Genomic DNA, 144179 nt, shown 5'->3' with positions numbered 1-144179 from the left:
TACCGTCACTCATTCTCTGCGGCACTCTTCTGTTTTCTTGGATGTATGCGAAATAAAGAATTTCAATATGCATATTGCATACGTTTCTCTGGTAATAAATGGAACTATTGAAACATTGGTGCAAATGTGCATAGAAACGTAATTCACAACCACCAACATTGAGCTGGGGTTCCCTTTAAGAGGCTGGTCTGATGTGATGACGCTATTACATAAAGGCCTTTTACCTCCCTTTTGCATTCAGTTTTTTGGAGTTCAATGATTGGGTTGCTACATTTTTTCCTAACCTAAGTAAAATGCCTCATGTCATTTTATTTGTGAGCACCGACACTGGTGATCCCGTTGCTCTAGGATGATTCCGAAGTTATTAAACCTGTTAGCCAATCCAATTGCTTTGAACCTGTTGCAGTTTTGGGAGCAAAGTGCCATCGCTTGGTTTCTACAAGCCGAGGCACAATTTGCGCTCTGAGAAATCATCGCCAATGACACCAAATTCTACTATATGGTAGCGTTGTTCAGAAACACTTTGGCTGTGAGAGTGGTGAGTCTACGACAAGTACAATAAACACCAATTGCTGAAAACCCACCTTTTACAGACTCTTGGACTATTGGAGTCTGAGTGCAGTGTGCCAAACAGTTGCTCTCCTTGCCCAGCCTCAGCAACGATAAGCCTTCGGAGCTAATGGACCACATGCTTTCTCTCCTGGGAAATCACCATCCTTGATTGATTTTTAAAGAACACAGATGCCTGATCAAATTTGCAAAGACCTTGATAATGCACCCATGATGGACCGTAAGGAGCTTGCTAAAATGGCTGTTGGTCTGTGCTCAGCTGGGCAATGGTTCATCATTCCTCCTCCTCAATAAGCCTGGTCGGTAAGGACCCCTAACGAAGGACGTAAAACTGATGACACTGGGCCTGTGCTTTTACCGTGCTCACTTTGGTACAAACGCTAGGAAGAATCGACCGCCTTGCAGCTCCGACAGTGCCAGTGCACCAGGACATCAGAGGTCTGTGAACACTGTGGGTTCCGACTGCCAGGGACACCCTTCAGGGTGACACTTCCAGTGTGACACGTGCTCAACTGAGTGTGCTGCCAGCATCGCTTATTGATGAGAAAGCAAAGAAACCCCACTGGAGGCCGCCAACAGCAGCAACATCCAGGCTTATGGGACAAGATGGGTGACGCTCTGCTTCTGTGGATGAAGTTACAAATGGGGGCTTCATTTTGGCTAAAATGGCTAGACGTCTGCTCGCTGCAGATTTCCTGTCTGCCCAAGGACTCTTAAAAACTGCCAGCTTGTGGATGTCAAGGACTTTGGATCGTTCACTTGCTCCCCCAATAAGTTCCTCACATTGACTCTGTCAACCCCGTGAATAACCACATGTGAGTTTACTCAACTTCTGGGAGAATTCCCAAACCTCACCAAACCCACATTCTCCACTAAAGTCGCAAAACACGGGGTCGAGCACCACATTCCCACAATTGGCCCACCAGTCTATGCCCATGAATATAGACTGGACCCAGAAATGATGGCAACTACAAAGGCTGAGTTTGCCAACATGGAATGACCTAGCACTGTACGACCCTCCATATAGTCCCTAAGTCTGATGGTGGTTACTGCCCATGTGGTAATTACCAACACCTTAACAAGGCAACTACCCCTGATTGTTACCCAGACCCACACATCCAAGGCATCCTGGCTCGCTTAGACAGAAAGTTAATACTTTCCAAAGTCAATCCAGTTTGGGGCTACCATCAGATTTCTCGGAGGATTTTCCCAAAACAGTTATGATAACCCTATTTGGCCTCTGAGTTTCTGCTCATGCCATGTGGGCAGTAAAACACAGCACAGACTTTCCAACAGCTGATGGACTGATACTAAAAAAGATTTAGATTTTCTTTTTGTTTACTTGGATGACATACTTGTTGCCATTGTGTCCAATTCTGAACATGTATCTCATCTCTGCAAACTTTGAGTACTTAAGCTAACATAGGTTGATTAATAATCCTGTTAAATATCATTTTGGGTTGTCAACCGTTGACCTTCTTGGCCATCACTTCTCCGCAGAGGGTGCAAAACCCTTCCTGTCAAATGTAACCACTATTATGGATATCCCACTGCCCCACACTACTAAAAAACTACAGGAATTTTTAGGCATGGTGAATTTCTATCACCTCTTCATTCTGCGAGCTGCTGAGCTTATGCTCCCCCTGTATTGTGTACTTAAAGGCAATACCCTAATCACGTGTTTGACTGGTCAGTGGACATGACCAGGGCATTCGATAATACCAAACAAGCTCTTTCCACCATGATCCTACTGGCACACCTGCTCCCCAACACACTAATAGCCATTACTACTGACACTCTAGACTATTTTGTGGTTACTGTGGCGTAGTTGTGGTTACTATTTTGTGTTAACCGGCTGATGGCGTAGTGGCATCAGTGCTGGACTTCGGGGCGAGAGGTCCTGAGTTCGTGTGGCAGCCACTTGCCACCTTCAGCTGGCAGTTCCACCTTCCCGAAAGGAAGTACAGCTCGTTTGACCATGATTTTCTCAGTCTTTATCTGCCTTTCCACCATTTTCGTTGTCTTCGAGAGGGTCACCATTTCATAGAATGTGTTGACCACAAACAACTCATGCACACGACAGCCAAAGTATCACACCCTTGATCTGCACGGCCAACTGGCCTGCAGGTCAGAGTTCACAACTGATATACAACATATCAAGGGGAAAAATAATGCCATGTCTGATTGCCTGTCTTGGCCAGCTGTGAAGGTCATTCACATAGGGGTTGGCTATGCCAGAATTACAGCTCACCAAGCGACTGAGCCACAAGTCCAGACTTACCACCCATGGGTCTGTGGTTGCCTGACATTAAGTTCGGGGAAGCTGGAGTTTCTCTCCTATGCAATATCCCAACCTCGCCCCATAGCGCCCACAAACTGGAGACGGACTGTTTTTAACTCCATATTCTCTTACATCTGGGCTGGAAGGCCTCAAAGAAACTGGTTGCACTAACGTTTGTGTGGCTTAGTCTTAGAAAGTTCGTGCGTGCATGATTGAGGTGCAACCTGTGGGGAGTGCTAGAAGGCAAAAATTATCTGACATATCCAGGCACCATTGGCACCTTTTCAGTTCCCTCAGTGACCGTTTGACCAAGTCTATGTGGGCTTTGTTGGTCCTCTTCCCCCTTTCCCACAATTACATGCAGCTTCTTATCATGGCGGACCATACCACCAGGTGGCCGGAGGTCATCCCACTAGCATTGACGATAGCCGCGGACATAGCTCAGGCATTCATCAGCTCAGTTTGGCACCCATCTGATATTTCCTCTGACCACAGTCTCCTATTCATATCAGACCTCTGGGCTGTGATGGCCCAGAACCTTGGTAGTAATCAACATCACAACACGGCGTATCACCCATAGTCCAATGGCCTACGTGAGTAGTTTGACAGCTCCTTAACGGCTGCTCTGAGGGCTTCCCTGATAGATGATTGTTGACATGGTCATCTCCCGTGGATCCTGCTGGGGTTCAGAACAGCTCCATAAGAGGTCCTGCAGTCCTTGGTTCAGGGGCAGCCATTATGAGTGTCAGGTGATTTTATTCCTGACACCACAACTGCCCGATCAGCCTCTCAACAAAGTTCTACCCTCCTCAGTGAATCCAATTTCTTTGAACCTATTCCTACCATGGCATACAGCACTCTTGGGTTCCTTTTGATCTACATTCCGTCTCGTCTGTTTTTATCCGCCATGATGCGCACCAGCATCCACTTAGGCCCACTTGCAATGGCCTGCTCCATGTTTTGGAATGGAGAGAAAAGACTTTTATCATAGCTAAGGAATTTAAAAACTGGAATTTGTTTTAGTAGGTCACCTCAAACCAGCTAATTAAGATTTGTAGTATTCCACTGCCATGTGCCTAGCATCACTACATGATCATGAGCATGTCAACACATTTTTGGACAAGCCAGAGACACCTGCTGTCCCTCCAGCCAAACCAGGCAGCTCGTCCGAGCTCCCGACTGGCTCAGAATGCCGGTTCTAGTAAATTCTGGGTGGGGGTGTGGGCAATGTAGGATAATGTAATTGGTGGAAACATGCATAATTAACAGCCACCGACATTGAGTTGGGGTTCTCTTTAACAGTCTTGTCTGACGTGATGACATGATTACGTAAAGTACTTTTACCATGCTTTGTGTTCAGCTTTTTGGGAGTTCAATAAATGGGTGGCTGTGGTTTTTCTGAAACGTAAAACACCTCACACTGTTTTATTTGTGAAAACCTACAATAGCATCAAAGATCAAGATTATAACCCTGAATCCTTGACCACTACCTCTCCTGGTGAATATGAAAATAGCTGCACTAAGTAAGATGCATTCAATGAGTATTTGTCTTAAGTCATACGGCATGGAAACAGGCTTTTCAGCCCCACTGGCCTTGCTGACACAAGTGCACATCTAGCTAATCCTATTTCTTTTCTCTATCCTTCTACCTCTCCTGACATGTACTTAATTAAATACTATTTTATCCAAGGGAACAGGGTTGTATTGTGGCACTATTTAAATAGGGAATGCTGAAATACAAGTCAAGCAGTACCTACACACTAAAAATGAGAAGTTGCACTGGTGAAGATGCAACACAGGACTATATGTGGAGTAAGAAACAAAAATGGGAATAGACAGAGCTAAACAATCCTACAACTATCAGATCAGATGAACGTTGCGCACTTGTGGTACAATCTGGTTGTAAATGGTGGTGAACAATTAAGCCACTGTATAACAAGCACATCCTTAACGGTGGCGGGGCCAGTATGTGAATGCCGAGGACGAGATTGAAGTGTGTTCAGATATGTTCAGCTGGAAGTGCCAACTGGATGATGGACATTACTCCAAGATCACAATCCTTATAGAAATCAATTTAATTCATTTCAAAATTATATCAAAAAATGGCCAATATCACTGAATATTACAAATGTTGTTGGACCAGATAACATCCCAACTCTTGGAATCAAGACTTTTCTTTTCACATCTCCATCACTTCTCCCCATTTCTCCTGCCACCCACCTCCACAAGGGTCAATTTACAACACGTAACCAAGCTACCAGCTGTGGTACCATGGACGTGGTCCAAAGACAACAGTGATTCTATCCAGGCTATTGCAATACAGTCACATTATAGCTACCTACTCAATCTGGAAGAAGGCTCGGGTACGGCCTGTCTACAAAATGCAGGACAGGTTACGTCTGTCCAATGAGTCTACTCACAATCATCAACAAAGTGATGGATAATCCCTTTGTGGGTTCAGCCAGTGGCAATGCAGTTCCTTTCTCGACTTTATGCCATTGTCCAGAATGAATGGTGCAAATATACTTTCAACACTTAAGCATCTATTCTCACACTTGAATCGCCATAGTCAAGAAAACTATGGACCAAACTAGGTAAATGGGATTAACACAGGTAAGTAATATTGACACAAACACGAGAAAATCTACAGATGCTGGAAATACAAGGCAACACACGCCAAATGCTGGAGGAACTCTGCAGGCTAGGCAGCATCTATGGAAAAGAGTAAACAGTGAATGGTTTAGACCAAGACCCTTCATCGGAATCGCAGTCCTGATGAAGGATCTTGGCCTAAAACATTGATTGTTTACTCTTTTCCATAGATGACTCCTGGCCTAGCAATCAGGGTTCAAAGGCCTCCAGCATTTTGTGTGTGTTGCCAAGTAATATTGACATGATGGGTCAAAGGGCCTGTTCTGTCCTATATGGCTCTGTAACTTCATAAATCAGAAAAATAAAATCTGACCTGACAATAAGTTGTAGAAATGGCCCGATTACATTCATTTTCATAGGTAAATGAATTTTCTTACTTTACATCGATAGAATTAAAAACCACATGGTATTATTGGTGGTGGTTCAATGACACCAGCAGAACTGTTTTCGTGTAGAAACCCAGGACCCTCAGAAAGGAGAACGGGAGAATAAAAGAAATTGGAAAGGGAAGAGATAAATCAGTGACCATTTTAAAGTAAATATATTATCCAGTTGAGTGTTTTTGTTTGAATGCCAGCTAAACCCTGTTCCAGCTTTGACCTCATTCCATTATAAATCTAACCAATGAGGGTAATTTTTCATCCTCCTATTCCCTTTTAGAACAATTGTTATAAATAAACCCTTTAGTATTCATCGTAACACATTTTAAGACTAAGGTTACATCATTTGTATCAATGATACAAATCACAAGGGAATGTACAAAAATCCAAGGAGCAAAGGGACTTGGTAGTCTTCATGCAGGATTCCCGAAAAGTTAACTTGCATGTTGTGTCAGTGGTGAGGAAGGTAAATGCAATTTTGCATTCATTTCAAGAGGACTAGAATATAAAGGGAAGGATGTGATGCTTGAGGCTTTATAAGGCACTGGTAAGGCCTCATTTGGAGTATTGTGAGCAGTTTTGAATTCCTTATTTAAGAAGGGATGTGCTGACATGGAGAGGGTCCAGAGGATGATTCTGTGAATGAAAGGTTTATCGTATGTGGAACAGTTGATGGCTGTAGGCCTGTACATGCTAGAATTTAGAAGAATGGGGGAGGGGAAATCTCATTGAAACCCACCAAATGTTGAAAGGTCTAGATAGAGTGGATGTGCCAGAGGATATTTCCTCTGGTGGGCGAGTTTAGGACTAGAGGGCACACATTCAGAACAGAGGGATGTCGCTTTAGAATGGAGATTAGGAGGAATTTCTTCAGCCAGAGGGTGGGGAATCTGCAGAATTCATTGCCACAGTCTACTCTGGAGGCCAGGTCATTGAGTGTAATTAAAGTGGAAGTTGACTGGTTCTTGATTAGTCAGGCCATGAAATGTTATGGGGAGAAGGCAAGAGAATGGGGTTGAGAGGGAAATGAATCAGCCATGATGAAATAGTGAAGCAGACTCACAGGCCCAAATAGCCTAATTCTGCTCCTATATCTCATGGTTTTATGGTATAGGAGAAGTCTTATATTTATAGAGTATCCTTTACAATCAGACATCTCAAAGCATGTCAGTCATTAAATAAATTTGATTACTTATTTAAATAATCTGACAGATAGGTCTTGCCTTTCACACCAAGGGTGGCTCCCTTACTCTTGTTCTAAATATTGAAAAAACTTTTCACATTGGCCCAAGGGAGTAGATGAGGCCTGGTATAGTGTGCTGTCTAAAAGAAAACGTGGAAAATAACATTTCCACAATCTTTATCTATATAACAGAATGTGAAACTCGAGGCAAAAGGAACTGCAAACACAAAACAGAGAGCTGGAAGAATCTGGTGGGTGAAACAGTATCTGCGAAGGGCCAAAATTATGTTTCAGGTAAAGACCCTGCATCAGGACTGGGAGACGGAAATTTGCTGTAAACGTGAGCAGGTGTATTACACTATGGGATCTTAACCTAAAGCACACCTCATTCACAAAGAAATATATGGAGTGATTGGATGAGAAATTCCAGGAGGGGCACACAATTGAGCAGGATCTCACTGCATCCATTTTATAATCTATCCCCTAAAATACAATACCGATATTTCTTAAAGCCTTCTCATTCTATTTCAATATTCATTCCCCTTTTTAGAAATTACCTCATAGACTTTATTGGAATTGAGAAGTTTATACATAATGGTTCAATCTTCTTAAGTAGTGAGTACCTTACATTAAAGCCATTAGGACAATTGATTAGGAGATTAGAACTATCTTACTCAAGAAAGTTTCTCAAGGCTTTTGACAACATTCTGCTTGGCAGACTGATGAGTAAAGGAAGAAGTTTATGTTTCCTAAAGAAAAAATGGCAAGTTGCCTCCAAAATTCACTCAGCGGTAGAAGACAAATATTAATGGTCAGTGGTGGCCGTGCAGTTGCATGCAGCAGGGTTCTACAAGGTGCTAGGCTTCTATTGTACCTGTTTGTGACAATCATCAGTAAGTTGGACTCAAATGTAGAAACCATATGATAACAAAACTTATTTTGTGATTGACAGTCAGGAAGTAAATTCCTGTCTGCAGCTGGATAGAAGAATAAGGCATGACACCAACCACGAAGAACTGAGAGAGAATGCTTTTGAGGAAATATTCCAAGAATGGTCTGAGACTGGCAACAAAGGGATTTTGCGGTACATGTTACGTGATCACATTAGGCATATGGGATATTCGGTTATTTTTACTGACGAATAGGATATAATATTTTAATTACGTAAAATATTAGGCCACAGCAAGCAAATGTTGTAAAGTTTAAGTCATTATATTATAGGATGATTGTGATCCAGAGAAGTGTAACCCAGGTTAATTAAACCCAAAGTTGTAATGTTAGGAAGTTCTACCTGCAGAGGGATAAAAACAAGGTTTACCAATTTTAAGAAAAAAGGAGAATTTCTAAAAAATGCCGTGCAATGGAGGGGTGTGACTGGACACAGGACGGACAAGGAGAAAAATGCAGCAACGATTAGAAGCTGAAGACATGCACTGTTAACAGTGGAATTAGTAGTATCTTTACCCTACTAACTTGAAAACCTTTGGGTGAAACCCCTGGAGGAGAAACAATAGAGATAAAAGATTTACTGATGCTATACTGAGACAATATCGGCAGAGACCAGTGTCCAAAATCCTTAGGAATAAGTAAAAAGGAAAGTTTAGTCTGTAAACTTATAAATAGGGATCTAATTAGTTACAGAAATTGGAGTAAAAGGTTATTCTAATGAATATCGCCGATTCTAACTAAACAGGAATTTGGCTGTTGTTGGTATCTAAGATTTGGAACCTATACAGAATGTTTGAATTTTGAATTGTTCTTGCTCATGTAAATATTTTGTACATATTCTTCTTTCCTTATAAAAGAAAACTTATTTCCAGAGGTGTGTGGTTTCTATTCACTGCCTCCTTCCAATATCTAGAACCTGCTGATGGCCGACTAGCATCTAGTGTAATTTGATTTTCTCAAAAGAGTGCGGTGACTAGTCACACGCGATAAGACTGGAGCTACACAGATGTTTACAGGTATGTAGCCTAGGCTGCATAATTACAGGTATGAAGAGAGATTGGCGAGGCTGCAGTTTTCTTAGGCGTAAAGGAGATTAAGTGGGTTTAATCTTAGTAGAGAAATAACAAATGCGAGATGTTGGAGGGAAAATAATTTTCTCCCTCTGCCGTAACGTCCAGGATTTCCCGATGGCCACTGATTTCAATTCCACTTTCCATTCCCACATTGATATAATCAGTTCATAATGTCCTCAACTGCCATGGCCATAATAAAGCCAAACTCAGGCTGGAGGAGTAAAACCTTATATTCTGTATTGGTAGTCTCCAACCTGATGAAATGAACATCGATTTCTCTAAGTTACAGTAAAACTGCTCACTTCCTCCCCACACTTCTTCATTTTCCCTCAATCTCGTGGTCCTCTCACCATCACTTTCCATCCCCAGCTTTCATGACCTGCCCATCATCTCCCTCTGGTTCCCTACCTCCTTGCCTTTATTCCATGGACTACTGCCTTCTCCTATCCGGTTACTTCTTCAGCTCTTTACGTCTTCCACCTATCACCTGCTAGCTTCTCACATCACTCACTTTCATTCCTCTTCCCCACCCACTTACCTTCTTCTCACGAGACTCGCCCTATCACCAGCCAGCTCGTGCTTCACCCTTTCCTCTCTTCTTTTTTTAATTCCGGCTTCTGCCCTCTTCCTTTCTAGTCCTGTTGAAGGGCCTTGGCATAAAATGTCAACTGCTCATTTCCCTCCATAGATACCGTCCGGTCTGCTGAGGTCCTCCAGCACCTTCTGTGTTTTGCTCAACATTTCCAGCATCTGCAGAGTCTCTTTTGTAGCAGTTTTATTTGTTTTCTCTGATGGAACAAAGGGCTTTCTTCACCAAGTCACACTGACCTGCGTGGGTGATAATTCACCACTGAGTCTGATGATCACTGTGCAAGTTATGGGCCGCAGCAACTAATATTACAGCTGACTAGAGGTCCTGAAAGCTTCCTTGATGTGCAGATTCAATCTTTTACTGCAACTCCCACCTCATTATCACTTCCCACTATAACCATCTCAGGAAGCGCACTCACAAAATCCCACAGCCAGCAATCCTAGACTGCTCCTTCAATTTGCCCTGGGCAGCAATCTAAAGCTGAAGCATCTTTGTGCATTATTATCAATTGCTTAGCTACAGTCCTGTCTCCCAGGGAACACTGGTCCCAGGGTTCAAGACTTTTAGCAGCAGAACTGAACTAAAGAAACTGCATCTTGTATGACATACATAGTTATTTAAGAAATGGGTTACTTACATAAGATATGCTTTAACAAGCCATCTCGAGTAGTTTCTTGAAATATTCCTTTGAAGTTTTATAGTCAATACAGTGGACACGCACTGCGGGAGTTAACAATATTTGATGCACAACATGAGTCCTCCCAGAAGATTGCTGAGGTATACAATAGCTCAGGGATTGTAGTGTGGAAAATGCCACTTGGCTTGCATTGAGGACTATGGTTTCACATGCTCCTCATGAAAATCATCTCTCTGTTAGAGAGTTCCTTCTGTCCCTTGAGGCCAAGGGCTGGCTCTCCTGCTCAAAGGAAATGAGCCTGTGAATGCTGTGGAAAGTTAATCCTCCTGCTGTTCTCCAGGCTTAAGTTCACATTCTTCACTCTCTGGCCATCTTGCTCCATTTCCTTCTGCAACACCAGCTGACAAGGCCCTGTGTCATTACTTCACAATGACTACTAACTGTGACTGCTGAGGATCAGATAAACTCTCTTATTTAGGTCTGAAGACAAACTGCCGCATTAGATTAAATGATCCTAATACTGAGAATTATTATTATGACGATTCTCAGTATTTGAATCATTTGTATGATACGTGATATGAACACGTGTAAAGCAGGTAAACCTTTGACACTCTAATTTTTCTTTTGTCCAATGAGTAAGCTGCAACTTTTACTAGAAAAAACAGTGATATCTTTGTCAGAAACCTAGCAGAGACAGAGACCAAAATGTCACTGCACAGAAGTGTGCTATTATTCACTTCAACTCCCTTCAGATTATTTTTCAAAAAAATTTAAGATTCATATCAGATTTGATATCAAGTTGGGAAATCAATTACCTTCTAGAAATAGTAGCAATGCTCATGGCAACCAATCAGATGAAACATATATGAAGTATTCCCTACCTAGTAGTCACTTTAGATGATTTAAGGCACTAGGAGTCTTCATGCTATTAGTTATCTACAGTTTCTTTGAAAGAAAAGGGATATTTTTAAATCAATTTGTTAATCTGATCTTCTTGCAGCCTTGCTTATGAGATTCAGTCATCTAAGAATGACGATTTCATGAACTTCTTTTTGATATTGCTGATAAAAGTCTCTAATATAGGCAAACTAATTTAATTTGTCAAACAGGAAATTGACCTTAATGGTACTAATCAGAGAATAGTTCTACTTGAAAGGATTATTCTTCTGTAGCCTGATAGAGGATGAGTTTGTGAGGCCAAGTAATCTAGTTTGTTATTAATGGTATTCCTATCAAATCAATTGTCACCCAACATCTCACATAAAAGTTGCTGCTGAACGCAACAGGCCAGGCAGCATTTCTAGGAAGAGGTACAGTCGACGTTTCGGGCCAAGACCCTTCGTCACCCAATATCCCTTCAGTTGTCATTTCCCTGATAGTCAACTCTTATATTAGGCAACATTGAACTGAATAAAAAAGTGAGTGTGCAGAAAGAGATCAGGCAAGAAAATGAAAGTTTTTGGGTCAAAACCAAGAATGTGTCATCACAAAGTACATCTTGTCACCTAGACAACCAGATTTCAAAATTAAAAGGCGATGCTAAAAAGCCAAAAATATAACTTAGATGTATATAGTATATGTGGATTCCAAAGGATGTAAAGTGGTGGAACCAGAAACAATGGCAAGTAATATTTTTTTTGTAAAAATCTAATAAAGATGATAAAATTGACAATAGTCATGAAGGATACAAGGAGCTAGGACAGTGGATGAATGTCATACCTGAAGAGAACAACTAAAAGATTTAAACACACGAAGCAAAATAAAAAGGAATGAGTTACATTCCAGATATAGAGCTACATCAATGGCCGCAATCAGATGAGGATTGAAAACCAGAACAATATTCTTAATTTACAAAGACTTCTGACCAAAATTGATAACAAATTAATAGAATGATAACATCTTTATATAGAGACTTTAACAAAGAAAAAATGATCCCAAATTCAAGCATAAATCATGTTCCTTTCTATGAGATGGGACTGAAATGTGTGTTGAAATTGCTCAAAGATTGGGAAATTGGGATTTTTTGATGTCTGTAGTACATTTAATCCATACACACAATCACAATCAAAGGTAATGTGGAAGTGAAATCATGCTGCATGCAATGCAAAACGGACGCCTCACTTGTAAAACTGATATGCATATATGGAATTACCATCATGTGGATACCTAACAGGACATAAGGTCTGAACAGTAGAGACTAGACATGCACATGCACTCTAACAGTTCATTTTTGGAAATTAACACTTAAAGTCCGTGCATATACCAAATAGTCATAGTCATACTCTATTGATCCCGGGGGAAATTGGTTTTCGTTACAGTTGCACCATAAATAATAATTAGTAATAAAACCATAAATAGTTAAATAGTAATATGTAAATTATGCCAGGAAATAAGTCCAGGACCAGCCTATTGGCTCAGTGTGTCTGACCCTCCAAGGGAGGAGTTGTAAAGTTTGATGGCCACAGGCAGGAATGACTTCCTATGACGCTCTGTGTTGCATCTCGGTGGAATGAGTCTCTGGCTGAATGTACTCCCGTTCCCAACCAGTACATTATGTAGTGGATGGGAGACATTGTCCAAGATGGCATGCAACTTGGACAGCATCCTCTTTTCAGACACCACCGTCAGAGAGTCCAGTTCCATCCCCACAACATCACTGGCCTTACAAATGACTTTGTTGATTCTGTTGGTGTCTGCTACCCTCAGCCTGCTGCCCCAGCACACAACAGCAAACATGATAGCACAGGCCACCACAGTTGATATGTTGATATGGTTTATGTATAAAGATTAAAGATCCAGTTTACACAAGCCAGAGGTCTACAGTACTCAGTCTTGAAGCAGGATTCTCAAAACAGACATTACTCTTTTGCTGGACCATTCAAACATAGGTATCTAACCCACCTGGGATTAAAATTGGTTGTTGATAGTAGCATTTCTGCCAATCCATAGTTACCGTCATGATGTGCTGTGTTTATTCAAACAGATATTACAATAGACATGTATACATAACACAGGAACCACACAATATCCATTATATTTAGAGCTCCAGTCTCAGTTCCTGAATTTTTACCTGTATTACAGTTGTTTCTTACCTTGGTCATGAGAGATCTGTCATAATTAGTTAATTTTTGAAACCTTCATCAGAGCCAAGTCTCTAAGAATACCCCTAGAGTTGAATCAGGTGTCTGAATTGTTTCTACCAACTAGCCACAGAATCTTAAACAACAGGAATTCTGCAGATGCTGGAAATTCAAGCAACACACATCAAAGTTGCTGGTGAACACAGCAGGCCAGGCAGCATCTCTAGGAAGTGGTACAGTCGACGTTTCAGGCCGTCGAAGGGTCTCGGCCTGAAACGTCGACTGTACCTCTTTCTAGAGATGCTGCCTGGCCTGCTGCGTTCACCAGCAACTTTGATGTGTGTAGCCATAGAATCTTGATGGGAATCCTTGATGTTAAACACATTTTTGGAAGGATGTTCCTCACTAGCATCTTGCTCTGTGGATATATGCCTATGATTACCAATGTTGAGTTGAAGCCACAATATCTATGCAGTTAAGCAAAAATATGATTTGGTGATCATGTTTATGCCTGTTCCCAGTTACTTCAATCAGCAGCATTAAAACCAGAAGCAGACGGCTTGCAAAACCGTTAGGAAGTAGCAAGAATACCATAACTAGATCCATAGAACCATATACAGATCACAGGCCTCTTTTTATGCCTCACCATGAACAATCACTATGCTCATGAGAGCCATTATTGTTTCCTGTCTCAAGGGATAATCTAATACTTGCAGGTTAGTTGAGGAGTCAATTGGAGAAGAACTTGTTGGACTCGAACACATAGTAGCTTGAATTTCAAATATTTCGCAGCTCATAATTATCCCCAAAAAGGAAACATGATGCACTCACCCTACCTGTTGTAAGTATTTGCATCTGAAGCTTAAGATTTTCTAAATCAGTGGTGTCAGAGATCTAGCAAAGTCCCAGCCACAGATCGGTTCCAACGGTAGAGGTGAAGACCACTATTGCCTGAATTTCTTAGTCTTGGAATCAGACAAAATGTGATTGTTAGAAAAGGGCATATGTCTCAATTTATAGCACATACATGACATCATGAATGATCTGTGCTCAGTTAAAGGGGAATTCATAACAGTAGTGATTAGCAGACAATATGGTATATGGATCTGTCCATGTGCCAAGTTAAGCATCCAGGAAAGGCAAAATGCATGCTTGTGGAGCTCCAAATGCCCCAAGTGAAAATGAAGGTCTTCTTAAGCCAGGAAGGCTGCAGTTCCCTAAAGTTGCAAATAGTGTGTGAGAGATGTTGGGTGACAAATGGAAATGGTAGGGGCTAGAACGTGGCAGCGAGGTCCAGGCCCAGAGCGTATCAATGCAAGGGGGCCTGAGTCCGAGTGCAAGGATGTCTGGATGAACTGTAAAGGCAGGGTGCTGGGACAAGAGGCAAGAGTCAGGTCGGTTATGCTCACAGTTTTGTGACGTTTACTCGGCTCTACGCTGAACTGAGGCTGAGGCTGTAGCCTGCACCAGCTGCTCCAGGCCCCATGTCTGAGGGTTCCATGATGCTTACTCAGCTCTGTGATGAACTGATGCTAGGGCTGAGCCATGTTCCAGGTACTCCGGTCTTCCTGTCTATCGACTAATTTTTGTTCCCAATGCTATTTGCTTACTTTTACTATTTGCACAATTTGTTCTTTTTTACTCTCTCTGCACATGGAGTGTTTGACAGTCCTATTTTTCTTTACAGGTTCCTTTGGGATTTTTTGTTTCGTGGCTGTCTCTAAGGAGACGAATCTCAAGGTTGTATAATGTATACATACTTTGATAATAAATGTACTTTGAACTTTGAACTAGCAACAGATTGCAAATGCCATCCATCAGGGTGGTCTCATAATGCTTTTATTCTGAGGAAGCCTACTGTCCCCACCATATTTCATCTGCCAGATCTGCAACACTGATCAAAGTGCTACATCTCCAGAGCTTCCAAGACCAATGGAATTCAAATCAATGATGCCAGTACTCCCCTCACCTTCTTCTCCTGATGACTTGGTTTGTCCGTACAAAGGTGCTCCTTTTGCTCTGTTGATTTTATGACACTTCTGCTTGTGAGAATGCCAGTCAGCATGCCACAAGGCACTTGAACAATGCATGTATAATGTGTTATGTGATATACAAAATTTGCAAATAAAGAATGGAGCAGGGGTAAGGGTATGAAAGTTGAAATGTAATTGGCATGGGAATATCAGATTTTAGCGCATGTTAGTTTCAGTTGGTCATACAGTATTTTATGTATTGTATTGCACTGCTGATGCAAACAAAAACAAATTTCATGACATGTGTGAGTGTTGGTAAACCTGAATCTGATATGGGCTCCTCTTGTGGACTGAGAGTGGGTAGGGGACAGGGACAGAGGAATCGTGGTTGGAAAAAGGCAAAGGGAGTAGGAAACACCAGAGAGACATTGTGTATTGTTCAATAAACTATTTGTTTGGAATCAAGTGACCTGGTGTCTGGATTGTTGATCCAATGATGTGACTTCAAAACCCACCACCGCAGATGGGGAATTTAAATTCAATTAATTAAGTGGAAGTAGAATAGACCATGAAATTGCTGATTGTTACAAAAAACCATCTGGCTTGTTGACGTCTCTTAAGGAAGTAAATGGCAATCATTGGTGGTTCCAGAACCACAATTGTGACTAACCATTAAAAATGCTCTATAATGGCTTAGCAAATCATTAGACTCAAGTTTGCTCCACTCACAAATGGTCAACAGAAAATGATGTCCAAAATAAAATGTACAGCTTAAAAAGACTGCAAAAGCTGTTTGAAGGATGAAGAATGGTGATGATGCTGAGAGAGTTGAGAGCTACAAGTCCTTAGGAATGAACATCCCCAACAGCCTATCCAGATCCAACTGCGGAGACACCATGGTTAAGAAAACTCATCAACATCTCTACATTCTCAGGATGCTTAAGACATTTGGCTTGTACCTCATCAGCTTTTTTTGATGCACCACTGAAATTATCCTGCCGAGATGTATCACGGTTTGTTATCACATCTGCTTTGTCCAGGATGGCAAGAAACTGCAAAGGGTTGTGGACACAGCTCAGCCCTTCGGGTCTCAGCCCGAAAGGTCGACTGTACCTCTTCCTAGAGATGCTGCCTGGCCTGCTGCATTCACCAGCAACTTTGATGTGTGTTGCTTGAATTTCCAGCATCTGCAGAATTCCTCGTGTTTGTAATTTCATCTAGTGTTTGTTTTCTGCTCAGATTCTCGATCCAGTTTGAAATGATGTTTCAATCCTAGCCTCGGATACTCCAGCATTTGTGTCCAAGCCATTCTCATCAAAGATTTTTGTCACAGTTAGAGGGGTTATATCCTTTTGTGCACAGTTTAAATTTTTTTGTGTGCTAGTAGCAAAAGATGTGTGCACGTGCATACACACACACACACACACGTTAGAGGAACATTGACCTCAGTACCTGTGACTGTAATGAACCAGTTACCAATTTAGTAATCACAAAGGAACAGCACACTAATAAAATTAGTCATAGTCTTTCCCAAGACAAAGTGTTCTCATCAGAGTTTAGCAGATTAGGTCTCTGTGTCAAGATTACAAGAAAGAAGCAAGGTATAGATGGCTGACTCATAGCCAGTTAAGGTTTGATGGTGCAGTGATCTTGCACTCATAAGGTAGTCAATAAAGAAGAAAAGACAGGAAGTATGAACAGCAGTACTACAGTGGAGGTAGTCAAGTTACAGGTGCAGCACTCAATCTAGTCAATCAAATTCAAAAAAAAAATTGGCCCAGATTGACTATCTAAGACAGGGGTCCCCAACCTTCTTTGCACCGCGGACCGGTTTAATATTGACAATATTCTTGTGGACTAGCTGACCGGGGTAGGTGTTCAAGTAGGGTTAAACTCACCTCAACATGTCTTTTACAGTTAGGGTTGCCAACTTTCTCACTCCCAAATAAGAGACAAAAGTAACAATCAAATCGCGGGACACGTTACCCCCGGGAAAAACTACCATGACCATGGATTGCGTGGACACCTGTGTGCGCATGCGTGATGTGCGCATGTGATGCGCACAAGCGTGTACGTGCCGATTTTTCTCCCCCACAAATCGGTTTTGCCTTAATCTTCCCAACTATACTGTACATACATTATTTCTACTTTATATAGGCTGTGTATTTACCATATCATTCCTGTTTTTATTATATGTTAGAATTATTTTAGGTTTTATGTGTTATTTCGTATGATTTGGTAGGTTATTTTTGGGTCTGGGAATGCTCAAAAATTTTTCCCATATAAATTAATGGCAATTGCTTCTTCACTTTACGCCATTTTGGCATGAAAGGTTTCATAGGAACGCTCTACCTTAGCGGGGGAAACACAGGACAATCCAATTTAGCCCGATATACGGGATGTCCCGGCAAATATGGGACAGTTGGCAACCCTATGTTCAAGTTCAACAGTGCGTGACAGGGAATGAGGAAAGGTGCAGCTGACTCATATCACTTCCTCGCGGCCCTGTAGCACATGCTTTGGGGTCCAGTACCGGTCCGCAGCCCGGTGGTTGGAGACCACTGATCTAAGGAACAGTCATACACAGTAACTCTCATACATAGTCGCAAGTTGTGGAACTGTGTAAGGAAAAGGTTAAGAGATTTGTAAAAGCATAGATAGAATTTGTAGAAGGTAGAGTTTTCAACCAGAATAAAGTTATTTGGATATGAAATTCTAGTCTCATGCCTGTAAAAGTCAAACTTCCTCAAGTGAATAAAGGTTTATAAAGACTCCAATCTTACAAGGATAATTAGGGCATGCCCAATAACACAGCCCTTGTTGTTAATCCACACATTGCGAATGAATGACAAAATACAATATTTGATTCAAAGTTTAACAATATGTTTTGGCCTTTGGCAGATGAAATTTGAGAAATCAATAAATCTCACAGCAGTGATAAACTTACCCAGTGGGGACAAAGGAAAAAAACTGTAACTTGACATCATGCTGAAGAATGACATTAGGAAAATTGGAATCTCCATTTCCACGAGCCAACAATGCACTCTCCTGTCTTTAGTAATCAATAATCAACTTAAAATTAAAGGGTAGCTGTATTAAAATAACTTGACAAATATCAGCCAATTTAACTTCACTGAAATATGATTAACTAAACAGTTTCATACATGGCAGTAATTGGCTCCATTATGTTGTGTATTTAATATTTCAGTAATGTTTTAGTAATATTATAAATATATTGTTTGGTTAAGCATTCTTTGTTGTTTAAATAATTCATTACAGGTTATATATCAAAGTATGTCAATGCCATACGTTATTATGCCACCATGTTATAAGTGCATGTCTTGTTTAAAAGTAAAAGCAAAACTAATCACACGTACCTTCCAGCTCCTTGTTTTTCTTTCAATTATTTTTATGTTTTGGAATTCAAAACATAACAGTGGTGATGAGGAAGTTTTAAATGAACCTAAGAAGACTACTTAACTGTTGAAGTGCAGCGGGACATTCAAGTTAAAAATAAGACAGAAAATGGAGGAATTCACAGGTTGATACACAGTGAGTACTAGGTGATGATAAGCATAAATTTAAAAAAAAAGCAAAAATGGCTGGCTACATTGGAAAGATAGACATGTTTGATTGCACAACAGAGAACTGGCTGATGTATTGTATACTGAGCAAATTGAGCAGTGTTTTAAAGCAAATGAAATAGCCAATAAAAAGCAAGTGCCAGTTTTGCTGAGTGTAATTGGTGGAAGTGCAGTTTGCTAAGATGTTTAACTGCTGCAACCAAACCAACCAAACTGAACTTTACTGATATCATGAAAGTAATACAGAAACATTCAGAAACAGTTCACCAGCAATACAGTTCTTGTGTCATCTCTTGCAGTCACACTGGATCCCCATAAACCCAATCTCAGGAGTGTGCAGGATAAACAGCTGAGAAAAATTGAGGGTTCCTCAAACAAGGAGGTTTGATCTTTCACTCCTGGACAAGCAGTCCTGATGAGGGACTACAGAGATGATCAAAAGTTAGTACTTGGAAAGATTAAGGACAGAACTCTCCTACACAGTGGAGATTGTACCTTATGATATTTGGAGATGACACAATGAGATGTTGAGGAGAGTGGAGTCAATTGTTAGAGAAGAAAGGTGTCCAGAGCCGTCAGAACCACTCCCTACAGTTCCCGATTCAACTCCTACAATCACAGAGGAGGCCCCATTTTCTGCTGCCCAGTGGAACATCCGAGAATGCCGGGGGGGTGGGGGTGGTGAGGGAGGGAAGCGGGAGCAGATTTCTGAAGGACAGTAGTCTGGTTTGGGGTTTTTCTGGGTGGGAGCTGTGGAGCAGAGTGCAGGGGAAGATGCCACAGTATGCCACTGGAAGCAGAGTCCCTGGTGTAAGAAATGCTTGGTGCAGATAAGTGGCTCCAATGAGGAAGAGCCTATATTCTTGAGAGAACTAATGTATTCAGGATGGTCTTTGAGGGGAATTCGGACTGTGGCAGGTACATTCATGCAGACTGTGGCTTCAGTGTGTGAGTAAATGATACACCCAACTACTCCAGAAATGATCTCCAACATTTATGTGCATATTGGACTGATTTAACTGTAATGCGCTCTTCTAATTTTATTTCTTTTTTTGTAATTGTTTGTTAAAGTGGAAAATTTCTTTTGTGAATTTATGCTGATAATTTTCTGGTGAGTGATGACTTTGCCCAGGGCAGTGTTCACACAGCATTCAGTACATTGCACGTTCCTCCCGGGAACATCCCACCTTTCCTGTTTGGTTGAACCCCACACCATAACAACACTAGATGTATATAGTTTATGAAAGGTGGACTTCTCGCTGATGAATCACATAGCTGTTAGCAGAGTTAGTTAACAAACTAAGTTTGTATATGAGCCCAGTAAGAGGGTTGCATTTATTTACATCTTTCCTGGAGGTAGGTGACCAAAAGTCCACACAATCCTCCAAATTAGATCTCAATAATGTCTTGTACAACTTCAACATAACATCCCATCTCCTTTACTCAATACTTTGATTTATGAAGGCCAATGTGCCAAAAGGTTTCTCTACAACCCTATCTACTTGTGACACCACTTCCATCGAATTATGGACCTGTATTCCCAGATCCTCTTGTTCTATCACACTCCTCAGTGCCCTTCTGTTCACTGCATAAGACCTACCCTGGATGGTCCTATCGAAGTGCAACACCTCGCACCCATCTGCATTAAATTTACATCTGCCATCTTTCAGCCCATTTTTCCAGCTGATCCAGATCCCACTGTAAGCCATGATAGCATTCCTCGCTGTCCACTGCACCCCCAGTTTGGTGTCATCCACAAATTTGTTGATCCAGTTAACCACATTATTTTCCAGATCATTGATATCAATGACAAACAACAATGGATCCAGCACCAATCCCTGCAGCACTCCACTAGTTACAAGCCTTCAATCAGAGAGGCAACCCTCTACTACCACTTCTCCTACAAAGCCATCTAACATTTACTATGCTGTGGGTGTGTATATAGTACAGGTATTATATAGTATACTGCGTATATATGATGACTAGATAGCAATACATTATATATTTGAGTTGAAATGCATTCTACATTGAGTTGGTATTAATTGCTAAGCAGGGAGAAGTGCTGTAATTAATATTTCAGTGCTATTTGAGCAATATTGTAAATATATTCGAGAAAATCTGCAGGTGCTGGAATCACACACAACACACACAAAATGCTGGAGGAACTTAGGAAGCCAGGCAGAATCTATGGAAAAGAGTAAACAGTCAGCGTTTTGGACCAAGACCAGTCTTGATGAAGGGTCTTGGCCTGAAACATCGACTGTTAATTCTTTTCCATAGATGCTTCATGGCCTGCTGAATTCCTCCAGCATTTTATGTGTGTTGTGTTGTAACTATATTGTTTGATTAAGGATTCATTATTGTTTAAATAATTCATCATGGGTTATATGTAAAAATATGTGAATGGCATACATCATTATACTCACCATGTCATAAGTGCGCAGCTTGCATAAAGTAAAAATGAAACTAAATATATGCATCTCAGGCTCCTTGTTTTATTTTCTCCCCAATTAGTTTTATGTTTTGGAGTTACAAAACGTAATATATTAAGAACAAATTTTGCATACTATAGATACCAAAATGGTTTCAATAAGAGGTTAAAATAATGTTTAAACATTGAACTTCTCAAAAGCTGGAGCTGGGGCTTCTTGTAAAATTCACCCTTGCTTCCTCTGTGAAGGATACACTGGCATTCTCTATTAAAAAGAAGGTAGCTGTATTACTTACTTCTTCTTCTTGCTATCCAGGCAGATAAAACTGTATATACTGTAAGTACGTGAACGGTGCAAAAAAAATGCAGAATTACTGATACCGTCCTGCTGGAGATGGCTGAAGTTATGGAGAGTTATGTGCTGGATGCAGAGGCTGGTGGGATGGTCGGTGAGGACATGAGCAAAATGGAAGAGATATGATTGAGGGCAGCATTGGTAGTGGAGGAAGATGTGCTTGGTGGTGGGATCCTGCTGGAGATGGTAGAAGTTACGGAGAATTATGTGCTGGATGCAGAACTGGTGGGGTGGTAGGTGAGATCAAGAGGGCACACGTGCACAAAATGGAAGAGATGTGGTTGAGTGTAGCATTGATGGTGGAGGCAGGGAGACCCTTTTCTTTGAAGGAGGAGGACATCTCCGTTCTGGAATGAAAAGACTCCTTCTGAGAGGAGATGCGGTGGAGGTGGAGGAATTGAGAGAAGGTTCACAACATGGTAGATTAAGAGATTGAAAATCCACCTTTAGTTAATGAGAGGTTTGTTAAAGAGGCTGATAACAGAAGAATGGAGGTTGATCTTTAATCGGGTGCTGGATGCCACAAATGGCTTAAGGCATGCGAGCAGCCACATTGGTAATTCAAAATGTGGGCATCTAGAGCCTTCGTGACTGATGCACAGTTGCCAGTCACAAGTGTGCTGGTTTGGAACATAACCTTACGCAGGTGAATATAAGCAGCAACAGGAAGGGTCCCCTACCATTGATAACTAAAGAGGCTGTACATTGGCCTGCTGCCTAGCAACTTTCAATGGTTGTGTGTGCTTTGTAAAGTTCTTTACATTTCCATATACAGTGGTATGCAAAAGTTTGGGCACTCCTGGTCAAAATTTCTGTTACTGTGAATAGCTGAGCGAGTAAAAGATGAACTGATTTCCAAAAAGCATAAAGTTAAAGATGACACATTTCTTTAATATTATAAGCAAGAAAACTTTTTTATTTCCATCTTTTACAGTTTCAAAATAACAGAAAAGGGAAAGTCCCCGAAGCAAAAGTTTGGGCACCCTGCATGGCAGTACTTAGTAACACCTTTTTTAGCAAGTATCACAGCTTGTACATGTTTTTTGTAGCCAGCTAAGAGTCTTTCATTTCTTGTTTGGGGGATTTTCACCCATTCTTCCTTGCAAAAGGCTTCTAGTTCTGTGAGATTCTTGGGTCATCTTGCATGCACTGCTCTTTTGAAGTATATCCACAGATTCTCGATGATGTTTAGGTCAGGGGACTGTGAGGGCCATGGCAAAACCTTCAGCTTGTGCCTCTTGAGGTAGTCCATTGTGGATTTTGAGTTGTGTTTAGGTTCATTATCCTGTTGTAGAAGCCATCCTCTTTTCATCTTCGGCTTTTTTATAGACAGTGTGATGTTTGCTTCTAGAATTTGCTGGTATTTATTTGAATTCATTCTTCCCTCTACCAGTAAATGTTCCCTGTGCCACTGGCTGCAATACAAGCTCAAAGCATGATCGATCCACCCCCCCACCCCCGCTTAATAGTTGGAGAGGGGTTCTTTTCACGAAATTCTGCACCCTTGTTTCTCCAAACATCCCTTTGCTCATTGCGGCCAAGAAGTTCTATTCAAAAGGTTCAAAGGAACATCTAAACAAGCCTGATACATTTTGAAAACAAGTCTTGTGGACTGATAAAGTTAAAATAGAATAAAATGAAGGTAGGTAAGATGCCTGGATCAGATAGACTACACCCTAATGTTCCAAAAGAGATAGCTGAAGAGATTGTGAAGGAATCAACAATGGTCTTTCAAGAAGCACTAGATTCTGGAATGGTTCCAGAGGACTGGAAAATTGCAAGTGTCATTCCACTCTTTATGAAGGGGGGGAGGCACAAGACTGGCAATTATAGACCAGCTAGCCTGACTTCAGTGGTTGGGAAGATGCTGGATTCCATTATGAAGGATGAGGCATTGGGGTACGTGGAGACACATGATAAATTAGGCCAGAGTCAGCATAGTTTCTTAAAGGGAAATCTTGCATGACAAATCTGTTGGAATTCACTTGAGGAAATAAAAGACAGGATAGATATGCACTTTGGTAGAAGGAATAAAGGTTAGACTATTTTCTAAATTAGGAGAAAATTCAAAAGTCACAGGTGTGAAGGGATTTGGGAGTCCTCATGCAGGATTCCCAAAAGATTAACTTACTAGTTTAGTCAGTGGTAAGGAAGGCAAATACAATGTTAGCATTCATTTCAAGACTCAAATTTAAAAGCAAAGATAAAAGGTTGAAACTTTATAAAGCATTGGTGAGGTTTCACTTGGAGTATTGTGAGCAGGTTTGGGCCCATGACCTAAGAAAAGTTGTGCTGGCATTGGAGAGGGTACAGAGGAGGTTCATAAGAATGATTCCAGGAATGAAAGGGTGACTGTATGAGGACCGTTTGATGGCTCTGAGACTGTGCTCACTGGCGTTTAGAATGATGTCGTTGAAAGGCCTAGATATGAATTTAAAGAGGATATTTCTTATAATTGGGTCGTCTAGGACCAGAGGGCACAACCTCAAAATAGAGGGATGTCCATTTAGAACAGAATTAAGGAGGAATTTCTTTAGCCAGAGGGTAATGAATTTGTGGAATTCATTGCCACAGATGGCCGTTGAGGCCAAATCATCGGGTATACTTAAAGCTGAGGTTGATAGGTTAATGATTAGTCAGGTATCAAAGGTTACAGGGAGAAGGCAAGAGCATTGGGTTAAGAGGGATAATAAATCCACCATGATAGAATAGTGGAGCAGGCTCAATGGGCCAAATGGCCTAATTCTGCCCCCATGTTCTTATGATCCCCAGTCTTGGGTAAATGAGAGATCATTCCTCTTCGAATACACCAAGACAGTGGAAATGAGCAAAAAAAAAAGCAGAGGGAGAAGGAGTAATGGTAGAGGGGAGAAATTTCCACAAGAGTTAATGTTAATCCAGGGTTGTCAGAAACCAACTCCCCTACTTCAGCCTTTGTGGTACATTGTAAGCACTTAAGTCTACCACCTGATCCAGCCACCTTAGAGTAGGGAGAGGACCACTGCCAGTGGCTGTTATGTGAGAATGCCCACTAATGTTCACATTACAGTCTCATTCCAGGTGGGAGCTGCAGATTATCTGCAACATCTCACACGCTGCTTCCATCACAACGGAAGGGGAGTTATTCATGCTCTCAGTTTCTCAGAGAACTGATTACATTTCAGTCCAATCCTGCCAAAAAGGAGTAGGCAGATGCAGCAGATGGTTTCACAATTATTCCAAGCTTCTTCATGTTGCACGTACATCACTTTGTGGGCACCAAGTACAACTCTTTGCAGTACCTTTGTAAAAAAGGCATACAATTTTTTAAATATTTATTTGGTACATGCCCATATGTAACAATGCTGGGGATCTAAGAAGCAGTTATGATGGTTTCATTCTGTGACAGTCCACTGTGCCATCTCCATTTGCAGGTCAGATGAAAGTGTGGTGACTGAGCAGCATTCTCAGACAATGATAATGTGGCCCATGATTCCAGGGAGAATTGCCGGTCAGCATGCAGACAACATAATTTATCATAGTGTGTTAAATAAGATAGTGTATTGAGATGTTTCATATGTTTGATCTCAGGTTGAATGAGATCTGGTACTTACTGCACAACCTCACTCTTATGAGAATATAGCCATGGTCATCAACTCTTTGCTGAGCAACTAAGAAGGAAGAGATGACAATCTATTCAGTCCATTTAAGTTGCCAATAATTGTCAAGCTGCAGACAGGCATTAACCATATCTCCAGTTCCATATCATTAACCACTTCCATTAACCATATCTCCAGTTCCCCTAAAGTCACCTCCCATGCGTAGTATCTCCAACCATTCTTTACCTTCAAAGGGAGAAGACAAACCCTGCAGACTTCATCAGAATACATCACAGCCAAATGTGTTAGCATTGAGCAGCAACACATTCATCAATCTGATCCCAAGTCAAAATGGACACCAACTTCCTTTTTTATAATCTTAGGGTCCAGACCAAGACATCGCCAGGAATTTTGTGTGCTCACTCCCATCTTTCACTTAATATGCAAGCCACCCAGCACATCAGCAGGATAACATCACAGAAACTCTCTCAGGTAGAATGCAGTAATCAACACGACTGATGTGTATGATCACATCCTCCTTCACCAAACACTCCTACTATTCCCATGCCTCCCATTTCCAAGCCTACCTTCACTTCCATGCAAATTCATCCTTCTGATCTTCTGAACCTGTTTGGAACAAAGTAGAACAGGGGTTTCCAAACATTTTTTATGACATGGACCCCTACCATTAACCAAGGGGTCCGTAGATCCTAGGTTGGGAACCCCTGAAGCAGAAGTTCCACTCAAACTATGACAGTGAAGGACCCAGTATCTGGATCCTGTGCTGAATTAGCAGCAACTCTGTGACTGTCTTGTCCAACAGAGACTGCACATAGACATTAGCAGAAACACACCACAAGAGAATAGAACAAAGGGGAAAAATTATGTCATTACGTCGAGTCAGTTCTGCCATTCCATCATGGCTGATTTATCGTTGCACTTAATCCTATTCTCCTGTTATCTCACCATAAGTTTTGATACCTTTACTAATCCAGAACAGATCAACCTCTGCTTTAAATATACGACCTCCACAGCTGTCTGTGGCAATGAATTCCACAGATTCATCACCCTCTGGCTAAAGAAATGCCTCCTCATCTCTGTTCCATGGGAATCTGCTTCTATCATGAAGGCTAGGCCCACTGGTCCTTGACTCTTCCACTATAAGAAACACCCTCTTTATGTCCACTCTATCTCGTCCTTTCAGTATTCAATAGGTTTCAATGAGATCCCCCTTCATTCTTCTAAACTCCAGTCAGTACATGCCCAGAGCCATCAACTGCTCCTCATACATTACCCTTTTTCATTTCCGGGTTATTCTCATGAACCTCCTATGGACCCTCTTCAATGGCGACACATCCTACCTTAAATAAGGGGCCCAAAAACTAAATAGAGTAAATCAAGGCAACTGGACTTGCTGTGTTCTCCTGAAGACATTTCCCCACTCATCCGAGGCTTCTTCAGTTCTAATGTATGGTGGGTAGTTTTCCGGTTTATAAACTCTGTGAGTTGCTTAAAGGTATAGCAACCACATGAAGGTCATTGGGAGTTGTAAAGGTAATGAGAGGGTCATTAGTCTTATTTTTCGATGAACAAAGGTGTGAAGTGTTGTGAAGGCGCTGGGGTAAAGATGTTAGGACTACATTGTGCCCCAACCCCTCTGTTCAGGGATGGGTTTTCTAGTTTCTCATTACCAACATATTCTGTCACTCCACTCTTCAAGAAGGGAGAGAGGCAGAAGAAGGGAAATTATAGACCAGTTAGTCTGATCTCAGTGGCTGGGAAGATTACAAAGGATGTGGTTTTGGGGTACTTGGAGACACGATAAAATAGGCCGTAGTCAGCATGGTTTCGTCAAGGGAAAATCTTGCCTGACAATTCAGTTGGAATTCTTTGAAAAAATAACAGGCAGAATAGACAACAGAGATTCAGTTGATGTTGTGTACTTGGATTTTCAAAAGGCTTTTGACAAGGTGCCACACATGAGGCTGCGTAACAAGCTACAAACCCATGGCATTATAGGAAAGATTTTAGCATGGATAAAGAAGAGACTGATTGGCAGGCGGCAAAGAGTGGGACTAAAGTTAGCCTTTTCTGGTTGGCTGTCAGTTTCCAGTTGTGTTCCAGAGGGATCTGTATTGTGACCGATTATTTTTATGTTATATGTCAATGACTTAGATGATGGAATTCATGGCTTTATTGTAAGGTTTGAAGATGATACAAAGATAGGTGGAGGGGTGGGTAGTTTTGAGGAACTAGTGAGGCTATAGAAGGACTTAAACAGGTTAGGAGAAGGGGCAAAGAAATGGCAGATGGAATACAGTGTTGGAAAGTGTGTGGTCATGCACTTTTGTAGAAGAAATTAAAAGTTTGTCTATTTTCTAAATGGAGAGAAATACAAAAACTTGAGGTGCATAGGACTTGGGAGTCTTTGTGTAGGATTCCCTAATGGTTAGTTTGCTGGTTGGGTCTCTGGTGATAAAGGCAAATGCAATATTAGTATTCATTTCAAGAGGACTAGAACATAAAAGCAAGGATGTAATGGTGAACTTTATAAAGCACTGGTGAGGCCTCACTTGGAGTATTGCAAGTGGTTTAGGAAGGATGTGCTGAAACTGGACAGGGTTCAAAGGAGGTTCACAAAAATGATTCCAGGATTAAACAGCTGGTCGTATGAAGAGCACTTGATGGCTCTATGACTGTATTCACTGGAATTCAGAAGTATGAGGGTTGACCTCATTGAAACCTATCGAATGGTAAAAAGCCTTGATAGAGTAGATGTGGAGAGGATGTTTCCTATGGTGGGAGTGTCTAAGATCAGAGGACAGAACCTCAGAATAGAGAGGTGTCCTTTTAGAACAGAGATGAGGAGGAATTTCTATAGCCAGAGAGTAGTGAATCTGTGGAATTCATTGCCACAGGCAGCTGTGGAGACCGTCTTTATGTATATTTAAGGCAGAGATGATAATTCATGATTGGACAGGGCATGAAGGGATATGAGGGGAGGGGAAGGCAGGCAACCGGGACTGAGAGAGAAAATGTATCACCTATGATGAAATGATAGAGCAGACTAGATAGCATAATTCTGCTCCTATATCTTATGGTCTTATATTGTAAAGTCAAGGGTCACGAGCAAGTCTCATTGCTTGTGAATTGTTCTTTGGAGTATCATGAGTGGGAGCAGGAACTAATGTAAAGAGCAGGTCTCATTGTTTGTGAGTTTCACTTTGGAGGATTATGAGACAGCAAGAGCAAGATGTATGCAATAGGGGGAAGCACTGAAAAGAGAAAGTTTTGTTGCTTGTAGTTTCTCCAGGGCTAATAAAAAGAAATTCTGTTTATCCAGACCAATCATTGCGTGTGGACAGAGTTAGAGAAGGGTTTTGAGGCTTTGGCTCAAGATGCTTCAGCAAGAAGAGGCAGCGGCTAGCATGAGCTTCTGGCAAGTTTCCCTTTCTTTCATTCCTTATTATTGCACAGATAGAACAGTGAGAATGGAACCCAGGGCAATGGTGTGCTCCTCCTGCATGACGTGGGAAATCAGAGCGACCTCCATTAGTATCCCTGATGACTACACCTCTGAGAAATGGAAATAGATAAACAATTCAGATTTCTCATGTGGTTGTTCCCCTCAATAATAAGTATACTGCTTTAGATACTATTGGGAGGGACAGCCTACCAGGGGAAAGCCATGGCAGTCTCTAGCAACACACATCAAAGTTGCTGGTGAACGCAGCAAGCCAGGCAGCATCTCTAGGAAGAGGTACAGTCGACGTTTCAGGCCGAGACCCTTCGTCAGTCTCTGGCATTGAGTTTGGCTCTGTGGCTCAGAAGGGAAGGGGGGGGGTGGGGAGAAGAAAAGAGTAAAAAAAGAGTAAAGAGTGATAAAGCAGTAATTCCCAATGGAGGCATTAGTGGAAATAAAAGTCATCTGGGGGTGTTCAAGATTCTTTTGGGGGGGAGGGGAAGAGCAAGCTGAATGCTAAGTTGATGTGAGAGACCTAAATTACCATGTCAATTCACTGCCGTCATCAACATCCGATAGGCATTCCGGGTTTGTGTTAACTTTTTATTTTAATTTAGCCTCATTAATGATGGATAAATACGTACGGCGTGATCTCTATGAGTCTAAAGGCAGTGAAGACTTGAATTCTAATCCTGCTGAGAAACAAATTACTGAAAGTGCATCAATACAATGTCACATATCTGGAGTATCGTTCTTGTTTTATTTGTAAAACTGTACTGACTGATGAAGCCATGAAACACTCAAGACTGCAGGAACACTTCTGTAAAAGATACTCTGAAAAGGCTACTTATGGTATTCCTCAGTTCCAGAAGATGAAAGAAGCATTTAGAAAGTGTTGCACATCAAGTCATTTGCCAAGAAAGCTAAAATAACCTTAATAGTAGTCTCATTGCTTCTTATAACATTTCCAAAATAATAGCAAAATGTGGAAAATCTCATAATACAGATTAGTAATGCCTGCTGTATCAGAAGTGCTCACCACTGTTCTCAAAATGGATTCCAGTATTTTAAAATCAATTCCTCTGAGTAATAACTTCGTAGCTCATTGTATTGACAAAAGCCACTGAGTATCATCTATGCACAAAGCTACAAAAAACAGGATTTGAGATACAAATGGATAAGTCAACTGTGTGAGACAATGAGGCATTGTTACTGGCATATGTACGGTTTATCAAAAATGGAAACGTTTATATAGAGATTCTCTTTTGTAAAAAATTATAAACAAATATCGATGGAGAATCAATCTACGACAAGCTCAAAATGTACATTGAGGATAAAAATATTCCAATTGGGAACATGATTTCTTGTGCAACAGATGGAGCACCATATATGACAGGTCACCATGCTGGTTAGGTGGCATTTATGAAAAAAGACATTCCAAGTCTGCTTGCAACCCATTGTGTAATTCATTGTCAGCATCTCTCAGCCAAAAACCTCAGCCAGTGTCTTTTTTCCAAGCATGACTCTTGTAATACCTACTACCAACAAAATTAAAACACATTCATTAATTAGCAGAATATTTCACCAATAACAATGAAGACTTTGAACATCTGCTTCTTCACATTGAAGTGCGTTGGCTTGGAAAAGGCTGCTGCTTAAATCATTTCTTTGATCTTTTTGACTTTGCTCAAAGTCCACAAGCTTGGGAAACAAGATTGAAATTCTACAGTACGTGGACCTGTGGCATGCCTAGCTGATCTGTATGTCAAAATGAACATTCTAAATATGAAACTGCAGGATGAGAATTTCAGGCAAAAAATGCAGTGTTTGCTTTTATCGGAAAATTGGAAATATGTAAGCAAAACATTGGGAGAAGAACATTCTCACAGTTTCCTTGCATGGAAAATATGCCATTCTCTTTCAAAGATGGTGATTTGCAAGAGTACTGCTTACACCTGAATCACTGAAGAAAGATTTCAGACTCGGTACAAGGATTTGAATGATCTGGAAATTCCAGACTAGGTAATCAACCCAATTCTTTGCAAGATGAAAGAACAGAAAGAGAGCTTGCAAGAAGAAATTATTGAAATTCAGAATGCTGAAGAAGCAAAACACTTTTCAAAAATATCAGCTTTTGTGGTATGTGGCTACACTGTCATGTGAAGTTTCCTGGTTTTTGGAGAAGAGCCAAACTGCTCTTCATTACACTTCCATTCTCCTAACTTGTTGAAAGAGGCTTCAGTGAAGTGAACCACATACTCACAAAAAACAGAAACTGCTTGGACATTGTTAGGCATGGGGACTTCAGACTTCTGCTGTCACAACTTGAACCAGATATTTCAACTCTTGCTAAGAACCATCAAGTTCGAGGATTCCATTGATATCGAACCTGCTGTACAGCGTACAGGTACTGTTTAAGCTAGTTTTAAAGACACATAACAATTCAAAGCAGAATAATTTTTCTCATGTTAGCATATGGTAGACATGTTTTTACACTATGGGGAAATTAGATTGTGCCTAAGAGGTGCATTGGCTAGTATGAAGATGCTTTAGGGGGGTGTTGGCAAGTATGAAAGTGCTTTATGGGGCCATTGCGGTAAAAAAAAGGTTGGGAAATACTGTGGCAGAGGATTCCATTGTTAGGAGAGCATATGGGAGATTCTGAGGATATGAAAGAGACTCTCGAATGGCATCTTTCCCCCAGTTGCCAGTGTCACAGATGTCTCAGACTGAGTCCACAGCATTCTTAAGGGGCAGGGAGAATAGCCAGAAGTTATGGTACATATTGGTACCAATATAGGGAGCTAGGAAGGAACCTAAAAAACAGAACCTCAAAGGGATTCGAGGAAATCTTCAGATTTCTGCCTATGCTATGTACTAGCATGTGTATGAATAGGATAGTATGGCAGATATATAGTAAATGTGTGGCTGAAGACCAGTGTTTCAGATTTGTGCATCACTGGATTCTCTTCTGGGGAAGGTATAGCCTATTCAAAAGGGAAAATTTTCACCTTAATTCGAGACAGACAAATGTCCTTCAGGGCAGGATTGCTAGACTTGTTGGGGAGGAATTAAATTGGGGTGACAGGGGGATTGGAACCAGAGCGTTAGGTCAGATGATGGAGCAGTTGGTGTAAAGGTAAATGCAATGTATAGACAGACTGTGGGAAAAGATAGGCAGAAGATAGGGCATAAATGCAGTCAGTTGGATGGGTTGAAATATGTTCACCTTAATGAGAGAAGTATTAGGAACAAAGTTGATGAACTTGGAGCATGAATCAATACTTTGAATTGTGATGTTGTTGCCATTACAGAGATGTGTCTGTCACAAGGGCAGAATAGGCTGATTGATGTTCAAAAGCAGCAAGGAGGAAGTTAAAAGAGGTGGAGTAGCAGCATTGCTAATCAGGGACAGTGTCACAACTGCAGAAAGGGAGGGTATTGTACAGGGATTATGTACTGAGTCAGTGTAGATGGATGTCAGAAACAGGAAGGGAGCTATCTCTCTATTGGGAATAGCCTGTAGCCCCACCACCAGCGCCATCTCCCCCCCCCCCACTGCCCCTCTCCAATGGCAACGGGATACTGAAAAGCAGATTAGTAGGCAGAATTTGGAAACAGACAAAAATAACAATGCTGTTGTCATGGGTGATTTCAACTTCCCTAACATTGATTGGCACCACTTTAGCACAGGCAGAATTTGTTAGTGCGTCCAGGAAAAAAATCCTGTCACAAGCCGACTAGAGGAGTGGCCTTACTGGATCTGGTATTATGCAATGAACCTAGACAGGTGACATATCTCTTGGTGGGTAAGCATTTCAGAGACAGTGACCATAGTTCCCTGACAGGACAAGGACTGGACCAGATGGTAAGCGTAAGTATTTCATTGAGGAAGGACTTTATAGAGTTAACAGGTATCCAGGAAGGTGCTTAAGGACAAACTTAGGGAAACTATATGGGGACATGAGAAGGCCTTATGAAGGAAAACCTCAAGGCATTCTACACATATGTGAAAAACAGGAGGATGACTAGAGTGAAAGTAGGAGTAGTCAGGGATATAGGAAGAGACACGAGTCTGAAGTTGGAAGAGGTTGGGGAGGTCCTTAATGAATACGTTGCTTCAGTATTCACCAGTGAAAGGGATCTTGATAAATGTGAGGTTAGCATAGAACTGGCTCATATACCAGAACAACCTGATGTTAAGAAAGCTATACCCCATATTACTAAGGGATCAATGGAAGAGATTACTGCACCTTTGATGATGATCTTTGTACCCTTACTGGCTACAGGATTAGCACCATAAGTTTGGAAGGTGGCAAATGTTATCCCTTTGTTTAAGGAAACTAATAGAGATCATTCTGGGCAATATAGATCAGCGAGTCTACATCAGTGGTGGGCAAACTATTGCAGAGGATTCTTAGAGACAGGATTTACAAGCATTTGGAGAAGCATAGTCTGAGTAGTAATTGTCAGCAAGGCTTTGTGATGGGCGAATCGTGCTTTACGAACCTGATTGACTTTTTCGGGGAAGTGATAAAACTAATTGATGAAGGTAGAGAGGTGGATGTGGTGTATTAAATTTCAGTATGTCATTCAACAAGGTTCCCCATGGTAGGCTGTTACAAAAAAAATCAGAAAACATGGGACCCTGGGAAATTTCGCTAATCTGATTCAAAAATTGAGTTGCCCACAGAAGGCAGAGGATGGTAGTAGATGAACCTGGAGGTTCATGACTAGTGGTGTTCCACAAAGAACTATTCTGGGACCCTTGCTTTTTATGATTTTTATAAATGACTTGGATGAGGAGGTAAAAGGCTATGTAGTATGTTTGCAGGTGACAAGAAGGTTGGTATGTTGTGGATAGTTCAAGACATTGTCATAGGTTACAATGGAATATTAAACCATAATACTATAAGACATAGGAGCACAATTAGGTCATTCAGCCCATCAAGTCTACTCTGCCATTCCATCATGACTGATCCCAGATCCCACTCAACCCCATACACCTGCCTTCTTGCCATATCCTTTGGTATCCTGACCGATCAGGAAACTATCAACAGCTGCCTTAAATATACCCATAGACTGGTCTCCACTGCAGTCTGTGGCAGAGCATTCCACAGATTCACTAACCCCTGGCTAAAAACATTCCACCTTACCTCTGTTCTAAAAAAAGTCGCCGCCTCAATTTTGAGGCTGTGCCCTCTAGTTCTGGATATCCCCACCACAGGAAACATCCTCTCCACATCCACCCTAGCTAGTCCTTTCAACATTCAATAAGTTTCAATGAGATCCCCCTGCATTCTTTTATATTCCAGTGAGTACAGTCACAAAGCTGCCTAACATTCCCCATATGTTAAGCGCTTCATTCCCAGAATCATCTTCGTGAACCTCCTCTGGAGACTCTCCAATGACAACACATCCTTTCTGAAAATTGAAAGGATGCAGAGCTGGGCTGAGAAGTGGTAGATGACATTCAATCTGGAAAAGCATGAAGTGAAACATATCAGAAGATTGAATTTGGAGGCAGAGTATAGGGTTAATAGCAGGATTCTTAGCAGTGCGGAGGAACAAGGGACCTTGGGGCCCACATTCATAAATCCCTCAAAGTTACCATGCAAGTTGATAAGATGGTTAAGAAGGTTCATGATGTTGGTCTTCAATAGCTGTGAGTGTGTGTTCAAGAGCCAAGAGGTAATGTTGCAGGTCAATAAAATTCAGATTAGACTACATTTAGAGTATCATGTTAGGTTCTGGTCACATCATTAGTGGACAGATATGAAAGCTTGAGAGATTTACTATGATTCTGGCTGGACTGGAGAACATGTCTTATGAGGGTAGGTTAGGTGAGCTCGAGCTTTTTTCTTTGGAGCAAAGGAGGATGAGAGGAGGCTTGACAGAGGGGTACAAGATGATAAGAGGCATAGATAGAGTGGACAGCCGGTATCTTACTTGCAGTGTGACAATGGCTAATATGAGAGGGCTTACTTTTCAGGTGATTACAGCAAAGCAGAATGTGGATGTTAGAGGTACTGTAGGTTTTTAAAAGAGAGGTAAGGGCATGGAAAGCACTGTCTGAGGTGGTGGTAAAGACAGATACGTTAGGACGTTTAAGAGACTCTTAAATAGGCATGTGGATGAAAGAAAAATGGAGAGGTATATGGTAGGGAATGGCTAGCTTGATCTTGGAGTAGGTTAGAAGATCAGCACAACATCGTGGGCCAAAGGGTTGGTACTTTGCTGTACTGTTCTATGTTCTGTGGTATAAATTATATATTGTCAGAAGGTTCTTTAGCATTAAAGCCCATTGTTGAATATGCAGATGAACAGGAGGTGTCACAATGGGGGGTTGGGAACAGACCCAAATGCAAGTCACAGACACTGAAGTACAAGGAACAGGACTTGACTCGAGTAGGGACGTGACAGGATTCAGACCAGTAGGAGGGACAAGAACGCAGACTTGGGCTTGGACCCCAAGCCAAAGACTGGACAAGGACCCAGAGCCTGGGATTTGCCTCGGGCTCAGGCCCCAGAACTAGGCAAGGACATGACATGACTGCAGGACTGGAGGCTGGGGTCTTCAGGCTTGAGCTTGCAGACTGGCTTGGGGTCCTGAGGCTTGAGCTTGGAGACAGGCTTGGGGTCTGGGATCTTGAGCCTGGCTGCCGGCTGGGGTCTGGGATCTTGAGCCTGGCTGCCGGCTGGGGTCTGGGATCTTGAGCCTGGCTGCCGGCTGGGGTCTGGGATCTTGAGCCTGGCTGCCGGCTGGGGTCTGGGATCTTGAGCTTGAGGAGGCTGATAACTCGGAGACAGACTGGGAACTGTACATTAACATAGAGCCAGGACTTGTCCTTCGAAAAACTGGGACCCATCTTTAACACAACACCAACATGAGACAGGACAGTACATAGACAGAGCCGGGACTTATACTAGACAAGCCGGGACTCAACTTCCCCACACCAAGGTGGGACAGGACCATCTGTCGGATAACCGCAGAACGGCCGGACTTACCCAATAGAGGCAAAAACAAGACAGATCCCCCCACAGGGCAATGGCAAAATGGCCTGGCTTACCCCATGGAGGCCAGGACAAGAAGAAACAACACCAAAGAACGACAGACAGTTCCATCTCTGCTCCGGGGTAGCTCTGAGTCTCAGTTCAGCCAGCAACCTCAGCTGGCTACAGAAACAGCCAGATCCCTACCTAGCTCAGAGTAGCTGGCAGCCACTCAGCTAGCCCGGAAAACAGCCAAATCCATACTGCAAAGATAGCTCCGACTACTGACAGCAAGGCTTCATGAGGGGATGGTTCCCCAACGCAGCCTAAAGATGGCAATTGGCTGCTCTAGCCTTCCACCAGCAGGTTGCTCTCAGGGGATCTTGACAAAACAAATCAGCAGCCCATACTCAACCCCAAGGCTACTTATATTCCAAGCCCCAAGATGGGAATCAGGTGCCTATGATTAACTCAAACAAGAGATAGCTGGAAGACCGGGAGTCCTGAGTCCACGGATCGGACTGTGAACTGGAATGCGGACTTCACAGACCGGACCATGACAGAGGGGATTAAAGTGTGTGTGACTTGGGAAAGAGTCCTTCACAAACTCTGGCAGTGGAGCTTTTGATAAAATATTGTAGCAACTCATATCCAAAGGTTTATCACATGAAACAATCTTTAAAGGGCTGAGACCATAATTGCTGTTCATTTGATATTAAAGATGCTTCAAGTATTAAAGATGTTTGATACACAATGGGATAGATAATTAGGGATCCTTCAGATTTATGCTTTGTTCAATAGAGTAAGCTTTCTGTATGTGTTTAAATTCCTGTTTATATTCCTATTTAAAAAAAAACATTTAATTGATCTAGTGGGTTTGCATATTTTGTGGTATTTAATCAAGGTGCCTTGGTTTTATGTGATGAATTTATGCATATTAATAATTTCCGCCTTTACAGGATTTGAAACATGAAGGAGCACAGTAAGTCTGCTGATCAAGCTGTGCCCTTGATCAAAATAGATATGCATTAAAATCAAATGTACACACTTTAAAAAAATACCACAGTGCAAATTCATTTGGCAACTAAGCTACCCATTCATTTAAATGTTTTTCTTCTGGATTCCTACATATCACACTGTGAATTCCATGCATTTAAAAAACTGTTTAGCATGTATAAATTCTATGATTTGTTTTATAAATCTAGAATTGTTCTTTACATTATCATTGGTAATACTATCTTAATACCTTAAAAGGAAATTCCAACACACATATAATCAATAGAGAGAAAACATAAAAAATCTGAAAAATTGACTTTGAAAAATGTTGACAGGATGAAGACAGATGAATGGCGTGTCTTGTCTTATCCGATTTCATCCATCCTTCCAGAGAGCTCAGTCAGCCTCAGCATAGCACTCACCTGCTTCTCATGTGATCATAAGATTTTGGCTCTCATTGTGAAGAAATATTTTCTGATATGCATTTGAACTTGATTTTGTCTGGTATCAAACAAAAAACAAATTATTAGCTTCATTGACATCTGCACACTTTTCCTGAAAATAAGTTACCAGATCTCGTCAGAAGACTGTGAGAAGATGAAGAATGATCAAACCCTCAGTTTTTGATTGAAATGACTAAACAGCAGCACCCAATCAGGTTGCTACAGATACCTGTTTGGAAAAGTATGTGTGTGATGTTTGTTAAGTTGGTTAAGATTAGGGGAGAGTAAGGGAAGACTTCGCTTTTTCTCCTTGATTTTAAAAATATGCAGTTCCCCAACCATTCCCTATTGTGGGCCTTAGAGTGTTCAGTTATTAGCAGGCAGAAGCTGTACAAAATGAGCAATATCAGTTTGGCCTCTAGTTTTGCACTTTGCCCAAACATCTACTCTGTAAATCTGATGAGAAAAGAAACAGAGAGCTATATATCTGCCAGTGTCACTATTGCCTGCATTGCACAAGTGCCAAGTTAACTGCTTCTTATTAACCTTGCCAACAATGTTGTGCCTGGTCTCCACTCCCACAACATTGCTCCGGCATTACTGCAGACACTAAACTAAGGAAGATCAGATAGCTGTTACTCAGTAATAGATTGAATCCTCCTGGCTGTAGCCAACTACCTTAAAGGGCTTCAGACAAGTAAAATTCTGACTGATGCAGATTTGCTGCAGGTTCAAGATATACTAAGTTACGGATGTCAGCCTATGGAATTGTGAAGTTAAATTTTAATTTTATTTTAGTTTAATATTTTAATGTCTTTAAGTATTTTATTATGTTTTTAATTAAAACCAATGAGTTTCAAATAACTTTTGTCACAAACCAAGGTCATATATGCTTTCAGAGTGGAAAAAAAACTGAAATAACACAAGAAAATCAAATGTCTGAAGAAGCATAAACTTTGAAAAAACATGAAAATTATGAATTCATACAATAAAGGCACATGCCTGAATTATGTCTCCCTAAATTGTAAATTATACTACATCAGTGCATAATAAACTGATAACTTAACAGGTATGGAACTTTCAAAATTTAATTCATTATGTAATTTTAGCGACTTGCTTATTATACTGTGGCATGTTTTATAAGAGCCTGCCCTTAAAGCTTGGGCTTTCTCATCGGCCTTCCTAATACTCTTATGAAAGACTCACGGGAGTAGGTAACCATGCTTGGTTAAATGTACCAAATTTGCAAGAGTATGTTGTACTTTACTGCAGAAATTCACTCCATGAAACTAGCACAACTTCACCTTTCTGACATAAAATCTTACTTTTTTTTTCCTCATGTTGAACAACATGTTAATACTCATTCCTTTTTCCTAAAATTAATAGACTAGGTTTATCACTGCTCAATCATAGGAGGATTATATGATCAATCAATCTGAAGATATCAGAATACACTCACACTAAACGAGGTGGGAATGTTTCTATCCACACATGCCCTGTACAAGGTGCCTGCTGAGAAAATACTGTGGGCAGACAGTTGCTGATTTTGTTGATAAGCTTCCTGGTTGATTTCTGAAGATAGACACTGCCCTTCTGCACCCCCTGTCTACAAAGAGTACAAGAGAAAAGACGTGGCGGCAGCCTGTCAGACACAGAGGAGACAGTACAGAGGAGGCACTTTAGCTAGTTTCTAAAATGCAGGAGATTCAATCTTTGCTGTCATAAGATACCTAACAAAGTAAATCAACACAGAGAAAGAAAAGTGCACGTCTTCTTTTCTCCAAAGAAACAATCCCATTTTCTGAAGACAGAAGAAAAATTGAGTGAAGGAGGTGTGATTTTTTTTTAATATTGAACTGTAGATATACTTGTTCAATATGAGACAAAGTAGTTGATTATTTTATATAAGATCCCATGCAGTAAATTTCATTCAGATCAACCATACTGGAAAACACCATACCGAGATCATAAAAACTTGAAAGATTATTTAGTCTGTTTTGCAAGTGCAAAATGGATTTCCAGGTGTCCAAGAAGGCAAATACTGCAATTACGAGGAAATCTGCAGGTGCTGGAAATTCAAGCAACACACATCAAATTTGCTGGTGAACGCAGCAGGCTAGGCAGCATCTCTAGGAAGAGGTACAGTCGACGTTTCGGGCCGAGACCCTTCGTCAGGACTAACTGAAGGAAGAGTTAGTAAGAGATTTGAAAGTGAGAGGGGGAGGGGGAGATCCAAAATGATAGGAGAAGACAGGAGGGGGAGTGATGGAGCCAAGAGCTGGACAGGTGATTGGCAAAAGGGATATGAGAGGATCATGGGACAGGAGGCCCAGGGAGAAAGAAAAATGGGGGGAGGGGGGAGCCCAGAGGATGGGCAAGGGGTATAGTGAGAGGGACAGAGGGAGAAAAAGGAAAGAGAGAAAAAGAATGTGTGTACATAAATAAATAACAGATGGGGTACGAGGGGGACGTGGGGCATTAGCGGAAGTTTGAGAAGTCAATGTTCATACTGCAATTGTTTTCCTCTTTTAGACCAGTTTGGATTCAAACGTGCAAGGAGCATGCTTGATGGACTCACAAAGCTCACTAAGCAGGAAGAAAGTTGCTATGCTTTTGCAGGGCTTTGTGTGATTGTGGTGGGCTCGGAATCGGAATTAGGTTTATTATCAATGAAATTTATTGTTTTGTGGCAGAAGTACAATGCTATACTATAGATTCTAGTAAATTATATTTATATGTGTGTGTATACATGTATGAATATTCTACAGAATAAGTAGAGTGAAATAAGAGCAAAAGTATTGAGGCAGTTTTCATGGTTTCATTGTTCAAAAATCTGATGTTGGAGGGAAAGAAGCTATTCTTAAAATGTTGAGTGAGTGTTTTTAGGCTTCTATACATTCTCTCTGATGGTAGCAATGAACAATGTCCTGGACAATGAACAATGAAGTATGTCCTGGTTAGTGTGTGTCCTAATGACAGATGCTGCCTTTTGCAGGCATTGCTTTTCGTACATGTTCTTGAAGGTGTAATGCTGGCTGAGTTTGTAACTTTCTGCAGTTTTTTTCTGATCCTGTGCACAGCCCCTCCATACCAGACAGTAATGCAACCAGTTAGAATACTCCCACTGTACAATTGTAGAAATTTTCCAGAATTTCATTGCTCATAGCCTGCCTTAGTAGCTATCAGTAAACATCGGCACAGGCAAAACTACATAAATGGATTATCAGCTCATTATTTCATCAGTTGTTGGATTTCCCAAGGAACTTTTCAGAAGTGAATTCTAAGCCTGTGGAACATAGTGACTGGTACTGGACTATTTCAGTGTCCTCCATCCCAGACACACTAGGTATCATCAGTCTATCATTGGTGCACATGAGAACTGTCAAGAGAAGTCAAGGGAGAGGAGCACTTCTTGCATATTAAGTTCAATGGGGAACAATGGACTTAACCAAGGAGAATAGCATCAAGAGTTTCACACTTTGGTCCTCAAACCAGAACATCATCAGGACTGCTGGTATCTTTCATTGTCACCATGACTAAGACAGTAAGATACAGGAGTAGAATTAGGCCACTTGGCCCATCGAGTCTGCTCCACCATTCAATCATGCTTCTGCAGCAGAGAGTGGTTGCAAACTATAGTGGGTGATATTTGAGGAATCCCATAAGACATGGAAGCAGATGTAGGCCATTCAGCCCAACAATTCTGCTCGCCATTCCATCATGGCTGATCCCGATCCCACTCAATCACATAAACCTGCCTTCTCGCCATGGCCTTTGATGCACTGACCGACCAAGAAATGATCAACATACACCTTGAATATACCCACAGTCTTGTCCTCCACAGCTGTCTGTGGCACAGCATTCCACAGATACACTACGCTTTTGCTTAAAAAAATCCTCCTTATCTCTCTCCTAAAGGGTTGCCCCTCAATTTTGAGGCTGTGCCCTCTGGTTCTAAACATAGGAAATATCCTCTCCACATTTACCTTATCTAGTCCTTTCATCAGTTGGTAGGTTTCAATGAGATCCCCCCACATTTTTCTAAATTCCAGTGAGTACAGGGCCAAAGCTACCAGATGCTCCTCATTCCCAGAATCATCCTCATGAACCTCCTCTGCACTCTCTCCAATAGCAATACATCCTTCCTGAGATATGGGTCCCAAAATGTTAGTTTTATTCGATATTGTCCAAGTGCGGAGAGATCCTGATAGTTCACAGACTTCAATGCAAGCAGTGTTTTAAAGGAAAAAGAAAATAATAAACATTAGACCAAACAGGCCATTAACTAAAACTCTCAACAGAAAACTAGATGCCAACACCATGGCAGAAAGGACTATCTAAATATAAAACGAATACCGCTAGTCGTCATCGACAGTTGACTCGACAGTCCACTATTCTCAGGCAAAGCCAAATGCAAACAGGCAGCACAACATTACTGTGCTTTGCTCCAGTCTCAACATGAAAGGAGTTAAATACAGCCATAGCGAAATAATAATTACCTAACCTGTGCATACTCACGAGTGCAATTGCCGAACTGCTATTCAGCTGAGTCCGTGGTTGTGGCGCAAAACTGTTGACAACACTCCAAGTGCAGCCTGATGAGTGTCTTATAAAGCCTCAGCATTATCTCCTTATTTTTTATATTCTATTCCCCTTGAAACTAATGCCAACATTACGTTTGCCTTCTTTACCACAGACTCAACCTGTGAATTAACCTTCTGGGAGTCTTACACGAGGACTCCTAAGCCCCTTTCCACCTCTGAGATTTGAATTTTCTCTCCATTTAGGTAATAGCCTGCACTTTGTTGCTTTTACTAAAATATATTATCATACATTTCCCAACGCTGTATCTCGACTGCCACCTTTTTGCCCATTCTTCCAATTTGACTAAGTCCTTCTGCAATCACATTGTTTCATCAGCACTACTTGCCCTTCCACCAATCTTCGTATCATCTGAAAACTTTTCCACAAACCCATCAATTGCATTATCTAAATCACTGACAAACAATGTGAAAAGTAGCGGTCCCAGTACTGACCCTTGAGGAATACCACTGGTCACTGGTTGCCAACCAGAAAAGGCCCCCTTTATTCCCAATTGGTGTCTGTCAGCCACTCCTCTACCCTTTACAGAAACCAAGCTGATTTTGATTTGCTTTATCATTAGTCTCCAATTATCCTGAAGCCTCATCCTTAATAATGGACTCCAGCACTGTCCCAACCACTGAGGTTAGGTTAAATGGCCTATAATTTCCTTTCTTTTGCCTATCTCCCTTCTTAGAATGGAATGACATTTGTAATCTTCCGGTCCTCCAGGACAATGCCAGAATCAAGTGATTCTTGAAAGATCATAACCAATGCATCTGTTACCTCTTCAGCAACCTCCCTCATATGTTGTAAAGACTGAAGTCATATTCATGAATAAAGGAGGATGAACAAACATTGTGCCAAAAGCATTAAAACTGCAGATTTTGGAAGCCTGAAATAAAGCAGGCATTGTTTAAGGCTTTGTCCATACTTCCATGATTCCACCAACCACCTGCTCTCAGCTTCATGAGCTTCCTGTCAACATGCTTGCCATCTGTCTCAATAGACAATGATTCAACTTCCTGAATGTTCAAATTGTTTGCAATCACATGCTGAGCAAAATGCAGAACTCTGCCTAATTTCCTGTTAGTGGCCTGGGTACATTCATCCTGAATGTCATCAGTGTTATTCTACAGGCTGGCTATTGGTAGAAGGGAAGCATCCTTACCAGAAAGGTTTGTGTTTCCTGGGTACAGATGGAAAGCTAGCCTATAACTAAAGCATTGCCTCCTGTAGAAATATTTTTGAGTGAAGCCGCAGTGTGTCCATTTGGGAGGAGATCTGCTATTCCTCCCCATGTTTCCCAATTATGAACAAGAACTTCACAGTACTGTAGTGTTCCATGACTCCATGGTTTTGGTATATTGGCATCTGCCCTATCAACATTTCAGCAGGGCTAGGCAGGAGAACAAAATCAAGATAGGGAAGAGACTGTGCAGCATTGCAAAGAATAAGTATGCCACATGGGTACTATCCCTTTGGTTCTTCCTCACTTTCCTTTCCCTGACACTGCTGATCATACAGTCATAATCCATGATACCCGGCCTAAAGGCACACTCCATGATCTGGCTGGCAATATGCACACTGAATTAATTTTAATAAATGATGTTTATTTTTAAAGCACAGAGATGATTCAGTAAGATCAAAACAAAATCTGCGAGCCTCATTCTGATGCAGAAATATTCCTTTTAACTTACTGTGAAATTTCAACATCGTTTAGAGGAGAATTTAAACAGAATTGTCATGATCAATTGCCAAAATATTGTTGGAAAATTAGTGCAATTATCTGTGAAATATTATAAATATGTGTTTATCTGCTAGTGAAACTGATCTTCCATCAAACCTAGGCAGTAAATGGCGTGAAAGACAGACATGGAAATTCCAGCTGTAAAACTCATGTGATTATACAGTACGTACAGTGTGTTTCTATTGATAGTAACATACATCAATTAGACTCAGATTTTTTTAAATCACAAATACATCCAAACATACAGAGAAATGCATCATTTGCATGAACAACCAACACACTCAAGAATGTGCTGGGGGCATGCCACCAGAGTGGCCACACATTCCAGCACAAACATAGCATGCCCACAATGCTTGGTTGAAAAACCACAGAACAAAAGAAAATAGAACGCAACTCTAAACAAGTCCATTTCCTTCCTCACACCCACCCAGTCCTCTAACTCTAGGCCTCCAGTCTCCAGGATTCAGCCATCGAGCTTTGACTTCTGGACTTCCAATTGAGCTTCAGGCTTTATTCTTTTGTATCGATCCCTGGACCTAGCCTATGATGGGACCTCAAATTCTAAACTCACCAACTCAACAGCCTCTTGATTCCTGCCCACATGGACATCAAATCTCAGGACCCAGCAACCTGGGACAGCCATGAAACTTCCAGGGATGCCTTTGTCACCCATCTGCATCTCTGACCTTCAAATGCAAAACTCAGCAAAGATGCAAGGGGAGAAAGTAGGAGCAATAATAGGCAATTTGGTCCTTCAGCCTGCTTCAGCATTCAACACGATCATGACTAGTCACTTTAGTACTGTGCTCTTGCCATCTTCTCATATCTTCATCTTCCCTTGAGCATTATGAAATATATCTACCTCCTTCCTGAATATGTGTAGTGACAATCTCTACTCCTTCCTGCGGTAGAGAATGCAACAATATTACCGTCCTCTGAGTGATGAAGTTTCTCCTAAGTAGGGTTCTGAGTGGCAGATCCAGTATTCTGATGACATTCTTCTTCAACTAGCTTTACTAGACCTGTTGGAAGTCAGTTGGAATTTTCTTTAAGATTCTCTTTCATCTTGCTCTAACTAACTCAATCTCTTCTCCTATATTCATGCTGCCATCAGATGAATCAGCCCATTAGAAACGATCTTAAATTATTCAAAAGAAAACTTTAAACTTCCCTGAGCTGTTATTGATAACAATACTGTCAAGTGTGGGTTGTCAAAAGAATGTATTTTCTTACACTGGAAATAAAATTCATCAGTTTTTACTTTCAGTTAAGAAGAACTAGGCTACATTAAGTCATGGTATGATAACCTTCTAAGTTTTCAAATTAACCTGACTGCTTTTATTCTTGGGTTTGCAAATTAAAAGTCTTTCTTTGACTGATGATGCCAATCCTCACATCCCCGAAGGACATTGACTGTTCCAGTTCCAACATATCAAGATCTTTACTCAGTTAACGCTCTTGAAGTTCTACAAATGTTTGTATGTATTTTGTCTATTTTTATGAGAATGCACCATATTAAAGCACTAAACTGAACTCTATAATCTGAATCTTAAGCACAAATACATGAACCCATAGGCCTGTTTCATATTCACATTATTAATACTTTATAGTTTGATAATTTCATGCATCAATTATTTTTCAAAAGAATCTTCGCAATGATGCAGTGATCCTGATGTGATATCAGTGATGTGCTTTTTTTCTGTAACTGAATAGACACTGTAGGATTGGAACCTTTGCATTTGAATTGACATTCTCTGTGAGATGTGAAGGAAATCAACAAAGCTCAAGGAAGAAAAGAATAGAAACATCAAATCATTTTAGATTAGTTAGATACTGTATTGATCCCAAAGAAAATTACAGTGTCACAGTAGCATTCCAGGTGCACAGAGATACAAATATTAGAAAAGTAAGAGAAAATAAAAAATAAGTTACCTCAAATAATCTAACAGGAGGGTTTCATCACTTCCCCGCTATAGGCTGACCATTATAGAGCCTATTGGTAGAGGTTAAGAATGACTTCATTTAGCGCTCTTTGGAGCAGTGCAGTTGTCTTAGTCTATTACTAAAGGTGCTCCTCTGGTCAGCCAAAGTGGCATGTAGAGAGTGAGAAACATTATCCAGAATTGCCACAATTTTCCATATGGTGTTTTGTTCTACCATAGCCTCTAGTGTGTCCAGTTTGATTCCTATAACACAGCCAGCCTTTCTAACCAGTTTATTATAACGCATACAAAATGCTGGAGGCACTCAGCAAGTCAGGTAGCATCTACGGAGGGGAATAAACTGTTGATGTTTTGGACTGAGCACCTACGGTCCGTCTGCCAGAACTCACCAAGCACTTACGCTCCATCTGGCAGAAAAAGTGGAATCTCCCAGTCGTCACCTAATTTCAATTCTATTTTCTATTCCCATTCTGACATTTTAGTCCATGGCCTCCTCTACTGATGTGATGAAGCCACTTATGTTAGAGAAGCAACACCTTATATCACGTCTGATGGCATGAACATTGATTTCTCGAACTTCCAGTAAATGCCCCTCTCTCCAATTTCACTCTCTCACCTTATCTCCTTACCTGCCCATCACCTCCGTCTGGTGCTCCTCCCCCTTCCCTTTCTTTCATGGTCTTCTATCTCTCCTATCAGATTCCCCTCCTCCAGCCCTTTATCTCTTTCACCAATCATCCTCCCAGCTCTTTACCTCACCTTCTCCCCTTTCCCAATTTCACCTATCACCTGCCACCCTGTACACCTTCCTCCCCTGCCCCCCTGTTCTTACTCTGATTTCTCCCCTTTCTTTCCAGCCCTGAAGAAGGGCCTTGGCCCGAAACATCAACTGTTTGTTCTTTTCAATAGATGCTACCTGCCCTGTTGAGTTCTTCCAGCACTTTGTGTGTGTCCCTTCCTCGGAACATCATTTGAAACAATTAATTTAGAAACAGAACCTGACTAATTCTTGGACAACTCAATTGCCCCTGATTATTTAAGTTATTTTTATTTCAAGTTTCCTTGATGACCAATGCCAAAATTTCTCAGTGAAGGAGAAGAAATCGTCTTGTATTGTTAACAAACGAATAGTGGCCTTCCTTATTGAGAGTAGACTTTTAAAGTCAAATGGCTTGTGCAATATTTCCATTCTTGTGTATTCATGGGATTTTTTTTCTGTCTACCATTTTATTGAAGATATTTACCTACATTAAAGGAATGCTTTAAAAACTTCACAGCAATTAATGACAAAGGGAACTTAAATGAAGATCATAATAGGAAAAAATGCTAATAACATGGTGCTATTGAATCTCATGAGGATTTTGGTTGGCATAAGGTCTTTGCAAAACAAAAATGCCTGTTAGGGTAACTGCACATCTGTTCTGACTATTCTAGTTTTTGACTTGAAACAGGGTCTCTTTACATGAGTGTGGCCTAACTTGAGAATGTTTCCAGAATTTTATGTTTTTATTTCAGATTTCAACATTTGTAGTTTCTTTTTAATTTTCATGCATTCTTCATTGTTTTACATTAAATTAAGATCAATAAATGTAAAGCTTTATCACCAGTATCTGTGAACTACAACGTTTGCAGAGTTCTTGCAATATAACTAATATAGTTTCTTACTCATCCTCTATCCTCAAGTTTTTCAGAAACGAAAGTATAAAGTATTAATGCGACAAATGCAAAGCATAATCTGTTGCCCACTGAGGACTGGTTTGACACATTTATCAGTGACCTCTTAAGTGCACACAAAAATAATTTTTTTTTGTCAGAGGTAAGAGCATTTTCGGGGCATAAATGTCAGCAGAGAAGTGGTATAGGTATCAGAAACAATTGAGGGCAGTTAATGCTCACCAATTTTCTTTTTCTTTACCTGGATTTAAAGTTTGATTTTTATTTCTACCAAGATGCCTTTCAAGCAATGAAGATGCAGAACATCCTTAACATTTATAATTATTTGGTACAGCAGTCCATCAATCAGGATAAATTGGATATAAGACTACACTGGGTGTCTTGAGTAACCTTTGACCTCTTCTTTGCTCTGTTCTTTGCATCACATATAGTTAAACATGTATATGTGAAAAACTTCACTTTTTTTTTCGAGCATCAACATTCAGCTGAATGAAATGTTGTACAGAAACTGGTTGAAAGGTTCAACAATTCATTATCTCTGCATTATTGTTCTACAGATTATTAGATATGATTATTTGTTATTGTCTTCACAACTAGTAAGATGTAGCATTGTTAATTGTCTTTTATATATTTACCAATCAAAAATCTTTACCAAAACATACATCAGTTTACTAAAAATGCTTTTCTTATAATCATGGTTTTCATTAATGAATGTATAAGGAGGCAGCAAGAAGAGGAACTTGACTTCTAAAAACACAGCATTGTCAATGTGTCATTCAATTTGACATCTACTTGCTAGGCATGAATACAGATAAATCCTGTATCATCAGTGTCTGCTTCTAGTTTCTTTAGAAAGATGTAAAAAGTCCTCTTTGAAATGTGAAATGCACCATTTTAATCTTTAAAATACTGTTTCAACATAGAGTATAAGTGAATTGAAGAAAAATTTAAAGATCTGAGAATTAAGAAAAAATGGAAATGTTTGCTTTGAAAAAGATTGGTTATTCTAATGGATCATCCGATTTTAACATTTCTCAAAGGTCACAGTTTACCAAGAGGGTTGAGAAATAATTGATGTTTTAATAGTTATTGAGAAATTACTATAAGACAAGGGAGACGCTTACTGGGCAGATACGTGATGGAAAGGCACATCATCTACATCCTTGCTATTCCTACCTGTTTTCCACTCTCCCTTTCTCTCAGTTCCATTTTATGCTATTTACAAGGGATAAAGTATTTGAGAAATTTGATGAAGGAGTGAGCTAAAGGCAGAGAGGATGCCAGGAGTTGATGGACACTACAGCAATACCACTAAGTAACATATACAAAATGCTGGAAGAACCCAGCAAATCAGACAGCATCTATGGAAAGAAATAATCAGTTGACATTTTGGGCAGAGACCCTTCATCAGGACAGTATGAGCAATAATTGTTAATATACTTCCAATGGGCTTTGACACTTCGGTAGCAGTGGTGTTCTGATAGATTATACACACTCAAACTAAAACAATGAAGCAAGTTGAAAACAATACACTGAGTTTGTGTGCACTGATTATGTTTAGAACATAGAACAAAAAACAGTACAACAGAGTATCTGTCCCTCCACTCACAATGTTGTACTGACCTTTTGCCCTACTCAAACATTAACTTAACCCTTCCCTCTAACAAAGCCCTCTGTTTTTCCGTCATCCATGTGCCTATCTAAGAGGTCCTGAATGGCCATAGAGTTTCTGCCTCCACCGTCCAAGTATCCACCATCGCTCTGGCAGTGCATTCCATGTATCCATCACTCTGTGTAAAAAACCTTCCTCTGATATCTCTCCTATACTTTCCTCCAGTCACTTTGGAATTATGTCCCCTTTGATTAGCCATTTCCTACATAGGAAAAGTATCTGGCTGCCCACATTATCTATGCCTCATATCATCTTATACACCTCTATCACGTCACCTTTAGTCCTTGTTCACTCCAAACGAAAAAGCTTGAGCTCGCTCAACCTATTCTCATAAGATATGCTCTTTAATCTAAGCAGCTTCCCAGTGAATCTTCCTCTAACGAGGTGACCCGCACTTAACACAATACTCCAAGTGTGGTCTAAGCATAATTTTATAGAGCTGCAACAAAACCTCATGGCTCTTGAGCTCAATCACCTGACTTATGAAGGCCTTCTTAATCATTGTATGGCAGCGTTGAGGGATTTATGGCCGTGCATCCAAAGGTCATCATAATGCCTTACAAAATATACCAAAACCATGGCGAAAGTTGTATCACCAGATGGAGAAACAGCAGTGTTCGAGCTCCTAGCTGGTGTGCTGCAAGGAGACACTCTGGCACCCTACATCTTTATAATCATCCTTGATTACGCTCTGCGTCAAGCTACCAAAGATCATGACAAGCCTGGTTTTACCATAAAACCAGAACGAACCAAAAGGGTCAGACCAGTTACGCTCACAGATCTCGATTTTGCAGATGACATAGTCCTGCTCTCTGACCAGATGGAGGAAGCACAGCAGCTACCGACAAAAGTGGAAATAGAATGCAATAAAGTTGGACTTCACCTAAATGCTAAAAAGACAGAGTACATGGCGTTTAACTGCGACGAAGGTACTCTCAAGACCGTAGAGAATGATACCATTAAGAAAGTCTTTGACTACAAGTACCTTGGGTCAAGAATGATGAGTTCGGAGAAGGACATAAAGATACGGAAAGCGCTGGCGTGGAGGGCTATGAACGACATGAAGGAAATCTGGAAGTCGAACCTGACCAGAGGGCTTAAAAAGAGGATTTTCATAGCAGTCACAGAATCCATTCTCACATATGGATGTGAGACGTGGACACTCACTAAGACGATGCGAAAGTCTCTAGATGGTTGCTATACACGAATGCTCCGGATGGCTCTTGACGTGAGTTGGCAACAGCACATGACGAACGTTGAGCTCTAAAACAACCTACCAATGCTCTCCACTAAAATCAAGGCGATAAGACTGCAACTTAGTGGGGCACTGTCTACGCCACCCCGAGCTACCTGCCAGCCTAGTCATCATATGGGAGCCCAAGCATGGGAGGATGAACCCTGGGCACCCTCCCAAGACTATGGTCAACACGCTCCTAGAAGACAGCGGCGTGACTAATGTAGATGAACTGAACACACTGATGAGGGAGAGGGAGAAGTGGAGAGTCCGTCATCGTGCCCAACGCCGGCCCCCTAGGCCTGAGTCGACGTAGTAGTAGTAGTAGCACCCAAAGGTCGCTCTGTTCTTCCATACCACTAAGAATCTTGCCATTAGCCCTGTATTCTGCCTTCAAGTTTGATTTTCTAATGTGTATCACTTCACACTTTTCCATTTCGAACTCCATCTGCCACTCCTCGGCACAGCTTTGCATCCCATCAATATCCCATTGTCTGTGAGGACAACCTCCTACACTATTCACAGCACCACCAACCTTTACGTCATCTGCAAACTTACAAACCAACCTTCACTTCCTCATCCAAATCATTTATAAAATCAGAAAGAGCAGGTGTCCCAGAACAGATCATTGCAGAACACCACTGGTCTCTGACCTCAAGGCAGAACACCCTCCATTTACTACTACCCTCTGACTTCTGTGAGCAGTCAAATTTCCTGGATTCCAAGCCTTTTGACTTTACGAATGAGCCTACCGTAAATATCTTATCAAGCGCCTTACTAAAATATGCATACTCCACATCCACTGCTCCACCTTCATCAGTTTGTTGTGTAACTTCCTCAAAGAATTCGATCAGGCTCATGAGGCATGACCTTCCATTCACAAAGCCTTGCTGACTATACCTAATAAGATTATGTTTCTCCAAATGCTCATAAACCCTGTCTGTAAGAATCCTCTCCATTTGTTTACTCACCACTGATGTAAGACTCATCAATCAGTAATTCCCAGGGATTTCTAAACCAGTTACCCCTTTACCTTTCTTTAACAAAGGAGTAACATTTGCCCCCCTGCAGTCTTCTGGTACAATTTATATGTCCAGTGAGGAGGCAAAGATTATCAACAAAGGTGCAGTAATCTCTTCCCTCCTTTCCTGTAGTAATCTGGGGTACAATCTCGTCAAGTCTCAGAGACATATCTATCCGAATGGTTTTCAAAATTTTCACTTTCTTAACTCCGACATGGTCTAGCATATCAGTCGTTTCATGCTGCCCTCACATTCATTACTGTTCCTCTCACTGGTGAAAACTAAAACAAACTATTATTTAAGAGCCTCTCCTACCAATTTCAACTCCAAGCACATTGCATTTTATCCTTGATTGGTGTCGCCATCACTCTACTCACTCTAGTTTTGTAAAATAATTAAGTGGATGTCATTTTGATCTTGGCTGAGGAGTATTATTTTTGTAGTGTTTACATGCTCTTTATGCAGTGTCTTTGAATACAATTGGTTGATCACCCAAACTGGTTTTCTGTGATTGACTTATGTTCAAATCTTTCCAGTTACCAAGCTGTTTCAGCTTAAAATCCTTCACTATTATCAAAGACATCCTCTGAAGCTGATTACTAATTCTATCTTTGTAAAGTAAGCTGCCATGGAAACTGCCTGAAATGTCAAGAGAGGCTGCATTATGTCAGATGCCACCTTCTGAGGGGTTGGCTTTCTGCTCAACAGTTGACAGTGGGATATCCATGCTCTATGTATTGCTCTGATACTTATTGAATATTGGTTTCTACATATTCTGAACCATTGGGCTTGATTCTCTTTTGCAGGCATGAAAGGGTTTAGGAGAAGCTTGGAAATAACTAGTTCTAACCCGAATATTTCTCCATGGAGTGAGATCCTTTCTGTTGCACTTTCTGATGGTGGTGTTCATTTGCCCATTGTGAAAAGAATGTCAGGTACCAGGTGGTCAGCTCGTGCAGATGCAACAAAAGCACTTTTACACGGCTTTTCTGCAATAAAACAAGTCTTAGATCAAATATTAAATAACAATGATCAGAAGGCAGAGTGTCAACAACAGGCTCATGGACTACTTTCAACCATGATGAAGTTGGAAACAGGAATAATGGTCATATTGTGGGATCAAGTATTACAGCATTTTCAAATGACCAGTGCTTCTTTGCAATCTTCTGGCCAAGACTTGAACACAGCTTGTGCACTCTATGAATCCTTGCATGGATATATTCAAGTTATGCGGTCTACTTTTTCAGACATTGAGCAAAAAGCCAAGGATCTGACTAAGTGTGAAGATTATCAACAGCAAACTCGAAGAGAACACAAGCAAAATCGCACGTATGATGATTTCAGCAGTTCCAGAACTCTTGATCCACTTGATGAATCTCAAACGCCTTCTCAGAAGTTTAAAAGCCAAACATTTCTTGCCATTTTTGACAGCTTGATTTCTGCCCTGTCAAAAAGGCAGAAAGCTTATCTAAAGGTGAATGGTGTTTTTGGATTCCTTCATCAGTTACAGTCATTTACACCTGAAGAGATCGTAAAGAGGTCATCAAATCTTATTAAATCATACCCGGAAGATCTGGAGGAACGTCTTGATGAAGAATTTGTGCAGTTTACTGAACTGTTGAAAACTGATCTTGCTTCTCGTATTGGCACCAAACAAGACTTTGTGGAGTTACAATTGTACCGTTTGATAACTGACAATTCTTTGGAGTCATGTTTTCCAAATGCAGAAAATGCCTTGCGCATCTATTTGTCACTCATGGTTACCAACTGCAGTGGAGAACACTCATTTTCAAAACTGAAAAGGATTCAAAATGAAGTAAGGAGCATCATGGGTCAAAACAGATTGAACAATCTCACCCTAATGAGCATTGAACATGAACTTCTGCATGAAATAGACATTTCCAGTATCATCAACAACAACAAATTTGCTCATGCTGAATCTAGAAAATGTAACTTTTAAATTGTAGTTTTGTTACTTTTGACATTTGAAATTGATACCTACATGTAAGTAGTACTATTACTGAAGTGTCAGACATCTGTCGTATTATCTGCCTGTATAGCAAATGAAAAAATGAATTACTTTACTATGCAAGTAAATAATTTATGTTTTAATACTTATGCGCATTTTTAAAATTTAGGACCCCTTTATAACATATGCTACAGGCCCCGCACTGGCTTAATCCGGCCCTGACTTTCGCTACACTTACAACTGTGTGCCTAGCTATGGCTCAAACACTATCTATAAAATTTACTGATGACAAAACGACTGTTGGCAGAATTTCAGATGGAGGCGTATGGGAGTGAGGTAGGTCTGCTGGTGAATGGTGCTGCAAGAAGAACCTTGCCCTCAACATCAGTAACACAAAGGAATTGATTGTGGACTTCAGGAAAGGGAAGTCGAGGGATCAGCAGAGGAAAGGGTGAGCTCCTGACTGTCAACATCTCTAAAGAGCAATCCTGGGTCCAACATACTGATGCCATTACCAAGAAGGCACAGTGGGACTATATTTCATTAGGAGTTTGAGGAGACTTGGTATGTTCCCAAAGACTCTCCAAGTTTCTACAGATGTACCAGTCTAATTGGTTGTATCACCGTCTAGCGAGGAGGAGCTCCTGCACAAGATCAGATAAAGCTGCAGAAAGTTGTAAGCTCAGCCAGCTCAATCATGGGCACTAGCCTCCTGAGCATCGAGGAAGCCTTCAAAAGCTGATGCGTCAAAAGTACCCCAAGAGGTGATTGACAAAGTGCTCCGATGATTTACAATGGGTCTCACAGGGTAGATGAGGCTCTATCGGGGAACTGAATGCAATAGATGACCTCAGCAGATTTGCAGGTGAAGTGTTGCCTCACCTGGAAGGACTGTTTGGGGCCCAGAATGGAAGAGAAGAAGTAGGGATAAGTGCCTGGAGGGACGAATGGACAAGGAAATCATGGAGGCGCGACCTCTGCGGAAGGTGGGGGTGGGGTGGGGGTAAAATTATGTTTAGTGGCAAGACCCCTTTGGAGATGCTGGAAGTTGTGGAGGATATGAGAACGTTGTTGTCACAGAAGGCTCAAAATTTTAAGTCAGATACCAGAAGATATTGGTAGCCCATTAGAACATGATTGTTGAGCCTGGTCCCAGAATTATTTTCTTTTGTCGAAGCCAGAAGATCTGCATCATTTCTAAGCATCTGCTGGGAGACATTTTGCAATACTTTACCTCACAGTTCTTTTTTATTCTCTTGAGTATAATATTGAAAGTACTACTAATTGTAAACTTTGCAACTGTCTTCACCAGGGAAGAGAGTTCTTCAAAAGTTTTAATAAAGGAGGAAATAGATAGCTGAAATGCTGACTTTGTTAAAAGTGACAGTATTGGCCGACCTTCAAGTGGATAAATCACTGGGACTCATTGAGATACACTGAAGGATTTTGAGAAAAGTATGGAAGCAAATCCCAGGTGTACTGGCCATAAATTACAATGTTATTTGGATGTGGGGATGATTCCAGAGGACTGCAGAGCTTTGCATATTACACCCCTTTTCAAAAAAGGATGAGCTCAGTAACCAGAAGCCAATCAGTTTAACTTTAGTGGTGGGAAAATTTTCAGAAACATTGATTCAGGACAACATTAATAGTCAACTAGAAGAAAATAGAACAATTAAGGTAGTCCAGCGCAGATTTATTTAGACTATATCTTGTTTAAGCTACTTGATAGAATCCATGGCATCCGATAGCCTTGTGAGACCATGGATCTGCGCCTGGAAAGTCTCCACTCGCCAGGGCGCAGGCCTGGGCAAGGTTGTATGGAAGACCGGCAGTTGCCCATGCTGCAAGTCTCCCTTCTCCATGACACCGATGTTGTCCAAGGGAAGGGCATTAGGACCCATACAGCTTGGCATCAGTGTCATCGCAGAGCACTGTGTGATTAAGTGCCTTGCTCAAGGACACAACACGTGGCCTCGGCTGGGGCTCGAACTCACAACCTTCAGATCGCTAGTTGAACGCCTTAATCACTTGGCCACGTGCCCACACAGAATCCATGGATAGCATAACAAATATGTAGAATCAGCATAATTCAGTCAATGTGGTGTGCAAAGATTTCCAGAAGGCTTTTGAAAAGGTGGCACATAGCAGACTTATCAGCAAAATTTATGCACTTAGCATAAAAGGGACAGTGATAGAAAACGTAAGTAACAGAAAACAGGGGTTCATGGTTTATAGTTGTTTTCAAGCTGTGGTTTACCCCAGAGGTCAGTGCTGGGGTCATTGTTCTGTTTGTGTTTACATTGATGATCTAGACTTGGGGGTACAAACCATAATTTCTGCACTTGTAAATGACACTAAACTTGGCTGTATTGTGAACTGCAAGGAGGATAATGGTAGATCGCAGCATAGTTTAGAAGACTTCATTGGCAGGCACAGATGGAGTTTAATGCAGTGAAATTTGATAGGATACATTTTAGCAAATTGAATGGAAATGACAATATAGATTAAAGAATACTGATGTAAAAGTCATGGCAAAAAGTATGGGTGAACTGTTCATTGAAAGTGGGACTAATTGAGAAAGTGATTCATATGGCATATAAAATGTGGGGTTTAACAAAAAAGACACAAGAGTACTAAACATGGAAATCATGCTGAACCTATAAAAAAAAGTGATCCGCCCTCAACTAAAATATTGTGCTCATTTCTAGTCGGCACTTTATAGGAATGTGTAAGGACATTTGAGGAGGGAGGAAGGCAGAAGCAAAATTGGTAGGTAAAGGACTCCAGGTACTAGTTTAGACCAGAGAGGGTGGGATTGTTTCCTTTCCAGAAACAAAGCCTGAGGGGAGTTTTTATGGAAGTATATAGTTGCATGTCTGTGATTCTATTCATTATTTTGGATATGGATATTGATGGCAAGGCAAGCCATTACCTAATATTAGTTGACACCTATTGCCTAAGGTACTCCATGGGTATTGAAAACAAACTTGCTGCAGAAACTCAGCAAGTTCTGATGTAGAAGCTCAACTCCAAATGCAAACAATTCTTTTCCCTCCACAGTTGCTGTTCAACTCACTGAGTTCCTCTCCTAGTTTCTATTTTGCTCAATATTATAGTAGTCCCTTATGACTCTTCTGGTAAACACGAGGAATTCTGCAGATGCTAGAAATTCAAGCAACACACATCAAATTTCTGGGCCTCCTGTCCCATGATCCTCTCATATCCATTTTGCCAATCACCTGTCCAGCTCTTGGCTCCATCCTTCCCCCTCCCGTCTTCTCCTATCATTTTGGATCTCCCCCTCCCGCTCCCACATTCAAATCTCTTACTAGCTCTTCCTTCAGTTAGTCCTGACGAAGGGTCTCGGCCTGAAACGTCGACTGTACCTCTTCCTAGAGATGCTGCCTGGCCTGCTGCGTTCACCAGCAAATTTGATGACTCTTCTGGTGTTGTTGGTTAGACCTAATGATAACATGTATTTTCAGGACAAGGTGGTGTGTTACTTGGAAGGGAATACGCCAAAAATGGCATTACATTTTTGCTCAATAGGTAGAGTTGCATACAGTTATTCATTTCAAAGTATCAGCCTCCAACTCTCCTTCCCATTAATAATTAAGGTGAGATGGGTATTCTTTGAAATACTGCCTCATATAATTTCTTGTTCTCTTTGCAAAACTGCAGGATGGAATAAATCCATCAGCCAGAAAGTTTACTTGAGGGTATCAATAGCTGTCAACGACACTACATGATCTATTATACATGCACAATTTTGTCTGTCATGTTGTGTGCATAAATATGAATGAAGTATATTGGACAAGCTATCAGATATAATTCTGGAGCTGTGGGTGGATCATTCAACAAAAACCGTGACCTAATCTCACTTTGAAATATTGTGTGATAGAAGAAAGCTATCAGTTGGGTTTACACGATGACAGTATGTATCAGAGTATTCACAAAAAGGAAAGGATGGATTGAATGGCTTTCTCATAATTTCATGTATTAGAATGTTCTTACTCAACTGATACTGTTTTGTACTTCAATGACAGCATTGAAATTTTCCACTTTCAATTACAGTGCTCCAGTACCCTGAAAGCATGATTTGTCATCCCCAAGATTTTAAAAATTTCAAGAACTTACCACAATTCCATTACACTCACTTTTAATGAAGAAAGAATGATGAATTGGACAGAAAAGAATGATGTAATAAAAATGACTGCCAAGCCAAAAAAAAAGAGGGTGGTTGGAGATTGCCAAAGAAAAATGGCAAAATAGCACTAGAAAGTTTAATCAATCTATTTCATTTGCAGAGCTGCACAGTTGCACGGTCTGATTCACTGCTACAGCCTTCTCCAGCATTTCAAAGTTCAATTTATAGGTCTGTTGCTTTGGAAACTAAGAATTTATTATGTTTAATGAACCTGTGTTATAAAGAAAGGAATAAAATTTTCATGTGTCTCATTTATGATTTAAAATTCTTTGCCAGGAATGGATACTGGCAAATCAAAGTCTTGAATTTAAGTTTGAAAAATCTTGGCACAATGAGTAAATTACTATTAAAGCATCAACAATTCCTCTTCTCATCTTCTTGTATGATTTCTACTGGCTTTTATACTTGTGTTACTTCCTAGGATAGTTCTAGCCTGTTTTAATTTCAGGTATATACTGAATTGTCATAAGGTTTTTGATTTCCCAGGAGGGAAATCTAGAGAGCTTTCAATAGTTTACTGTTTATCAATTGAAAGTGAACCTGAGTTAAATCCTTTTTGTCTCTTTCAAAGGTGCTAAATATGGCAAGATTGACTATAATAAAACTTAAGGCTTCATAGAGCTTGCACATGCTGTCCAGAGAAGAAAATATCAATTTCAAGGAAGTCTTCTTCGATTCCCGAAGATGAACACTGCGCACTTGTGCTTGAAGCTTATACGGAAGCGCTAAACTTATATTTTATCTTTTATTTGCTCTGGAGAATTTGCTTCTCATCAGCTCACATGAGCAAAGGACAGAGCACAGAATATTCATAAAACTTTCTGTTGTTACTTTTAACTCCACTCTATCTGTGGGATTTGCTCTTCCTCAAAATTTGCCACTCCCTTCATTGAAACATCCCACCTGCTGAAAGGACAAAAGGGTGTGCTTCTCTGATACTTTGCATATTCCCAAACCTTTGTTTGTTACATACTTGTCTCTCTGTCACATGTACACCACAATTCTGGCTTCACAAGGGAGAGTAATTACATTATTCAACTAAGATAAATATCCAAACTCTCAGTAACTAACCTTCCATATAAACTGTAATTTTAAGACTTTCTTAAAACTTAAGATGTACGAGGGGTGATTGATAAGTTTGTGGCCTAGGGTAAAAGGAGTCAATTTTAGAAAACCTAGCACATTTTTTTCAACATAGTTCCCTCCTACATTTACACACTTAATCCAGAGGTCATGGTGCATATGGATCTTGGACCTCCAGAAAATGTCCACAGCATAAACACAAAATAATCTGCAGATGCTAGGGTCAAAGCAACACTCACAACACGCTGGAGGAACTCAGCAGGTCAGGCAGCATCCGTGGAAAAGATCAGTCGACGTTTCAGGCCGGAACCCTTCGTCAGGACTGTAGGGGGAAGGGGCAGAGGCCCTATAAAGAAGGTGAGGGGAGGGTGGGAAGGAGAAGGCTTGTGGGTTCCAGGTGAAAAACCAGTAAGGGGTAAGATAAAGGGGTGGGGGAAGGGAGGCAGGGAGGTGATAGGCAGGAAAGGTGAAGAAGAAATAGGGGAAAACACAATGGGTAGTAGAAGGAGGCAGAACCAAGAGGGAGGTGGTAGGCAGCTGGGGGAGGGGGCAGAGTGACATAGGGATAGGGGAAGGGAGGGGGAGGGAATTACCGGAAGTTGGAGGATTCTATGTTGTAATTCCCTCCCACCTTCCCCCGATCTATCAGAGTCTGAGCGTGGCAAACAGTTGCTCTCCTTATCCGGTCTCAGCCATGGTAGGTCTTCAGAGCTAATGGACCACATACTATCTCTTGGTAAAGCATTTCAGCCATTGATGATATAAGGATTTGCCTTGTAGGAAATAATGGCCTGCAAACCCTGCCAGAGCTTAAGTGCATCCAATTCCGTCTTTAACTTCAATCAGAATTGCTTTTTCTCTTAATGTAGCCTTCCATAGGTTGCACCTGAACTTTGTTCTCTATATCTCTAAGGAGCTAACCTGGATGCAACATATTGATGCAGTTACAAAGAAGGCAGGATTATATTTCCTTAGGAGTATGAGGAGATTTGGTTTGTCAACTAAAACACTTGAAAATTTCTACAAATGTACTTGGAGAGCATTCTGACTGGATGCATCACCATCTGGTATGGGGGACGGGAGGGGCTACTTCACAAGATCAAAGTAAGTTGCAGAGACATGTAAAATTAGTCAGCTCCATCAGGGTACCAGCCTCCATAGTATCCAAGACATCTTCAAGGAGTGGTACCATAGGAAGGCGGTGTCCGTCATTAAGGATCCCCACCACCCAGGACATTCCATCTTCACACTGCTACCATCAGGAAGGAGGTACAGAGGCCTGAAGGCACACACTCAGTGATTCAGAAACAGCTTCTACCCCTCTGCTATCTGATTTCTAAATGGACATTGACCCCATAACACTACCTCACTACTTTTTTTTATTTTTGTTGATTCACCTGTCTTGAATGCCATAGATCTAGCCCTCAGCAGACTATGAATCTCCCGGTTCATCCATGGTTTTTGGTTTAGATAAGTCAGGTATGTACTTGAAGGCACACACTCATCCACGCAGGTCTAGATGAAGTCGATGACAACTGTGGCGTATTCATTCAGATCCTAAGATGTATATCCTTAATATCATCCAGTTCACCAACTGAAAGCATTCCTGTAAGTGCTCCTCCAGCTCCCTTGACCATACCGTCTTGGCCCTTGCCACTGGTGTTCAGTCTCCGCCTATACGCTGGGAGTAGGAGTACAACCAGGTGATTGGGCTTTCCGAAGTGCGGGTGTGGGATCGCATGGTAAGCCAATTTGATGGTATAATGGTGGCCAAGTGTGTTGGCTCCTCTGGTTCCACAGGTGATATGTTAGAGGTAGTTTTTCAGAGACTTCTTCAAGCTGGCCTGATTGAAATCCCCCGCAATGATAGGGAAGACACCAAGGTGTACTGTTTCGTGCCTGCTGATTACAGTGCTCAATTCCTCCAGTGCCTGCCTCATTGGCCTGAGGTGAAATGTACACCGCTCCCAGGATGATGGTGGAAAACTCCCTCGGCAAATAAAATGGATGACACTTGACTGCTTGATATTCCTGGTTGGGTAAACAGATCTGAAACAGAACCATCATGTCTGTGCACCACAATGAGTTAATTATGAAGCATATGCTCCTTCCTCTACCTTTAAAAGAGTCAGAATCAGATTTACTATCACCAGTAAATGTTGTGGAATTTGTTAACTTAGCGGCAGCACTACAATGTGATACATGATACTATGGTAAAAATAAATAAATTACAGTTCATGTATATATGTATATTAAATACTTCAATTGAAAAATACTAGAGAAAAAAACAGAAATAATAAAAAAGTGAGGGAGTGTTCAGGGTTTCAATGTCCAGATAGAAATCTGATGGCAGAGGAGAAGAAATTGTTTCTGAATTGCTGAGTGTGTGCCTTCAGGCTTCTGTATCTCTTTCCCAATGGTACCAGTGAGAAGAGGGCATTTCCTGGGTGATGAGAGTCCTTAATAATGGATGCCACCTTTCTGAGGCACTGCTCCTTGAAGATGTCTTGGATACTGCAAAGGCTAGTACCCATGATGGAGCTGACTAACTTTTACAACTTTCTTCAACTTACTTTGATCTTGTGCAGTAGTACCCCAATACCAGGTGGTGATGCAGCCAGTCAGAATGCTCTCCATGGTACATCTGTAGAAGTTTTCAAGTGCATAAGGTGGCAACCAAATCTTCTCAAACTCCGAATGAAATATAGCCACCGATTTCCCTTCTTTATAGCTGTATCGTTATGTTGGGACCAGGTTAGAACCTCAGAGATATTCAAACCCAAGAACTTGAAACTGCTCACTCTCTCATCATCTGATGTGTTCCCTCATTCTACCCTTTCTGAAGTCATCAATCAGCTCTTTGGTCTTACTGACGTTGAGTGCAAGGTTGTTGCTGTAATACCACTCAACTACCTGGCATATCTTGCTCTTGTATGCCCTCTTGTCTCTATCTAGGATTCTGCCAACAATGGTTCTATCATCAGAAACTTTATAGGTGGTATTTGAGCTATGAGTATAGAGAGAGTAGAGCAGTGGGCTAAGAACACCTTCCTGAGGTGTGCCAGTGTTGATCCTCAGTGATAGGATGTTATCACCAATCTGCACAGATTGGGTTTCCGGTAAGGATGTTAAGGATCCAATTGAAGACGGAGGTACAGAGACCCAGGTTCTGTAGCTCTTCAATCAAGTCTGAAGGAATGATGGTGTTAAACGCTGAGCTAAAGTTAATGATCAGCATCCTGACAGGGCTGTTTCTATTGTCCGGGTGATCTAAGGCCAGGTGAAGAGCCATTGAGATTACATCTGCTTCTGCCGAAGACATATTGTGGCGATAGGCAAATAGCAATGTTTCCAGGTCCTTTCTGAGGCAGGAGTTGTTTCTAGCCATGATCAAACTCTCAAAGCATTTCATCACAGGAGATGTGTGTGCTTCTGAACGATAGTCATTAAAGCAACTCTCATTGCTCTTCTTGGGCACTGGTATAAATGTTGCCCTTTTGAAGCAGGTGGGAACATCCAACTGTAGCAGTGAGAAACTGAAAATGTCTTTGAATTCTCCCGCCAGTTGATTGGCGGATGTCTTCAGTGACCTGATTGACCTGTCTTTACCGTGAATGGTGAAGCCACTAGGCTGCAATGCTGCATCTAAAATGATGGAGGTGAGCCACATTTCCATGAAGCAAACTACAGAGCAGCGCTGATGTCCTCTGGTACTGCAAAATGGCTCTGAGGTCTTCAATTTTGTTTTCCAGAAACTGTACATTTGCCAGCAGGATAATCAGTAGTGGGAGTCTAACGCTTCTGCATTTCAGGTATGCCTATAGTATACTGATCTACATTTCCATGTTCTTAAAGGGGAACTGCACCCTGGACCTGAGTCTGCCATTCAGGATCCATCAATTTTGAGGATCAATAGATTTTTTAAACTTTTCAAAATAATGTTACTTATCATGGTTGTGACTGGATTTCAGCTGTAATAGTCCTAAAAGTGAATATTTGATGATTTCCATTGGAGTTGCACGCAAAGTGTCCCCACTTATTGGCACCAACTTTAGGTCTCATTATTTAGTTGAATAGTTGTTTATACACATTTCACACTTAACAGAGTTTTTCTAATTTATAACAGTTTACTGAGTTACACAAGATTTCCAAACTACGAAGGATTTCCAAACGCTAAGTTAACAAATTCCACAACATTTACTGGTGATAGTAAATCTGATTCTGACTCTTTTAAAGGTAGAGGAAGGAGCATATGCTTCATAATTAACTCATTGTGGTGCACAGACATGATGGTTCTGTTTCAGATCTGTTTACCCAACCAGGAATATCAAGCAGTCAAGTGTCATCCATTTTATTTGCCGAGGGAGTTTTCCACCATCATCCTGGGAGCGGTGTACATTTCACCTCAGGCCAATGAGGCAGGCACTGGAGGAATTGAGCACTGTAATCAGCAGGCACGAAACAGTACACCTTGGTGTCTTCCCTATCATTGCGGGGGATTTCAATCAGGCCAGCTTGAAGAAGTCTCTGAAAAACTACCTCTAACATATCACCTGTGGAACCAGAGGAGCCAACACACTTGGCCACCATTATACCATCAAATTGGCTTACCATGCAATCCCACACCCGCACTTCGGAAAGCCCAATCACCTGGTTGTACTCCTACTCCCAGCGTATAGGCGGAGACTGAACACCAGTGGCAAGAGCCAAGACGGTATGGTCAAGGGAGCTGGAGGAGCACTTACAGGAATGCTTTCAGTTGGTGAACTGGATGATATTAAGGATATACATCTTAGGATCTGAATGAATACGCCACAGTTGTCATCGACTTCATCTAGACCTGCGTGGATGAGTGTGTGCCTTCAAGTACATACCTGACTTATCTAAACCAAAAACCATGGATGAACCGGGAGATTCATAGTCTGCTGAGGGCTAGATCTATGGCATTCAAGACAGGTGAATCAACAAAAATAAAAAAAAGTAGTGAGGTAGTGTTATGGGGTCAATGTCCATTTAGAAATCAGATAGCAGAGGGGTAGAAGCTGTTTCTGAATCACTGAGTGTGTGCCTTCAGGCCTCTGTACCTCCTTCCTGATGGTAGCAGTGTGAAGACGGAATGTCCTGGGTGGTGGGGATCCTTAATGACGGACACCACCTTCCTATGGTACCACTCCTTGAAGATGTCTTGGATACTATGGAGGCTGGTACCCTGATGGAGCTGACTAATTTTACATGTCTCTGCAACTTACTTTGATCTTGTGCAGTAGCCCCTCCCGTCCCCCATACCAGATGGTGATGCATCCAGTCAGAATGCTCTCCAAGTACATTTGTAGAAATCTTCAAGTGTTTTAGTTGACAAACCAAATCTCCTCATACTCCTAAGGAAATATAATCCTGCCTTCTTTGTAACTGCATCAATATGTTGCATCCAGGTTAGGTCCTCAGAGATATAGAGAACGAAGTTCAGGTACAACCTATGGAAGGTTACATTAAGAGAAAAAGCAATTCTGATTGAAGTTAAAGACGGAATTGGATGCACTTAAGCTCTGGCAGGGTTTGCAGGCCATTATTTCCTACAAGGCAAATCCTTATATCATCAATGGCTGAAATGCTTTACCAAGAGATAGTATGTGGTCCATTAGCTCTGAAGACCTACCATGGCTGAGACCGGATAAGGAGAGCAACTGTTTGCCAAGCTCAGACTCTGATAGTCCAAAAGTCTGTAAAAATTGAGTTTTCAGCGATTGGTATTTATTATGTTCAGGCAGCTGTTTGAACAGTCTCAACACTCTCACAGCCATGGAATTGCTGAGTGTCACTACCATATAGATATATTTGCTGTTGTCAGCAGAGATTTCTCATAGGGCAAACTGGGACTCTGCTTGTATAAACCAAGCAACAGTATTTTGCTCCCAAAACGCTGGCAGTTTCAAAGCGACTGGGTTGGCTGACATATTCAATAATGCCAGAATCATGCTAGAGCATCGGGGTCACCAGTGTAAGTTTTCATACAAAAAAATGAAGTGAGGCACTTTATGTTTAACAAAACCCATAACGCATTTAATTGAACTCCAAAACCTACACAACCAAAGCCTGCTAAAAAAACTTTTACATAATAACATCATGTCAGACAAGCATCTTAAAGTAAAACCCCATCTCAATGTCAATTGTTGTGAATTATGTACATTTCTTCCAATTACATTACCCTACAGTACCCAGCACTCAAAAACAGTAGTGGGTTTTGGCAGCTAAAACCACGCTGCAGAGGCTTGACGGGCAATTAGTCTACTCCTTGATACCATATTATGTCCTTTTCTTTATTGGATAGGGCTTAAAATCTTCTTTTGAACTTAGTGGTTTGTTGACAGAGAACCCAATACTATCACAATATAAGCAACACACATCAAAGTTGCTGGTGAACGCAGCAGGCCAGGCAGCATCTCTAGGAAGAGGTACAGTCGACGTTTCAGGCCGAGACCTTTTGCTTCAATTTCCAGCATCTGCAGAATTCCTTGTGCTTGTCCTATCGCAATATAAAATCAGTTATAAGATTAAAATCTGACTAGAGCAAATCCAAACATGACACAAACCCAACAAATAATAATTTTCTTACCTGGCCCTATCTGACTATTTTCAACAACATAATACACTCAAACATGCTCCTACTGGTAGTGTCTGATGAATAAGAAAGTTGGATGGTCTGACACATTTTTCTGAATAAGTCTCATTAATGTGCTTTTAGTGAGCTTTGGGTGCCATGCAGCTCCAATTTATCTTTATGGATAAGTGATTGGCTATGATGATGACTAATTGAATGCCTGGTGAGAAGGGAGGTGGTTGCAAGGGAGGTGATGATAATGCACCAGAGATTCTTGAGGAACCTTGAGGTTCGCTCCCCCTACTTCTAAACCTACAGAAATTTTACAATATCACATTATCAGTGAGATGTTTCCAACCACACGCTGTATGCCCTTTCATTTTGTGTGGTATTCAAAAAAAAAGTTAGAAATAATTTTGGAGAGGAAATTGACAGAAAGCAGTGTTGTTATAAGGTACTGATTCGCCCTAACTAGACCCTGAATGTATGATCGGAATATGCACCTGAACAAATCCAGACCCCAAAATATAATGCTGCTGGAGGAACACAGCAGGTCAAACAGCATCTGTGGGAGAGAAGCAATTATTGACATTATTCTGAAAGTTTCCTTATTCAGAGGGTGAGAAAAATTGAGAAATCTTTGGGATTATATCAGCTAAAATATGTGGAGGTTGTGCTTCATTATTCTTCAGCAGTTGCAACTGTACGAAGCGATGAGCAAAATGTGCACTATACAGTACCTTCTGGTCTCACTGAACAAGCGAAACAACGAGTCTCCATGGCATGTGATATTGTAAGATTTTTGTAGGCTTAAAGGCAAGATGTGAACATTAAGGACCTTAAGGTTCTTTACGAATCTCCATCTCCCTCCCCAGAGACCACCATTGTTCTTAACAGGCATTCAATTACTCAGCATTACAAGACATTTTTCCACAAAAATCAATTAAAACTTCATGACACCAAAGTTCAAATTAATGAAACTTGACAAAAAAAAGGTGTTCTATTTCCCAACTTGTGTACTTGCCAGACACTAGAAGTATTACAATATAATACTACATGTTTGTTTAGTAACCAAATAAAAAAAGACTTTCGATGATCTTCGCATATTGTAGTAATTGTCGTTGGCCTTTTTATTAATATCTAGATGACATTTAGATTACTTCTTTCTATAACATAATCATTATTGGTTGTTTAATAAATTGTTGCACTGCCCTGAATGCATATCATAATGCAATTTAGTTATATGAAAATGTTCATTTCACTTTTCATTAAATATCCTTCCTGTAGAGAAGCATAGTAGTATTGACAAGAACTTTATACAGTAAGTACAGTTAGAATCATTGAAAGATATAGTATGGAACAAGCTCTTTGGCTGATTGAGTTACAATGAATTACATCAATCACTTGTTTCTTCACAAATCGGAATCAGGTTTAATATCACTGACATATTGTATGAAATTTGTTGTTCTGCGGCAACAGAACAATGATCATTCTCATCATTAAATGACCATGATTGTTCTTAACAAATTCTTCTGCAGAAGTACTGCCCACTACTGCCTTCTTCTGGGCAGAGTCTTTACAAGATGGGTGACCCCAGCCATCATCAATACTCTTCATAGATTGTCTGCCTGGCAACAGCGGTCGCATAAGCAGGACTTGTGTACCAGCTGCTCATATGACCATCCACCACCTGCTTTTTATGTATTGCTGTACAGTGCAATACATAAAAGAAGTTATACAATTCAGTGTCAGCTGTAGTAGTCCTAAATGGGAATATCTGGTGATTCCATTTGGAGATGCATGTAGAGTCGCCTTTTTCTGGCACTGTCCAACTTTATTCTCCCACATTCCTGTTAACTTCTTTTACTACCCCTACCTACAAATTCTACCACTCATTGGCATACTAGGGGAAATTTGCAGTGGCCAATTAACCTACAAACCCACATATTTTTAGAATATGAGAAAAAACTGGAGCATCCAGAGGAAACACACATTATCATGGGGAGAATTTGCAAATCCTGCACGGATAGCACCAAAGATTAGGATTGATCCTGGGTCTCAGGGGCTCTGAGGCCACTGATCCACCCTACTTTAGAAGAACTACAAAATCCAACTTCTACAAAATCCACAAGATATAAAAAAGTATCAAGCATTGCTCGGTTGTATGAGTGCACAGGGAAAGAAGCTGCTTCACATTCTGGATGTTTGGGCACCTCCTGCCAGAAGGTAGGAGATTGAACAGGTGATTACTAGGTACCATCACAATGTTGCAACCCCACCATAGACAACATGATTTGTAGATGGTTTCCATATTTAGTAGTTGTGATATTGTGTGCAGTCCTGGTCACTCATTAAAATGTGTTCTGGTTGGTCTTGTTGCAGCTTGAGTACCATACTGTCATGCACTAGGTCAGAATGCTCTCATTGGTACATTGGTATTAGTTTACCAGCAGCTTTTGGGGCAAATCTGCTCTTTTTAAACTCCTAGCATAATATAAGCACTGCTGAGCCTTCCTACTATCAAGGAGGTGTTGGTGGTCCAACAGAGCATTTCTGTCATGTTCACTCTCAAGAATGTAAGCTGGAGACCCTTTCCACTGCTTCACCATTTGTAAGCAGTGTAGCTTGGTTACAACTTCTTGATTTCCTGATGTTGATAATACTTTCTTTGGTTTCTTTTTCTTGAGTGAAAGATTATGGTTATTGCACCTTTCAGACAGTTTCTGCATTTCTTCTCCGTATGGTGCTATATTGTTATTTGTAATTCATCCAATCACTGTGGTGCCGTCTGCAAATTTGATGATGTAGCTGATGGCATAGGCAGGGGCACAGTTATGGGTGAAGAGTATGTAGAAGAATGGACTCAGTACACATCCCTGTGGTGCACTGGTGTTCAGGGACAGGGAGTGATGTTTATTTGCCTAGTCTGACTGAATGGATGTGGTTGGTATGAAAGTCCAGAATCCAGTTGCATATCGATCTGTTGAGTCCCTGATTAGTAGTTCAATGGTCAAATTGTTGGGGAGTATGGTGTTGAAGGCAGTACTGTAGCCAATAAAAAGCATTCTGTTGAGAGTGTCCTCATGCTCCAGGTGTTCCAGTACAATGTGGAGAGCAATGGAGGTGGTGTCCTTGGTTGATCTGCTTGCCATATAGGCAAACTAGTGTTGGTCCAGAGTAGCAGGGATGGCGTCCTTAATGTGGGATATAACCAGCCTCTCCAGGCATTTGGTGGCTATAAGGGTGAGTGCAATTGGTCTGTAGTCATTGATGCATGTGTATCCTCTGGCGGGTTCCCTCTGCCTTTCTCACCAGGGAGGTACTGGCAGATGCCAACTCGGAATTTTCACCTTTCGCTAAGGGGCAGGAACTAACCAAATTTTCCAAATCTGACCACTCCCTCCGTTTATCCTTCAGTACTGAAAGAATTTGTTCCCTAAGATCTCCTCCCTCCTCTGCTGGCGACTCAGCTCGCGGAGCTCCGGCCCTTCCCTGCCCAACAGTTTGCAGACGCCATGGTCCCACCTCCCCAGGACACCAATCCTCTCCGGCAACTCCACCCCTCGTAAGTCTTCGCTTGCCTGGACCAACACTAGGCCTGTGCCCGTCTCAAAATCGAAGTTTCACAATACAATTTCCACTTTGCCAATAGCGTTAAGCGTAATCAAACCTTGGAGCATCACTTCATCTGATACATTAGTCTCCACCCCCCTCAACATGCACGCATTGCTTACTGGCACCCCCGCAGCTGCACACCATCACCGAAAGGAGGCTATCACCATCACAACTGTACTTTAAACAGAGTGATAACACAGCATCTACAGAATTCAATCCCGGACGAGCCCTCACAAATGTAACACTCAGCCCACGTTTGTCTAGGGGAAACCGCCATCTGCCTGCAAAACTGTGTCTCACATTAGCGTAGATGCTGTGTAATACACTCCAGTACAACCCACAATGTAAAATATCAGCAGTACACAATGTACGTTTAAACGATTACACTTTATAAATTTTACTGTGACTATGGGGTTACTAGAGAAACAAAAACATAAAATAAAAGGCGCCAAGTGTAGGGATTATACAGTTCATGCACAATGTTGGAGCTCACGCAATATCCTCGATCCACCATTCGATTTCCTCCGAACTCCATGACTCTCAGACTGGGACCAACCACAGTGGTCTACCAGAGCGCGTCCCGCATGTCCTTCCTCTTCGCCGCTCACCGATCTTCCGCACCCTCACCCAGCCTCCCACACAGATAGAATAACATGACTTCCATTGGTTAGTTACCCGTTATCTATAATTATAATCCAAACATTTCAGCTACAAAGAACACTACCTCATCAGTTAACATTACAGAGAAGCCATTTTATTATAACAATACAGAGAAGCCATTTTATTATTAGCAGTTAACAGTTACCATTACAGTTAATATTACTGAGAACCTTACTCATGTTACTGGTGACTGCTTTGGGACTGGTATGTTGGTTGGTGTTCTGAAGCATGCAAGGACCACAGAAAGGGATAGAGAGAGGTTATAGATTTTACAAACCTCTGCCAGCTGATCAGCACAGTCCCTGAGGACCCGCTCAGGTATGCCATCTGGTCCAGCTGCTCTGCATGTGTTGATGCTGTGGAGAGTATGTCTCACATCATGTGTCAGCACTGTGTCCTCCTCAAGTGTCAAGGCCTTCACCATGGGTTCGTTGTTGTCCCTGTCAAACTGAGCAAAGAAGTTATTTAGCTCCTCACTCTGTGGCATCGCTGTTTGTAGGGCAGGAGATATTTCCTTTATAGTCAGTGATGGACATGATGCCTTCTCACACAATTCAAGTGTTGGTGGTGTTACAGATGTGTGTCTATCTGCTGTTTGTATCTGTATTTAGTGATTTTAATGCCTCTTTTAAAGTTTGACCTGGCTTCACTATATGCTACAGTGTCACTAGAAATATAAGACCATAAGATATAGGAGCAGAGGTAGGCCATTCAGCCCATTGAGTCTGCTCCACCATTCAATCATGGGCTGATCCAATTCTCTCAGTCAGCCCCACTCCCCTGCTTTCACCCCATACCCCTTGATGCCCTGGTTAGTCAAGAACCTATCTATCTCTGCCTTAAATACACCCAATGACTTGATCTCTAAAGTCGCTCATGGCAACAAATTCCATAGGTTTACCACGCTCTGACTAAAGTAATTTCTCCACATCTCAGTTCTAAATGGACGTCCTTCAATCCTGAAGTCGTGCCCTTTTGTCCTGGAATCCCCTACCATGGGAAATAACTTTGCCATATCTAATCTGTTCAGGCCTTTTAACATTTGGAATGTTTCTATGAGATCCCCCCTCATTATCCTGAACTCCAGGGAATACAGGCTAAGATCTGCCAGACGTTCCTCACATGGTAACCCTTTCATTCCTGGAATCATTCTTGTCAATCTTCTCTGAACCCTCTCATTTCTGGAATCATCCTTGTGAATCTTCTCTGAACCCTCATTTAAGCAGCATCCCGAGCCCTGAGCAGGTTCTAGATGTCGGTGTTCATCCATTGCTTCTTGATTCTGGAATTCAAGAATGTTCTTATCGCACAGGACAACAAATTTTTTTGAAAGCTGCTCCCTTAAAAATTTTTTTTGGTTATGTTTGCCTGCTGACACTAAATACAAGGACAATTTCAGAATACTGGTATCACGTAGGAATTTGAAGAAATAAGAAATTAACTTTTACTGAACATAATGTGTTGACTTGCATAACAGTGATGACGCTTTGCAATAGTTCAACTAAGCTAAGAATGTTTTGTTGATTATTTTCATTTGTACTCAGTGTCTGAGGCTTCTTGCTTAAGTGTCCAACAATAATCAGCCGGTGTTGATGGATTCCAGTTGCCCTGATATTGTCTCTCCATGACAGCAATATCCTGGTGAAACCTTTCACCATGCTCATCACTGACAGCGCCATGATTTACAGGGAAGAAGTCTAAATGGGAATGCAATAAATGTGAGGAACCCAGGTTTTGTCTTGGTCACCAATGTTATAACCAAAGTAAAGCTCAAAAGCTTTCTTAATAAGTGGAGTCATACTCTATCTTTGAGATTTAAGAGGTTGAAAACCTCTCTGGGATGAGTAAAGGAGGAGGAGTATGCTTCATGGTGCAATCTCCAGAATGTACATGCCCTCAAATCTTTTTGTTCCCCAGACCTGGAATACCTGGTGCTGCTGTGCAGACCCTACTGGCTTCCCAGGGAGTTCACGGCTGTTATCATCACAGCGGCGTACATTCTGCCGCAGGCTGATACTGACCTGGCTCTCAAGAAACTGTACAAGACCATCAACACGCTGGAGACTGCACACCCAGAGGCTGCCTCCAACGTCACCAGTGACGTTAATCAACCGTCGCTGAAAAAAGTCTCTTCAAAGTTTTGTGAGCACTCGAGGAGATAAGGTACTTGACCACTGTTACACCGACTTCCGCAACACTTAAAAAGCTCTCCTTCGCCCAGCTTTTGGAAAATCAGATCACTCTTCAATCCTGCTTTTGCCGACGTACAGGCAGAAGCTGAAGCAAGAGGCAGCCATAGTTAAAACAGTCCACTGCTGGGCCAACCAATCGGCCTCCATGCTGCAGGACTGCTTCGATGACATCAACTGGAATGTCCTCAATGATGAGCATGTCACAGACTTTACTGATGGACACGTGTGCTTCATCCGGAAGTTGTCCCCCAGAAGTCGGTCAGGGTCTTCCTGAACCAGAAACCCTGGATCAATAGTTCCATGTGAGCAGTACTTACAGTGCGGCATAGAGCTTACATCGCCGGCGATCAGCTAGAGCTCATGAAAAGCAGCTATGATCTGTGCAAAGCTATCAAGGCTGTGAAACAACAATACAAGGACAAGATTGCATCAAGATTCACATGACTTGTGGCAAGGGCTGCATACCATCACAGACTTCAAAGCCGAACATTGTGGTGCCGCAAATATCGCGGCCTCTCTCCCAAATGAGCTCAATCACTGTTATGCTCGGTTCGATGTCGCTAACTCTGAGTCTCCAAGGAAAACCACCACTACAACCTGCAACGTGGTCATCTCTGAGGCTGAGGTACGCAGTTGTTCCCAACGAGTGGACAGTCGCAAGGCTGCAGGACCAGACAGCAGGACACATACTCGGGATATGCACAGCACAACTGGCAGGTGTGTTTACTGACATTTTTAATCTTTCCCTGTCCCAGCGTAGAGTACCCTACTGTTACAAATTATCCACCATTGTCCCTGTACCAAAAAGACCAAGGTAAATGTGCCTGAACAACTGGCATCCAATCGCACTCACCTCAATAATAAGCAAATGCTTTGAGAGGCTGGTGAAGGATTACATCTGCAGCTTGCTATCACCCAAACGGGATCCCCTACAACTTGCCTACCGACACAACCAATCGACAGACAACGCAATAGCCACTGCTCTACATAGCATCTTTACACATCTGGAGAAGAAGGATGGTCAGGTGCGAATGCTGTTCTTGGGCTATAGTTCAGCAATAAACACCATAATTCCATCCAGGCTCAACAGGAAGCTTAGATACCTTGGCCTTGACCCTGCCTTGTGCAGCTGGATCCTAGACTTCCTGTCCGATCGCCAGCAGGCAGTAAAAGTAATTTCCCTCACCTCCACCCCTCTGACTCTCAATACAGGAGCCCCTCAGGGATGTGTACTAGGTCCCTCTGTGTCATCTCCCTGACACAGTGGTGTCAAGAAAACAACCTCTCCCTCAATGTAGGAAAAACAAAGGAGCTGGTTGTGGATTACAGGAGGAATGGAGACAGGCTAACCCCTATTGTTGTGAGAGTAAACAGCTTTAAGTTTCTCGGCAGTTCCTGGGGTTGAGAGGGTAAGCAGCTTTAAGCTCCTTGGCAGGCACATCATCTAGGACCTCACACGGTCTGTACACACCAGTTGTGTGGTGAAAAAGGAACAAAAATGCCTTTTTCATCTCAGACAGTTGAGGAAGTTTGGTATGGGCCCCCAAATCCTAAGAACTTTCTACAGGGGCACAATTGAGAGGATCCTGGCTGGCTGCGTCACTGCCTGGTATGGGAACTGTACCTCTCTTAATCGCAGGATTCTGCAGAGAGTGGTTCGGACAGCCTAGCGCATCTGTAGTTGTGAACTTCCCATGATTCAGGACATTTACAAAGACAGGTGTATAAAAAGGGCCTGTAGGATCATTGGGGACCCAAGTCACCCCAACCACAAACTATTCCAGCTGCTACTGTCCAGGAAAATGGTACCATAGCATAAAAGTCAGGACCAACTGGCTCCGAGACAGCTTCTTCCACCGGGCCATCAGACTGATTAACGCACATTGATCTGAGTGTATTCTATGTTACATCGACTGTTCTGTTTATTATAAATTACTATGATTGCACGTTGCACATTTAGATGGAGATGTAACGTAAAGATTTTTTTCTCCTCATGAATGTGAAGGATGTAAGAAATAAAGTCAATTCAATTCAATTCTATACTTTCCATAAATATAACAGAAAGTATCACGGCTGTTGCAACATTGGTGAGACATTCTGCTATCACAAATATGCCTGAAAATACAATTCCTTTATTATAATGTGTACACACAATATGGTATGTGCATCAACATGATTGCAAACTGATATACATGTAAACACCACACATAGAACGGTGTGTGCGTGATGCTTTTATAGCTTTTCTAAAATCTGTTATGCCATGCAGAATCCACCCTGCCTAAGCATGTCCAGGCACCCTGCCTAAGCATGTCCAGGCATGCCTGGACAAGACAGAAAATCTTCCACTTTACATTGTGGGCAACATTTTAATTGACTTAAATTGTGAACTGAAATTACAAATATAGGCGATTACAAAAAATGGTGCGTGATAGGGAAGTTTGATGATGATTCTCATGATCAGAATCCCCAAATCCATAAGATACACCCAAAGGTATTCGGGGTGCTAAATCTTTGTGTCAAGTGTTGCTGGCGACATTGTCTACACACTATTTGATATAGTGCATTACCCTGGAAGTGTATTCCTCTAGTCAATCCCCAAACCATGTATTGCTTGGCAAGAAAACAGGTTCCAGTCTGAGCAGTCAAAGCAGTCCTGAAGCCGAGAGACAGTTCTCTCAGGCCATACTGTCACTGACTCTGTAATTGGTTTGCCTTCCTTATCACTGGTCTGTCAACTGGGATTAAAAGTAATGACAGGGGGGTCGGACAATCCCATGTGAATGCATCATGAGCCCTGTACGTGCTCACAGTATTGGTGTAAACCCGGTTCAGTGTATTGTGGCCCTTTACACATTATGTCAAAATTTAGGGAATACATTCTTAAAGTTGGTTTGATTAAAATCACCAGCTACAATGAAGGCATCATCATGGTGGGCAGACAGTTGTTTACTAATAGCATCATACAGTTGTGCTAAAGCTAACTTAGTGTTGGCTTGTGGCAGAATGTTGATTCAAAACAACCGTTAATTCGCTCAGCAAATGGAAAGGTCTGCACTTTAGCATACGATATTCCAGGACGGGGCAGCAGTGACTATCACGATGACAGAGTTCATGCACCAAGTATCATTAACAGGAATGCATAAGCAATTGCCTGATTTCTTACCAGAATATTGCATTCTGTCATTTTGTTAGGCCATGTGGTCTACTAGCTCAATAACTGCATTATAATCCAACCAGGTTTCAGGAAAGACATTATGCAGCAGTCAAGTATATTCCTTTGTGTGGTAAGTCTCTGTCTGATTTCATTCATCTTGTTAGTGATTGATCAGGTGTTTGTATGAAAGACGCTCAGAAGTGTGGGTTTGAAATGTATAGCTTTTAGCCTAACACAAATCCCAGCATCTCCCAGCTGGGGCTGGTGTCCAGGCTTGCCTAGGTGTTCTGGCGATTTTTGAATTTATGTATTCTAGAGAATAAGCTAAGAGCTCTTAATAATGCTCTTAATGCATTTGATTTTAATAGTCAGAAGCTTCTGTCAGTTTTATTGTAGAGCTGCGAATATGCACACCATTATCTTGTTCCCCACTATATCAAGTAAAGAACAGTAAACAAAATGTTTCAGCTGTGGTTCTCTTTAGTACCTCTGAGTCAAGTCTTGTTAACTCATTTGCTGATATCCAGAACCTCTAGTCTCACAGGAAGACAAGAACATGGTTATTTCCACTCTATAAACAAGTCTCCTGTCAGCTCGAATAACTGTATCCTTTGATAGTGTCATTTTGCTTGCTAATTATAAAACTAATAACAATTCATTCTGACCAATTGTCACACGACAACATTATCTCTTTCCCTGAGATGGCTTGAACTACTTTCACCTACAGTTTGAAGCTCTGTTTTCAGATTCTTGATCTTGAGAGCACAAGTGGGTCACAAATTCAACTGTGTTTGCCTCATTTCCCAGACTGCCTAGTTTCCCAAGGGGAGTGCCATCAATGATGCACTGGGAAGTGCACAGGCCTGATAACAGTTTAAATTAATTGCTTTATTTCACACATTAGGGCACTGTTCAACACAGACTATTAGACTTGCCCATAAAGAGACACAGGACAGCCTTGAAGTCAGTTCTGTGAGATGTGTATGTCCCAGGCAGTCATGCTGCCTGCAATTATTCTAAAAGTTGAGTGGCAATAGTTCAGAAGTCAACCTTTTTGGTTACATAGTGCTGCCTCTTCACAGACTTATTTCCTTTGTAGTGACAGGAATTTTGTGGCAATATTGGGAGGTAAGATCATGAGATTTAGCTCAAACTGGTTTGGTCAATTTTAGGAATCTGTAATTCAACCTCTCAACCTTTGAAATATTAGTTTATTCTTATTAAATTGAGCTATCATTTCTGCAATAGAGCTTCTAGTTTTTCATCCAGTACATCAAGACCGTAGATTAAACTATTCCTGACTATGTTAATGACTCTGTCCATGCCTTCAAATGTATCTTGATGTTTCATCTGAGGCTTTAAGGAGTCAATAGAGATTCAGTCACCACTCCAAACAGCAACTAATAGACTCAGTTTTTATTCTAGTATAAAACCTTCCCATAACCATAAAACTTTATTTTGTGTAAGCAAACTGTTAACTTTAGATTAAAGTGGGAAATAACAATATTGGCTAATTTTGCTAAATGGCTTTATCATTTCCTTTAAGGCTAGCATCATGGATGCTGCCCATTCAAAAGTCTTCTTATAAACAAGGCTACAAGTGCTTCTTGACAATTTATTTTGTAGCAATCAGTTTTCCGGCTCTCAAATATATAACAGGATTTCAAAACCAATGCATTGATTTTCAAATCTCCTTTAAGTATACCTTGGTATTTGGCCATTATTTCTATTGTATAGGGTTTAAGAACCAACAATATAATTCGCTTTCACTTCCCCAGTAGATATATCAGAAAAACCTAGGTGAAGCCTAGGAAAACAGTGCATCTGCAGGATAGTGAGTATGAGCACCAGGTAGAGTGGAAGTGAAGGTAAGTTCAAAGTTCAAAGTAAATTTATAATTGAAATACAGATATGTCTCCTTATACAACCCTGAGATTTGTTTTCTTGTGGACATACACTATAAATACAAGAAACACAATAGAATCAATGAAAGATCACACCCAACAGGACGGACAAACAATCAGTGTGCAAGACACAACAAACTATGCAAGTTTAAAACAGAAATTAAATAAATAAATAAGCAATGAATAGCGAGAACATGAGATGGAGAGTCCTTGAAAGTGAGTCCATAGGTTGTGGGAACAGATCAGTGAAAGGGCGAGTGAAGTTGAATTATCCCCTCTGATTCAAGAACCTGAAGGCTGAGGGGTAACGACGCTTCCTGACCCTGGTTGTGTGAGTCATGATGCTCCTGTAGCTTCTTCCTGATGGCAGCAGCGTGGCCTGGATAGTGGGGGTCCCTCATGAATGGATGCTGCTTTCCTGTGAAAGTGCTCCATGCAGAGGTGCTCAATGGTGGAGCGGGCTTCACCCATGGTGGGCTGGGCCATACCAGTACTTTTTGTAAGATTTTCCATTCAAGGGCATTGGTGATTCCATACCAGACTGTTTATACAACCAATCAATATACTTTGCACCACACATCTATAGAAGTTTGTGTAAGCTAGATGTCATGTTAAATTTTCGCAAACTTCCAAGGAAGTAGAGACACTGCCATTCTTTCTTCATAATTGCACTTTATGTGCTGAGCCCAGGACAAATCCCAAACAAGTGAAAATCTGCAGATGCTGGAAATCTAAGCAACACACACAAAATGCTGGAAGAACTCGGCAGGCCAGGCAGCATCTGATGAAAAAAGTTTTTTCATAGATGCTGCCTGGCCTGCCGAGTTCCTCCAGCATTTCATGTGTGTTGCCAGGACAGATCCTCTGAGATGATAAGAAATTTAAGGTTGCTGACCCTCTGCACCTCTGATAGCCCGATAAGTATTGGCTCATGGACCTCCAGTTTTCACCTCCTGAAGTCAATAACTAGCTCCCTGGCCTTGCTGACATTGAGTGAGAGTTTTTTATTGCAAGAAGCATTACTCAGCCTGATTTTCAACCTCCATCCTATGAGCTGATATGTCAACACCTTTGTTTCGGCCAATGATAGTGGTGACGACAGCAAACTTAAGTATGGCATTGGAGCTATGCATAGCCTCATTGGTGGCAACTATACTTTATACTTTATTGTCACCAAGCAATTGATACTAGAACGTACAATCATCACAGTGATATTTGATTCTGCGCTTCCCACTCCCTGGAGTACAAATCGATAGAAAAAAATTAAAATTTAAATTATAAATCACAAATAGAAAGTAGAAAATTGAAAGTAAGGTAGTGCAAAAAAACCGAGAGGCAGGTCCAGATATTTGGAGGATACAGCCCAGATTCAAGTCAGGATCCATTCAGCAGTCTTATCACAGTTGGAAAGAAGCTGTTCCCAAATCTGGCCAACTATTGTCCCAAACTGGGGGAAGGCTGATTTCAACAGTGCAGATTAAGATTTACCACTCTTATATTCAATTCTAGTTTTAACTTAAATACTTTGATATTAGTTATTTCTTGCCAAAACATTCGTACAAATCAGCTGCATGACAAATTCATCATGATGCCTTCATTTCAATGAACACCTCATGCCTGTTTTCAAGGCCTCACAAAATTATTACAATCCTGAAGCTGCTGGTGTTTTAAAAATTTGAGATATTCATCCTCAGGTTAATGATTGCAGTGCTAAGCAGATTGTCTGGTGCTGATGAGCTTATTCATGACTCAGATGAAAGATATGTTCTACCATTTGGCATCAGTAGAATACTGGCTTCAAGAAGATTTTCTTGCCCACAAATCAACTACATAGCTATATAAACACACTATATAGCTGCTGTTTGCCTTAGTTCAAATTATAGTCTTCGTACAGTTGCCTAAGAAATGTTCCATTTCCTAAATAACTAAACTTTGATAGGCAACTGCAGTAAAAGAAATAAAAACCTTCATTTGTGTATCATAGTTCATGTCACAAAAAGATATAAATAATAAAGGAAGATTGCAAATTAATAAAAGCTAGAATGGTATTAATTGGGACGTGCTATTGTGAAGTTTAGTGGTCGGTCATAATACCAACAAGAATTTTGAACAACAGAAAGTCTGCAGATGCTGGAAATCCAAGCAACACACACAAAATACTGGAAGAACTCAGCAGGTCAGGAAGCACCTATGGAAGATTACAGTCGATGTTTCGGGGCGAGACCCTTCATCAGGACTCTGAGGAAAGATCTCAGCCCGAAACGTCTACTGTACTCTTCCATAGTCGCTTCCTGGTCTGCTGAGTTCCTCAAGCATTTTGGGTGTGTTGAGAAGAATTTGGACATCATTACTAGAATAGAAAAATAATAGAGAAAGAGAATATAGATTATGAGAGTTAACAAGCAAGAAATATGAAAGGAGAAAGTGAGAGCTTTTACAAATCTATAAAATAGGACATTTACAAAGGTTATTTTTTTCTCCCTTAGAGAATGAGACTGGAAAAATTAATAACGTAAAGAAGGCCTTCACAATTATTTTTTATGTCATTATAACATCATTCTAATAAGAGTAGAAATTCTGAGACTAGACTGAGAAGAAACTTAAAACAATCACAATCAACAGTGAAAATGTACCGGAAAGATTAGGGAACTAAAGACTGACAAGGGCCTAAGCCTGATGGCCTGCGGTCTACGTTGTTAACCATAAACACAAAAAACTCTGCAGATGCTGGGGTCAAAGCAACACGTACAACACGCTGGAGGAACTCAGTGGGTCGGGCAGCATCCATGGAAATGAACAGTCAACATTTCGGGCCGAGACCCTTCAGTCCTGACGAAGGCTCTCAGCCTGAAACACTGATTGTTCATTTCCACGGATGCTGCCCGACCTGCTGAGTTCCTCCAGCGTGTTGTACATGTTGTTAACCATAGTGGCTACAGAGAGAGTGGAAGAACTCGCTGACGTTTTCCAAATTTCCTTAGATTCCGGAAAGATCTCAAAGAATTGGAAAACTGCAAATACAATTCAAAATTGAGATAGGCAGGAAATCATAGGCCAATTTGTCTAAAATCTGCCTGAGTAAAACTATATTAAGGAAAAGGCAGAACATTTAGAAAATCTTTCTTTCTTTCTTTTTAAATCTTTTTATTGAATAAGTATACAAAAAAGGTAAGCCATATAGACACTAATACACTGTTAGAATATAATAAAATTACAGGAGATATTAATACAAAAAAAATGATACAAACAATGTAATTTAAACATAACGTACCAAGGTAACATAATAGTATACTAATTTTTATATATATATCAATAGAGAAAAGGGAAAAAAAACCCTAAAAAAAAACCACCGTGCAACTAACTAAAAGCAAAGCAGAAAATCGTAATACAATCAAGTAGAATCAGCATGATTTAATGAAAGCAAAACTAGATTTGATAAATTTATTGGAGTTCTATGATGATATAATAAGCATGATAGAAAAATACATAATGTATGTAAATTCCAGAAAACATTTGATTAGATGCCACATAAAAGGTTACCACACAATGTAGAAGCTCATGGCCTGCGGCCAGTTTATCAGTTCAGATGAAGGATTTGCTAGTAGAAATAGAGTCAGAATAATTGGATTATTTCCAGGCTGAGAAGCTTTAGCAGTGGATGCCACAGGGGCAAGTGCTGGGCCTTGAACATTTACATTTCATATTAATAAACTGGACAAAGAAATCAAATGCATCTTAGACAGATTTGCTGACAATACAAAATGAGTGGAAAAGCAAGTTGTGAGGAGGGTATATAATATTTGTAAAGGAATACAGAGAGTTAGGAAATCTAATGCAAGGAGATGTAAGGTTATCCACTTTAGTGGAAAAGCAGAAAAGCAGAATATTATTGAAATGAGGTGAGGTTGTAAAATGGCACTGTACTGAATGAACTAGTTGCCCTCAAGCTTGACACACAAAATGCCGCAAGTAAATAGAAATACAATAACATGAAGGTGTTCAGTGTAAAGGAAATGGAGTATAAAATCAGGAAGACTTGCTGCAAGTATACAGAACATCGATGAGATCACACAAGGGGAAATGGACAAGCAACAAATTAAAGAAGAATAGGGGTATTATCTTCATTATATTTGTAGATACTTATTCCTTTGTCAGCTTTGCAGAAACAAATTTTCTGGTGATTATTAGTAGAAAATGCTCTGCACAGGGTTACTGATGCACTGCTTCAGTGATCATTAAGGTTGAACCTACACCAGTTCTGTAAGGTCATAAATAACTTGATCTTGGACTTGGCTCCACTTTTCTCCCTTTCTCCCCCCCCCCAAAAAAAAGAATATCTCAGCTATAGCTCTCTGAAGGGAAAAAACATCCCTCTCCCCGTTATAAATTTGTTGCTGTGGGAGGGTGAGGAGAAGATGGTGGTGCGAAGCAGCGCGTGCGGCCGCTCTGAATTGATACGTATTTGTGAACTAGGATGCCGTACACAATCCTGATTTGATGAAGACAGCCATGAGAAGCATGGAGGAACATCTGGAGAAACTTCTGAAATGCCTGCTTCGCTGCCGCTGCTACTGTGCAATCGAAAATCTCCGGAGGGGAAGGCCCCAAGTCCTCAGCTTTGCCTATTGCCTGTTGCCAGGGCCGGGGTCGAAGAGCTTGGCAGAGATGGTGCTCGGTGCTCGGTGTCAGAGAGTTAGTCGGAGGCTCAAAGTTTTCAGATGGACTCGGAGTCGGACTGTGGTCGGGAGGTTCCAGGGTGCTGCATCGGCAAGTTTGCGGCACTGGAAGCTCATGGCAGGGAGAGTTTTCTCCCTTCAACCGTCTGCATGAGATGATGGGACTTTCGAGAGACTTTGAGACTTTTTACCACGCCCATGGTCTGCTCTTTATCAAATTACAGTATTGCTTGCACTGCTGTAACTATATGTTATAATTACGTGGTTTTGTCAGCTTTTTTTAGTCTTGGTTTGTCTTGTGTTTCTGTGATATCATTCCGGGGAAGAAATTGTATAATTTCTTAATACATGCATTACTAAATAACAATAAAAGAGAACTGCGTGTCCTCATAATCTAATCTAATCTAATCTCCTTAACAGACCAAACATACCTTGGTTTAATATTCCTTCCTAAAGCCACCACCCCTAACAATGCAGCATTTCCTCAGTCATATCCCACCCCTGACTTTTGACTTAATTTCTCTGGAGTTTGTCTTTAACCCACAGTATTCCAACTCTCTAAACCACAGCCAATGCACAGTTAAAATCGACCATTCTATAGTCTTCAAAGTGGTACTGTTTTAAAAGTAAGGATATTATCACAGTGAAATAGCTAAAGTTATACATCTTCATCACAACAAAATATCTGGTTATCACACTGCAGTTTGAGGTACCTCATCATGCCTTTTAACAACGCCTAAACTGAAAAGGAAACAATTGGAGGCCGCTTTTAGATTGTGAGAGATGCCATATAAATGTAAGTTCTTCAAAGATAATCCTTTCATTATACTTGGGATGTTGATCACCAAATATTCATATAAAATAAGTCTCTCTCAATGCACTTATAATGTTATCTTTTTAGCTAGCTCAGACTCAAAATGCATTTTTTTGTTTTAGTACCTGTTAAGGGTGGCACGGTAGTCTAGCCTTTTACAGTGGCAGTGATTGGAAGATCGGCATTCAATTCCCGCCTCTGTCTGTAAGGAGCTTGTACATTTCCCCTGTGACTGTGAGGGTTTCCTCTGGGTGTTCCAAGTTCCTCACACACTCTAAAACCACGTGATAGTTTAGGGTTAGTAAATTGTGTTGGTATCGGAAGCAAGGTGACACTTGTAGGCTGCCCCCAGCACAACAGAAATGATGATGAAAATAATACATTTCACTGAATGTTCTGCTGTTTAAAAGTATTGGTGAATTGGTGACAAATAAAGCTAATCCTTAATATGATTACAGTTACCATTACAAAAGTCCTGATATTTCAGAAGAAGTTGGCTCACAACACTACATTTTTTTCTTTTATGTCTTCTCTTTCTTTCAAATGTGGTTCCGCTACTATTAGAACCTCTACTCTACATTTTGATGGTGTATTTTCAGGCCAATTGAGCAATCTGGCACTTTGCTGTCTCTGAGGGTATTCAGTGAGGTTTCAAGCGAAGCGTGCGGCCTCAGGATGGGGTGCCATTTTTCACCGATCATGCCGATTAAAGCATTGAGGAAGATTGAAATAATCGAGGTGAGAGTGGAAGGCAAGCAGCTGTTCAGCGCCATCTGCCAGCCTCTCGCTCGCTGCTGCCGGAAGGTATCTGCGTGTGCCAGACCCGCTCTCCCTCTTGCTTGCAGCACTCAGAGTGTCCCTGCGTTTGAGTGGTCTCTCCCTCCCTCTCACTTGCTGCGCTTGGAGGAGCATCCCTGCATTCAAATGATTTCTCTCTCCCTCGATGCTGCTGGAGAAAGGTGCCAGAGTCCTGGGTCTTGGGCAAGGTTTAATTGACCCTGTTAGTGGGCTGGACTCTGTGTTTCACGTTGTGATGAGCTTCTGGTTCCTGGTCACTCCTTTATTTGTTTCTTTTTTGGGCAATTTTGATTAGGTCAGCCTGCAGGTAATAAGCAGCACACTGCTGGATTGAACTGAACTCAGCTGAATTGATTATGCCTGGACTCTTTCGGTGACCTTGCGGGTTGGTGTTTTATATTCAGTGTTCATCGCTTTTTTTTGCTGTTTGTGTGATGTTTTTCTTTGAACAGGTTCCATGGTTTCGTGGCTGTCTCTGGGAAGATAAATCATAGGGTTGTATATTGAGTACATACTTTGATAATAAATGAACTTTGAATTTTGAATCTTTGATATCCATTCTAAATTTTCTTGATGAATCCGAATTGAGTAGTCTTTATTAATCCATCAGATGTAAACATCTGCAAAGGCTGAATTTAATGCCCACCTCGAAATCCCATTGTAAATATGAGGCTGAGCCACCTCCCTGAACTGCTGTAGTCCTGTTATGAAAATAACTCTACAGTGCTTCCATTGACGTGAAACGTGGACTGTTCATTTCCCTCCATAGATGCTGCCTGATCTTCTGAGTTTCACCAGTGTTTTGTGTGTGTTGCTCCATTGAATTCAACGTGTTTTTGTTCAAATCTCTCTTTAAAATGTCCAATATCTCAACCTTCCCAATAAAAGCAAATGCATGGCGACTTTGGGCAATGTTGCATTGGTAAAAAGTCTCAAGCGGAAGAAACCAGGAGATAATAGAAGAGGAAATCAAGCCTTTAGTCCATTGTAACACATAACAAAATGCGAGAGGGACTCAGCAGGTCAGGCAGCATCTAAGGAAAGTAATAAACAGTTGATGTTTTGAGCCGAGACCCTTTTTCGAGACTGGAAAGGAAGAGGGAAAGAGCCGGAATAAAAATGTGGCAGAGAGGAAAATGTATAAGCAAGAAGGTGACAGTTGAAGCCAGGTGAGAGAGAAGGTGGGTTGGTGGAGCAAGGGGAGATGAAGGGAGAAGCTCAGAGGAGACAGGTGGAAAAGGTAAAGGCAGAAGAAGATGAGCACACAAAATGTTGGAGGAACTCAGCAGATTAGGCAGCATCTATGGAAATTAATAAACTACTGACATTTTGGGCTTAGACCCTTCTTCAGTTCTATGAAGGAAGGGAGAAGATGACAGAATAAAAAGGTGGGGGAGGGGAAGGAGGCCATCTGGAAGATGATAGGTGAAGCCAGGTGGGAGAGAAAGGTCAAGGGTTGAGAAGAAGGAATCTGATAGGAGAGGGAAGGCAGAGGGGACCCAAGGGAAGCAAAGTGCAGATAAGAGGAGGAGAGGGCAGAGTAGGGAATAGAGGAAGGGGTGGGGGATGGAAACATTCTTTAATAGAAGGAGAAATTGATATTCATGCCATCAGGTTGGAGGCTGTAAGACAGAATAGAAGGCATTGCTCCTCCACTCAGAGGGTGGTCTTATAATGGCGGAAGAGGAGGCCATGGACTGGCATGTCAGAACGGGAATGGAAATTGGAATTAAAATGCTTGGCCACCAGGAACTTCCACTTGTGGTATGATGGAGCAGAGGTGCTCAAAGAAGACAAAGGAATCTGATAGGAGAGGAGAGTGAACCATTATTCGTGTCCTCCCTCTGCAGATAAAGTCAGAGATTAGATATTTTGACCAGCTTTCAGAAGAAGTTGACCTCTGAACCCTTCCCTATGTTCTGCAGGCACAAAAAGTACATTAAGAACAGTTTTTGTAGAAGCTGAAGATAATGCATATTATTTTTTAGGCACTGTGATTATTGTTGAGGAGACGAGTTCTGAAAGTACTTCACACCTAGTACAACCCCACAATGAAATGGAGAATTTTAGTTACTATGATTTATTTGGAACTGTAAGAAGTGAAGAAGAGCAAATACTAAAGAGATTTTCTGCAGAATAAAGTGGTAAGGGACAAATATTTAAGATTATTGAATGAAAGACAACTTATCTCGGACTGCAAGTACTCCATCTTTTCTTTGAGTTACTCCTTGAACTTTTAATGAAACAATGTTTCATTTAAATCACTGAATGAATAACTGGATCACTGGCAATGCAGCCTCCTTCAGGTAGTTTGTATGAGTCAGTGGCTTTTAAGAGATTCAATGCTATATAAATCCAAGGGAAAAAACTGGACCCCACAGTGACAATGGGAAGTAATTGATAAATAGCTACATTTTACGTGACCATCAAAACTCAAATGCATGCATTTTGTAAATCTATGAATTATGTAAGCTCTATTTCACCACTGCACTCTCAGTAATTGTTGTTTGTTTTTCACATAGAAAGCCTTATGTTCAAACGACCTTTCAGTGGAACAGACTGCAAAATCAGTTAATAATTAGATATAAACTTGATGTAACCTAATATATATTTTTGCTTGGAATCAATGAGATTTGACAATTTATATTCAATTAGTATTGTAATATTTAGTTAAAGATACAAAGGCTATCAAATTCTTAGCAGTTCTTTCCTCAAGAAAAAGAACTGCTTCAACATTAAGCCCCTAACCATTAATATCTGAGTACACTTGCTTACTAAAATATAACTCTCATACAAATGAATAAACCTTTCAATTGTTTGTGAAAGTTGAGGTAGAATGAACATAGGGCTAACAGATTCATTGATTATGCACTGCTGAAGGATTACCTAATGCGATGCAAAATAATTTAGTACACATTCTTAACTTTGATGAATGACTTGGAAGTATCATTTTAGAAATGATTACTAAATTAACACAAACATAAAAACAAGAAGCCAGTAAAATCATAGTATACAGATTTATATGCATTAAGATTAAGTCAAGGATTAGTTTTGAAAGTTTTATTCTCAGTATTTATTCACTGAGGTTATGGACCATAATGGTATTGATTTGTTTGCTTTTCTGTAATTTTAGATCCCGTCGAAAATAATGCATATTTTATAGCTGAAACAGATTTATTTGAATTGCATTTTCTCTCTCTGTTAACAAGATGTAAAGCAGTAAACATGTTTTTTTTCTTTTAGGTGTTTTATATGTTGAAAATTTTATAAATGGTGAAATGCTGAAAATAATATACCCATATCATGAAAGACTCACAGCTCCAGTAACCCCATTCCGGCCTTGATTCTGTGCACTGTCCATGGAGTTTTCACATACTCCCTGTCACCACGTGGATTTCCTCCTGGTGATCCAGTTTCCTTCTGCTTCCCAAAGATATGTGGTGTGATTATTAGTGGGAAACAAGCTCAGGCAGGAATTGATGGGCATATGAAAGACAATGGGTTGCAGGGAAATAACTGGAGAAATAGGACAGATAGTTTCGCCTTAAAAGCCAGCATGGACTGCCAAGTGGACTTCAATGTCATAAAGAGATTTTCAAAAACTTATAGGGCTGAAGAGAAATACAGCATTCCACAAAATTGTTCATGAACAGACAGAAAGGAAATAACAACACCACCCATGCAGTTTCCCAGAATGCAATTAGTGCAAGTACTAATCCCAGCTGGAAACCTGGGAACAATATGCACAGAAAATTCTGTACAGACTGTAAACAACACTAAGGATGCTTCTTGGCATGATGGTCCCCATCTTCTGATCTCTATAGCCATGAAAGCAAAATGTTGCTGAAGTGATACCTTCTCAGTTGGGAGGAGGAGAAGATGGCGGCGCAACACAGCACGTGCGGCCTCTCCAGTGATGAATATCTGTAATATGTCAAGTAGGAGGCCGTGCACAATTCTGATTTGATGGAGGCAGACGTGAGAGCACGGAGGAACATCTGAAATGCCTGCTTCACTGCCGCTGCTACTGTGTGATCTGAAATCTCCGAAGGGAAAGGCTCCGAATCCTCAACTTTGCCTGTTGCTTGGCGGCAGGGGCCGGGGTCAAAGCGCTCAGCAGAGGTGGTGCTCGGTGCTCGGTGTCAGAGGGCTGGTCGGAGGCTCGAAGTTTTCGGACAGACTCAGAGTCGAACTGTGGTCGGGTGCTTACAGGATGCTGCATCGGCAAGTTTGCAGCACTGGAGGCTCATGGCAGGGAGAGTTTCTTCCTTCTACCGTCTGCATGAGATGTTGGGGCTATCGGGACTTTGAGACTTTTTTTAACCATGCTGAAGGTCTGCTCTTATCAAATTACACTATTGCTTTGCACTATTGTAACTATATGCTATAATTATGTGCTTTTTTTCAGTTTTAGTCTTGGTCTGTCTTGTGTTTCTGTGATGTCATACCGGAGGAACATTGTATCATTTTTTTAATGCATGGATTTCTAAATGACAATAAACGAGGACTGAGTGTCCTCATAATCTAATCTAATCTAATCTTTTCATACATGTTACACTCCTGTGTTTCCATCTCTTCCAACTTCCATTTCTGGATTTGCCCTATGGTTACTGGGATTACTGCTGCACAACCAAATCCAAACTGGGAAATAAAATGGCAATGAGCTGGTTGTGATTTTCAGTTTTTACCAGGGGATACTGGACTATTGCCAGCCTTCCTCAACAATCACCATCAAAGGTACTGCCAGACCTCCAGCTAGAATAATTCCCTTCAAGCTCTACACTGTGTCTTCCATGGGCAAGCCAGTTCTGAATCCCAATGGCCAATCACCGTGGATTCCATGTGTCTTTTTCTAAGATTAGTAGTCAAGATTTTAATCCCATTATTAAACATACATTAAGAATTTGGTTTCATTTTTCGTAGATTTTTTGAGTTAAATAATTTTATTCTTTCTGATAATATCCATCTCAATTATTTTTTTAAACCATCAATTTTGGATAAGGCCTTTTTAATTTGGAAATCCAAGGGAATAATAACTTTCAGATTTGTTTTTAGGGGACTGTTTAATATCTTTTTCTCAGTTAGTGGATAAATATGATTTATCTAACGTACACTTTGTTAGATATTTACAAATTAGGAACTTTTTACGTGGTTTGTTGCCAAATTACCCTTCTGCTTATCCACCTATTTCAGATGCTCCCTTTTCAGTTTAAACCATTTCAAAAAGGGTTGATAGCTATAATCTATAAATGGTTATTGAATGCACGAATGATATCTAATGATAAAATTAAACGTGCTTGGGAATCAGAATTTCAAGAGTCATTTTCAGATAATCAATGGAGTAAAATTTTTCATTTGGTTAATATCTCATCTATTTGTACCCGTCATTCCTTGATACAGTTCAAGGTAGTGCATCGGGCCCATATGTCAAAGGATAAACTAGCGTGTATTTTCTCCAATATCAATCCTATTTGTGACAGACATAATATTGAGGTGGCCACTTTAACTCATCTGTATTGGTCTTGTATAAAGCTAGATAACTTTTGGAGAGATGTTTTTAAAATGCTATCAAAAGTCTTGGATCTGGATCTACAACCTAATTTGCTTACGGCAATTGTTGGGATTATCCCATCGGAGACAGGAAATATTCCTGTTTCCGCTCAACGTATGATAGCCTTTTCAACTTTATTAGCTAGGAGAGCCATTTTATTGAATTGGAAGGATTCTAATCCACCTACTGTCTTTTATTGGCTTTCCTCCATTATGTCCTGTTTAAGTTTAGAAAAAATAAGAAGTCGGACATTTGACACATCCTTTAAATTTGAGCAAATCTGGCGACCTTTTATTCAATATTTTCATTTAATTTGATTTATTACTTTTCCAATTTTTTTGAAGTTTTAGATTTGATCAGAAAGTCTTTCTTTTTTTTTGGTCATATCCTCAAAATGGACTGCCCAGTCTCTTTTTTTTTGTTTTTATTTATAGTCTAGAGGGGTTTTTTTTTTGCTTCGTTTAAAATTCATTGTTTTTTCTTTCCTCTTCATGAACTGATTAACAGGAGAATTGCTGTTTTCTTTTTTTTATTAGATATTTTATACTAGCTTAACAACATGTATGATTTTGATAATGTCTATCTTAATCTCGGTTTGTATTGTTATTGATTTATATATTTGAGATAATTCTCTTGTTTGTATCTATGTTCCTTTTAAATCAATAAAAAGATTAATGAAGAAAAGAAAGGAAGGATTCCATGCATCTTAATCTTCTAAATTAGTAGAGCATATTGATGATAGAAATTCTAAGGATTTAATATATTTGGATTTTAAGAAGATCTCATTCATTAATCCAGACAATGAAATAATCTAATTGACCTCAGGACAGGGAAAATGTCACAGCCATGCTCAATCAGGACAGATTGGAGAACTCATTTAGTAAAGCTTTATGGGTGGAACTGAGGGTTAAGAATGGTATGACCATGTTAATGGGGCTATATTGTAGATCACCAAGCAATCTGTGAGATTTAGAGGAAAAAGTTTATAGAGAGATTGAAGACTGTTGCAGGAAACATAAGGTTTGAATAGTAAGTGATTTTAACTTTCTACATAGTGACTGGGACACCCATACTGTAAAAGAGCTAGATGGGATAGAGTTTGTCAAATGCATTCATGGAAGTTTCTTTAATCAGTACAGAGAAGTCCCAACAATAGAGTGTGAGATACTTGATTGCTATTAGAGAATGAGACAGGGAAGGTGACAGAAGTTTGTGTAGAGGATCACTTGGCATCTAGTGATTATAATGCCATTAGTTTTGAGGTAAATATGGAAAAGGATAGGTCTGGTCTGCGGGGTGAGATTCTAAAATGGAGAAAGGCCAATTTTGATGTTATCAGAAACAACCTGGCAAGTGTGAATTGGGACAAGCTGGTTTCTGGCAAAGATGTATTTAGTAAGTGGGAGATCTTCAATAGTGAAAATTTGAGAATACAAAGCTTGTATGTGCTGGTCATAATAAAAGGTAAATATAACAGGTTTAGGGAACCTTGGTTTTCAAGAGATATTGAGCCCCTGGTTAAGAAAAAAAATGGAGGTGCACAGCAGGTATAGGCAGATAGGAAGAAATGCAGTACTTATAGAGTATAAGAATTGCAAAGGAACATGTCAGGAAGAAATTAGGAGGGCTAAAAGAAGGTATGAGGTTGTCCCAGCTGACAAGGTGAAGCAGAATCCTGAGGGATTCTACAGATATTTGAAGAGCAAAAGGATTACGAGGGACAAAATTGGTCCTCTGGAAGATCAGAATGGTAATCTATGCATTGAGCTATAAGAGATGTGAGAGATCTTAAATGGATTTTTTGCATGTGCATTTACTAGGGAGATGGACACCGAGTCTATAGAAATGGAGCAAAGCAGTGGCGAGGTCATAGACCCTGTAGAGATTACAGAGGAGAAGGTGTTTGCTGTCTTGAGGCAAATTAGGGCGGATAAATCCCAAGAGCCTGAAAAGCTGTTACCTCAGACCCTGTGGGAGGCAAGTGCAGAAATTGCAGAGGCCCTAGTAGAGAAATTTAGATCGTCCTTTGCGACAGGTGAGGTACCAGAGGACTGGAGATAGCTAATATTGTTCTGCTATTTAAGGAAGGTTCTGATAATATATCAGGAAATTATAGGCAGATGACCCTGGCATCAGTTGTGCGAAAGTTTTTGTAAGGCATTCTAAAGGCCTGGATATATGAGTATTTGGATAGACAGGGATTGATTAGGGATAGTCAGCATGGCTTTGTGCATGGTAGGTCATGTCTAACCAATACTATAGAGCTTTTCGAGGAACTTGCCAGGAAATTAGATGAAGGAAAGGCTGTAAATGTTGTCTATATGGACTTTAGCAAGGCCATTGACAAGGTCCTGCATGGGAGGCCAGTCTAGAAGGTTCAGTCGCTTGGTATTCAGGATGAGGTAGTAAATTGGATTAGACATTGGCTTCATGGGAGAAGCCAGAGAGTGGTAGTAGAGGATTGCCTCTCTGACAGGAGGCCTGTGACTAGTACTGTGAAACAGGGATCAGTGCTGGTTCCGATGTTTTTTATCATCTATATCAATGATGTGGATGGTAATGGAGTTAGACCATAAGACCATAATTAGGTTAACTGGATCAGAAAATTTGCAGATGACACCAAGACTGCTGGCTTAGCGAACAGCTGGGAAGACTATCAGAACCTGCAGCGGGATCTAGTCAAGCTGAAAAAAATGGCAGATGGAATTTAATGCAGACAAGGACAATGTGTTGCAGTTCGGAAGGACTAACTAGATAGGTCTTACACAGTGAATGGCAGAGCACTGAGGCATGTTATAGAACAAAGGGTCTGGCTTGTATATGGTGGTGTGTATATATATATATATATAATCACAGGATAGTAAAATCATGGTGAATGGAACAGCAACACAGGACAGAATTGTTAAAAGATCACCGTGGAGATGAATGTTGATGTCACTGCTGTTCACATTGTGCATTAATAGCTTGACATAGAAAAAAATTGTAGGTTATCCCAAACCAGGAACTATTCAGTTAGCAGAGAACATTTTTTTTCAATACAGGCCAGGCAAAGCCAATACAAAAGAAGCTGTTAAGTTGAACTGCAAGGAATGGGGTGACGAGTGACTTTCCATGTGTCCAAATGCCATGTGAAAGGAAATCAACAGTGATTTGTTTTAAGTCACAGGGCAAAGTATCCTTGTGATACTAAGGAGTATCTAGAAGATTCAAATCTCACAAAATAAATATTCATCATTGAACTGCTCTTCCAATGTTACACACCCTCTTTGGCCATTCATTTTGTAAATCACTCTGCCTTAATTAATGAATATTTTACACAACTAAGTTATCATTCCAAGCATGGTAAAGGTATATACATTCATGAACTAATCACTCTCGTACAGGTCATTATTGTTGACTGCCTCCTGATCCAACATGGCGCAAGCATACTGGCTGTAGCCTAGCAATTACCCAGAACAGCTTTTAGGTTTTATAATTTCTTTCAGACCCATCAGCATTTCTCCAGAAAATCTGGGTCATTACTTAAAGAGAATCGAATTGGGGTGGGTTTCCAGCACGGGACTTCACAGCCTGGGACTTGATCAACTAGATATTCTTTAAATCACAATTTGAATTTATCACATGTACATTAAAAATATATCAAACATGCAGAATCAGACATATAACACTGAAGATAGCCAACAAAGCATCTAGAAGGTTTGCTTCTGCATGACTGAGCTGCTTTGTGGGAAGGTCAGGCAATAATGATCCAATGTCCCAGAATATCCTGGAGAATATTCTATGTGAAACGAATATTGTGCTAGGCAGCCCAAGAATTTCACAATTTTCCTCAATGAGTTTCTTTTTATTGAAATTGAATCACATAGTGCATGCAAGCACAGGACACTGTGAATGAGTTTACAGGCAATTGTAATTGAGGCATCTCCAGGGAAGCAGGCTTCTAAATAATACAGTATATATTAGTTTGGGAGTGACTGTTAATGCACAAAGCTAAGGCATAAATTCTATCCAAAGCAAACCATGAAGGTTAAGTTAACATGAATCTAAAATTAGAATCAGGTTTATTATCACTTGATATATGTTGTGAAATTTGTTGTTTTGCAGCAGTACAGTGCAATACATTAAAATTCTGAGTTAAAACTCTGAGTTACAATAAACAGTAACTGAATATACAGCACTGAGCAAGTCTTATGCATATAAATAGCTAGAGTGCCTAAGACTTTTGCACAGTACTGTAGTAATTTTATGTATTTCACTGTACTGCTGCCCCAAAAATAAAACAAATTTCATGACGTACGTGAGGGATGATAACCTACGGGTCTCTTTTGTGGAGTGAGAGTTGGAAATGAGCAGGGAAAAGGGAGTCATCATTGGGAAAACGGGAAGGGAGAGGGGAGGGAGTGGGAAGCACCAGAGAGACATTCTGAAATGATCAATAAACCAATTGTTTGGAATCAAATGCCCTTGCTTGGTGTCTCAGGGCTGAGTGTGTCTGCACCTGAGCTAACCCCACCCCTGGCACATCTTCTCTGGCGTCTGTCTCGCACTCCACCCTTGCCATTCCCATCATACTTTGCTCCTGCCAAACCCATTCTCCACTCCATGTTGACAAGTTCAGCACCATGCAAAAGGAGAATAAAATAATGAAGTAGTGTTCATGGGTTCATGAACTGTTCAGAAATCTGATGACAGAGAGGAAGAAGCCGCGCCTAAATTGCTGAGAGTGTTCAAGGCCCGACAATGAAAGATAGCAGCTGGAATATCAAACATTTATAGAAATAAATTTCAATGAATAAACATCCAGTTAAGGAACAAAAACCTCTTTGGAAAGTGGCTGAAAGGTATTATTAAATTAAAGGGAAGGGCTTATAACATTGGCAATGAGTGAATGGAGGTATGGATGTGGTTAGATTTCAGCAAAGGATTATCAATAAATTGAAACAGAGAAAACAGAGTATGAAAGAAAATCAGCAAGATAAAAAAATGTAAATGCTTCTAAAGTTATATAAAATGAAAAAGATCACTATGTGATCACAAGCAGAAACAAGTGAAATTATATTAGATCAAAATGAAGCAGAATATTACAACTGCACAAAGAATATTCTAGAAACAGTTGGAAAATGAACATCTCCTATGAATGAAGAACCGGGGTGATACTAGTGATATATCAGTGAGGTATTGCATGGATCAGTGTTTGGCCCTCACATACTGATCATCTGAATGACCTAGTTGATGGAACTGAGTAACCATATTTTCCAATAACATGCTGGTCAGTGGAAAACTAAGCTGTAAGGAGAACAAAAAGACTACAAGTAGATATACAATTGGTACGTTAAGCTACAAGATAAGAGTCACAAAGTAACACAGCATGGCAACAATATTTTTGGCCCAGCCCATTCATGCCTACTCAGGTGCTTACCTAAACTAATCCTATTTGCCATTATCAGGCCTGCGGCACTCTGAAATGTTTCCCATCTATATAATTATCTAAATGCCTTTTAAATATTGTTATTGTACCTTCCTCAATTACTTTCTCTAGGAGCGACCTCCATGCACGCACAATCCTTTGCATGAAGAAATTGCCCTCAAGACCTTTCCAATCCTTGCCCCCTTTCCTCTTAAAACCTTTACCCACTAGTAGTTGGTTTTGTTTATCGGGAAAAATAACATGGTTGATAAATTATGATGTAAGAAAAGATAGCAAAGTGCTAGATGAATTATAACGTAAGAAAATTTGAGTATCCCACTTTGATAGGAAAACAAAAAAAGCAGAATGCTTTTAAAATGGTAAAAAACAATGAATTATCGGTATTAAGGGAGAAGTCAGTGTTCTTGAAAATAAATGACAGAAAACTAGCTTGAAGATAACAGCAAGCAATTAGGAAAGAAAATAGTTTGATAATTCTTATTATAAGAGGATTAGCATAAAAATAAAAAAGAAGTCTGATAACAATTATAACTGGGAGACCGCACCTGGAATAAAGAGTTTTGCCATCTTACCTAAAGAAAGATACACTTATCTTAGAGAATACAAAATGAAGGCTCTCTAGTCTTAATTGCAGGATAGCAGAATGTCCTGTAAGAAGAGATGTACACCAAGCCTTTACTTCCCACAGAACATTGACAGATTATCTCATTAAATAATTCAAAATACTGTGGCTTACAGTTAATTGGGCCATTGGTTGTCACCAGGTTGGATCTGGCCCAAGTGCGGAGTGAGAGACACTGAAGCAGGTTGATAGTTCACGGACTTCAATGCGAACAGTGTTAAAGGGGAAAGAAAACAATAAATGCCAGGGCTGTTAACTAAAACTTTCAAATGGAAAAAACGAAGCCCACACTGCGGCTGAAAAGAACAACTGAAATACAAAACGAATACTGCTAGTCTTCAGAGTCAGTTGACTCGACAGTCCAATTTCTCAGGGAAGGCCAAATGTAAACAGGCCTCGAAGCGAAGCGTTGCTGTGCTGTGTCCAAGTCTTAACAAGCACTGCAATGGAACAAATGGAGTTAAATACTGTCACAATGAAATAATAATTAGCTGACACGTGCATATTCACAAGCACAATTGCCATATCTACTGCTCTGCCGAATCCGTGGTTGTGACATCGGTTAATTGGGTTTGCCGCTTATTTGGCACAAGTAAAAAAAGCAAACCAAGAAAATTGCCAGGATTCCTTTTGTTTATTTGGGACATTATGCCACTTAATTGGGGAAGGGGACTTGTCAAACAGGTTCTAACTAGCATCAGTTACTCCCACTTGTATAGCCGTTATAGTTGGCAAGAAATATGCAGTAAGACAATTCTGAGTTGTTTTGCTCACTGTGTGGTTTGGAGATGCCAGAAACAGCCAGGAGTGAAAATGAAATAATTTCACTACTTCAGCAAGCTAGGAACTTTGGAGAATTTGAAGGTATCAACAATCATCTTGAATGTTACAATTCAAATGAACATTTAGAGGATGCAAGTGTCGATAGCATTGTATGAAAGCAGTTCATTATCTGCATCAGGTGTCTGCGCTGAATTTGTTCATTTCATACATTGGATGAATTCCCCCATTGATAACTTGAGGTTTTCCACTGGTCAGGTCAACCATGGATATTCTGACGTAGCTGTCTATGTGATATGCAAGCCAGGGCAGTACGATATAGAGAGCAAACTGTTGCCCATGCAGCAGGCTCCCCCTCTCCACACAGCTGAAGAATCCAAAGGAATGGCAGAGACCAATACAGTTTAGCACAAGCAGACTCGCAGGAGCAGCCATTCAGCATTGAACTCAACAAAGGACTGTTTAGGGATGCCAGCTCCAGTCTTTTCCTTAGGGTTTACTCCCAAAGCCGTCACCAAAAGTGTGTATAGCCACAAGGCAACTGAGGTTTGAGATCAGAGCTTCCCTTCTCCTAGATGAGCTGCCAACCATGGCTGACGAACCCCACCTGCCCAAAGTATACTTTATACTTTATACTTTATTGTCGCCAAACAATTGGTACTAGAACGTACAATCATCACAGCGACATTTGATTCTGCACTTCACACTCCCTGGATTACAAATATTAAATTAAAAATATTAAAAATAGTTAAAATTAGTAAATATTAAAAATTTAAATTATAAAGCATAAATAGAAAATAGAAAAATGGGAAGCAAGGTAGTGCAAAAAAACCGAGAGGCAGGTCCAGATATTTGGAGGGTATGGCCCAGATCTGGGTCAGGATCCATTCAGCAGACATATCACAGTTGGAACGAAGCTGTTCCCAAATCTGGCCGTACGAGTCTTCAAGCTCCTGAACCTTCTCCCAGAGGGAAGAGGGACGAAAAGTCTGTTGACTGGGTGGGTCATGTCCTTGATTATCCTGGCAGCACTGCTCCAAAAGCGTGCGGTGTAAAGTGAGTCCACAGACGGAAGATTGGTTTGTGTGATGTGCTGCGCCGTGTTCACGATCTTCTGCAGCTTCTTTCGGTCTTGGACAGGACAACTTCCATACCAGGTTGTGATGCACCCTAGAAGAATGCTTTCTACGGTGCATCTATAAAAATTAGTGAGGGTTTTAGGGGACAGGCCAAATTTCTTTAGTTTTCTCAGGAAGTAAAGGCGCTGGTGGGCCTTCTTGGCAGTGAACTCTGCTTGGATGGACCAAGTCAGGTCATTTGTGATATTGACCCCGAGGAACTTAAGGCTTTTGACCTGTTCCACTTGCGCACCACCGATGTAAATTGGGTCGTGCGATCCGCTACTCCTTCTGAAGTCAACAACCAATTCCTACGTCTTGCTGACGTTGAGGGATAGGTTATTGTCTTCGCACCATGCCACCAGATTCTTAATTTCCTCTATGTATTCAAACTCATCATTACCTGAGATACGGCCTACAATCGTTGTGTCATCAGCAAACTTATATATTGAGTTTGATGGAAACTTGGCTACACAATCATGGGTGTACAGTGAGTACAGCAGGGAGCTGAGTACTCGGCCTTGTGGGGCACCAGTGCTCAGAGTGATCATAGAGGAGAGCTTGTCCCCTATTTTTACAGCCTGGCTCCTGTCTGTGAGGAAGTTGAAGATCCAGCTGCAGATCTGAGTGCTAAGGCCCAGGTTCCGGAGCTTAGGAATCAGTTTATTTGGAATGATGGTATTAAAGGCACAGCTGTAGTCAATGAAAAGGAGCCTTACATATGCATCTTTATTCTCCAGGTGTTCTAAGGAAGAATGTAGGGCTAGAGAAATGGCATCTGCCGTTGACCTGTTGCTCCTGTAGGCGAATTGCAAAGCGTCAAGGTTGACCGGTAGGCGGTGGTTGATGTGCCATAACCAATCTCTCAAAGCACTTCATAGCAATTGATGTCAGAGCCACAGGTCAATAGTCATTCAGGCATGCCACCTTGCTTTTCTTCGGCACTGGGATTATCGTTGCCTTCTTAAAACACGAGGGGATCTTAGACTGAAGCAAGGAGAAGTTAAGATGTCAGCAAACACTCCAGCTAGCTCGCTTGCACAGGCTTGGAGAACCCGTCCCGGGACGCCATCTGGGCCCGTCGCCTTCCTTGGGTTTGTCTTCAGGAACGCCCTTCTAACATCCTCCGCGGTGACGATGAATCTCGATGCCATAAGGTCCGGTTCAAGTTCGTCAGGAAGAGAAACGCCACAGCTATTGATATTCCCAGCCTTTTCTTTGCGCCCAGTGATCTCATTTAGACCCTGCCATAGTCTACTGGCATCCTTTTGGTTAGCCTGGGCTTCCAACTTGGCTCAATATTGCCTCTTGGTGCCCTTAATAGCTTTCCAGAGTTCACGCCTGGATTCCATGTAGCGACTGGTATCCCCGGACCTAAAAGCCGCAGCTCTAGCCTTTAAAAGGCTAGATCCCCTCATAATTCATCCAAGGGTTCCGGTTAGGGAATACATGGATCGTCTTGCGAGACACACAGTCCTCCGTGCATTTCCAAATAAAGTCCGTGACAGCTGAGGCATACTCATCAAGGTTAGCTGCCGAGTCCTTGAATACTAACCAGTCCACCAATTCAAAGCAGTCACAGAGGACCTCATCTGTTTCCTCTGTCCAACGCGACACTACTTTTTACACCATGACCTCCCACTTCAGTTTTTGTTTGTAAGCTGGGAGGAGGAGTACGGCCTGATGGCCCGATTTTCTGAAGTGTGGTCATGGGACGGAACGGTAGGCATCCTTGACTGCTGTGTAGCAGTGGTCAAGTATATTCGGGCCTCTAGTGGGGCAGGAGACATGTTGGTATAACTTTGGAAGTGCCTTTCTGAGGTTGGCCTGGTTTTAAAGCGCCACCCACCTGTACCAATTCTCCTGTCAGTAGAAACAGTTCTGCTGGGCTTAGTAGCTAAGACAGATGTGAAAGCTAGGAACTGGACTTGGTTGTCAGAGGCTATTTGAGATGTACATTATTGGGAGCATGTAAAAGATAGTGGGAGCTAATGCTACTACCACTTCTGGCTATCATAACCCTAAGGAGCCAGTAGAAAATTATTAGACCATAAGACAAAGGAGCAGAAGTCGGACATTCGGCCCATCGAGTCTGCTCCGACATTTTATCATGAGCTGATCCATTCTCCCATTTAGTTCCACTCCCCCACCTTCTCACAATAATCTTTGATGCCCTGGCTACTCAGATACCTATCAATCTCTGCCTTAAATACACCCATTGACTATGACTTGGCCTCCACTGCCGCCCGTGGCAACAAATTCCATAGATTCACCACTCTCTAGCTTAAAAAAATTTCTTCGCATTTCTGTTCTGAATGGGCGCCCTTCAATCCTTAAGTCATGCCCTCCCCCACCATGGGAAACAATTTTACCACATCCACTCTGTCCATGCCTTTCATCATTCAAAATGTTTCTATGAGGTCCCCCCTCATTCTTCTAAACTCCAAGGAATACAGTCCAAGAGCAGACAAATGTTCGTCATGTGTTAACCCTCTCATTCCCGGAATCATTCTAGTGAATCTTCTCTGAACCTTCTCCAACATCAGCATATCCTTTCTTAAATAAGAAGACCAAAACTGCCCACAGTACTCCAAGTGAGGTCTTACCAGCGCCTTATAGAGCCTCAACATCACATCCCTGCTCCTACACTCTAGTCCTCTAGAAATGAATGCCAACATTGCATTCGCCTTCTTCACCACTGATTCAACCCGGAGGTTAACCTTAAGGGTATCCTGCACGAGGACTCCCAAGTCCCGTTGCATCTCAGAACTTTGAATTCTCTTCCCATTTAAATAGTAGTCTGCCCATTTATTTCTTCTGCCAAAGTGCATAACCATACACTTTTCAACATTGTATTTCATTTGCCACTTCTTTGCCTATTCTCCCAATCTATCCAAGTCTCTCTGCAGACTCCCTGTTTCCTCAGCACTCCAGGCCCCTCCACCTATCTTTGTATCATCAGCAAACTTAGCCACAAAGCCATCTATTTCATAATCCAAATCGTTGATGTACAACGTAAAAAGAAGCGGCCCCAACATGTACCCTGTGGAACACGACAGGTAACTGGCAGCCAACCAGAATAGGATCCCTTTATTCCCACTCTCTATTTCCTGCCAATCAGCCAACACTCTATCCACACATGTAATTTTCTGTAATTCCATGGGCTCTTATCTTGTTAAGCAGCCTCATGTGTGGCACCTTGTCAAAGGCCTTCTGAAAATCCAAATATACAACATCCACTGCACGTCCCTTGTCTAGCCTACATGTAATTTCCTCAAGAAATTGCAATAGGTTTGTCAGGCAGGATTTTCCTTTAAGGATACCATGCTGAGTTCTGCCTACCTTGTCATATGCCTCCAGGTACTCCATAACCTCATCCTTGACAATCAACTCCAACAACTTCCCAACCACCGATGTCAAGCTAACAGGTCTATAATTTCCTTTTTGCTTCCTTGCCCCCTTCTTAAATAGCAAAGTGAAATTTGCAATCTTTCACTCCTCCGGAACCATGCCAGAATCTACTGAATTTTGAAAGATCATCACTAATGCCTCCGCAATCTCCACAGCTACTTCCTTCAGAACACGAGGGTGCATTCCATCTGGTCCGGGAGATTTATCTACCTTTAGACTATTCAGCTTCCTGAGTACTTTCTCTGCCGTAATTGTGACTGCGCACACTTCTCTTCCCTGCCACCCTTAAGTGTCGGGTATACTGCTGATGTCTTCCTCAGTGAAGACTGATGCAAAATACTCCTTCAGTTCCTCCGCCATCTCCTTATTCCCCATTACAATTTCTCCAGCATCATTTTCTACCAGTCCTATATCTACTCTCACCTGTCTTTTACTTTTTATATAGTTGAAAAAGCTTTTAGTACCCTCTTTGATATTATTTGCTAGCTTCCTTTCATTGTTCATCTTTTCTCTCTTAATGACCTTCTTAGTTTCCTTTTGTAAGCTTTTAAAAACTTTCCAATCCTCTGTCTTCCCACTAATTTTTGCTTCCTTGTATGCCCTCTCCACTGCTTTAACTTGGGCTTTGACTTCTCTTGTCAGCCATGGTTGCATCCTTTTTCCATTTGAAAATTTCTTCTTTTTTGGAATATATCTGTCTTGCACCTTCCTCATTTCTCACATAAACTCCAGCCACTGCTGCTCTGCTGTCCTTCCCGCTACAGTCTCTTTCCAGTCAACTTTGGCCAGTTCCTCCCTCATGCCACTGTAATTTCCTTTACTCCACTGAAATACCAACACATCGGATTTTGGCTTCTCTTTCTCAAATTTCACAGTGAACTCAATCATGTTATGATCACTGCCTTCTAAGGGTTCTTTCACCTCAATCTCCCTAATCACCTCTGGTTCATTGCACAATACCCAATCCAGTACAGCCAATCCCCTAGTGGGCTTAACAACAAACTGTTCTAAAAAGCCATCTCACAGACATTCTACAAATTCCTTCTCTTGAGATCCAGTGCCAACCTGGTTGTCCCAACCCACTCGCATGTTAAAATCCCCCACAATTATCATAACACTGCCCTTCTGACAAGCCTTTTCTATTTCCTGTTATAATATTGGGAACTAATACACAGTTGTATAGTACTGTGCTACAATGGTAATGTTCTGATGTGTTCTGTATTTCATTTAAATACATAATTTGTTACCCAGTTTAACTTTTTTGCCCCTTTTTAATTATTTTCATGAAACATCGGCTGACTGGACCAAAGTGTACTGTTCCCAATATGTCCCAATTACCTAGAATCCACAATAATGTCCAACAGACTTGAAAAGGTAGGTTCTACAAGAATCTTTCTATTTAGCAGGTAGAACTAGCAGTCATCGATTCATGGTAGGAACATAAATTTTAGCATGACACAAAAAGAAATTTCTTTGGAATTTTCCAAAGGGCTGTAAAATCCATTGAGGTTGAGATTAATTAATTTTTGGATTCTGTGAGATTCAGGAACTTGGAGACCAAATCAGCAAAATTTATAGATGAGCTATGATCCTACCAAAAGTCAAAGTATGTTCAAGAGGCTATATGGCCTAGTTGTGCTCTCATTGTGTATCTACAAGCTAACTACATGAGAACTAGGAGGGGGAATAAGGCACAAAGCCTTCTGATCTGCTCAGTTATTCAATAAAATTATGGTTGTTCTCAGCTTGATTTTAACTCTACATTGTTTTCTGATATCAATAATAATTGGTTGTGCTAATCTCAAAAAATATCTCTCTCAATTTTGCATTCAATAACTCAGCCTATACATCTGTTTGGGGTAGAGATCCAAATATTCACAACCCTCAGGGAGAAGAAATTCTTCCTTATATCCATCTTAACTTAACAATCCTTTGTTCTGAAACTACACCCCATAGCAAAATGCTGGAGGAATTTAGCAGGTCAGGCAGCATGTATGGAAATGAATAAACAGCCAAAGTTTTGGGCCGAGTCCCTTCTTGAGGACTGGAAAGGAAGGGCGAAGTCACCCTGGAATAAAAAGGTGAAGGGAACGGAAGGAGTATAGCTAGAAGAGATAGGTGAAACCAGGTGGGTAGGAAAGGTAAATGGCTGGAGAGAAAGTAATCTGATAGGAGAGGAGAGTGGAGCATAGAACAAAGGAAAGGAGGAGGCAAGTGAGAACAGGTAAGAGGCCAGAGTGGGGAATAGAATAAGAGGTGAGAGGGAAAGTAATTTTCTTTTATCGGAAGGAAAAAAATCGATGTTCATGCCACCAGGTTGGAGGCTATCCAGACAGAGTATAAGCTGTCTCTCCTTCACCCTCATTGTGGCACAAGAGGGCATCTTGGACCTCTTCTTTTGGCCAATGGAGTGGAAGTGCTTGACGAAGTAGTCCTCCAATTTATGGTGGGTCTCACCAATGCAGAGGAGACCATATCGGGAGTACTATACGCAATAGATGACCCTAGCAGATTTGCAGGTGAAGTGTTGCCTCACCTGGAAGGACAGAATGAAGTTTCAGGGAAGTTCTTGATTTGCACATGTGGGAACCACATTCTTCTCAATTTCTACCCACTTTATCTCCAGAACCATTTAAATTTCAATAAGATCAATTGTGAGTCTTCTGAATATTAAATACTTTGCAATGAATATGGCTTTAGTAGTACCATGGGAACCTAAGCAGTCAAGTTTCAAAATAGCACACTATAATTTTCAATTGATATTTCAGGCACTTAATTTATCTACCTTCAAAAGATAAATCAATGAAAATGTGATAATGGGGAAGTTCCCTGAATACTCACCTCACCAAGTATGACAAGGTCTCCTGATCAAGTAAGGAAACTGAGAAGAAATAAAGATTTTATTTAATTCATTGAGTTGCCACTCTGATCTGGATGGCATCATTTTCCCACACTAAGACCTATTTTGATCAGAACGTGCATCAAAATTCAAATGGACTTCTGATAGTCTGCCTGGGTAGGGAATTTTGTAGGCACGGCCTGGGACTTCTTGGCTAGAATAATGCCCTCCGCCAGCTGCAGACAGGCCTACTTTATGACAGAGAGCAGCACTGCCCGAGTCCATATCTCATGAACACAATTACCAACACAGTGGTAACAGAGTTACCAGAGTTACTGGTAAGAGTGGTAACAGAGCAACACAGTGCTCATTATCACTGGAATACTAAACCTTACATAAGTTCCGTGGTTGCAAATTCTGGGCGACAATCTCCCATCGAGTATCGCTGGAGAAGTACAAGCTATAAGGAGTTAGAAAATCCTAAGAGACTGATAAATGAGAGGTGACTTTCTTCAGGAGACAGTTGTGAAGCCCGTACAATATTTGTTGAAAAGATTGATGGAATTATATGTAGCAAGTAGACGCCCAGTTCAAATAATAAGACAGCCTTGCAAAATTCAGTGATAAGGACTTTACCCTGAAAACTGTTCTCCATGATTTCCTGCTCTGTGGGTACGACCATGGTTGTCACCTTCAATAATGGTAGAAAATACTGGAAAACACTTGGCAGGTCAGGCCAGATTTTCTTTCATTGATGTCAGTCATCTTTGGTTCTATTCCTCGTTATTACGTGCTGTCTTGAAAGATCAAGAACTAATGAATGGCTGTTGAAACTGTGAATGTATTAAGAGGTGGAGAAGAGGTGAGTTGTATTGACAACTTGAAACAAGGGGATGTAGAACAAGTGCATGAGAAGTGCACTGAAGAGAGGGAGCTGGGAGGAAATACCAGAATTACCTAGTAGGATGTCAGACAGATGCTGATGTAACTGAACTCCCACTCCATCATTATACTTACTAAGGCTTCGGTGGTGGCGAGAGGGGCATTCAGTTTCTCAGACTTCTTATGTTCTTAATGTAATATTATAAATTATTTAGATCTGTTTTTGACTAATTTTAAAATGTCCCTGAATAAAAGGGAGAGTTGAAAATAGTTTAAAAGCTTTTGATATCCATAACCTGTCAAAGGTGGTGCTTCACATCTGGTACCTGACGCCCACCCACTGCCTGCAAGATGCCTGTCCATTGCTAAGGAGCTCCTTGTCATCTGCAATTAGAATCTGTAAGTGGATGGGCACTGAAGGAGTTTGTGATGCAGGCAATGTGATTTAGTCAACTACATGGTGAGAAGAGTGTATGGGAAAAATGTTCTTGTCTTCAACGAGAAATGTAGCATTTTGATAAGCTCTTGTGTTTATGCATCGATAGGCTCTTGTATTTGTGACTCTGTTCATTCATAGATGTGTCATTAATGGAAAGGCTTGCAGTTATTGCTCATACCAAATTGCCTTTCAGGAAATGATGCTGAACCACCTTCTCGAACCATTTATTTGGTGAAAGTGCACCTGCTGTCTCATTATGTGATGAAATTCCAGGATTTTCATCTGATAACAACAAAGGATCAACACTACATTTTTGAGTCTAAAGGGTGCAAGACTTGACAGAGATCTTGAATTTGATGGTACTCTTCAATGCCTTCTGACTTTGCCCTTCTTGATGGTGGTGTTCCCAAACTTGAGAAGTGTTGTCAAAGAAGTCTGGACAAATAACTGCAATTCTTTGTGAAGACAGTGACTATTAGAACTTTAGAAAAAGCAATAAAATGTTGACAGTGGGGATAGGAGCAACAAAGAGAAAGGTTATATTGAATGATTCTAAGTTCATTGAATTATGTTGGATGATTTAGGCAGGTTGAAAACATTCCAATTCACTTTTGGCTTGTGCATTATGGATTATTGAAATGCAGGTCTTTTTCTTCTTTTTGTAACCCTACATTGCACAAGAGTTATAGTTCCTATCAGAAGTTTCAGTGACTGAATCAACATATTATGAGAAGGTGATCAGCAAGCTGACTTCATAAATCACTCATTCATTTATCAGCAGTCTATGCCTAGGCAAGTAGATGCTACTTTGTCGAGGAAGCCAACAAATGTAAGTAAACATACTTAAATATTAATATTAAATAAACCAACTCCTCGGCTTGATTATTGTTCTTCCCAATACAAATGCCACCTACCAACCACCTTATGTAAGCTGCAAAGCAGGCTCCATCACATCTCAAGGATCTCCAGATTTATACAAGTGAATGATATGTCGATCTCAGAATCCAAAACACAGTTTACAATCCTGAACATGGAAGGTGATACCCTCTTCTTCCTGCAAGGAATCCCTGCAACGTTTCTTTTTGCAGAAATTCTTGTGAGTGCAGTATCAGCAGGAAGTATTTCGTGAAGTTGATAGCTGGCTGTGGGAGACTTCTGGATTTAAGTTCTAACATTAATTTTCGTCAGGACGGGCCAGATTAGTATTCAGGTATTACTTGCAAAGCTCTGCAGGCCTGCAAATCAGTAAGTTGCTGCAAGCAGAATTACAGAATTACAGCACACTCGAAACCCCATTATGAGAATCAGAAATGAAATTAGCAATTACAATTTTGACAGTGTGGCTTACTCATACATAATGCATAAATGACAGAAAAATGAGAACCACAATAAAATGCTATAAAAATATAACATTTGCCCCTAAATTTAATGCCTGGAGCAACAACGAATAGAAATTATTAGCTCAGCAAGCATGAATTCCAAGATAATTCATTTCATCTGTCCATAATAGTCCGTGATAAAAGCAGGACATTATTTCATACTCTTGAAATATTACTCATGATCACTGGACACCAAATGTAAGATTAAGCAAATTTAACAGTTCAAAACTTAAATCCTCTTGCAGGCATTATAGCCTCTGGAGACCGTCTTGACTAAATTCTTTACCAGTAGTTCATCTTAATCCATCAAAAAAATCGTGATGAATCACCTATTTTTCTCATCAGGCAATAACTTGTCCAACTTTACTGTTTTAAATGTTATTTTAATGAATCAACAAATGTATGAATTTCACACTTTTTTGCCAACAGTGAATACAGAATTGAATTTAAGCAGTCCCTTAACTGGGATTTGAAATTGTTTAATAAATTTCACTCTCTTTTTTCATTTCTGAGAAAGGAAGTTCTTTTTCAGACATGTTGGCCTTTGTATGGTCAATCAACAGTGTTTCTTGATTGGTTCATTTGAGTCATCTGTGAAGTTTGGTGTTCTCTTCAAATCCTTCTTCACGTTTGCAAGTAGCCCATCACTATTATAATAAATATTTACATTTTCTGACTGTGAATTGGGCAGAGATCCATTAGACTGGATACATTTGAAATAGCACTTGCCTTGTGATAGACTGAAAAACTATGAATATTCAAAATCCCTGCAATTCATGAGTGACTTCACCTATCATTGATGTACTGAGCAATGAGCAGTCTTCTGTTACCTGATGATCGTTAAGCCTATTGTTCTTTTATAGAAACAATGGGCCCATGAACACCACTTCGCTATTTTTGCTTTCTGTTTGCACTACATATTTAACTTATTTTACATATATTTCTTACTGTAAGTTATCTTTTGTTTTTATGTATTGCACTGTACTGCTGCAGCAAAACAACAAATTTCCTGACGTATGTCAGTGATAATAAATCTGATTCTGATTCTGTTAAAGGCAAGAAACTCAAAATGCAAGCCCCAGTAGTGAATGTTAACTTATCTAAGCCTCCTTTGGTTGATACTCACTCTTTATACGCCATAGGTGTCTGTTCCCACTTACATGTGCTCCCAAGTACCGTTCTGTTTACACCTCTTGGGCATCTTAATACCTTTAGCTTTGGCACCTCAGAACTGCACTGTTGTGTCTGTGCACAACTACATATGTATTAAATAATGGCACGCACACGGGAGATGGCTTTAACAGTGCAGCGAGAGAGAAAGAGAGAGACAGGGAGCAAACAATGCACATGCATAGAAAGCATCCCACGCACAGACAACAGATCAGTACGCAGGAGTGGACAACAATCTATATGTAGTGCTAAGGGGGTCATTTCTCTAAAAGAAATAGATCCATACATTACACGTCCTCCCCCTCTAAATTAATGCAACATAAAACTGCAAATGTACAAAACATTCAATTTCCCATTCATAGACCCATATTCCAAATAAACATGCTTTCACAATAACAGTCCACAACTACCTTCACAGTTCTAAAGATTCAGTGTTTTGGGTGGTGCTCTGTTTCTTTCAGGATAGCGCCTCTGGACCTGTGAAGCGGAATACGGACTGGCAGGTGTCTTGTCAACGATAACATTCTCGTAGCACCTCTGGACCTGTGGAGTGACATCAGGTTTGGTAGTGGTCTTGCCTAAGCCAACGTTCTCAGTCTCCTATGTCACATTGCTGTCAGTGACATCATCACTGAGAGGCAAGTCCAGTGACTGTAATGTGTCCTTCTTTCTGGATGCAGCCAACTCAGGTGTGTTCTTCAGCTGTGCATCCAATATCGGATCCACATGATATCTCCTTGCCTGATCTACAACATCCGATGTGTACATTAATGATCCAGTTCTTGTAGCTATCCTATCAGATGTTCACTTGTCTTCTGGGTAATTACGTGCTAGGACTTCCTGTCCAATCTCGAAGCTCCTTGCTGCTTTACTTGACAACTGGTTGAACTGTTTATTCTGCACTTCCCTCCATAGATCTGGTTTCAGGAGGTCTATGAGAGATCTCAGATTCCTTTTTATGAACAGCATTGCAGGTGTTTGATTTGTCATTGCTTGAACAGAGTTCTGATATACAAAAAGGAAGTTGTCCACCTTGTGATGTAGAGGAATATCCTCCTTATCCATCAGTTTAATGGACTTCTTGAAGGTTTGGCTAAATCTTTCAGCTAACCTATCCATTGCTGGGTGGTGAGGAGCTGACTTGAAATGTCTGATGCCATTTTTCTTCAGGAACAGTCTGAATTCTTCAGATGTGTATTGTGGTCCATTGTCACTAATAATTTGTTCTGGTAAGGCATTTCTGGTGAAGATAGTCCTAAGGCAGTCTTCGCTGAGGTGGTTGTCTTCATTGGTATAACCTCCAGCCACTTCAAATGAGCATCCACAGCAATCAGGAACATGGAGTCTATGAATGACCTAGCAAAGTCAATATGCACTCTTTGCCATGGTGAATATGGCCAATCCCATGGGTGTAATGATGCATGTGGGGGTGTATTTTGAACTTTTTGGAATCCCAAACAGCTTGTGGCCAAGTTGTCAATCAGTTTATATACTTCCAGCCACCACACTTAGCTCCAGGCAAGACTCTTCATCTTGACTGTACCCAGGTGTCCTTCATAGAGACTTTCTAACACTCCGGTGCCAAGTTTAGAGGGAACCACAACACGAGATCCACACATCAACATTGTTTGCCATACCAACAGTTGTTCTCCTGTCACTGAGAGCTCTGGAAACATAGGATTACCGGGATCTGGCTATCCTTGCATGGTGATGTCATAGATTTTTTTAACAATGTCGGGTCATTCCTTGTTTCCCTTAGTATTTCAGAATTTGTTACTGACAACCGGTCCACCAATGCAGTGTGGAACACTTTTGTTGGGTCACAGCATGAAGATTTTTTTCTTCTTTTGCCAATACCGAATATGTGACAAGCCATCAGCATTGTTCTGTTGTTTGGTATCCTAGAACTCTATGTCATAAGAGTGGACTCCTGAGAATAGTGCCCAGCATTATAAGCAGGTAGCAGTCCTCACTGAAATTCCCTTCCTGCAATTGAAAATAGACACTAGGGCTGGTGATCGGTCACTAACATAAATCTTGTCCATAGAAGTAGTGGTGGAACTTCTTTATTTCCCATACCTAAGGGCCTCTCAGTCGATCTGTGTGTAGTCGCATTCTGCGCTCGTCAGTGATCTTGAAGCAAAAACAGAATCAGGCATTCAGGTCTATCTTTCATACTGTGTGACAAAATAGCTCCAGTGCCATAAGAGGACACATTGCATGCAAGGCAGAAAGGCAGAGATGGGTCATAATGGATGAGCAGTTCATCTGGTGTTATTAGTCTCTTTGTTTCCTTGAATGCATTTTCACATCTTTCTGACCATTTCCACTTTGTTCCTGTCTGTAACAGTGCACTCAATGGATGCAGCACTGTAACAATGTTAGGGAGAAACTGGTGGTAGTAGTTTACAAGGCCCAAGTATGACCTGAGTTGTGACATATTTTCCAGTTTGGGTGCCTGTGGCACTGTTTCAACCTTCTCTTATGACTTATATAAGCCATGCTTGTCAACGACATGGCCACAATATAAGATTTCATTCTTGAAGAGCTCATATTTCTCTCCCTTTGCACGTAGACCACATTCACTCAGCCTGGTAAGCACTTTACCAAGGCTCTGGAGGTAGTCACAATGATGTCATCAAGTTTACATTGTGTTCTTGAGATTGTGTTCCTGGAGCACTTGCCCCATTGCTCTTTGCCAAATTGCTGGAGTTGATGTGATGCCAAAGACGAGATGATTTACTGGAACGGGAGACTTCCGGTAGAGCTCATGGAGTGAAGTCATGTTCTTGACTCACTCCATTACCTCTGAGTTTTTTTCCTATGATCAGCTATATTTAAGCTAACCATTAAGGCATCAACTTTTATAATACTTTGAAACAAATTGTGTTTTTTGATATTCGGATGCTTTTAAGGTCTGCTATGTCTAAGAACGGGAAAAATGGGAAAGACGGCAAACCTCCGATTAGACCGAAAGGTACCGATCTTCCTCCGACTGAACCACCGTTAACTTTGAAAGCTATATCGGATCTAATTCAAACAGAAATTTCAACCTCTATAACGGAGCTGATTTGTGCGGAAATTTCAATTAATCTCCAGAAAATTGCCAATGCAATCAATAAAGTGCAAACATCTATCACGGAACATCAGTCTGCTATATTTAATCTTCAAAAATCCACGCATCAAAATGAACTCAAGATGGGGAAAATTGAAGAAACAATTACTGTAATGAAGAAAAAACTTGACTTTCTCACTTTTAAAAACTCTTAGAATCCAGGATGCGACGGCAGAATATTCGAATTATTGGTGTTCGTGAAGCTGCTGAATCTGACAACCCTATAAAGTTTTTTTCTCAACTTTTAAAAGATGCATTTCCCACCGTATTTCCTGACCAACCAACATTATTGGATCGGGCTCACAGAGTTCCATCATATTCGTCTAAGTCAGATAAACCTCGGCATGTCATTTTACGATTTCATTACTTTCAAGACAAGGAGAAATTGCTTCGATTTGCTCGATCTAAAGGTTACATTGGTTTTTTGGATCTTCATTTCCGATTCGTGGAAGACTTCAGTAAACAGATTCGGGATCAACGAGTTTGTTACAGATCTGTGATGTCGGAACTCTACAAAATGGATTTAAAACCAGTGCTGCTTTACCCAGCGCGTTTAAGGATTCGCACGCTTGATGGGGCTCCCCATTTTTTTGATTCTGCATCGGATGCCCAGAGTTACCTGGATCAATTTTCACCTTCAACATCTTAATCGTAATTTTTAATTATCTCCGTTTGATCGGAGGCTGTTAATCAGTTGAGTTTAATTTTTTTTTTGCTTTATATGGGCAGAAAAGTTTATTTTTGGTTAATTAATATGGTTGCCAAACTTTTTTTCAACTGCGTCATTCTTTTCTTTTTCCCTGGGGATTCTGGGTGGTTATTCCCTCAGCATCATTTCACATAATTCCTTTGAGGCCTTAAATTTTGTAGTTTTCAAATGTACTTTTTGTAGTTTTTCCTAACTAGTCTATGTTAATTATCTTGTTTCTTTTTTTTGTTTAATCATAGGGTCTGTTGTTCGTTACGGTTTTCTCTATATTTACTGGCTTTTTCTTTGTATTATATCGTGTTTGTCTTAATTGGTCTACTTTTTTTTATTCCTTTACTGTTTTATAACTTTAGCTGATCTTTTTTATACACACTTTTTTTTTAGTGAGCATCTATCGGAAGTCATGAGGGTAGTCTTAGTGCACGCTTCTTTCTGGCTGGTCTGCTTTAGATTTAGCTTTGAGGTCATGGGGTGGGGGGTGGTGGGAGGGGCTTCACTTTTTAGTTTTTTTCTTCTTGGGCTATTTACATTACTGAAGCATTGGTTGCGTTCTCCTTCCCGTTATCTCTTGTTTGTTCTGTTGCCTTTCCGGGTTCGTGGGTCGAACCTATTGTCAATCCTTTTTTTTGCGGGTTGACTTTAGGGTTTATGGAGTCTATTATTAATCTTGTCTCTTGGAATACTAACAGTCTTAATCATCCAATTAAAAGGAAAAAAGTTTTTAAACTATTCCAGAGACTTAAAGCACATGTTCTATTTTTACAAGAGACCCATGTGCGGAGGGGGGGACAGACTACGTTTTTTTAAATTTTGGAAGGAAAAACAGTTCCATTTGAACTCTAACGCTAAGGTTCCAGGTGTCTCATTTTTATAGACCCCTCAGTTACTTTTGTACAACATGATATTATATCTGATCCGAATGGTAGATTTTTATTGGTTAGTGGGCTACTCTTTAATAAAAAGGTAGTTTTGGTTAACATTTATGCTCCCAATATGGACTGTCCGGAATTTTATAAATCACTATTTAATTTGTTCCCGAATTTGAACGAGTTTTCACTGATCTGGGGCAGAGATCTTAATACTTGTTTATCTCCAGTTTTGGACCGTTCGGCTCCTTTACGGACCTTACCCAATAAATCTGCAACTTTGATTAACTCATTCCTCTCTGATTCTGGGTCGACGGACATTTGGCGTTTTTTTGCATCCTCAGGAAAAGGATTTTTCTTTTTTTTCACATGTTCACCATTCCTATTCAAGAATTGATTATTTTTTTATTGACTCTCGTCTTATTCCTTCAGTGGTTAAATGTGATTATGACTCTATAACCATTTCGGATCATGCTCCACTTAAGCTTTCTATTAAAATTCAGGCCAATACACAAAATGGTGTTTTAATTCACTGTTGCTTCAGGACTCGGATTTTGTTAACTTTATGAATGAACAGATTGATCTTTTTTTTACAATCAACTATACAGAAGATATTTCTATGAACATCCTTTGGGATACTTTTAAAACTTATATTCGTGGTCAGATTATCTAGTATTCTGTTGCTTTGAGGAAGAAGCTGAAGCAGGAGGAGCTGGTAATTGTGGACAAGATTAAGGAAATTGATAAGAAATATGTTACAGCTCCCTCTGAGGAGTTGTATAAACAAAGAACTGAACTTCAAATGGAACACAGTTTATTACTTTCGTCCTCGATTGTAAATCAATTAATGAAAACAAGAAGTGAATTTTATGTACATAGTGACAAAGTTGGTAAACTGTTGGCTAATCAGCTGAAGACTAATTATACTAAATTTCAAATTAATCAGATTTATAATCAAAATGATCAACTGATACTTGATCATGCTGAGATTAATCAAGCCTTTTTTGATTTTTATTCCTCCTTATATCAATCAGAGCCTTTACGAGACTCTAAAAATATGAATGACTTTTTAGATAACCTAGATTTCCCCAAGATCTCACAGGATTTATCTTCTATGCTAGATACTCCCATTACCACTGATGAGATTAAGAATGTTATTTTTTCTATGAACCTGGGGAAAGCTCCTGGCCCTGATGGGTTTACCGCGGAATTTTATAAATTTTTTGCACCTTCATTAATCCCTTGGTTTTTTAGGGTTCTGGAGGCTTCATTAAAACTTGGTAAACTTCCCGAATCCTTCTATAGAGCGTCAATTTCTCTAATATTAAAGAAGGATAAAGATCCTGCTCAATGTGCATCTTATAGACCAATATCTTTATTAAATATTGATTCTAAAATTTTTCCAAAATTATTAGCAAACAGATTAGAAAAAGCACTTCCTTATGTTATCTCGGAAGACCAAACAGGTTTTATTAAAGGTCGTTAATCTTTCTATAACATTCGCACACTGTTAAATATTGTTTATACTCCTTCACAAAATGTTCCTGAGTGCGTTATTTCTTTAGATGCTGAAAAAGCCTTTGACAGAGTAGAACGGCCTTACTTATTTAAGGTGCTTGAAATATATAATTTTAGCTCGAAATTTATATCCTGGATTAAATTGTTATATCATTCTCCTATGGCCTCAGTTCGTACTAACTCTTTAAGTTCACCCTTTTTCCCTCTTTCTCGAGGTACTAGACAAGGTTGTCCTCTTAGTCCTTTATTATTTGATGTTGCATTAGAACCTCTTGCAATTGCTATTCGAGAATCTCCAAATATTATTGGGATAACTCGGGGCTTAAAGTCCCATAAAATATCACTCTATGCTGATGACTTACTTTTATATATTTCTAATTCTCAAAAATCTATCCCTGCTGCTTTAGATTTATTAGCACAATTTAGTCTCTTTTCCGGTTACAAGTTAAATCTCAGTAAGAGTGAACTTTTCCCGATTAATAAGCAACTTCCCTTGTATCATATCCTTCTGTTTAAATTGATTAATAATTATTTTTCATATCTTGGGATTAAAATTACTTGTAAACACAAAGATCTATTTAAGACTTATTTCTTATCCTTAATTGATCATATTACTCAACTTTCATTTAAATAGTCTCCATTATATTTAACTTTGATTGGTCATATTAATGCAGTTAAGATGTTTATTCTACCAAAATTTTTATATATATTTCAGGCATTACCGATTTTTGTTCCAAAATCTTTTTTTGATAAGGTTGACTCTAAAATTTCTTCATTTATTTGGCAAAATAAAAACTCGAGATTGGGTAAAATACATTTACAGAAAGCTAAGAAAGATGGAGGTTTAGCATTACCTAAGTTTAGATTCCATTATTGGGCAATTAATATTCGACACATGAAATTTTGGTTACTTGATACACTATCCATTCCTAAATGGGTAGCATTGGAATTACAATCTGCTCAGGGTTATGCACTTGGCTCTATTTTAGGTTCTTCTCTTCCTTTTGATTTGAAACACCACAAACAAGTCTGTAACCCGATAGTTAAATATACCTTACGTATTTGGTTTCAATTCAGAAAATTTTTCGATCTTAACCACTTTGGGCTAGCGATCCCTATTTTAGGTAACATATTTTTTTCCTCCCTCTTTCACAGATCGTGCTTTTCAAATTTGGAAGACTAAGGGTATTTCACGGTTTTTGGATTTATTTTTAGATGGTTCCCTTAGGTCTTTTGAACAATTATCTAATAAATATAGCTTATCAAGAATGCATTTTTTTTAGATATCTCTACGTTAGAAATTTCCTAAGTACTATACTTCCTTCCTTTCCAATGCTCCCTCCTATATATATTTTAGATACTATAATTAACCTTAATCCATGTCAGAAAGGTGCAACGGCTATTATTTATAATATTATTATGAAACTTAGGAAAGCTCCATTTGATAAGATTAGGTCAGATTGGGAACAGGAATTGGGTTTTATTATTTCGGCAGATGACTGGGTGCAGGTTTTACAACTAGTCAATACTTCCTCTATCTGTGCTAAACATTCCCTAATTCAATTTAAAGTTGTCCATAGAGCACATATGTCCAAAGATAAATTAGCTCGTTTCTATTCTCATATTAATCCTTTTTGTGATAGATGTCAGGGGCAGATAGCCTCTTTAACTCATATGTTTTCGTCCTGTCTTACTCCAGAAACTTTTTGGACAGACATTTTTAATATTATCTCAAAGGTATTGAATATAGATATCTCTCCCCATCCTATTACTGCTATCTTTGGATTACCTAAAATTTCCAGTAACCTTTCTCCTTCAGCCTGTAGAATGATTGCATTTCTTACTTTAAAAGCGAAAAGATGTATTTTACAACATTGGAAAGAGACTAATGCTCCAACTACGTTTTTTTGGTTTTCCCAGACGATATTATGCTTAAATTTGGAGAAAATTAGAAGTAATCTTTATGAATCTTCAGTTAAAATCGAACAGACCTGGAGATCTTTTATTCAACATTTTCATTTAATGTAATTTTTTTTCTCTCGGTCCATATTTATATTCCCTTCTTGTTTTTTTTTTTGAACTGTTTTTAATGGAGGTTGGGTTTGAGGATGTGATTTTAAGTTCTTTAACTCTACTTGTTTCCTAGTTAGCCCATTGCTTTGCTTTGCTTTTTAGTTTAGTTGCACGGTGGGTTTTTTTGGGGGGGTTTTCGGAGTTTTTTTTTCTTTCTCTATTGATAGATATAAAAATTAGTATACTATTATATTACCTTGTTATTTTATGTTTAAATTGCACTGTTTGTATTAATTTTTTTCTGTATTAATATTTCCTGTAATATATTATATTCTAACAGTGTATTAGTGCCTATATGGTTTACCTTCTGTGTACTTATTCAATAAAAAGATTTAAAAAGATTTACTGGAACAGTCCCTTGTGAGTGTTTGCTGTGAGGAGATTCATGCTTGACTCTTCAATCTTTTGCAGATAGGCTTGTGACAAGTCAAACTTTGAGAACCTCTTCCCACCTGCCAAAGATACAAAAATATCTTCTATTCATGGCGGGGAATAATGCACAACACAGAGTACTAGGTTGACGCTCACCCTGAAACCCCCACATATACGATCGGCTCCAGCCTTCCCTTTCTTGATCACTGAAACAATGGGCGTGGCCCAATCACTCTAATCAACCTTGGAGAGAATTCTGGATGGCTCCAAGCTCTGCAGTTCAACATTCACTTCAGGATGCACTTTATGGAATCTTGGTGTTGCAGTTTCATCCAGTTCAATTCTGGCTTCCATGCCTTTGAGTTTACCAATATCCCTTCCTCAAACACCTTCTGATTAGCATTAAGCAGCTGCACCCATCTCTCGTCAGTGCTACCATTTGGGCTGCCATTGCCTGTTGATATCACACTGAGAGTCTTGAGTGCCAGTCTAGTTGGATTTTCCTCAACAATTCATGTCCAAAAAGTGCTGGCCATCCACTTCTCAATAGATAAAGCTCTAGCTGTTGTGTTTGGCATGCATATGTCACATTTACTTTCAGTTTGCCTTTGAGAGACACTTTTTTGCCTATGTAAGTCTTCAGCATCACTGAAGTCTTCTCTAATGGTACCTTAGTAAACAGTCTATTTTAGTCAGCCTCTGGAATGATGAACAAAGCTGATCCTGTATCCAGCTCCGTTTTCAGTTTTACACCAGACATATCTATTGGGATCCATATCATATTGCTATCTGTATCAGTAATACTATGCAGTTCAAGGCATGACAGCTCACTTTTGTCAGACTCTGTGTTGTCTGATTCTGTTGTACATCTGGTCACTTTATGCATTTGCTTAGTTTAAGCTTTTCATTCAATGAGCAAGGTAGACAGAAAGCACATTCTCTCTATGTGACCTTGTCTGTGACATTTTCTGTAGACTTTTTCGTGGAACCAACAGTCATTTGCATGATGGGAGGATTGGCCACATTGATAACATCTTTGGCTTTTTGGACCAGATAGGGAAATTTTGTGCATTTCACATTGTAACCTCTTTTTTCTGTAGTTCTGTTACATCCTTTGCTGTAGTCTCAAACAATATTGCAATGGTGAATGCCCATTCTAAGTTTAGGTCTCTTTCAGACAGTGGCCTCCTTTGAGTGCTTTGATACATACAAGCCTGTCCCCCTAATATATCAGAAAGCCCATCTCAAAAGTCACAGTTGGTGGGAAAGTTGGTGCAGTTCTGCAATGTATTCAGAAGGGCTTTCGTCTTTCGATTGGTTACTTCTGTACAATCTAAATCTCTCAGCTATTACCAATGGCTTAGGGCTCAAGTGCTTTCTTAAAATTGCAACAATTTCATCGAACTTCTGACTTGCTGGCTTTGCAGGGGCTACCAAATTGCATAAGAGACTGTACATCCTGGGGTCCATTAAGCTCAGAAGTACAGGGCTTTCTTTTGCTCCTTCACATTGTTCATATTATAATACAGTTTAACCTTCTCGATATACAACTCCCAACCTTCATTAGCACAATCAAATTCAACTTTCCTGACTGAAGTCATCGGCACATTATTTTCACTTTAAATTCAGTGCTTTTTTCACTGTTACTCACACTTTCTTTAGTTAACATCCATGACGGCTTTCTTGTGCTATTTAACTCTCGCTGTTTCGTCCCGTAACTGTCGGTGCAGTTTGTGATACTTTCTGACATTCAGGTTCGTACTCATTGCCAATTTATTGTATCTATGCACAGCTACATATATATTAAACAAAGGCACATGTCGGAAGATGGCTTTAACTGGTGTATTCACATTGCAGTGTGCGAGAGAGAGTGAATAATGCACATGTGTAGACAACAGTGCATATGCAGACAACAGATCAGTACACAGATTAGACCATAAGACCATACAACATAGGAGCAGAATTGGGCCATTCAGCCCATCGAGTCGGTTCCACCATCTCATCATGGCTGATCCCAGATCCCACTCAACCCCGTACACCTACCTTCTTGCCATGTCCTTTGATGCCCTGAGTGATCAGGAAATGATCAACTTCCGCCTTAAATATACCCACGGACATGTCCTTCACCAGAGTCTATGGCAGAGAATTCAACAGATTCACTACTCTCTGGCTAAAAAATATTCCTCCTTACCTCTGTTCTAAAAGGTCTCCCCTCAGTTTTGGGGCTGTGCCCTTTAGTTCCATAGAAAACATCCTCTCCACATCCACTCTATCTAGACGTTTCAAAATTCAGTAGGTTTCAAAGAGATCTCCATGCATTCTTCTAAATTCCAGTGAGTACAGGCCCAAAGCTGCAAAATGTACGTTAACCCCTTCATTTCTGGAATCATTCTCGTGAACCTCTTCTGGACTCATTCCAATGACAACACATCTTTCTGAGATATGGGGCCCAAAACTGTTGACAATACTCCAAGTGCAGCCTGACAAATGTCTCATAGAGGCTCAACATCATCGCCTTGGTTTTATGGTCTCTTCCCCTTGAAATAAATGCCAACATTGCATTTGCCTTCTTTACCATAGCCTCAACCTGTAAATTAACATTTGGGAAGTTTTGGATGAGGACTCTTAAAGTTCCTCAGCACCTCTGATGTTTGGACCTTCTCTCCATTTAAAGATAGTTCGATCTAAAACCAGTGTATTATGCCTAAACAATGGAGACTACAATGGGATGAGGGAGGATTTGGCTAGTGTAGACTGGGAACACTGGCTATATGGTGGGACAGTTGAGGAACAGTGGAAGACTTTCAAAGAGATTTTTCATGGTGCTCAACAGAAGTATATTCCAATTAAAAGCAAGGACAGTAAAAGTGAGGGGAGCCAGCCTTGGATAACTAAGGAAATAAAAGAAAGAACTAAACTAAAAGCTTGTGCATACAAAGTCGCCAAGCGTAGAGGGAAACTGGAAGACTGGGAAAACTCTAAAAAGCAACTAAGAACCAGGAAGCAAGCAATAAAGAAAGGGAAGCTAGATTATGAAAATAAATTAGCACAAAATATAAAAATGCATAGTAAAAGTTTTAACAATTACATACAGAAGAAAAGTGTGGATAAGTGAACGTATGTCCCTTGGAGGACAAAAAGGTGGAGTTGATATTAGGTAATGAGGAAATAGCATAGGCTTTGAATGACTATTTTGTGGCACAGTGGAGGGCACAACTAACATGCCAAAGAGGGATGTTATAGATGCAATGAGAGATGAGGACGTCGATACAATAACTATCACTAAAGAGGTTGTGCTGAGCAAACCTGCGGGGCTGAAGATTGATAAATCCCCAGCTCCTGATGGAATGCATCCTGGTTACTGAAGGAAATAGCAGAAGTTATAGTACAGGCTTTTGTGATAATTTACCAAAATTCTCTGAACTCTGGGAAGGCCCCAGCAGATTGGATGGCGGTGAATGTCACATCCCTGTTCAAAAAAAGGCAGGTCCTGTTTGACAAACTTACTTTGGGGATATAATGAGCGCAGTAGATAGAGGGAACAGATAGATGGATGTTATTTACTTGGTTTTCCAGAAGGCGTTCGATGAGGTGCTACATAAAAGACTTAGCCATAAAATAAGGATACATAGAGCTGGGAGTGATTTATTAGCATGGATGGTTGACTAATAGAAAGCAGCCAGTTGGGATACATAGGTGTTACTCTGGTTGGCAATCAGTGGTGAGCGGTATGTCGCAGGAGTCAGTGCTGGGCCCACAACTGTTCACGATATACATTAACAATCTAGATGAGGGGACAGAGTGTGGTGTATCTAAGTTTGCTGATGACACTAAATTGAGTGGAAAACCAAAGTGTGCAGAAGATACAGAGGATCTACATAGATATATACATAGGTTAAGTGAGTGGACAAGGGTCTGGCAGATGGAGTACAATGTAAATGTGAGATCATCCACTTTGGAAGGAAAAATGAAAGAGCAGATTATTATTTAAATGGTAAAAAATTGCAGTATGCTACTGTGCAGAGGGACTTGGGAGTGTTTGTGCATGAATCGCAAAAGGTTGGTTTGCAAGTGCAGAGGGTACCAAGAAAGCAAATGGAATGTTGGCCTTCATTGCTAGAGGAATTGAATTTAAGAGCAGGGAGGTTATGCTGAAACTGTACAGGGTACTGGTGAGGCTGCACCTGGAGTACTGCATGCAGTTCTAGTTTCCTTACTTGAGGAAGGATATACTGGCTTTGGAGGCGGTGCAGAGGAGGTTCATCAGATTGATTCCAGAGATGAGGGGATTAGACTATGAGGAGAGATTGAGTGGCCTGGGACTGTACTCACTGGAATTCAGAAGAATGAGAGGAGATTTTATAGAATCATACAAAATTATGAAATGGATAGTTAAGATAGAGACAGAGAAGTTTTTCCACTGGTAGGTGAGACTAGAACTGGGGGACATGGCATCAAGATTCAGGGGAGTAGATTTAGGATGGAGATGAGGAGGAACTGCTTTTTCCAGAGAGTGATCAATCTGTGGAATCCTCTGCCAATGAAGCAGTGAAGGCTGCCTGGGTAGATATGTGTAAGACAAGGTTGGATAGATTTTTGCATAGTAGGGGAATTAAGGGTTATGGGGGAAAGGTAGGCAGGTGAAGGTGAGTCCATGGCCAGATCAGTCATGATCTTATTGAATGGCGGAGCAGTCTTGATGGGCCAGACGGGCTCCCATTTCTTATGTTCTTATCGTCCAGACTATTGCTCCTTTTACCAAAATGCATTATCATACATTTCCTAAAGCAGTATTCCATCTGCCACTTTTTTGGCCATTCTTCCAATTTGTCTAAGTTCTGCTGCAATTGTATTGCTTCCTCAGCACTACCCACCCCTCCAACTATCTCTGTATCATCCGTAAACTTTGCCATAAAGCCGTCAATTCCAAATCATTGACAAACTGTGAAAAGTAGTGGTCCCAATACTAACCTCTGAGGAACACCACTAGTCACTGACAGCCAACCAGAAAAGGCACTTGCTGCCTCCTGCCAATCAACCATTCCTCTATCATGCCAGTATCTTTCCTATTATACTATAGGATTTCATCTTGTTAAGCAGCCTCATGTATGGCACCCCGTCAAATGCCTTCTGAAAATCCAAGTAAATAACATCCACTGCCTCTCCTTCATCCACCCTGCTTGTTACTTCCTCAAGGAACTCTAACAGATTTGTCAGGCAAGGTTCCCCTTTGCAGGAACCATGCTGACTTTGACTTATTTTATCATTAGTCTGCAAGTACCACAAAACCTCATCCTTAATAATAGACGCCAACACTTTGCCAACCACTGAGGTTAGGCTAACTGGCCTATAACTTCCTCTCTTTTGCCTTCTTCCCTTCTTAAAGAGTGGAATAACAGTTGCAATCGTCCAGTCCTCTGGGACCATGCTGGAATCAAGTGATTCTTGAAAGATCACAATCAATGCATCCATTATCTCTTCTGTAACCTCTGTCAGGACTCTGGGATGTAGTCTATCAGGTCCAGATGACTTATCCATCTTAAGACCTTTCAGTTTGCCTAGCACTTTTTCCTTTGTAATAGCAATGACACTCACTCCTGCTCCCTAACACTCACAGATCTCTGGCACACTGCTAGTGTCTTCCACAGGGAAATCAGATGCAAAGTACCAATTCCGTTCATCTGCCATTTCTTTTTTTTTTGTAATTTACTTTTTATTGAGTTTCATCATCAAACATTTCCATAAGATGTATTTCAGATACTGTACATATATATCATATAATATGTCACAAATTTCCACATAATATTTATCTGAGGTGTACACTTAGAAAGAAGAGGAAAGAAAGAACAATCGAAAGAAGAAAACTACATATAGAGTAGGGAGTGATTTTTTTACAACATATTCATTGATTGTGAGAATAAAATCAGGCCTATGAGGTGTTATGTAGTTAAACCATTTTTTCCAGTGTGAATAAAATTGTTCCAACTTATGATTAACAGATGTTGTTATCTTCTCCATTTTGTAAATGTCCATTGTAATTTCCATCCATACATTTAAAGTTGGGCTCTCCTGAGATAACCATTTCCTTGAAAGGGTCTTTTTACCAGCCACCAGCAGTACGTTCATTAAATATTTATATTTATCTCTTTTCAACCATTCTTGAGGTATATACCCAAAATATATGGTCTTACTCTCTAAGTGTATTTATCTGTTAGTATATCATTGAAATTTGCAGAATATAACTTAATCGATCTACTCCCTGAACAAATAAGAACCAAGAAAAGTGAATAATAAAAAAAAGGTAACGAAGGTGTGGTTCCAAGGCTGGGGTCTCTAGATGACCCTGGGTCGGGCTAGAAGAAAAGTCTAGCCGAGGGGGATTGCCCCTCCTACCTGTGGGTTGAGAGATCCCACTGCAGTACCTATAAAAGTAAATTTAAAAAAACTATGGCAATACACAACAAAGTTGCTGGTGAACGCAGCAGGCCAGGCAGCATCTCTAGGAAGAGGTACAGTCAATGTTTCAGGCTGAGACCCTTCATCAGGACTGGATTAGTGCAGAGGGAGTGGAGAGCAGAGCGTTCCAAAGGAGTGAGGTTGGAATAGGAACAAGGTGCGGTGAAGTCGAGACAGTTGATGTCCTGTCGGCAGTTAACAATAAAGAGATCCAGAGCAGGCAGAAGACCAGAGCGGGGTGTCCATGAAGAAGAGGAGGGTTGAAGACGGGAGAAGGGGTCATCGGTGGGGGGTGGAAGAGTCCTTGCCGAAGAAGTAGGCTCGGAGATGGAGACGGTGGAAGAAGAGTTCCGCATCATGGCGAACACGGAACTCGCTGAGGTGTGGGCGAAGGGGGATAAAGGAGAGGCCCTTACTGAGGACAGAGCGTTCTGCCTCTGACAGTTGAAGGTTGGAGGGGATGATAAAGACCCAGCACAGATGAGAGCTGGGATCAGTGGGGGGAGGGGGAGGCTGGGGGTGTCAGTGGAGAGGGTTGGGTTGGGGTGAAAGGAAGATGGAGCCTCTGAGTACCCAGGAGCTGACGATGGGATCTGAGGGAGACGGGATTGCAGAGTATTGGTGGGGGAAGGGGAGACGGGAGTCACAATAGCAGCACATAAAGACCCGGCCTGGAGTTCAAGGCTGGAGTCGCAAGGGTCTAGGCCTGAAACATTGACTGTACCTCTTCCTAGAGATGCTACCTGGCCTACTGCATTCACCAGCAACTTTGATGTGTGTTGCTTGAATTTCCAGCATCTGCAGAATTCCTGTTGTTTGCATTTAAAAAAAAACTACGTCCATTACACAGAAATGATTTCCCTGTATGTTCCTCCCATGTATATATTCTTGTTTAGGGGGGGGGAAAGGAATGAATAAATGATTTTTAAATTGAGTAATATAAAATCCACATTATAACACGTATTTCTCAAGATAGGTATATCACCGTCTATTTTTGCTTCCGTTTAGTTTATCAGCACTTTTAAAGTTAGCCAAACCTTATGGCACTTCTGGAGGAGGTGAGGGCTGCCCTCGGAGAACTGACAGTCTCTTCCTAAAATCCTTCTCTCGTCCTGTTCCCGTCCCCTGCTTTCTAGGTTCTCTTACTATTTCCCAAGCAGCTCCGGACAACTGCTCAGCCAGAGTTTCCCTTGGTTTGACCACGCTAATGGACAGTCCTCTGTTGTTCATGTCTGTAGTCGCCTCCTCCACCGTCTGGTACAGAAGTATTTTACCTTCTTGGTAAAATACCCTCAGTTTAGCAGGGTACAGGGTTTGGAATTTAATCTTTTCTTGCTTTAGTATTCGTTTCGCTTTGGAATATTCCTTCCGTTTCTATAGGACTGCCGGGGGGGGGGGGGGGGTAATCATGATCGAAGTATATTAACTTCCCGTTCCAAAACACCCTCTTCTTACCCCAGGCCCTTCGTGGAATCTCCGCCTTGCTCTTGAATCGAAGGAATTTATGTACTATGGAGCGCGGTTTACCTTCTCTGTCTCCGGGAGGCCGCTGGACAAGCAAGCAATGCGCCTTTTCCATTTCAATCTCCGTAGCCTGAGGAATCTCCAGCGCTTCCCGCAGCAGCTTGTCTACAAAGTCCATCATCGGCAATCCCTCCGCTCCTTCGGGAACATTATAAACCCTGATATTTTTCCGTCGCGATCTTCCCTCCTGGTCAAGCAATTTACTTCCCTGTGGATTTAATATTTGTATCGTCTTATCTGTTCCACGTTTTGCACGCGGTCTTCCACCTTTTCAATTCGAGTCTCTGCCACCGCTATTTTCTCATTGGCGTTAGCGAGCTCTGACTTGATATCATTGCGTTGCTGCTTTATATCTTTTTGGACTTCCCTTATCCCTTCCGAAATCCTTATCATATTTGTCAGCCTCGCCGCCACGCGCTCTGCACCGCTCTCTTCCATAGGCTCCGCAGTGGTGCTTTTTTATCTCCATTCTTTCTCCCCATTCTTGCCCCCCTTATCAATTCTGATATTTTCAAAAGATCTTATATTTGATGGACTAACGGGGCAAAATATGCGTTTTTCCCGAGGAGCTGTTGATTTAAGTTGCCATTCTGAACGATGACGTCACCAGAACCATCTACCATTTCTTTGTCTCCCATTACTACCTCACCAGCATCATTTTCCAGTGGTCCAATGTCAACTCTCACCTTCCTTTTACTCTTTGTATAACTAAAAAAAATTTTGGTATCCTGCTTTATATTATCAGCTAGTTTGCCCTCTTATTTCATCTTCTTGCGTCTTATAGTTTTTTAACTTGCCTTTTGTTGGATTTTAAAAGCTTCGCAATCATCCAGCTTCCCACTCACTTTTACTACCTTATACGCCCTTTCCTTGGTTTTAGTGCAGTCCTTAATTTCCCTTGTTAGCCACAGTTGCCTACTCCTGCCATTTGAGAACTCCTTCTGTGGTACATAGCTATCTGCGTCTTGTGAACTATTCCCAGAAGCTACCTCTGCTCTGCCGTCATCCCCACCGGTATCCATCTCCAACCCACATGGGCAAACTCCTCTCTTATGCGTCTGTAATTCCCTTTATTCCAATGTGATACTGATACATGTGACTTATGCTTCCCCCTCTCAAATTGCAGTATGAATTCAATCATGTCATGACCACTGCCTGCTAGGGCTCCTTGACCATGAGTTCCCTAATAAGATCTGGGTTACTACACAACACCCATTCTAAGATAGCCTTTCCATGCGTAGGCTCAAGCACAAACTGCTCTAAAATATCATCCCATAGACATTCAACAAATTCCCTCTCTTGCGATCCAATGCCAATCTGATTTTCCAAATCCCCTTGCATAATACACGTGTAGCCAACAACCCATACATAGTACCAAGGAGAGGTCATTGCTCTAAAAGAAATATATTCATACATTACATGCATTTTAAAGGAATATGAATGACATTCAGAGTTTTGTCAGACACATTTGTATCTACATGTTCTTCCTCAGACATATTTGTAAAAGGAATGGAAGAAGTTTAGCTCAAATTAGTTTCTACTGATTGCTGATGGTGAGAATAGTGGGATAAGATGAATATAAGGGCATACTCTCCTGTAACATCACGGTCAAGTAAAGGCTTTCCTCTCCAGGATAAAAAACAAGTAATAAGAAGTTTAGAGTGCTGAGGTTGTCTTTTAAAGGTGTCCTGGATGCTGGAGAGGCTAGAGCCCCTGATGCAGCTCACTACATTTACAACATTCTGCTGCTTTTCCCAATCCTGTGCAATGGTCTCACCATACCCATTAGCATACTCTCCACAGTTATAACCCAGTAAAATTAAGTATGAGAGCAGAGGCTACTTACAGGTCTGTGAGTGAGATTTTAAAAAGGTGTGTTCATGGGCTTTAAGCATTTTTCCAGCAGTCCAGTCGAATAGGGAATGGGAGAGAAGGCTGCTCACAGGTCCCTGACTGAGCTTTAAAGAAGAAACATTTTCAGGTTTTTGGCACTTTCCAGTAGCCCAATCAAATTGCAATTCATTAGCAAAGGCAAATAAAAATAAGGCAGGGACAAGCGGAGCAGCCACTGATGGAGCAGCCACAGTGTGAGTGGACCAGTGTTGGAGTGGTGTGGCTTTGGCTCATCAGGCTTGGGCAGGCTGAGTATCTGGTAAGTTCCTCTTTCTTCTTCATCCTTCCTCTGTTAGTACATAGATTGTGCAGTGAAAATGGCTCCAGGGGCTGTGCTGTGTTCTTTATGTGAGATGTGGGATTTCTGGGAGACGTCCAGACTCCCAGATAACCACATCTGCACCAGGTGCTCTGAGCTGCAGCTCCTAGGAAAACATGATAAGGAACTGGACCTTCACCTCATACGGGAAACTAAGGAGGCGATAGATAGGAGCTACAGCCAGGTGATCACCCCTAAGTTGCAGGAGGTAGGGGCCTGGGTGACTGTCAAGAGAGGGAAAGGAAATGGGCAGTCAGTGCGGAGCAGCCCTTTGTCTCTCGCCCCAATAATAAGTATACCACTTTGGATAATGCTGGGCAGTGGGGGGGGGGGGGGGAAATGACCTACTGGGAGAAGCTGCAGCAATCAGGTCTCTGGCACTGTGTCTGGTGCTGAGGCTCAGAAGGGAAGAGGGGAAGAAGAGGACTGTAGCAGTGATAGGGTATTCCATAGTTAGAGGAGTGATACAAAATTTGTGGATGTGATAGGGACACCCTGATGGTACGTTGCTAGGGTCAGGGACATTTCAGATTGGGACCACGCCATTCTAAAGAGGGAGAGTGAGCAGCTCGTGGTGAAGCCCACTAGGGGATTGTCTATTCTGGTCTGCGTGTTTTGCAGTGAAATGGAATTGGTTAGAGAACTTAAGGTAAAGGAATCCTAAGGGACCAGTGTTCATAATATGATACAATTCACTTTGCAATTTGGGAAAGATAAGCTAAAGTCAGATGTTGCAGTGGAGTAAAGGGAATTACAGAGGTATGGGAGAGGAGCTGGCCAAAATTGATTGGTAGGGATGACGGCAGAGCAGCAATGGCTAGAATTTCTGGAAGCAATTCGGAAGGTGCAAGATAGATACATCAAGAAGAAATACTCTAAAGGAAGGATGAAACAACATAGCGGACAATGATGTCAAAGCTAATATAAAAGCAAAAGATTAAGCATATAATGGATCAAACATTGTGGAAGTTAGAGAATTGGGAAGCTTTCAAAAACCAGCAGAGGCAACTAAAGAAATCCATAAGGAGTGAAAAGATGAAATATGAAGGTAAGCTGGTCAATAATATCTATGAGGATACCAAAAGATTTTTCTGGTATATTAAGAGTAAAAGAGAGGCAAGAGTGACATCATACCACTGGAAAATGATGCTGGAGAGGTGGTAAAGGGGGACAAAGAAGTGGCGAATGAACCGTAAGTATTTTGCATCAGTCTTCAATGTGGAAGACACTAGCAGTACACCGGCTGTTCAAGAGTGTTATTTCTGAGGAGAAGGGCTTGGGAAGCTAAAGGGTCTGAAGGTAGATAAGTCACCTCTGCCCGATGAACTACACCTGAGGTTTCTGAAAGAGGTAACTAAGGAGATTGTGGAGGCATTAGTAATGATCCATCAAGAATCACTAGATTTTGGCATGGTTCCAGAGGACTGGAAAATTGCAAATGTCACTCCGGTCTTCAAGAAGGGAGGCAGTCAACCCTAAGCTGCAGGAGGCAGTTGAAAAAAATGGGCCAAAGTCAGCATCATTTCCTTAAGCAGAAATCTTGCTTGACAAATCTGTTGGAATTCTTTGAGGAAATAATAAGCTGGAAAAACAAAGGGGAGTAGGTGGATTTTGTGTATTTGGATTTTCAAAAGAATTTGAAAAGGTGCCATACATGATGATGCTTAGCGCATGAAATTACAGGAAAGATACGAGCATGGATACAGCATTGTCTGATTGGCAGAAGGCAGAGAGTGGGAATAAAGGGAGTCTTTTTGGATTAGCTGCCGATGACTAGTGGTGTTCCGCAGGGGTCGGTGCTGGGGCTGCTTCTATTTATGTTGTCTCTCAATGATTTGGATGATATCATTGATAGCTTTGTTGCCAAGTTTGTGGATGATACAAAGAAAGCTGGAGGGGCAGGTAGTGTTGAGGAACCAGGGATATTGCAGAAGGACTTAGACAGATTAGGAGAATAGGCAAAGACATGGCAGATGGAATACAGTGTCAGGAAGTGCATGATCATGGACTTAGGTAGAAGAAATAAAAATGTAGACTATTTTCTAAACGGGGAGAGAATTCAAAAATCTGAGGTGCAAAATAACTTGGGAGTCCTCGTGCAGGATTCCCTAAAGGTTAATTTGCAAGTTGTGTCAGTGGTGAAGAAAGCAAAAGCATTCATTTCGAGATGACTAGAATATAAAAACAAAGTTGTAACGTTGAGGCTTTATAAGGCACTAGTGCGACCTCATTTGGAGTATTGTGAGCAGTGCTCAGTCACTTACCTGAGAAAGGATGTGCTGACATGGGAGAGGTTCAAAGGGGGTTCATAAAAATGATTCCAGGATTGAAAGGCTTATCTTATGAGGAATGTTTGATTGCTCTGGGCCTACACTTACTGGAATTCAGAAGAATGAAGGGGGATCTTATTGAAACCTATCGAATGTTGAAATTCTTAAATGCAGTAGATGTGGAGAGGATGTTTCCTATAATGGGGAAGTCTAAGACCAAAGGGTACAAACTCAGAAGAGTGGGACATCTATTTAGAATGGAGCTGAGGAGTCTATTTAAAGCAGAGGTTGATAGATCTTTGATAAGTCAGAGCATGAAAGGTTACCGGGAGAAGGCAGGAGAAGAGGATTGAGAGGGAAATGGATCAGCCATAATCAGATAGAGGAGCAGACTTGATGGACCAAATGGCCTAATTCTGCACCAATGTCTAATGGTCTTAAGCTCTTATCTGCAGAAATTTGCGAGTGTCTTAGGTGATATACTCCTCAAACTCCTAATGAAATATAGCTGCTGTTGTGCCTTCTTTGTGATTGCATCAATATATTGGGGCCAGGATAGATCTTCAGAGATTTTGACACCAATGAACTTGAAACTGCTCACCCTTTCCACTGCTGATCACTCAATGAGGACTGACGTGTGTTCCCTCAACTTCCCTTTCCTGAAGTCCACAATCAATTCCTCGGTCTTTCTGACATTGAATGCAAAGTTGTTGTTGCGACACGACTTAACCAGTTGATTTATCTTGCTCACATATGCCTCCTCGTCACCATCTGAAATTCTGCCAACAACAGTTGTGTCATCGACAAATTTCTAGATGGCATTTGAGCTGTGCCTAGCCACACAGTATTGGATGTAGATATAGAAGAGCAGTGGGCGAAGTATGCACCCTTGTTACTGAAATTATTAATTACTAAAATTAGTGAAGTTAATGACAAATCCTAAGATTAATGATAGCAATGGTTTTAGTCAGGATCCAGGAATTACTGATGGTGTTGGGTTAATGATGGTTCTGAAGTTGCTGATGGAGCTGGACTTACTGATGTTGATGACTGTATGAGCAGCCATGGTGTTTGACAAAGGAGCATTGTGCTTTCCTGAGTCTTTCCTGACAAGCCTGAGTAAATATATCCAAAGGGCCTTTGTTGGATTTCAATAATGCATTGTGTTTGACAGTGCTTTGATGAACATATGGGTGGTGTCAATTCACACTAAATTTTACTGCATATTTAAAATTCCTCATGGAGTTACATGATAAAAGTTGGCAACATGTTGTCAGTACTGAATTGAATTTCATCCCACTTGTCCTTAGTTTGTTGCAATTAAGTGATAAAGGGCTTGTAGAGGAGAAAATACAAGGCCTAATATTACTATAGCAACACCTTTGTGAGGAGAGCTAACATGGGAGGGTCTTCTAGATGTTACAAGCAACTCACTGCCAAACTCAGAAATAAATTGGTATTGGTCTAGCAGCAGTAATTTCAATAGTTGTCTGGCACATTCAAAACGAAATTCGGTGGTGTTAGAATCTCCAAAGGAGAAAAGAACAAAAAGCGGATTTTGGGAACTTCAAGTGGAAGACTTCATTTACATCAATAAACTTCAGAATTAGAATACGAAAAGCTGGTTGGAAATCTACTCGCCATCAGTTGGAGAATTAAGAACCATGACAAAGAAGTAAGAGCAGGGGCTGTGGCAAACTGTGCTCTATTACTAGATTAAGAACTGGACCGTATCAGGAAGCTCAATGAAAAGCAGATAGATTTTATGCCACTCCAGAGCTGTCTACAGTCAATGAGTGATTTTAAAATATAGTCACTGTTACAGGGTCTCCTACTTATGTCTAGTTGATCATGTCTCCTAATGGCCTTGTCCTGCAATTTCTCTGCCTACATATTGTACTTCTAATTTATCTTCTCCACACCCCTACTCAATCAACTCCAACCACTGTTTGCATTGGAAGAGGATGCCAGAGGAAAGGCCTTTCAGAGAACAGGCTTCGCACCATTCTCCAGGGAAACTGGTGCCATCTTAACATATGCATTACAATTTACAAGCCCGCACTTCCTATGAGGCACCACGCTCAATATCACACGAAAGAATCAAATATTTTCACATCCATGTCTCTTTGACAGAACTCCCAACTTTCTAATTCAGCGATGTATGTCCTGTGACTGAGCCACCAATTAATAGCTATGTGGTCTCTGAGATTGTACATGTTAGCATAGTGGTTAGCATTACACTATTACAATGCACTGAGTTTATGTGGGTAGAACTCAAAAAATAGAAAGAGAGCAATCACTCTGATGAGCTTGTATTACAGACCGCCCACCCCTCAATAGTCACCAAGACATTGTGGAACAGACAGATTAAGAAAAGATGTAAAAACAAAAGGTGGGGGGCTTCAACACCCCTAATATAAACTGGAAACTATTTAGTGTAAGGAGGTTTAGATGGGGCAAAACTTATTTGATGCATCCCAGATGGTTTCTTAAAACAATATGTAGATCGTCCAATGAGAGGAGGGGCTGTACTGGACCTGGTGTTGGGTAATGAGCCCAGCCAGGAGACAAACAATTCAGTGGGTGAGCAGTTAAGAGACAGTGACCACAACTTCTTAGGTTTTCAGATAGTGATATATAAAGATAAGTAGGGAGCTTGTGGGAGAGTATTAAATTGAAGCAGGGCAAAATTACAAGAGCATTAGGCAGGAGGGGTAATTGGAAATAGCTGGTTTTGGGCAAATCTTTAAAGATGTGGAGCATATTTAAAGGCCAACAGCACGGGGTACAGGACAGATACAGTACTATGCAAAAACACATACACACACTGACCAAGGTAATGACTGGCATCCTGTTGCACTCACCTCAGTAAAAAAGCAAATGCTTTGAGAGGCTGGATTACACCTGCAGCTTGCTACCACCCAAACTGGACACAACCGATCGACAGATGACACATTAGCCACTGCTCTACATACTGTTCTCACACATCTGGAGAAGAAGGATACTTATGTGAGAATGCTGTTCTTGACTACAGTTCAGCATTCAACACCATAATTTCATCCAGGCTCGACAGGAAACTCAGGGACCTTGGCCTTGACCCTGCCTTCTGCAGCTGGATCCTGGTCTTCCTGTCAGATCGCCGGCAGGTGATAAAACTGGGCTCTCTCACCTCCACCCCTCTGCTTCTCAATACAGGAGGCCCTCACGTGGCCAAGTGGTTAGGGCGTTGGGCTCACGATCTGAAGGTTGTGGGTTCGAGTCTCGGCCACTTAACCACATACTGCTCCAGTCCAACGGCAAATGATGGGGGTTAACCTCACGATAGACTGGCATCCTATCTGAAGGGGAGTCTCGTACTCTCAGTCGCTTCACGCCACAGAAACCTGATGGGCCACAAGGCTTGGAACAGACTTTGACGTGTACTACGGATGTGTACTAGGTCCCCTCCTTTACTCCCTGTATACCCATGACTGTGTCACACCCACAGCTCTAATCTGCTAATTAAATTTTCCAATACCAATAACACTACATCAAGTGGCCTAATCTCAAACAACGAGGTGGCCTACAGGGAAGAAGTCATCTCTCTAACACAGTGGTGTCAAGAAAAGAACCACTCCCTCAATGTCGCAAAAACTAAGGAGCTGGTTGTGGATTACAGGAGGAATGGAGACAGGCTACCCTATTAAGATCAATGGATCTGGGGTTGAGAGGCTAAACAGCTTTAAATTCCTTGGCATCCACATCACTAAAGATCTCACTTGGTCTGTACACACCAGCTGTGTGGTGAAAAAGGCACAACAGCGCTTTTTTTCATCTCGGATAGCTGAGGAAGTTTGATATGGGCCCCCAAATCCTAAGAACTTTCTGTAGGGGCACAATTGAGAACATCCTGACTGGCTGCATCACTGCCTGGTATGGGAACTGTACCTCCCTTAATCGCAGGACTCTGCAGAGAGTGGTTCGGACAGCCCAGTGCATCTGTAGTTGTGAACTTCCCATGATTCAGGACATTTACAAGGACAGGTGTGTAAAAATGGCCCATGGGATCATTGGGGACCCGAATCACCCCAATCACAATCTGTTCCCGCCTCTACCATCTGGGAAAGAGTACCGCACCATAAAAGCCAGGACCAACAGGCTCCAGGCAGCTTCTTCCACTAGGCCATCAGACTGATTAACTCACACTGATTTGAGTGTATTTCTATGTTACATTGACTGTTCTATTTATCAATAAATTATTATAAATTACTATGATTGTACATTGCACATTTAGACAGAGGCGTAACGTAAAGATTTTTACTCCTCATGTATGTGAATGATGTAAGAAATGAAGTAAATTCAATATATACGTGTGTGTGTGTGTGTGTGTGTGTGTGTGTGTGTGTGTGTATAGATAAATAGATAGCTTGGGTGCTTAAGGCTTTTGTATTTTACAGAGTGTAGCTTACTGACTCAGTCTGAAAGAACAACACAACATAATTCTAAACACTTTCCAGATTCAGGGTGGCGCTTTATAAATGTCACACACATCACAATCCAAAGATTTGATCCTGCTGCCTTATATAATTAGCTAATTTATATTTCTCCAGTGCTGGAGCTTTTGAATTAAATGTTGTTTACCTTAGTGCCAAACTCCTATTCATGTCTAAAGAAAATACCACAGGTAGTGGAAAACATATGCACTCAGCAAACAGGCAGCATCTTTGCAGACAGAAAAGCTAAATATACAATTTCTTCAGAATAGAGTTAATGTTCAAAAATGCACAAGAGAATTATTGACCTAAGGCAACGTTGCCCTTCATCTCAAATGTTATCCTATTTCACAAATCTCTTTTCCATTCATTTACATGGCTGTTTACTGTTCGTGTGTTAAGGAAAGTATAGAAGTAATCTGCTTCCAGCCTTCTGTCAGTAGTGGACCATCATCAACCACTTTTGAATCTGAGCCTGTTTTAAATTCAGTTAGTCTGCACTCAGTACATCCCTGATGGCAGGACATCAATCAGCAGTTTCCCACAGAGGTGAGTCTCAGAAATGAATCGGTATCGTTGTGCTCTGTGGTGCAGCAAATTGGTGAGCCAATAGTTACCCCATCAAATCATTACCTCAGCATTCATAGCACAAAATTAACAGCTCATAAAAATAACTACTGATTCTTATTATCAGCCACAGCAACAGAGCTCACAGACAGTTGGCAACGTGAAGATACACCTCACGCCACTATTAGCATTACATTTACTATGCAGGTGCAGTGAGTTCTGTGAAGGAGTTTGCGGAATAATTTTCTTCAAGGGCATTCAGAAAATCAGAGCTCTGATACAATCTTTTTAATGTCATTCTCTTGTCTGATCTTCATTCACACATCCATCATTTGGAGTGACGAGGCTTCATTCATTCATTAGCCAGAATCAAGGTTGAGCTTTCTTTCCTCATTCAGCCGTTCATAAATGAAAGAACAGTTTAATTTTGCTTATGATTTGACAAATGAAAGCTGTCATTTCACTTTACGTGGAGTGATTACCACATGACAAATATAACTCCATGCTCTACCATACATCAACAGAAAAGGACGGGCTTACGTTTCATTTTTTCCTAAACCACTATGTAAGAAAAAAACTGTTGAAAATAAATGTAAACAAATTAAGTTGATCTGCTTCCAGTTGTAATTAGTTGTAGGTAAGCAGTCTGAGCTTACCTGAGAGATAAGATTACGCAGTATGTTACATTCTTAGAAAATGCTCCTGCTTGTGATGTCAGCTTGATTGAATATAACTGACTCAATGGGTATATGGATATCCACTTTCAAAGAATTGCTAGCAATGACGAAGGGTCAGGCATTCATCTGTTGCATATTTTATTATACAAAAATAACAAAATATCCCAAAATCAATCTTTTAAGGAAACTCATCATCTTTTGCTTATTATAGTGAGCAATTTAAATTAAATTACATAGAATAAGGTAGGGTATTTTGATTACTGTAAGATCTCAAAGCAGATAATGCTTACATTTTTGCAGGAAATGTGTCATGGGGGGTGTTGTGGATAGTGTGGAGGGCTGTCAGAGGTTACAACGGGACATTGATAGGATGCAAAACTGGGCTGAGAAGTGGCAGATGAGTTCAACCCAGATAACTGTGAATTGGTTCATTTTGGTAGGTCTGATATGATGGCAGACTATAGTATTGATGGTAAGAGTCTTGGCAGAGTGGAGGATCAGAGGGATCTATGGCTCTGAGTCCATAGGACACTCAAAGCTGCTGCACAGGCTGACTCTGTGGTTAAGAAGGCATAGAGTACATTGGCCTTCATCAATTGTGGGATTGAGTTTAGGAGCCAAGAGGTAATGTTGCAGCTATATAAGACCATAGAAAGGGTGCACAGGAGATTTACAATGATGTTGCTTAGACTGGGGAGCATGTTTTATCAGAATAGGTTGAGTGCACTCAGCCTTTTTTCCTTGGAGAGACGGAGGATGAGAGGTGACCTGATAGAGGTGTATAAGATGATGAGAGGCATTCATCGTGTGGATAGTCAGCGGCTTTTTCCCAGGGCTGAAATGGCTAGCATGAGAGGGCACAGTTTTAAGGTGCTTGGAAGTAGGTATAGAGGAAATGTCAGGGATAAGTTTTTTACGCAGAGAGTGGTCAGTGCGTGGAATGGGCTGCCAGCGACGGTGGTAGAGGCGGATACGATAGGGTCTTTTAAGAGACTCCTGGATAGGTACCTGGAGCTCTGAAAAATAGAGGGCTATGGGTAACCCTAGGTAATTTCTAAGGTAAGGACAGGTTCAGCACAGCTTTGTGGGCCGAAGGGCCTGTATTGTGCTGTAAGTTTTCTTTGTTTCTATGTTTCTATTTGCCCTACTTTTGAAAGCTCTTCTACATCTTTATTGCTTCCCTGGTTGCATTCCGCAAATAATTTAAAGGTACGTCATTGATATTAATGAGAAGCAAGGAATTTTTCTAGTCTAGAATATTCAACATCTGATAAAGAATTAGAAGCACAAATGAAATTCGAAATGGTTGCATAATAGGTTTAAAGTAGAAATTTCTGAATCAAAAATGCTTGAAATATCAAAAAAAACTCAAGAATCTAACTATGCAAATATATTAACTACATCTTGTCAGGATGAGCCCAAAACATGGTATTCAATGCATCAGATACACCCAGATTTACCTGCTGTAGATATGGGCAAGCTTCATTCCCTGACCCAAAACATACTGATGTACTGAACTGAGGCTTGAGTAACATTAAAGCTTATAATGGTGCATGGGAAAAGCCCAACTTTCAAACCACCCAGGACAGCTTCAGCTGCAAGAAAAAGCCTTTCCCAGCTTTGTGCCCTTATGCAGCAGGGAGGGAAAAGTTGCATTCAGAAAGGGAAATGAATTAATTGTCTATGACATTCAGAAATATTTCACAACCACTAAAAGTAAAATAATGATTTTTTAGAGTTCTTCAAACATTTAATATTGAGAAGCCTCTAGAGCATATAAAGCATAAACAAATAATTAAAACATTATACGAAATGCAGGTAGTGGGTAGTGGCCAGTGGCATATCTAAGGTATGGCAGGTATAACATGTGCCCTGGGCACCATTTGAAGGGAGACGCCACTGAGCAGTTTCTATTAAAGTCAGACAAGCCATCCTCAGATAGTGAAAAAAGAATTTTCTTCAGGTGTATGATCTGTTTTTGATTATCATGGGTGAGAAGCACTAGGATGGCCTTATTTCAGAGCATTGTGTTAGAAGACCATGAAATGTTTCTTCATGAAGTAGAAGGAAAGTGGAGCTGAGGGACAGAAGAGATGGAAGTTGGAAGCCAAGAAGTCGAGCAAGTTCTTCATGCCCTTCTTTGAAAAGCCCAGAACAAGTAGTTTGACACGTTCCATGGAGTCGCCTGCACCTGCTACAAGTTTGTTAAAATCCGAAGGTGGATCAAGTACAAGCCGAGGAGGAAGTCAAGTCAGATAAATCCAAGTATGACGAGATTAAGAGTGAAGCTGCCACAGAGAACGTGGACATGACAGGAGGGGAAGACGATGGTGGTGGTGGTGATGTTGAGTTTATTGACAAGATTGAACCTGACGACACTGAACCTAGTGAACTGGATGGTGTCAAAGAGCCTCAAACTGTCATACCAGAAGTGATTGAACAGCATGACATTGGACTTCTGAAGTTCAACAAGAGCATTGAGAACAGAAATAATAAAGCTGGGTTCAAAGTATTTCCAGAACAGTGAGCAGTGAGGGGCCTTTCCTACCAACAAATAACAGCTCAATGAACAAAACTTGGTTCAAGAGGAAATTGGGAAATGGTTGTGGTGAGGAAGTGACTCGTTCATGACTGGTCTATTCCTCTTCTAAAAAGTCTGTATTTTGTATCTGTTGTCTTCTCTATTCCTGGTTAGACCACCAATCCTCATTGGAACAGGGAAGTGGATTCAACCAGTGGAAAGCACCTGAAAGGATTAGTGTTCATGAAAATGCCAAGGATCATCGGGAATGCTTCACACAGTGGAAAGAAATGGAAAGAAATTTAGCTGGAAACAGAGGAGTTATTGACGCGGTACTTCAGTCACAGATTGAGAAGGAAAAGCAGAAGTGGCGTGATATCTTGACAAGAATCCTTCACTGCATAAAATTCCTCGCAACTCAGAACCTGGCTTTACAAGTTCACAGGGAGTCACTTCAGCTAGACGATGACTCCAATGTGGGAAATTTCCTTGGCTTACTGAAACTACTAGCCATCTTTGACCCTGCCATAAAAGGACACCTCATTCATGTGGAAAGTCATCCTGGACCATATCTTATCTTTCACAGGGTGTCCAGAACAAATTCATCCACATGATGGCATCCACTGTTCACCAGAGTTTACTGAGAAGCATTCGTAAAGCCAAGTACTATGGTCTCCAGGCACACCCTGAGCAGATGTCAGAAGTAGTGAGGTATGTTGAAGTTGGTTTTGAGAGGAAAACAGTCCATGTTAGAGAGTCCTTCCTTGGTTTTATCCAGATAAGTCCTTCCTTGGTTTTATCCAGAAGGATGCTGAGAGCTTGGTTGAAGACATCTTGAAACAGCTAGAGAAGGATGAAATGAAGCTACAAGATTGTCTGTCACAGTGCTATGGCAACGCTGCTGTGATGGCTGGACATAGAAGTGGTGTTCATCAAAGAATAAATTAGAAAAACAACAGTGTTTGTGAATTGCGACACTCACTCACTCAACTTGGTGGGTGTACATGCAGCCAATCTCTCGTTCAACACAGCACTGGGAAAAATTCAAAAACGCAGTGCCTGTGGTTGTTATGTCAGAGTCCAAAACCAGGTGGAGCACAAGGACAGAAGCAGTGAAGCCTGTCAGCAAGTACCTTGAGGAGATACTTCACATTCTCCAGGACATGATAGACAATGAAAACGAGACCAGTGAAACAAGAAGTGACGCAAGGCAGCTGTACAACCGCATGTTGAGTTATGATTTTCTGATTTTGCTAGGATTTTGGATCAAAGTACTCATTTGCATTGACCGTACTCAAAAGAGGCTGCAGGATGCTAGCATGAACTTCCACGATGCTGCCCTGGATTTGAAAGCCCTCCGAGATCATTTTTATGATGAAAGAGATGTGTTGGTCAGTGAGTCACTTGAAGGAGGAGTCGGTGTCTGTCAAGAATGGAATATTGAAGTTGGTAGACGTCAGAGACGAAAGAAATGAATGGCTGATGAGAACTCGAGAGACGCTGGGTTAACAGCTAAGGAGGAAATGGAAAGAGTCATGAAGGGCACACTCGACCGTCTTCACAGAGAAATGGACGAAAGTTTTGCTCGTTTGCTCGACACTGGCACCAAGTTTAGGTTTCTTCTCGATGTCGAGGGACTGTGTTATGGCACCAACAGTAACGACCTAAAGAAGAGGTGCAAAAGTTTGGGTGAAATGCACAGCTCTGATGTTGACAGACAACAGCTATATGAAGAAATTTTGGATTGCAGTACGTTGCTATCAAGGCAGGTCAACATGAAAATATCAAGACCTGCAGGACTTCTGGGTCGTCAAGGGAATGGCGGCGTTGGGAAAGGTCTCCCGACAAAAAAGAAGGTAAGCTGCCCCAAAGCTGAAATTAGACAAATATTTAGTATTGTATAGCTATATCAATAAAAGGGCCAAGGATGATGTCTAGGAACAAGAATAAAAAGTCCACTCAGAAGGCTGATAAATACAAAGAGACACAGCAAGACGGGGGCCTAGCTCCCCCACAGCTAGCCAGGACGGAGGTAGTGAGGAAGAATCGGTGAATCTGACTTTGATTCTCAAAGAGATTTGTGAGTTCCGACAAGATAACAACAAACAGCTGGAAGGTATTAAAGGAGAAATAGTAAAAACTAATTTGAGGTTAGATGAAGCCAAAGCGAGGATTGTAGGGACTGAGGAGAGGCTGCAAAACGCAGAGGAACTGATAACAGAAATGCTAAAGCTACAAGAGCAGCTCCAGTGGAAGTTAGTAGACCAAGAAGGCCGCTCAAGAAGGGAAAATGTGAGGATTTATGGCGTTCCCAAAGGAGCTCAAGGTAAACCCGGATTGGTGATTCCCTTCGTGGAGAAGCTGCTTAGACAGTACCTTGATATACCGGATGCAAGAGACCTACAGATAGAAAGGGCCCACCGCGTGATAGCACTACAGCCCCCAGCAGGTGCCCAGCCCAGATTGATTCTAGTCAGATTTCTCAGTTACAGAACGAAGGAAGAGGAGCTTAAAGGGGCATTGCAAAAGAAAGGTTTCATGTGGAGCAACTGTAAAATCAGCTTTGACCACAATTACGCACTGGGGATTCTTGCCAGATGGAAGGAATATGCAGAGGCACGGAGGGTCCTGAAGGAAAACAACATCAGATTCCGGACCCTGTATCCAGCTCAGCTAAGAGTCTTTTACAATGAAGGGACAAAAACCTACGCTACAGTGGAAGAGGCAACATCGGACCTGGTGGACCGGGGACTACCCATAACAGTTATCACCCAACGGGAGTCGTTACAAGAGAGGATTCGGTAGAAGTCATGGCAGCCAGTGCGGCGAGGATGCTCCATGCGAACCAGAGTGTCAAGCTATAAGGAAAAGCTGCAAATATTCAGACACGAACCTACAGAGAGTATAAATTAGTTAAGAGAAATGACTGAAAAGAGTAAATCGGACTTAAGGATAAAATGAAACCTTGTAACTGAAAATAAATTAGGCAGAATAACTTGAATGATAACAATATGGTTGAGACATAAAAAGGAGAGAATCCTTTATGACTGTTCACATTGTGGAGGGCCCTCTAACACGCTGAAAATAGAGGTTATCCCTCTGAACTGAGGTGGGTCAATGCTCAGGCCTCACTGTTGGAAGTCGGGGAAAATTTTCAAATGTTATACGTTCAAAAATGTCTAGGGTGTGGTTTTATGTTTTGGTTTACTGTTGAGAAGGGATTGCTTACTGTTTGGTTAGAAAAGGAGAGTTTTTTTTTCTGTTAGAGAAAAATGCAAATTGAGCTGGTAAAAATAATTTCCTATAATGTTAATGGGGTTTTGAATCCAATTAAGAGAAATAAGATTATGTCTAAATTGAAAAAAGAGAGAGCACAAATAACTTTCCTTCAGGAAGCACACATGAGCCAATCCGAACATGCAAAATTAAAAAGAATGGGCTTTAAACATGTATTTTATTCATCATATAAATTGAGCCACAAAAGAGGGGTAGCTTCTTTAATATCAAGTGCTCTTAATTATGAAAAAATTTTAGAGACTAAAAACAAGGGTGGACGATTTGAAAAAATTACAGGAAGAATAGAAGGTACTGAAATAACATTGCTGGATGATTATGCTCCACCAGGTTGTGAATGGTCATTCTATAGACACATTTTTGACCTAATGGTCAGTTCTCAAGGGTTAGTAATCTGCAGAGGGGATTTTAATATTAGGTTAAATCCTGCATTAGATTCTTCAAGAATAGTTACTCAGAATAAACCTCTGACTTGGAAAGTGAATTCATTGATGGAGGAGTTGGGAATTATAGATGTGTGGAGGGAATTATACCCCACTAGTAAATACTATACACATTACTCTTTCCCTCATTCAGTTTATTCAAGGAGAGACTATTTTATTATATTTAACACAGATAGACTCAGGATAAAAGACTGTAATATTGCAACAATTGATCTGTCGGATCATAGCCCAGTCTCTATGTCTCTAATCCTGGAAAGGAAAATGAGGAAAACACTATGGAGGTTAAATTCACATATACTCAATAACCTGAAAGTAATGGAGAGATTAAGGGAAGAAATCAAAGAATACCTAGACCTTACTGACACGGGAGAAACAACACCAGTGATTTTATGGGATACATTGAAAGCTGTACTGAGAGGAAAAATTATATCCATTACCACTCACATGAAGAAACTCAATGCACAAAAATTAGCAGACCTTCAAGGAAAATTAAAACAACTTCAAGTTTTAGATAGCAACAAAATTAATTCTAATTTAAAACAGGAAATTAAGAAACTGCAAAGTGAAATTGATGATTTTATACATTGGAAACTCAAAGAAATTTTCTTTACCTGAGACAAAAGAATTATGAAGTAGGAGGTAAATCAGCTAGATTATTAGCATATAAGTTACGTAAACAACAAGCAGACAATACAATTCATAAAATAAAGAATTCCAAAAACAAAGTTTGTGGAGAATACAATAGGGAAAATTCAAGACAGTTTGGAAATATATTATCGAGAGCTGTACTCTCAACCCTGGGCTTCTAATGAGCCCTATATAGACATTTTCCTGAATTCTTTAGATCTACCCAAGCTCACAGATTTAGAAAATGAATGCCTATTAGAACCAGTAACTGCCAAAGAACTGAACGCGGCCATCTCTAGATTAAAGGCCGGAAAGTCTCCAGGCTCTGATGGGTTTACCTCAGAGTGGTACAAATCGCTGAAGTCACAGTTAGCCCCATTATTACTTAACACCTTTAATTGCATCTTACAGAGAGGAGAAACTCCACTTTCCTAGAGAGAAGCGACTATTTTAGGTATTCCTAAAGAGGGTAAAGATAAACTAGAATGTGGTAATTACCAGCCAGTCAGCATTCTTAATTTGGATTACAAATTATTTACATCTATAATAGCACGCAGATTGGAAAAGCTTCTACCTGGCCTCATCCACTTAGACCAGACTGGATTCATTCAACAAAGACAAACCCAGGACAACATAAGGAGAACTTTACACATACTAGAACAGGTTACTGGGAACAGTAGAGAAACAATGGTAGTGGGATTAGACACTGAGAAAGCTTTTGATTCAGTTAGTTGGGTATTCCTCTACAGAGTGTTAGGAAGATTTGGCTTTCAAGAAAGTTTATTAAAGTAATCCTGACTTTATATAACAGCCCTACAGCTCAAATTGAGACAAATAGGGACCTCTCTGACTCCTTTATTTTATAGAGAGGAACTAGACAGGGATGCTCAATTTTTCCTTTCCTTTTTGCACTATACATTGAATCTCTTGCTCAACTAATAAGACAGAGTGAAATTGTAAAATGTATCAAGTTGGCAGGGATTGAACAGAAAGTGGCGTTATTTGCAGATGACGTTTTAGTCCATCTGAGCGAATCAGAAAAATCATTTATAGGATTGCTTACACTGTTGGATAGGTTTGGGAAAATATCAAGTTATAAAATTAATGTAAAGAAAATCCAGGTTATGTCCCTAAATTATACAACATCCAAAAAACTGCATGACACATACGATCTTAAATGGGAAGCTAAATCATTAATATATTTAGGAATAACCCTACCAAAAGATCTTTCAACTTTGTCACAGGTAAATTATGGGCCATAAATTCAGAGATAAAAGCAGGTATACATGGATAGAATCTTATCCCCTTTTTAAGTTTAAATTCAAGGATAAATACCATAAAAATGAATATTCTCCCTCGGTTACTTTATCTCTTCCGGACTTTACCTGTGGAGGTGAACGATAATCAATTCAGGGAATGGGACAAATGGATTTCCTGCTTTATCTGGCAAGGAAAGAAAACTAGAATCTGATTTAACACCTTATAGTTAGGGAAGGAAGGAGGAGGTACGGCGCTACCTTGCTTGAGAAATTATTTTTATGCTTCACAGATAACCCCTCTGTTATATTGGTGTAATAGGGAATATAAGGCTAGATGGAAGGAAATGGAATCTGGATTGGTTGACAGTTTTCCTCTACAGGCCTCAGTAGCTGACAAAGGTTTGATGGCCCAATTGGAAAAGTTTAAAAACAGCTGGATAAATCTCACATTAAAATTATGGCAGAAGGTGGTTAATTCATGTGGAATCAATAACATGTTAAAACTTTTCAGATGGTGTGCATATGATACCGAATTCCTTCCCAGCAGAGGAGATGAACTATGGATAAAGAAAGGTCTTACAACCTACCTTTCATTCACACATAAAAGAGTATTACAAAGTTTTCAATCTCTGCAGGACAAACATGGCCTAGAACACAATGACTTTTTTAGGTATCTTCAAGTACGACACTATGTTAACCAGAATTGTAGGTATACAGACTTATCAACAGTAGAATTAGAATTTTTCAAGATTCTGAATTCGGCTTACAGTTCAATACCAAGTAAATCAATTTCTCGATTATATAATGCCCTCTTTCACGCTAAAAATGAAAACACATTGTATATTAAAGAGGAGTGGGAGAAAGAGCTGGGGTTGGTACTTCCAGAGGAGGCTTGAGGGAAGATATGCAGCTTTCAGTGGTCTTCAACTAACTCTTTGATTTGGAGAGAACATTGTTGGAAAAATATTATAAAATACTTCAGGACCCCATACCAGGAAAAGCATAAAGACACAAACGTGATGTGTTGGAGAAGGTGTGGCTCCAAGGAGTCAAATCATTTCCATATTTTTTGGGAATGCTCTACATTAAGTTTATATTGGAAAGGTATTCACAGAACATTAGTTAAGGTACTTAAGAGCCAGATACCTCTGAACTTTGAGACTCTCTATTTGGGCATGTATTGTTTTTGGAACAGAAGAAAGATATAAAGCTGCTGCAGGCCCTTTTAGTGGCAAGTAAGAAATCAGTCACCAGAAAGTGGCTAAATCCAATATCACCTACATTAGAAGATTGGCATGAAATTATTTTGGTAATAGTTAAAATGGAAAAGATGACTTACTCTCTAAGAATTCAAAAAGAAAAACTTTATCAAATTTGGAATAAATGGATTGAATTCATAACCCCAAAGCGAGCAGGCTTTAGGTGACTCTCCTAATGGTTTATACTGCTTTCCTCATCAACATAGTAATAGTCTTAACGTAAGCACCCTTGGTTCAAATGTTTACAGTTCTTTTTTTTAGAAAACGGGAATTAACACAAGTAAAGGAAAAGATATGGGAAAGGAAAAAAAAATGATAAAATTATGTAAATAAGTACATAGGGATTGGATAAGTATGTTTGTGGGAAGGAGCAACATGAATGAATTAAGATATAAACACCTACAATGGAAGTTACATAGGGTTACATACAATATTTTGGACCAGAAAGAAATGTTCCAGAAGAGATACATGAAAATTATTATTAATCCACTATTATTACTATTTTTAACAACAATTATCATTAGTTAGTCTAATAGTGGAATTACAACTGCACATAATTATCTATTTAAGTGCCTAATTACTTTTTATATCATCTCAATGTGTACTTGTAAATGTATAAATAATTATAGTTCTATACATATATAAAAAATGGAAAAGGTTATACATGTAAAAAAAGTTTGTATAATACTTGCGAATACCTTATCCAAATAAAAGTAAAATTAAGAAAAAAAGGAAAATATCAAGACATGAAGAGCTTCTTGAAAGTATTGTTCAGTATGGAGATAGGAGTGTCTTCCCCAATCTTCGCATTGCTATTCAAATAATGCTAACCATCGCAGTTTCCATCGCCAGCTGTGAGAGATCATTCAGCAAGTTAAAAGTAATACTTTCGTATTTGAGAGCCTCCATGGGTCAAGGCAGACTCTGTGATCTTGCTCTGCTAAGTGTAGAAAGAGAAGAAACTCAAAAAAATGACTTTGATCACATCACAGACCAATTTGCATCAGTGAAAGCAAGGAAGGGGCAGTTATAATTTTCATGTAGTGCCATAATTTGTTAATTAAAAGATTAACGAGCTTGACTTGTATTTTTGAGCTGATATTATGGTAAGGTTATCTAAAAGATGGGTGTCAGATGTTTGGACAGGGTCGCAATTTCAGTGCTTGCCATAGGCGCTATTTTCCGTAGATACGCCCCTGGTAGTGGCTTCATATGTCACTACTAGAGAGCGTGACGACCCTGCCTTACGCAAGTCCTGGGCTCAGCTGGCTCCGGCTGACAGTACCCAGTATGGGACCCTATCCAGGGTTACGGATCCATAAGACCATAAGACCATAAGACAAAGGAGCAGAAGTCGGCCATTCGGCCCATCGAGTCTGCTCCACCATTTTACCATGAGCTGATTCATTCTCCCATTTAGTCCCACTCCCCCGCCTTCTCACCATAACCTTTGATGCCTTGGCTACTCAGATACCTATCAATCTCTGCCTTAAATACACCCAATGATTTGGCCTCCACTGCCGCCCGTGGCAACAAATTCCATAGATTCACCACCCTCTGACTGA

The 144179-nt window shown here is 40.7% G+C and overlaps 1 long non-coding RNA gene across 1 annotated transcript; it reads right to left on the bottom strand.

Moving 5' to 3' along the window:
* Positions 1-64507: 64507 nt before the first annotated feature.
* Positions 64508-123317, bottom strand: LOC140204579 (uncharacterized). Its single transcript, XR_011887675.1, has 3 exons — positions 123017-123317; positions 69501-69671; positions 64508-64873 (listed from the first exon to the last, which is right to left on the bottom strand). It is a non-coding gene; the product is annotated as an uncharacterized lncRNA (long non-coding RNA).
* Between the last annotated feature and the right edge of the window lie 20862 nt (positions 123318-144179).

The sequence above is a fragment of the Mobula birostris genome, chromosome 10, assembly GCF_030028105.1.
Source record: "Mobula birostris isolate sMobBir1 chromosome 10, sMobBir1.hap1, whole genome shotgun sequence".
Classification (NCBI taxonomy): domain Eukaryota; kingdom Metazoa; phylum Chordata; class Chondrichthyes; order Myliobatiformes; family Myliobatidae; genus Mobula; species Mobula birostris.
Note: the sequence above shows the minus strand (reverse complement) of the source record. Positions and strands in the feature narration are given on the sequence as shown.